The sequence below is a fragment of the Apodemus sylvaticus genome, chromosome 8 (genome assembly GCF_947179515.1).
Source record: "Apodemus sylvaticus chromosome 8, mApoSyl1.1, whole genome shotgun sequence".
Classification (NCBI taxonomy): Eukaryota; Metazoa; Chordata; class Mammalia; order Rodentia; family Muridae; genus Apodemus; species Apodemus sylvaticus.
The window spans coordinates 80,631,212-80,769,872 of record NC_067479.1 but is presented as its reverse complement, the minus strand read 5'-3'; the positions used below and the strand labels follow the sequence as shown (position 1 = coordinate 80,769,872).

At 42.1% G+C, this 138,661-nt stretch overlaps 3 protein-coding genes and 1 non-coding gene across 6 annotated transcripts; 2 read left to right on the top strand and 2 right to left on the bottom strand.

The window, feature by feature from the left end:
• Window positions 1-23,500: 23,500 nt before the first annotated feature.
• Window positions 23,501-60,725, bottom strand: Wdhd1 (WD repeat and HMG-box DNA binding protein 1). The gene is made up of 25 exons (XM_052191692.1): window positions 60,434-60,725; window positions 58,877-58,988; window positions 56,700-56,851; window positions 55,683-55,794; window positions 55,431-55,481; window positions 53,995-54,090; window positions 51,708-51,800; window positions 49,878-49,984; window positions 49,293-49,434; window positions 48,049-48,244; window positions 46,718-46,899; window positions 44,612-44,796; window positions 42,394-42,635; window positions 39,410-39,547; window positions 38,287-38,443; window positions 34,410-34,524; window positions 33,673-33,804; window positions 30,611-30,828; window positions 30,398-30,513; window positions 29,998-30,051; window positions 28,195-28,238; window positions 27,681-27,851; window positions 27,407-27,534; window positions 26,441-26,579; window positions 23,501-24,375 (listed from the first exon to the last, which is right to left on the bottom strand). The coding sequence occupies exons 1-25, from the start codon at window positions 60,508-60,510 to the stop codon at window positions 24,175-24,177; spliced, it is 3,360 nt and encodes a 1,119-aa protein (XP_052047652.1). The 5' UTR covers window positions 60,511-60,725; the 3' UTR covers window positions 23,501-24,174.
• On the bottom strand, window positions 52,337-52,440 carry LOC127691829 (U6 spliceosomal RNA). The gene has a single exon (XR_007979399.1). It is a non-coding gene; the product is annotated as a U6 spliceosomal RNA (small nuclear RNA).
• Window positions 60,726-61,030: 305 nt separating the features above from the next.
• On the top strand, window positions 61,031-75,099 carry Socs4 (suppressor of cytokine signaling 4). Of its 2 annotated transcripts, XM_052191694.1 has the most exons (3): window positions 61,059-61,127; window positions 69,464-69,719; window positions 72,407-75,099. In XM_052191694.1, the coding sequence occupies exon 3, from the start codon at window positions 72,500-72,502 to the stop codon at window positions 73,808-73,810; it is 1,311 nt and encodes a 436-aa protein (XP_052047654.1). In that variant the 5' UTR covers window positions 61,059-61,127; window positions 69,464-69,719; window positions 72,407-72,499; the 3' UTR covers window positions 73,811-75,099. The 2 variants fall into 2 exon arrangements, with proteins under 2 accessions (XP_052047653.1, XP_052047654.1); XM_052191693.1 differs by lacking the exon at window positions 69,464-69,719 and having other exon boundaries at window positions 61,031-61,127.
• Window positions 75,100-81,399: 6,300 nt separating this feature from the next.
• Window positions 81,400-105,417, top strand: Mapk1ip1l (mitogen-activated protein kinase 1 interacting protein 1 like). 2 transcript variants are annotated; one of them, XM_052191690.1, is made up of 4 exons: window positions 81,400-81,545; window positions 90,502-90,523; window positions 92,047-92,745; window positions 95,179-101,515. In XM_052191690.1, the coding sequence occupies exons 2-4, from the start codon at window positions 90,506-90,508 to the stop codon at window positions 95,467-95,469; spliced, it is 1,008 nt and encodes a 335-aa protein (XP_052047650.1). In that variant the 5' UTR covers window positions 81,400-81,545; window positions 90,502-90,505; the 3' UTR covers window positions 95,470-101,515. The 2 variants fall into 2 exon arrangements, with proteins under 2 accessions (XP_052047650.1, XP_052047651.1); XM_052191691.1 differs by lacking the exon at window positions 95,179-101,515 and adding an exon at window positions 101,522-105,417 and having other exon boundaries at window positions 81,402-81,545.
• The last annotated feature ends 33,244 nt before the right edge of the window (window positions 105,418-138,661 follow it).

The following is a 138,661-nucleotide window of genomic DNA, read 5'->3' as shown; positions in this document are numbered from 1 at the left end:
TAACTGTTGCCCTCTGCATCTGCCCAGCTGTGGGTCGCTGTGTTAACTGTTGTCCTCTGCGTCTGCCCAGCTGTGGGTCGCTGCGATAACTGTTGTCCTCTGCATCTGCCCAGCTGTGGGTCTCTGCATTAGCTGTTGCCCTCTGCGTCTGCCCAGCTGTGGGTCGCTGCGTTAACTGTTGCCCTCTGCGTCTGCCCAGCTGTGGGTCGCTGCGTTAACTGTTGTCCTCTGCGTCTGCCCAGCTGTGGATCTCTGCGATAACTGTTGCCCTCTGCATAGAGAAGCTTCTCCTACCAAAGCTGGGAACCGCAGTGTCTGGCCTGATTGTTGGCGGTCTCCCTTCTGGACTCCCAGCATTGCTCAGTCCTCCGCTATGGTGGGCCATTCTCTCCCCTGAGTCTTCTTTTGAATCATCAGATTGTAAAACACCAATGCAGAAAGGAAAGGGGAACTAACGTTTTAACTTGTTAGTAACTTCATGTATTTTTAAAAGATTATCTAGCCGAGCAGTGGTGGTGCATGCCTTTAATCCCAGCACTTGGGAGGCAGAGGTAAGCGGATTTCTGAGTTCGAGGCCAGCCTGGTCTACAGAGTGAGTTCCAGGACAGCCGGAGCTACACAGAGAAACCCTGTCTCGAAAAACAAACAAACAAACAAAGGTTATCTATTTACGTAGATGAGTGTTCTACCTGTATATACACCCGTATGAAGAAGAGTGTATCAGATCCCATTACAGGTGGTTGTGAGCCACCATGTGGTTGCTGGGGATTGAACTCAGAACCTCTGGAAGAGCAGCCAAGTGGTCTTAGCCACAGAGCCATTTCTCTAGCCCCTGTAACTTAAGATTTAAAGAAAACTTGAAGAAAAGCTTTCCCCCCACACTTGTGATGTCATGCAGAGCCCTAAACATCAGTACAAGCTTCACTTGATTCTCTCTTTTAAGTCAGACAGTACTTTGTATGGATTCAGTGTGTTTCCTTGTATTATTTAGTGTGTGTGTGTGTGTGTGTGTGTGTGTGTGTGTAGATGTGCCTGTGTGTGTAGAAGTGATATGGTGTGTGTAGATGTATGTGGGCTATGTGTGTAGATATGTGTGGGGGCCGGTATGTGTATGTATACATGTGTGTAGGTGTGTGTGGGTATTGTGTGTGTGTGTGTAGGTATGTATGTGTGTTTGGATGTGGGTGGGTGTTATATGTGTGTAGGTATGTATGTGTGTTTGGATGTGGGTGGGTGTTATATGTGTATGTGTGTAGATGTGTGTAGAATACATGTGTGTGTAGATGTGTGTGTAGGTATGTTGTGGTGACTGTATATATGTGTGTGTGTGTAGACATGTATATATATATATAGATATGTATATTGTGTGTTTAGATGTAGGTGCGTGGGTGTAGTGTGATGTGTAAGTATATGTAGGTATGCATGGTATGATGTATATATGGAGAATTTTGTGGAACTGGCTCCCTCCTACTTTTATTTAGGATCCAGGCTCCATCTCAGAACCTCAGGCTGCCTGGACTGTGCTCCTTGTCTCCTGAGCCAGCTCAGCAGCCCTCCTCTATTTTCTTTTTACATGAACTGAGACACTCTCTGCTCTTCCAGTTGTCTCTAACCCACACTCAGACAGACTTTTAAATATGCACTGGTGGACATTATAATACAATATGCACTCACGTACACTGATGCGAGCACGTTCATAACCACCTGAGTGGTACACACACCTGTCTAAGCACCAGTGTGAACGGTGATCCTGTAACAGAAAGGTACAATTCCACTCTTGTCTGGTTTGCTAAAGCACTGGCTCTTGTTTAGTTTTTTAAAAAATATTTTTAAAACATATCTTGCGGTATGTGTGTATGTGTGTGTGTTTTCCTGTGTATGTATCTGTACTGGCTGGTTTTGTGTGTTAACATGATACAAGCTGGAGTTATCCCAGAGAAAGGAGCCTCCCTTGAGGAAATGCCTCCATGAGATCCAACTGTAAGGCATTTTCTCAATTAGTGATCAAGAGAGGAGGGCACCTTGTGGGTGGTACCATCCGTAGGCTGGTAGTCTTGGGTTCTATAAGAGAGCAGGCTGAGCAAGCCAGGGGAAGCAAGCCAGTAAGTAATATCCCTCCATGGCCTCTGCATCAGCTCCTGCTTCCTGACCTGCTTGAGTTCCAGTCCTGACCTCCTTTGGTGATGAACAGCAATGTGGAACTATAAGTTGAATAAACCCTTTCCTCCCCAACTTGCTTCTTGGTCATGATGTTTTGTGCAGGAATAGAAACCCTGACTAAAACAATATCCATGTGTTTGGAGTGGCTGTGGAGACTAGAAGAGGGTGTTGGATTTCCTGCTATTAGACTTCCAAGTGTCTGTGGAACATCAGGTCAGTGTTGAAAACTGAACCCAGGTCCTCTGCAAGAGCATCCAGCCAGTGTTGGCTAATGACTCCAGCCTGTGCCACTAACTTTTAACCAGCCATTCTGTTTGGGCTTTCAGTGGTGACCATGATGTCCTTACTGCTATGTCTTACTAATTAACTTATTTAACTCATAATTATGAAAGACGAGAATTTAGCCCACGTACTCACCCCATCCTCCAGACTGACACCACTTTTCTGAACTCTTCTAAGGGCGAGTATCTTCAATCAACAACTGAAGTCTCAACAGTTGCTCTAGCCACCAGGGAAAGGCAACTGACCTCCCATTTTGTAAGTGGAGGATGTTAGTGTGCTAATTCTTTACTCTGCTCCCTTTTTGGAAGCTACCACTTTACTTTCACATTGTCATGTTAGACCGATTTTATTCTGACCTCTTGGCGCGGTGAACTGAAGCTCTCTGAAGAAGCCGATCTGGCACTAATGAGCCGACCCAGTGGGGAAAGGCACTGCTGCACAGGTCTGGTTGACCTGAGCTCAGCAGCTGGGAGCACTCACATATGTGGAAGCAGAGCACCACCTTCATACGATTGTCTTTTGGCCTCCTTGTGGGCAACGTGGCATGCATGCCTGCTCATACAACAGGACAACAATATGTCAAGGGCACACAAGATGACTCTGTAGGTAAACATGCTTGCTGCCAAGCCTGACGACCGTAGTTTGATTCATAAGACCCACATGGTAAAAGGAGAGAACCTACTTCCCCACAAGTTAACCTCTGACCTCTACACAGGCAATGTGCCTCCCACAGACAAAACAAATAAATAGATATATATTTTTAAATTGTTTTAAATGAGAGAAACTACATCTATATTCAAGATCCTGAAAACCACTTGACCTTGGCTTATTAGAACATGGCACTGGTGGAGAGAAGTGACCTAACAGGTCAGGAAACAGAATTACCTTGGTTTGGCTTAAGCCCTTTAGCCTTCGCATGGGACCTAACAGTCTCATAAGCAATAGACCAGTTTCTGGACTGTATCGTTAACTTTCGTAGACTTCTAGCCCTGCCACACCTAAGGCTAAGAGTGCAGCGTGTGACAGGATAGAAGAGCTCTAGCTCTCCCTTCTTTGCTGCAACCCTCCTACCTTACCCGCCCACAAGTGTTCCGGTATGGAATACAATGGTTGGCAAAGGTATTGAATTACGGCTTTCTTTTGCTCTGTGACAAGAAACATTTGTGTAATCTCTCTGGAATTCAGGGCAACTTGAATTCTAATTTCTCGGGCACGGTCACCCTTGCACAGCTCAGCATGAAGGAGCTTCTTGGAAGCAGTCGTCGCTTTACATTGACAGTTTTGGCGCCCAACTTGGACTTTCCCCCAGTGGCTCAGGTACCACCACAGGCCCTTTCTGTATTGCTGATCCATGATCCTTACGAGCTCCAGATCATAGAGACACTGGAGAGGCACTCATTACCTTCAGTCCCACAGCAGGGAGTATTCCGGGGCTCCCCCATGGTGTACATCGGCTTCATAGAAAAGCCCCAAAATAAAAGACTGGATTCTTGAGTCAGAGGCCATGTTATTGGCCCCTCCGGGAGGATATATGTAAGGAGTGAGCAGCAGCCTCTGGAGCACACACATGCTCATGAGGTAAATGTGCAGGACAGACCAGAGAAGTAGAGGAACCAGACTCGGGGTAAAATTGAGGAAGCTACCTTCAAAAATAGTACCTAAAGCAACCCAGAGTACGTCCCATGACTTAGCACAGAACGCTGTGATTTCAGGATGAGGGGACGGCTCCCCAGACTTGAAAATCAGCAACTCAAGGAAAAGGCAAGTTTTCTGATGCCCCAGCTGGATTCACGTTTCATGATAATGGTGCCTCAACTGGCAAATACTTAGAAAATGGGATAATTTAAAACTGATGATAACTTGTTTTTATAGCTCCCTTAAGGGGGAACACTTGGATAGTATTAATTATTTTGTTGTTGTTGGTTTGAGACAGGGCTTCTCTGTGTAACCTTGGCTGTCCTGGAACTCACGCCGTAAACCTGGCTGGCCTGTAATCCAGGGAGATCCGCCTGCCTCTGCCTCCCAAGTGCTGGGGTTGAAGGCGTGCACCACCATCACCTCATCACCTGGGATAGTCCTATTTTTTTTTTAATCCACTAGATACTTTGGACATGCACACACTTATATACATACATACATACATATATACATACTACATACATACATACATCACACACACACACACACACACTGACACATTGACTGTGTTTGTGTGTACAATCTGTGACTGGCTGTGTCTAAATTTGAAGCAATAGGAAGTGTTTTGAAACCTACAGCGAACTGCTAAAATGACTAAACCCTGTGATGAAATGGGAAGGAGAGCTGGGCACGCCTTTAGTCCAGCATTTGGCAGGCAGGATCCTAAGGGTTCAAAGTCAGCTGCCCCTGACTGGATATAAACAGGAAGTACGTAGTGGGAGTTGGGAGGATATATGCTTGCCCCTGATTGGACCTGATGGGAAATATGTTGCCTTCTTAAGCCTCTGCAAGGCGTGACTGGTGGCCATTTTTGGAAACCCAAAGATGGACGGAGCCAGAGAGTCTCTCAACCTGGCCATTATTTGATTAAAGGTTGCTTCAAATTTGGCTTTAAATTGTGGTTGTGACTTTACCCTCCACCAGAAGGATGAACTCAGGTCACAATCCTCTCACCTCAGCTCACTCTGTGAGGAGGTTTGACATGTTCAACCACCCCTGCCTTCAGCGGGAAAAACTTAAGAGAAATAAATAAACTGGCTCACTTTTCTTATAATTAACGTTTTAAACTTCAATTTTAAGTTGCCTCAGGCAGCACAGTCGGAGACCGAATCTCCTATTGCCAATTATACAACGTGAAAACTGACAAATGAATTTAAATGAGAAAGCTGTACAATGTTTGTTTTCTATTTTTGCATGTTTGTGTGTATTGTCTACTTATGTTTGTATATTGTTTACATGAAACAAAATTGACTTAGAAGCAACTAGGCATTCATAACTTAGAAACACAAGCTTGAGCAGGGTATGGTAGACTGTTATTCCAGCTCTTGAGAGGACGGAGGCAGGAGGATCAGGTGTTCAAACTCATCCTCAGCTTCACAGAAGTTTTAGCCCACGATTACCTACCTTAAAATCCTTAAATTGTAGCCTCTTTTTTTTTTTTTTTTTGGCTGTGTAGCCCAGGCTGGTCTTGAACTTACTATAATGTAACATAGGATGTTTGATCTTAACTCAAACAACCCTTTGCCTTAACTACCCAGGCCTGTGGTTATAGGCACATACCATCACACCTGGCAACTTGGATGGAAACCTAAGTAGATAAGCTTCGTTTAATGGAGCTATGGTTCAGAGCACTTGCTGCTCTTGCAAAAGACTTAGCTTTGGTTCTCGCAGCTATTCCGCGTGGCTCCCAGACACCTATAGTCCCAGCCTCAAACAGACCTGACGCCTCTGCCCTCCACAGGCACCTCACTCATGTACACATGCCCCGACACACAGACTCACGCATGCGCAGACTTTAAAAAAAATGGTACTTTAAAACGAACTTGTACATATTTTTGTTTCACTGAACGTGCTGGTGCATGCCTGTGACCTCAACATCTGGAAGGGGTTGGGGGCAGAAGGATCGTGAGTTTGAAAGTCAGCCTGAGCTGTACAGCAAGACTTTGTCTCCAGACAATTATGTGACCCTCTGAAGTGTTGAGAATGAGTGGCTGTTGAATGCTTATCACCACCCCCACAAAGCCTCAGAACATCATGGCAGTGAGAGCAGAGAGCATGAGAGAGGTGGGTGGTGTGGAACTGTTTTCTGGGCAGGACAGAGCTGTTGAACTCTTGAACCCACAGTGGCGTGTTTATCCTCACAAGACCTGGATCATTAGCATTCCATCCTAGGGAGGGGAGGAGCTCACGAGGCCCCACCCCTCCCTGAGGATTTGTAAGAGGTTAATGGTTACTGGAGGAGAGAGAGACATTTCCTTTAGTGGTGTTGCTACTGGCAAAGTGACCAAATGCACATATATAACCGGTCAGCCATCACATTGTAAGTCTAGTTAAGTTCCTTGGTTACAAGGGGAAAACAAAAAAAAAAACATGAAAAGTGTTAGGTCTCAAAGAAACCCAGAACAAAGGTCTGAGGTGTAAACATATGCATAAATACACATAAATAATATTTTTTGAAAAATCCATTATTATTTACAATTAATATATTCTAATTACAGGTTTTTTGTTGTGTTTTTTTGGGGGGGTTGTTTGGTTTTTGGTTTTTGGGTTTTTGGGGGTTTTTTGGTCTTTTGGTTTTTTGTATAGTCCTCACTGTCCTGGAACTCACTCTGTAGACCAGGCTGGCCTCAAACTCAGAAATCTGCCTGCCTCTGCCTTTAAAGTGCTGGGATTAAAGGCATGCACCACTACTGCCCGGCCTAGTTACAGTTTTTAGAATTATGTGTGTATGTGCAGGTTACAATGTGAGTGTATATAGGTGATTTAAAAAACTGTCATATGACATACAAAATATCTGTGTGTAACTTTACAGACCTCTTGTTAAATAGAGACTGATAAAATATATATGTTCTTGGAAAAAATGTTGCGTTGGAGTTAGCAAGTTTTGTTTAATGTCTCAACATATGCTTGAGCACTTGTTAAGGATGTGTAAATTGGGTAAAGACTGATAACCAAATATTTGTTTATTCCACTTGGTGTCACAAACCTATTTCAGAGTAACCTGAAATCTTAAGGTTATATAATATTAAAATCTCATAATGACTATTAAATGTCTAAATTATTTCTTTAAAAGCAAAAAACAAACAAACAAACAACAACAACAACAAAAAAAACGGTAAGTAGTGGTCCATACCTTTAATCCCAGCACTCAGTAGGCAGAGACCAGTGATCTCTGAATTCAAAGCCAGCCTGGTCTACAGACTGAGTTCTAGGGCAGCCAGGGTTACCCAGAGAAACCCTGTCTGGAAAAAAAAAAAAAAAAAAAAAAAACAAAGCAAAAAGCATCAGTTATTAAGCATGAGTTGGAGGACTACGTACCATGACCTTTTACCTTTATATGACGTAAGGAAAAATGGGTCGACTTCCACACCTGAAGCTGTGTTGGGAGGGCTGGCGAGAGAGCTCCACAAACGAAGGGCTTACACTTAGGTAAGCCTGAACGCCCGAGTTCCTGCCGGCTCCACGTGGCGCCTGCAGCCTTCACAGCCACGGCATGTACACGCCCCCATCACAAAAAAAAAAAAAATCAATGTTTTTAAATCACTTTTTAAAAGCTGTATTATAAGAAAAGCATACTTCTATAAAAAGTACCAGCCTACACAATAACTAAGGGTTGAGACTACAACCTAACAGGAAGAAGGAAAACAGCTCAGAAGTAAGGAAAACAAACCCCACGCTATTAGAACAGGAAGATGTGTTGAGAGGGGAAAAGCCCTTTTGTTGTCCTAAAGATGACAGTGGTTCTCAAATAGGCTCAAGGCCCGGACCAGAGCCACAGACTGATACAACCCGAGAACAGTTTAGGAAGGCTGGAAAAGGATTTTTAAATGGAACAGGATTTTTTTTTTGAAAGATCAAGTTTAAGTGGGATCAAGCTGATGAAACTACAGATTTTTCCTACACAGTGAGCAAAACTGGAGTTTGATCACCTGTGCTTAAGCAATAGAGTTCACGAAGCCCTGATCTGCTCGTGATAGGAACATGTGAGTTTTCTTCACCTTCTAGTCCATTTGCCTGAAGCCAAAGAACCCATCATTGTGCTTTGTATTTAAAAAAAAAATTTTTTTTTGGAGGGGTGCGTGGAGAGTTGGGCCCAGCCTAGCTGCTCTTCCAGAGGACCCTGGTTCAATTCCCAGCACCCATCAGGCAGCTGACAACCATCCATAAATCCAGTCCAGTCCCAGAAGATACAGCGCCCTCTTCTGGCCTCTGAAGGCACTGCGTATATGTGTATATGTGCTGCACTGACACAGGCCAAAAGAACAAAAAACAAAAAACAAAAACATAGATATAAAATAAAGATTAATTTGTTTTGTTTTGTTTGGCTTTTTGGATTTGTTTTTGTTTTTTTTTTTTTCAAGACAGGGTTTCTCTGTATAGCCCTGGCTGTCCTGGAACTCACTCTGTAGTGAGGCCTCGAACTCAGAAATCCGCCTGCCTCTGCTTCCCTGAGTGCTGGGATTACAGGCTTGCACCACTATTGCCCGGCTTTGTATTTTGTTTTAAGATACAGGCATTAACCACAATATACAGTTTCCTAAAGGGAAGGAAGAAAGGGAGGGAGAAAGGAAGGAAGGAAGGAAGGAAGGAAGGAAGGAAGGAAGGAAGGAAGGAAGGAAGGAAGGAAGGAAGGAAGGAAGGAAGGAAGGAAAGAAGGAACTATAGGATACATAGGCATTTAGAATAACTATTTTAGCCGGGCGGTAGTGGCGCACGCCTGTAATCCCAGCACTCTGGGAGGCAGAGGCAGGCGGATTTCTGAGTTCAAGGCCAGCCTGGCCAACAGAGTGAGTTCCAGGACAGCCAGGGCTACACAGAGAAACCCTGTCTCAAAAAAAAAACAAAAAAAGAATAGCTATTTTATAAATTGTAATGTCAACATTTTTAAACATTTTTTTGTTGTTTTGAGACAGGATCTTACTATATAGCTCTGGCTAGCCTCGTGTAAAGCAGACTAACCTTGGACTCACAGTGAACTGCAGGCCTCTGCTGCCCTAGTGCTGGGGGTAAAGGCGTGTGCCACCACACCCAGCAACATCAGCTCCAGTGTTTCCCATTCACGGGTGGTGGAGTCCTGCCTTTAGGGCATGTCCAGCTGTTCTTCTACTAACTGGACAGAGTTTGCTTTCAAAGCAATGAGATGCTAGGTCGGATGAAAGTCCTGACTCTACTGCACATAACATAGACATAAATTAGAAACTCATGTAAGATAGAGCAAAGTAATGTGACAAATGAAATTATTGGTAGCGTGTGAGCTGCGACCATTTGGACACTCAAGATCCATTTCTCAGAAGCAGCCACTCGGTATGAGGCTGTAGCTTTGGAACTGGAAGGAAATGGATTACTGTGAATGCTTTAAGAACTAGAAGGGAAATCATGGAGGAGTCTAAGTGGGAGGTAGAGGCAGGAGGTGCGCTGGAAGCCAGGCTACGTGACAAGGAACCATGACTCTAAAAACAATAAACAATCAAACAAATGAAAGTCAGCTGACTGCAGATGCAGGTAGAAATGTCAGGTAAATTACAGAGCGCAACGACATATGCAGAGGGTTCCCCATTGGCTTGCCTTATGCCCTTTTGACTAGGCTAGGCTCTGTGTGTTGCGGGGGGTGGGGGGGGGGTGGGCGGGGGGTCTGTGTGTGTGCATGGTATTTGTATGATGTGTGTGTGTGCGTGGTGTGTATGTGCATGGTGTGGTATATGTATGGTGTGTGTATTTGTGTGTATATTTTGGGTATGTTGCATGATATGATGTGTGTGTCATATAGGTCAGAAGCCTAAACTATTTCAGGTAGTTGTAGGCCCCTTAACAACCATTTATATTTATTTTTACATGTGACCTCACAGTCTCAAAGCAAATAGATCAGCTTCTCGGAGTGTTGCATTCATTTTCAAAGACCTCTAGCCTCGCCAAGCTAATGTTATAAATACAGCAATATGTAGCACCTGTGGAAGAGATTGTTCTGCCTTGCTGTAACATATTTGCCTGATACTTTTACCGAGGTAGTTGGAAAATATGTGGCTGACTGTTGTTCAGTGACTAGAACAGTGGAAACAGCCTCTACAGGTAGGCCGTCTGCTGGCAAAAAACAAAGGCAGGACAATTCGCAGATCGTCTAGATTTGTTTTTAAAACTAAGATTGACCAAGGGGTACATATGGTTCCAGCCAAAAATGTGGCGGAGTGGGCATCAGTGGGAAGAGTGGTCCTTGGCCAGGTGAAGGCTCAATAGATGTCCCAACAAAGGGAAATCGAGGGGCAGGGGGGAGGTGATAGTGGGTCGGGTGGAGGGGCATATACGTGGAGGCAGGGGGTGGGAGGAGGGGTTTGGGGGTCTTTGGGGAGGGGGGAAATCGGGAAAGGTTTTACCATTGGAAATGTAAATGAAGATATTCAATAAATAAAATTAAAAAAAACAAAAACAAAAAAACTAAGACCAAGTCGGGCAGTGGTGGCACATGTCTTTAATCCTAGCAGTTGGGAGGCAGAGGCAGTGGATTTTTGAGTTGAGGCCAGCCTGGTCTACAGAGTGAGTTTCAGTACAGCCAGGGCTACACAGAGAAACCCTGTCTCAAAAAACTCAAAAAGAAAAAATAAATAAATAAAACTAAGATGGGCTAACTCTGGACCTGATTTCTACAGAACAGACTGGCTACAACATCACTGCTTCTGCATCCAGTGTGGTCAGAGTGGGGAATGGGTTTTCAGACCTCACGTTTGAGCTGCAATGCAGTGACTCCCTTCCCTCTTTCCACAGCCTGAAGCTCCTCTCAGGTTCCACCAGTAGACTGTGCTTGTGGTCTGTGGGCCAGAACAATTTCAACTTCGAGGAGTTAGAAATGCAGGCTCTCCTGCCCCTCCCTAAACTGTCTCCATCAGAATCTGCATTTTTACACCAACCTTAGGGACTGATCCAGGCTGCTTACCTCCAGTCTTGCTCACTGGGTGTGGTTGCTGTTGTTGTTGTTGTTGCTGTTGTTTGTCTTTCTAAGTTTATTGAATTCTACACATCAATATCTTCCCACTCTTTGCCCAATCTGTTTACACTTCATCATTAATTCTGTGGCTTACTTTTAAATTTTTATCCCTTTCCGGTTGCTTAGTGAGGCCTCTAAGGAGGGCAAAGGAAAAGTTGTGCTTAGGCAGAGACTCAGCAAGTGATTCTTTGGTTCTTAGAGTCAAGATTTTGTTTGGTTTGGGATGTTTTGTTTTGTTTTGTTTTGTTTTGTTTGAAACAGGGTTTCCTGTGTAACAGCACTGGCTATCCTGGAACCTGCTTTGTAAATCAGGCTGGCCTCAAATTCACAGAGATCCTCCTACCTCTTCCTCCCTAGCTCTGGGATTAATGGTGTACACCACCAAGTCCAGCCAGAGTCATGGCTTAGATGCTGGAGTGACCAACAGTTCTTAGGGTTTCTGGTTGGTTGGTTGGTTGGTTGGTTGATTGGTTGGTTTTTTGAGACAAGGTCTCTCTGTGTAGACTAGGCTGGCCTGGTACTCACCGAGATCAGACTGCTTCTGCTTGGAGTTAAAGGCATGTGCCACCATACCTAGTCCCTGCTCTAGGTTTTGTCTGATTGTTTCTTTATTGTTTTCTGGGATCCTCTCAAGTGCAGATGTAAAAAGCCCTGACAGATATTTCTGAAGCTAATGGAACAAACTCTCACGCCAGAGCCTCTTGGTGCCTTTGCTTGGTTGCTTAGCATTTGGAAAGAACAACCACGCTGCTGCCCCCAAGACTGGGGCGGCCATCTTTCTGGAAACTCCGCCCTGATGCAAATGAGAAGTTCCAGCAAGGCAGGAGACCAAACCAAGTCGCAGTTGTTCTTGTCTATTCTATTTTTAGTAAGACAGCTTCACTGTACATTTGTCCCTGTCAGTCATCTAAGGACTTGTGGAAATTAATGTCAACATGAGAAAAGTTTCACAGATGGCTGAACCAAAGCGAATGGGAAACTGAACCAGTTCTGATCTTTTCAATACTCGAGAGCCCTTGGTTCTCTCTCACTGAAAATAGATGTTTTCAATAAGATTTTATCCCGGGTATTTTTTTTTTTTCTGCTAAAAACTGGCTATCCACTAATAGAGGCTTAAGCCAGTGGTTCTCATGGATGGGCACTGGAATCACCAGAAGCCTGCCTCCTTCCTGGAGAGATCCAATCCTGTTTGTGGGAGGCTGAGGGTTAACTGTATAGACATCCCAAGCCTAGGTGTGGTGGTGTAAGCATGACTTGGGTATTCAGTCTGCTGTAAAGGAGTTGAGTTCAGCAAATTTTCCATAGTCATTCTAGACTGCGACAGTGTCTCCTGTGATTTAGATGACCACTATAACTGAGCATAAAAAAAAATTTTTTTTTAAATCCTGATATAGTGAAGGAAGAGAAAGCAAAAGAACTTCCTTTTACGTCGGCAAAGTGGCTCCCGGGGTAAAACTGCCTGCTGCCAAGCTGGATGAACCGAGTTTGATCTCTGGAAAGAACCTGTATCGTGAAAAGGAAAAACACAGCCGGGCAGTGGTGGCGCACGCCTTTAATCACAGTACTTGGAAGGCAGAAGCAGGCAGATTTCTGGGTCTGAGGCCAGCCTGGTCTACAGAGTGAGTTCCAGGACAGCCGGAGCTAATTCCTGAAAGTTATTATCTTACCTAAATACATGTTCCATGTCTCATATAAACATACGTACACACACAACATGAGACGGAGTGAATGTAGGGGCTACAGACATCTGCTCAGCAGTTAAAAGTACTTGTTGCTTTTGTAGAGGATCAGGATTCAATTCTCAGCACTCCACGGTGGCTCACAACCATTTTAAGGTCCTCTTCGGACCTCTGAGGACATCAGGCATGCAAGTGGTGCACATACAAACATGTAGGCAAAGCACACATATATATAAGATAATCTAAAAAATTAAAAATACATTAATGTAATTTTAAAAAAAAAGAATCTAAGTTTTCTTTCTTCGCTAGGCTAAAAAAGCCAGGTCAGGGCTTCTTCCCACCAGATAAATGACTGCTGTTCTCAGCTGCTTTCTCTGCTACCACCATTAATCTTGCACAACTATAGCACAATATCAAAACGAAGAACTTACATTTTACCTGTGCAGGCTCATCTGTGCCTGTGTGTGTGTGTGCGCGCGCGCGCGCGCGCGCGCATCTGGACATGCAATTCTGGATGCGTAATCTCTTGAAACCACCCTTAAAACACCAAAGTCTAGCATTGCTATGGTTTGAATGGGCATGTCTCCTACAGGCCTGTGTGTGGAGCTTACATGCCCCAGTTGGTGTGGTTTTTTAAGTGGTTTTTTAGATTTACTTATATGTATGATTGTTTTGTCGCATGTATACATCATATGTGTGCTTCGTGTCCCTGGAGGTCAGAAGAGGTGTCCATCCTCCGGAACTGAAGTCATAGATCATGTGGGTGTGGGGAACCCAACTAGGGTCTTCTGCAAGAGCGATAATATCTCTATATTGCTGAGCCATCTCTCCAGCCTCTATTTTGTGATTGTTTTTAAAGGAGGTAGGATCTAGGTGGAAGACAGGAGCTATGTAGGAACTTGACCCTAGAGTTGTATGTTATCCCACTGTCCTCTCTTTGTTTGCTGCTCATAATGTTCTTCATGACTGATGTTCTGCCCAAGCAGATGGGGCAAAGAAACTTGAACCTGGTCCTTTGAAACCACAAGCAAAATATATCTTTTCTCTCAGTAGCTTTCCTGGTTATTTCGGTCAATGCTACTCAATAGGAACTAACACAGCATCGTCACAGGATTCCCTCTTGCTGGAGCCCCTCAAGCTGGAGTGGCAGGCAGTACAGGGAGTCGTGAGCCACCCATGTGAATACTGGGAACTGAACTCAGGACTTCTGGGGGAGCAGTAACTGCTCTTAACTACTGAGCCACCTCCACTGGGCTCTGTGTTATTTCTTGATTGTTATATTGTAGTATATCCTTTGGAACTGCATTTTTTTTCATACAGCATGTCTTAGTCAGGGTTTCTATTCCGGGACAAACATCATGACCAAGAAGCAAGTTGGGGAGGAAAGGGTTTATTGAGCTTACACTTCCATGTTGCAGTTCATCACTAAAGGAAGTCAGGACTGGAACTCAAGCAGGACAGGAAGCAGGAGCTGATGCAGAGGCCATGGAGGGATGTTTCTTACTGGCTTGCTTTCCCTGGCTTGCTCAGCCTGCTCTCTTATAGAACCCAAGAATCCAGCCCAGGGATGGTACCACCCACAAGGGGTCCTCCCCCCTTGATCACTAATTGAGAAAATGCTCCACAGTTGGATCTCATGGAGGCACTTCCCCAACTGAAACTCCTTTCTCTGTGATAACTCCAGCCTGGGTCAAGTTGACACACAAAACTAGCCAGTACACAGCATAATATCCTTGCAGTTAATCCAAGGTATTGAATAGATGGATGATTTTTTGTTTGGTTGTTTGGTTTTGGTTTTTGAAGGCAAGGATTCTTTGTATACCCCTGGCTGTCCAGGCACTCACTCTGTGGCCCAGGCTGGCCTTGGACTCAGAGATCCTCCTGCCTCTGCCTCCTCAGTGCTGAGATTAAAGGCATGCACCACCACTGCCCAGTGAGAGTATAGAGTTTTGCTGCTATTACACAATATACTACTTATTGCACATAAGTATTATCATCTGTTTAGATAGTCACCAACTGAGGGAATGTTTAGACAGTACCCTAGTTTACTTTCTGTTGCTGTGATAAAACACTGGCTAAAAGCAATTTGGCAGAGGAGAGTGTCTATGTGTCTTACAGGTTACAGTCTACCATCAAGGGAAGTCAAGGGAAGAATTCAAGGCAGATCCTGGATGCAGGAACTGAAGCCCAAAAAGGAGAGCTGCCTTCTCTGGCTTGCTCAGCTACTTATATAACTGTGGTTAAATGAGAAAGACTCCCATAACCTCATCCGTTTGAATGCCTGGTCCCTAGTGAGCAGAACAGTTTGAGGAGGATTAGGAGGTGTGGTCTTGTTGGAGATGTGTCACTGCGGGTAGGATTTGAGCTTTCCAAAGACTTCCCTGTTAGCTCTTTCTGCCTCATGCTGGTGGATCAAGGTGTAAGCTCACAACTACACGATGCCTGCCTGCCCACCTGCCTGCTGCCTGCCTGCTGCCTGCCTGTCTGCTGCCTGCCTGTCTGCTGCCTGCCTGCCTGCCTGCCTGTCTGCTGCCTGCCTGCCTGCTGCCTGTCTGCTGCCTGCCTGCCTGCTGCCTGCCTGTCTGCTGCCTGCCTGTCTGCTGCCTGCCTGTCTGCTGCCTGCCTGCCTGCCTGCCTGTCTGCTGCCTGCCTGCCTGCCTGCCTGCCTGCTGCCTGCCTGCCTGCATGCCCGCTGCCATGCCCCCTGCCATGCTAGTCAAAGATTCTAAGTCTCTGAAAGCGTAAGGCCCCAATAAACTCTTTCTTCTACTAAGTTGCCTTGGTCATGGTTCCTCTTAACAGCAATAGAAAAGTAACCAACACCATAGCCAAGGGATGGTCTCTGCCTAGGAACGGTACTGCAGAAGTGAGCTAAGCTGTAAGGCATCAATAAACGGTTAAGAAAATCTCCGCAGACATGCCCACAGGCCAATCTGGTGAAGGCAGCTGCAAACTGCAATGGAGGTACCTTCATCTCAGGTGACTATGTGTGTCAAAAAGCATGGGTAGTTTTCAGTTGGGGACTATTACAATTACAATTTACAATCTGTTACTCATTCCTCTGGGATAAATACAGAAGATGCTATGTTACATTGGCAAGCCCATTATAGTGGGGTTCTGTATTGTTCTGTGCTTGTTCGCTTGTTTCTTGACACAAGGTCTCCTGGAGCCTAGGCTGCCCTCAAAATTGGCATGTAACCAAGGATGGCCTTAAGTTTTGTTTTGTTTTTTTGTTTGTTTTCATCTCTCCCTCCCAAATACTTAGATTTCAGGTATGCACCACACCTGGTTTCTCGCTGAGGAGAAAACCCAGAGCTTTGTGGATGCTAGGCACACACTCCACCAACATCCCCAGAGGTTTGTTTTGAGACAGGGTTTCATTTGGCTCAATCTGGTTTCAACCTGGCAATGTAGATAAGGCTGACCTACCTAGAACCTCCCTCTTCTTATGTCTGCCTCCCAAGAGCTTCCCACTCTGCATGGCTCTATCCTCGTTTTGAAAGAAACTACCAGACTGCACTGCGAGGTGATGCCAGTTTCACATTCCTACCAGCAATATGTGCACAATTAGTTGGTCCACATCTTCAGTAGCATTTGCTGAAACCACTACTTTTCATTTGGCTACTCTGACAGACATGTAGTGATGCCTCCTTGCGATCTGAATGTGGATCCTGAAATAGTAAATGCTACTGAGCATTTTCTCACTGGTCATTGGCTGTCTGCGTACATTTTGCTCATTTGCTAATTGGATTGTGTATTTATGGGTTTTATTTTATTTATTTAAGGCTTTGAAGTTTTTTTATATGTCTAAGTATACCCAGCTACAACATTTTATCAGCTGCTGTAATATTTTTAGAGGGAAATGTCATAAAGTCCCTATCTTGCCATGCCACATTAATATCCTCCCTCTAGAAAAACTATCAATTGTGAGCCAGCTGCCTGGAGAGGAACACTCTGTGAAGGTGATCATTTATTTACAACTGTAGGCAAACATTTTTGTTTGTTTGTTTGGTTGGTTTTTGTTTTTGAAGGCAGGGCTATCTCTTTACATAGCCCTGGCTGTCCTAGAATCACTTCATAGACCATGCTGGCCTTGAACTCACAGAGATCCTCCTGCCTCTTTCTCCTGAGTGCTGGGATTACACTAATGCCTGGTAGTAGGCAAAATTTTTTTGTCATTAATCTGCTTCATACTATTCTCCAAGAATATGCATGAATATCCTTTGATTAAAAGTTTCATTTTATGTGTATGTGTGAGTGCCTACATGGATGTCTGGGCACCCAGGTCTTCTGCAAGAGCATCAAGTGCGTTCAACCACGGAGCCATCGCTCCAGAACTTACATACATATTTTTGAAAGAGTAAAGAAAAGAACCCTGTGTTATCGTACATCTTTTCGTGTGTTTACTTGCCATCTGCACGTCCCAGTCAATGTCTGAGCACATCTGAAAGAGGGGGGGAAGTCCCCAGGTGGATGTGTGCTGTTGACATAAGCCAACCACATCAAGGACCAATGCCTCAGCCCCATGGGAGTAGCAAAGCTTTCCCTGGGTGAGGCTGAGAGGGATGGCAAATCCTTCTTGTCATCTGAATGCAAGTATTGATAGTATGTGCAGAAAGCATCCACTTCCTCTCCCCCAGTGCGGCTTCCCTTCCCCCACCGTCCACATTTATGGCCTGAAGACGGTTCCCTCACAGAGACTGCTCTGACAGAGATTAGCTAAGCCTGCCTCCTTGTTCAGTTGTATGCAACAACTCTGCTGCCCTGTTCAACTGCACATAATGCACACACTGAACTTCCGGAGTCCACCAGAGCACAGTCATCGGATCCCAGCTTTTTCTACATCCTTGTGTCTGTCCTTTCTTTATCCCCTCCCCTGCTCTCAGGGTAGTCCCCCAAGTCCTGCAAGGAAGTACAAGGCATACATCCTTTGGTCACTTTCTGATTGTGAAGAAAATGTTTTCCAACTACTGTAAACAGACTCTGCCTTTCAGCCACTTTCAATATAATAGATCTAAATTCACTAAGGTACGAAAGCTTGCTTAGCATATAACAACAACAACCCTCTACCTCTGAAATAACTTACTTTCGTGCACTGAAACGTTAGAAGTGATACATCTTGAAGTGTAAGAGAGGAGGTGGGATGAGTCTGTTGCTAAGGAAGAATTGGTTCTGAAATGCTGAGTCTATGGGGCAGGTCTTCCAGTAGAATAGGCTTGAAATAGTGGACGTAAGATGCTGCTGCCCACAGTTGTAATTCCCTCTTTCTCAGTGACCTAACCAGCCCCATTCCATTTTCTAGAATATTCTCCCCTACTTCCTACATTCTCTTAATTATTGACTTTTGCTCCATGAGGTACTTTTAGAACAGAACAGATTGCTGTTGACCATCACCTGTAGCCTTGACAAGTTGATGTATAAATTGAGCATCACCAGGCATTTCCAATCCTCACTGTAGGTAATAATTCCCCTTTCATTCATGGAGCACTCATTTGTATTCATCCTTTTCTATTTTCATCAGGGATCTTTCTAAACGATTGGTTCCCCTGGCTGTTCTGTACTGCTGTTTTCTTTCCATCAGTCCCCTCTCACTGTAGACTATCGTCACAGATGCCGGAGACATTGCTCCTTCTGCCTGCCATGGCACAGAGACACAATTTGAATTAGAGGCATGCGCTGTTTTAAAATGGGTAGTTATTTAATTTTTTTGTCATTTCCTATATGGAACATGAATTTATACTACACAATCTGTAAGAGCCAATTATAGTTATTGATTTCTTACTATAGGATCATATACCTAAGAATAGATTCCCCCAATCAAAGTTGTCCACAAAGTTCATGTGGGGGAAGGGGAGTGTGGTGGTCTGGGTATGGTTGGCCCGTGGGAAGTGGCACTATTAGGAAGTGTGGCCTTGTTGGAGTAGGTGTGGCCTTGTTGGAGGAAGTACATCACTGTGGGGGTGAGTTTTGAGGGCCCATGCTCAAGTTCTGCCCCGTGCGGAGAGCCTTCTTCCGGCTGCCTTCAGAAAACAATCCTCTCCTGGCAACCTTTGGATCAAAATGTAGAACTCTCAGTTCCTCCAGCACCATGTTGACCTGCATGCTGCTGTGCCTCCCGGCATGATGTTAATGGATTTGAACCTCTGAAACTAAGCCAGCTCCAATTAAATGTTGTCCTTTATGAGAAGAGTTGCCTTGGTCATGGTATCTCTTCTGAGCAATAAAACCCTAATACAGGGTGGCAGAGGACTGGAAAACAACATACTTCAGATTTGATTTTTGTTTTGTTCATTTTTAATTTTTTTGAGTCAGGGTCTCACTATGTAACCCTGGATAACCTCAAACACATAGATTCGGAAGGCTGAGATACAAACCCCGGGTGCTGAGATTAGAGGCATGCACCACTATGCCTGGCACTACTGCTCACTACAGGATGCTGTAGGGTACTTACTGTCCACTGTAGGGTGCTTCCCTCATTTAATGAGGTAATTCCCTACTCCTGAAGTAAAGTGGGTCTCATTGCTTAGCATCAGAGCCCCAACCCAAGGTATGTGTCTTGGTTACTAGTTTCTTGTCAACTTAACAGGCATTAGGGTCATCTGGAAGAAGGACTCTTAACTGAGAAATTACCTTGGTCTGTAAGCAAGTCTGTGGGATATTTTTAAATGATTGATATGGGAAAGACCAACACATTGTGGCTGTGCACTCCTGGGCAGAGAGTCCTGGGCAGCATAAGCAAGCTGAACCAGTCAAGGGGAGCAAGCCAGTAAGTTTTAAGGTCTCTGTTACAGTTCCTGCCTTGAGTTTCCTCACTGCCTTCCCTTCATGGTGTACTAAGTAGAAGGTGTAAAACCAAATAAAGCCTTTGCTCCCCAAGTTGCTTTTTGTCATGATCTTTATCCCAGCCATAGAAATCAAACTAGAGCCGGGCGGTGGTGGCGCACCCCTGTAATCCCAGCACTCTGGGAGGCAGAGGCAGGCGGATTTCTGAGTTCAAAGCCAGCCTGGTCTACAGAGTGAGTTCCAGGACAGCCAGAGAAACCCTGTCTCGAAAAAACCAAATTCAAAAAAAAACAAAAAACAAAAAAACAAAAAACAAAAAAAAATCAAACTAGAGGTTCTTCGGTGCTGTAGCTGTCCCTAAGTTGGGCAATTCCTTATTCATACTATTAATAACCCCAATATTAGTTGGTTCACCAGTTCAGACATAAGTGGAATCATTTCTTTGGTCTGTCACTGGTGTCCTTTCTGGGGTGAAAAGATATGTGTTCACATCCCCCCTTGGAAAGTCCCAACAATGGCAGCTTGCTTTCCAAAGATGCATACATACACCAGTGTGCCAACCCCCCATGCTTCCTCCTGTATGCATTCTTCTGTGTAAAGGAAAGGGCCTAGTGCTTACCCTTTGAACACAATCTGGCAGCAGTGATTTGCTTCTAAGTCATTCTGCTGAGTTCTGAGGCTACAAAAGTGCAAAAGTGGTTCAGTGGCTTAGTTCTGACCTAGGGGGCTTGTCCTTCACCTGAGCCACCAGGCTGTGAGGAAGTTCAAGGTAACCCATGAAGAGCATAAGGAGCAGACAAGATTGATAGACTTTAGTACTATTTATCATCTCTCTCTCTCTCTCTCTCTCTCTCTCTCTCTCTCTCTCTCTCTCTCTCTCTCTCTGGGTTTTTTGGAGACAGCATTTCTCTGTATAGCCCTGGCTGTCCTGAAACTCACTCTGTAGACCAGGCTGGCCTCGAACTCAGAAATCCACCAGCCCAACTCAGAAACCCAAGTGCTGGGATTAAAGGCGTGCACCACCACTGCCTGGCTCATTTATCATGTCTCTAATGGGAGACATGCCTTCAAATAAGTCCAGCTCCTGATGATGCCAAGAAGTGCAGACTAACTGCTGCTGAGTTAGATCCAAATTGCAGACTGGCAAACTCAATTCATACTGTTACTGTTTTAAGAGCCATCCCATATAGGAATCGTTTGTTTTTCAGTCATAGTAATGGAGTAGTTTGGCCTCGCAAATGCCTCCAGAACGACAGGCAGCCGGCTTTAACTTTTTGCTGTGTCCACACTAGCATTTGTGGCTTCGAAAATCTCCCTCCTAACTTTATTACAGTGAAGTTAGTACTACCAGTGTGTGCGGTGAGCATATCTAATCTACCGCGCAGGACACTGAGGTCATTTCATTTAAAAAACAAACAAAAACAAAATCTCTAAAGTTTCTTTTGGGGACAAGAAACTCCAACCAGGAAAGGTGCTTGTTTCCAAGACTGAAGACCTGAAGTCTATTCTTGGGACACATGATAAAAAGGCTGGCTGTAGGGTACAGGTGGCTGTAGGGTACTTCCTGTCCACTGTAGGGTGCTTCCCTCATTTAATGAGGTAATCCCCTACTCCTGCAGTGAAGTGGGTCTCTGTCCTCTGGTTTTCACATGTGTGTGCACACAATGATATGGATGCAGTAAAAAAATGGAAAATGTTTCTTTATAAAGTCCTACACAGACATCAAACCCAGAAACACTGGGAATGGGTTCATTTGTTTTCTTCCCTGTCCATCCTTAGCAGGTGGTCAGTTCTAACACTGAGGCTACTGTAAGGTGGTGAGTTTTCTCTGAACAGTACTTTATAGTTCACATAAATGTACTGAGTGGTCCTGATTATAAACTCAGTTGTAAAGATTATAATGGAAAATCTCTGTCCTTATGCTTAAATGGTTACCCACATAATGCTTTGCAAGCTGACAGTGAGTGTAGAGGTGTAACATGACCTCATCTGAAGGTTTTGCTCTTGGAGAATGAAGTCTAGGGAAACCTCCTGACACATAGTAAGCCCAAAGTGGACAACATCACTAATATCAAGGTAAGGATTCATTTATTATCACTGATATTTTAATACTGCTTTGGTATGATACAACTTTTGAGGAAAAGCAGATTACCTCATATAGCAACGAAGTGGTGTTTCTTGGTTTTAAATTTATGATACATAAATTAGATTAATAAATATTATCAATATATATTATTATCAATAGATATATAAAAGTCTTCCTTCAATAAAATAGTAGATTTTGTTTGTTTGTTTTCAAGACAGAGTAGATTTTTTTAATTTTTTAATTTTTTTTGGTTTTTCCAGACAGGGTTTCTCTATATAGCCCTGGCTGTCCTGGAACTCACTCTGAAGACCAGGCTGGTTTCGAACTCAGAAATCCGCCTGCCTCTGCCTCCCAAGTGCTGGGATTAAAGGCGTGAGCCACCACTGCCTGACAATTTTTATTTTTTAAAGAGCTTTTGTCCATCCCCAGTGATATGAGGTTCCTGAAGATCTAAAATGTAACACTCAAGGGTTATATCCTTAAGAAATACACTTTGTTCAAAAAGTGAATTGAGAAAATACACATATATACAGAAGCCTTCTCAAAATATTATAAAACTTTACTGCAAGGTTGTTATCAAAAATAGTTCATATGTATACAGAATCAGACCTCATAAAGGAGCCAGATGGAGTCAGCAATAGCATAGTGCAGATAACTAACCTTTGTTTAAAAACTTGTCATTTCTATCATAACCCTGCATGTTGGGGATTGGTTCTAATGCTCTGATTTAATTGGGAACCTATGGCTCCATACGCTGAAGGTCCTTGTCCCCAATTGGTTTTTGATCAATTAATAAAGATGCCAGTGGCTACTGGCTGGGAGACAGGGCAGACCTTTAGATTTGTGTGGGCTAAGAACTGAAAAAAAGGATGCAGAGAACTGCCCATACTTTGGGGAGAAGGATGGGATGTAAGAGCTGAAGGAGAGAAAGCCAACCAGCCATGTGAGAATTTGGGTGGGTGGCCACTTCCCCGATTGAGCCTTGCACCTTGGGTAGCAGGGGAAGGTTTAGGAGTGCCCAGCCTTTGAACAAGCCAAGGCATTTTAAAATTAGCTGGTACACACCAGCGTGTGTGTGTGTGTGTGTGTGTGTGTGTGTGTGTGTGTGTGTGTGTGTCTTCCATTCTCGAATCCAAAGCAAAAAGCAGTGTAGCTAAAATTACTACTGCACCTTTGGCACTATTAATCATTTTACAGAGAGTGAAGGCTAGACCATGCCCACTGTTATTCAACTGGAAAGTACTTAGTGGGTCTTCAAGTTTGGAAGTCTGGCTTTGGAGTCTGTACTTCAACGCTGTGTTGTAACATCTCTCAGTATAAGCTCTGATTTTAAAAAGCAGAAGTGTATCTTTCCAACCTTAATTACTGTGGAGTAATAACTAAGATTTAGCTCCTGTACATCTAAATTTTCAACTTATTTTCAACTTATTTTGTCCCTTTCAATGTATAAACTACCCCTGGTTGTGAGTCACCTCATCACTATTTGCACCCATCTCTCTCTCTCTCTCTCTCTCTCTCTCTCTCTCTCTCTCTCTCTCTCTCTCTCTCTCTCTCTCTCACACACACACACACACACACACACCAAATAGGCAAAATGCACAAAACACACTGTGGCTTTGTAAAGAGCAGTTAGACAGTTCCCTTTCCTCTAACTCCGTCTTATCAGGCCTTCAGAGGCTCACTCAGCAGCACTGCTGCTGCTGATAAGAAGGGCATCACCCATCAGCACTGATGTGCACAGCCACAATCTCAAAGTAAGGCCCGCAGCCTTTCTCTACCTTACAAGTGATGTGAAGAGTGTGGACATATGATGCTAAAACCATAGCAAGACAAATATGCAAAAGAGAAAGTTTTATTTATTCAAAAGACCCAGTCTATACAAACATACAAAAAGTAATGTGTGAAAAATGTCCCCAAACACATAAAATAACATATCTCATTTACAAGATTATTTACACGTTGGGGCCCATATTAAAAGCCATGGGCCTGAGGTCAAGTTGACAAGGGAGTAATCTATCATATCTAACTTGGGAAGTCGATAACCATGGCACTTCTACTACAAAAAACCCAAACAAAGGCAGGGAAGCCCTAGAAGTTATTGCAATATGTAGCAGTCTTAAGACTAAAGCTTTCAGTAATTTTTAAAGATAATGGCTTCCACGGGGACATAATGGTGTGCATGGTAATAACTGCCATCAGGACACTTCTGTTCATGGACGGCAGAGTAATCCCCGCAGACAGCTCTTAGATGCAATGTTCCTGACACAGGAAAATCACTACTTTTTTTGCTTTGTTTTGTGGCAGTAAGGACGAAACCCAGGGCCTGTGCACGCTAGGCAAGCACTCCACCACTGAGCTGCACACCCTGCCCCCTACACTGCCTTATGAAAGAAAGCAGAGCTGTCTCTAAACACACAGGAGTATAATAATATATTCCCTAAAGGTTAAAGAAGTCCAGAATCCACCAGGAGCTGAAGCCAAGTTTCATTATATCCTGACACTTTCTCCCTTTATTCCTGCTTAAATGCAAAAGCTGACAATTTCTGATTAGTCGAAAGATTTAATGCCTTTGGCTTCTTAGAAAGATCCAGATTCTCCTTTGCTGATTCTCCCTGGTTCTCTGTCTCACAGGTCTCACTGGCCACACGTTTTCGCTTCTTTACTTCAGCGCCATCGCTGGCAGTTTCTCCCTTGGCCTTGTTAGTCCATGCCTTTGAAAAACAGTGGGTGAGAGGTAAAGAGATTTTTATGCACGAATCAGAAAAGAATTAAAATGGTCGGGGGCTGGAGAGATGCCTCATCGGTTAAGAGCATTGACTGTTCTTCTGAAGGTCCTGAGTTTAAATCCCAGCAAAAACATGGTGGCTCACAACCATCTATAAAGAGATATCACGCCCTCTTCTGGTACGGCTGAAGATAGCTACAGTGTACTAAGATATAATAATAAATAAAGCTTTAGGCCAAAGCAAGTGGGGCTGAGCCAGAGTGAATTGGGCCAACCAGAGTGAGTGGGGTCGACCAGAGCGAGCAGAGGTCTTGAATTCAAATTCCCAGCAATCACATGATGGCTCACAGCCATCAGTACAGCTGCAGTGTACTCATATACATAAACATAAATAAATAAATCTTTAAAAAAAGAATGAAAATGGTTTACTTACTTTCATGGGTAATGTTATGTTCTTGTATACAGAACAGTAATTAGCATTTGAAAATTTAACTTTATTATTAAAAAAGTTCTAATGGTTAACAAATTTAGATTTCATATTCTTTGGAAATAGTTGGAAAGTAACCATCTAAAGAAAAGATAGGTATCCATAATATTTAAGCAACTTTGAAAATTCAATAGCAAATCCCCAAACAATCAGGTTAAAAATAAAAAATAAATTTGAAAGCTATTCTCAATATACACACAGATGGTCCATGGGTCCATGGAAAGGCTCAGCATCTCTAACCACCAGGCTGCAAAGCAAACTCACTAAGGTAATGTCCATGTGGCTATGGTGAGGAACACTTGTAATTTTTGACTCTCAGGAGGCTGAGACAGGATTGTCAAAAGTTCAAAGGCAGTCAGCTATTTAATTAGATCCTGTCTCAAAACAACTATCATATGTACTTGGGGTTTGAGGGGTGAACCATAGAAGAGAATATTGTCCTTGGGCACCAAGGACACACACATGGTGCACATATATACATGCGGCCAAATACACATGCATGGACAATTTTTTTTTAAATTAAAACAAAACACAATCAACAACTAGGCTCAACACTGTAACCTCAGTACATGGGGGTCAGGCAGAGGCAGGAGGATTGCCCAATGTTTGAGGCCAGCCTTTTTTTACATAGTGAGTTCTAAGTCAATCAGGGCTACAGAGCAAGGCCCCATCACAAACACAACAATCCCCAAAGTCACAATCATGGGATGAGAATACAGCAGGAGACTGCTTGTCTAGCATTCACAATGCCCTACATTCTATACACAGACATATAAAACTCCCCCAAATTAAACATACAATCACAAGTTTTGTTAAGTCTTTCATAATAAATTCATTCATGTAAATTTGTACAGAAACACAAAAATGCTATAAATAAATAAATAAATAAATAAATAAATAAATAAATAAATAAATAAAAAAAACACTAAATGAGGCTAGAAGTGGTTAGCCCAGTTTCTAGCTTCTGGATCACATAATACCCCATTACTCCTAACACCCAATCCATCAAAGCCTCCCTACACTGGGAGGTGACTACCCTGGACAATGAGGAAAGGAAGTCTGAGGTTTAACTGGCATATTGCCTACATTCCTTTCCCTTTCTCCCCAAACATGACAGAGGTTAGCCAGCTACCCATCCTAATTTTTGTATGAAAGGCTGGACTGAAGCACCAAAGTTTGCCAACCAAAGAAATTATTGTCGTGTAAGTAAAAGCATTAATTTTTTTCTACTTTCATGGACTTGATAGTAGTTTAAAATATAAGTTAAATTCCCCCCCCCTTTTTTTATTTCAGATCATAACTAAAGCATCTTTTATTTGGGGGCAGACAGCAGACAGCCGGTCCCTAAGGACACACAGTTTACACGCAGCTGGCTTCTAAAACCACCTATAGGTACTCAATAACAACCACAAGTTAATTTTGTCAAAACTCATCCACCTCGAATTTCCTCTTCAACCATGACTTTTTTGTTGTATTCACTTTTCCAAAGACAAAGGCATACCTATAAGACCTTTTTAACCCTGGGAGGCCCACCAAGATCTCATCTCAGCACACCAATCCTTACCCTCCTCTCTTCAGCAGACAACACTCTAAAGCGTATCATCCCCTCTTTGATTATGTCTGCTTCATCTGAGATGTCAGGGTTGTCAGACAAAATATGACTTCTATTTTCTTCCAGCCACATCTGGAACCCAGTCTTTGGCCTAAAGTAATAATATGAAAAAATTTACACTGAATATAGTATTTAAAGTGTCATGTGACATTTCAAATTAGTAGTTAACCATCAGCTTTTCAATACTCATACAAAGTAAGGGAAACCCAACGATACTAGCTAATAATATATGAGCTAATAGCATTACCGCCAACAGCCTGGAGACTGCAGGCTCAGCGTGCTGGAGAAGGATCACTCAGCCTTACACCTACCAGTGTAGAGACACGAACCCTGCAGTTTCAGCTCTTGTGTGTTTACAGGTTCAAGATCTCCAGCCTCTCGGAGTCCCTCCCCCCGGCTGTCATTCACAGGCTCTTGCCATTCAGCAAGCAGCTCTGTGAAGCCTGGCTGACCTCTCTTCGGCCCTTCCCATCACCTCACCCCACTCACTGCTGACCCAGGTTGTCCTGCACCATTATTTGGGAATGCCTGGCCAAAGCACACTTGTAGAACTGACTCGATTCTATTATACCTTCTGCACAAACTGTGTTTAGGTCATCAGAAGGCTTAATGAAAACAACCAAGTTTCTGAGCACTCGCTACCATGCTTCATATGTATTGTTTAGTCCACCTGCCTCCTACCATTCAGAAGCGGGATAGAGCCTGAATGAATGACACAAGTATTTACAATTAAAATTTTATTTTTAATTAATTTTGAATAGGGTCTCACTATGTAGCTCCAGCTGTCCTGGTACTCACTTTGTAGAGCAGGCTGACCTTAAACTCAAAGAGAGCCTCTGCCTTTAGGTGCTGGGATTAAAGGCGTGTTGGCACGCGGCTGGGACGCTGCATCTCCAGCACAAAGGTCTACACACTCACCGTTGGTTTTCAGAGTTTTGAAGGCACACAGCTGGAGTTTCAGATGACGAACTTTTAGGATTTTCTTTTACTTCCTCAGTCTTATCAGCCTGTGAAGTTCTTTTCTGGAAATAGGATGCTGCAGATGCCTATGAAAACAAACAGATGTGTGAGTCTGGCTTCAAAAATACAAATATTTAAAAGGGGGGTTCTGGGCTTCACCGGGGCGGATGGAGTGCACTCCCTTGCTACATAGCCAGTGACAACCAGGCACTCCGTCACCCCAGCACGGTACCTGCTTAGCCCTGGGCTTGGGCATCAGAGGCTTTATAACTGGAGATTTTTCATTATTTGCTACTCGATTAAAAGAAGTGGACTTCCTGGATGATTTGCTCATACTGTCTAAAATATTAGCTGAGCGTGTTGAATTCACTGATGTGGCTGGTTCTTTGGAATTGACTACTACCTAAAGAGAAGAAAATATTATATGTGAAGAAGAAAACAACTCCATTGTGGTATCCCTGTTGGAAATGAATTCATAGAATACAACCCAAATTGAGTCTGAAACAAGTTCTCTTAAATACCACATCCCAAGGACAGACAGGGAGAACCTCTCAAGTCCTCAGCACTGGGTAGTCAGAACTAAGTAGGACACAGGTGCTGAGATCACATGGGAATGAATGGCTTGCAACTTCCCCTTCGCCTTCACAGTGACTTGTCTTTAATACCCCCAAGTCTAAGGACGTCATCTGGTCACCTGGAAACATCTTAGTATGGATAATTTTCAAACAGAAAATACTACTGGTTACCTTGAAGGGGTTTACCCGTCCTTGGCTGTTAGAGAAAACTGCACCTATTACAAGAAGAAAACTCAATAGTGGTTTTGTTTTGTTTCTTTTATTAGATATTTTCTTTATTTACATTTCAAATGTTTTCCCCTTTCCAGGTCTCCCCTCTGGAAACCCCCCTCCCCTCCCCCCTCCCTCTATGAGGGTGCTCCCCTACCCATCCACCCACTCCTGCCTTCCCACTTGGCATTCCCCTACACTGGAGCATCAAACCCCCTCAGGCCCAAGGGCCACTCCTCCCACTGATAACCATCGGGTTTTGTTTTGTTTTTTTTTTTTTTAAATCAAGACAACTGACATTCACAATACTAAATAGAATATTTTAACTTGTATGATATGAAAACAAAGTGAGATAGAGTCTCACTATGTACATGTAACTGGCCTGGGACTGCTATATAAACCAGGCTAGCTTCAAACTTACAAAGATTCTCTTGTCTCTGCCTCTCTAGTGCTAGTATTAAAGGTGTGTCCTTGCACACCTAGCACCATGTAACTTGAAAACAAATACATATGATCTCTTTTCTTCTTCCAAGCCATAATAATATTAAATGCGAACTGTCCCAACTTGATGCTGTGAAACAAACCAGTGTGTAGACTGCTTCTCCCCTTGACCATGACACAGTGGTGCTAAGGTTAGTAATGTCCACAATGTGGACGCGCATGCCCATCTTGTCAAGGAAACACCTACGATTCCTCTCCCCACCGTCTGATTACCCTCTTCATTCACCTGTCTCTCATTTTACAAAGACAAAGCAAGCTCTTTGCACTTCCAGCTTTCCTTACAACCCTACCACACTTTTCAAAGGCCACCAACCTGACTATTATCTCCTCCTTCCCATACATTTCTCCACACTATGGCATGAGGTCTAACCCTCCTACACAACAACTAAAGCTCCCAACCCATTTCTATGTAACCAAACGTGATGGCTACTTCCTGCCCCTCTGAGACCTCTCAATGGCTGTCTATATAGCGGTCCCTTCAATATTTTCTCCTCCCTTGACTTTTTAGACACTACATCCCAGACTTGGCCCTTTCTCTCTGGACCAGTGATCTCTTCCAGTACTTCCTCTCCTCTTGTACTTGATGCTTAAATGCTGGAAATCCCCTCAGCTAGGGCTCCTGCTTCTTCATACTTTACAAACTTTAATGAGTGCTTGCTATGGCATAAACTGTTCTACTTATGCCAACACTTAACATTTATTTTATGAGGTTCTGAAGCAAATGCCTAACTATGTAACCTACTTAGCTAATGGTAATTCATCGGCTTCCCCTATGAACCTGTTTGCTTTTCTCTAGTGTTTGACACTATACTGTTCTTCATTCTGAACCATCTCCCACCTTAGAAACACCAACTCTACCTGTTCTTTCTATTGCCACCACTCAGTCTCACTTGCACTGCTCTGGTAGTCGTATGTCCATTTCCCCTCAGTATCACAGTAATGGCGTTAGTCCTGCTTAGAACCTACAGCAGCCTCCCGGGGATCTTAGAATGGAGACTGCGGTTCTCAACACAGTCTGGAAAATCTGTCCCTTGTATATCCCTCCAGGACCCCACAGAACTGCTCTCTTTGTGCCCTATATTCTCCTTCTGACGTCTCCACACATAGTGTTTCCCTGCTTCTGCTCCCACGCACCACTGCCTTGCAGGCTGATTCATCCTCTCGTCTCTGCTGTCAGCAGTCCATGAGAAAGCCAGCAGGCACCTGTCTTCTGACTGGATTATAGCCACTGCTATAAGCTACAAGCTTATATATATTTCTTACCTGATTTAAGAGCTGGCATATCAGAGGAATTTGCATTTTGGAATAAATTCTGCCCTATAATTAAAATAAATAAGATAATGTAAATGAGGACAATGAAGTCGTCATTGATATTTAACATCTAGACTGCAGAGATACCTTGAAAAAAAAAAAGGGAATTCAATTTCTCTTAGCCGACCAAAATGGAAAAGGCAATACTAACGATAGCTTCCATTTAGTTATGCATTTCTTTAATTACTGTTGTTGGGGTTGGCGCTTCGTGCACATAGTGGTCAGAAGATAACTTTGTAGAGTCAGCTCTCTAGCTTCCCATGTGTTCTGCAGGTGAAGCCCAGCACCGCAGGGCAAGCGCCACCTTCTGCTGAGCCTCTGTCTCTTTCACTGCTTTGAAAACATGTCTCACCGTGGTTATGTGGCTCTGGTTTCTCTTCTGAAACAGTGTCCTCTCTGTCCTCGGCATCTTCTTCAACGTGACTTCTGACCTGTGGCTGACTCCATTCTGTAGTGGTATGACTGTAACTGATGGGTCATAGTATTAGACCATAAGAAACAAACGCAAAGACCAACTTCATGTGCAAAACAGTAAGGAAAATTCAAAAAGTTGATGTTCTTTTACCCAGCATTCAGCTTTTCTCTGAAATCTTCTTCTTTCTCTTCTTCTGACTGGGTTTCTGCCAATTCGGCTGCCTTTTCTGCAGCAAGTTCACTAAGTTTTTGAGCCAATATTAATTTTCGAGAGCGAGAAGCATATTTAATGGCTAAATGCAGGGCATTTTGAGTCATTAGATCAGCAAGTTCCACACAGCGGAATTCCCGTTCCAGTTTACAAGACAGCTAATCAAGGGAGAATCAAAATCAAATCATGTTAAAAGTCAAACTAAAGAAAAGTGTTGGCATTCTGTTTATGCTCCACCCCACAGTTACCTGGCAACAGCAGGTAGGCCTGGCCCACTATAAAGGGCTGCCTGCCCTCCTCTCTCTTGCCTTCTTTTCTTTTTTTTTTTTTTTGGTTTTTTTGGATTTGGTTTTTCGAGACAGGGTTTCTCTGTGTAGCCCCTGGCTGTCCTGGAACTCACTCTGTAGACCAGGCTGGCCTCGAACTCAGAAATCCACCTGCCTCTGTCTCCCAAGTGCTGGGATTACAGGCGTGCGCCACCACCGCTCAGCTCTCTCCTGCCTTCTTGCCTCTTGCTTTCTTGCTCTCTTTTGCTCCCTCTCTCTCCATTCCCCTCCCCCATCTCTTCTCCTGTGCTCAGGGCCGGCCTCTATTTCTCTACTCTCTGCCTTTCTCTGCCTGTACTACCCTCTTAACTCCCCTCCCCAAGCCCTGAATAAATTCTATTCTACACTATACTTTCCTGTGGCTGGTCCCTCTGGGGAAGGGATGCCTCGGTGCATGGGCCTGCTGAGACCTCCCCTTCCCCCATACCTCACCACACCCATAAAACATAGCTTATACTTCTTTATCTTTTTATAAACACATCAAAAAGAAAAGACAAGACTGACATTACCTAATGTTTCTAAAATGCACATCTACAAAATGGAAAAGAATCTTATAATTAATGTGTTGCTTGATCAACAGTATTCCTTAGTGGTTTAAATGAATAAAATAATGGTGCATTTACAAATAGTAGGGTAAATTCAATGCGACATACTTTAGATGTAAAGTGCACAAGTAGGACAGCCATTCAAAACTCATGAAATTCTCCTAACATTTTTTTCTAGTTGCCACTCATCACAACAAGGCAGGGAATTTTAAAAAGTGAATTAAAACAAAAACTAATTACTACTTTACTCAGAACTAGACAACAAATGCTACTAAGCAAATCTGGATAGGAAAAGTAGACATGCTTAAAATTTCATGTTTAATATTGTCTGTGATCTTCAACTACCAGAAATAGCTATACAACTCCTAAATTAACATTTGCACTTTTTATGTCTGTAATATAAAATGAAGAGTGTTCTGGGGAAGGAGGGCTGGCTCAGTGGTTAAGAAAGAAGGGCTATTTAGTAGGCACCAGCACAGCAAACACTGCTCTGGCAGGTCTTGCCCTTCCCACTTCCCCCTTCCTTGCTAAAACATAGATTACATCCAAAAGCTGGGCACAAAAGCCCCATTCCCTTACTTAACTACTTCCTCCTCCATAGGCTGATAACCAAGGTCTAGCTGTCAAAGTATAGAATTCCAGCAATCAGAAGTCCCTTTTGTCACCTAATTTACATGCCCAACCAAAACAAGCCAAATCAACCTAACAGGGGGTTTTTCTTTTTTCCTTAATAAACCACCGTTTGCCTAAGGGCCATGTCTGTCTGTCTCCTATCCAGAGGCAGTCCCTTGTCCTCCCAGGGCAAATATCCCTTCTCCCTCTCCCTTCTTCCTTTTCCTTTCCCCCTCACTCTCTGTCACCTGTCTATGTCTATTTCTTGCCCCTTGTCCCTTTGTGCTGAGAACTTGGTTTTAGGTGTCCTATGCTAATCCCAGTTCTTTCAAAGAACATTTGCTGCTCTCGGAGAGGGCCTAAGTTCTATTCCCAACATCCACACAGTGGCTTCTCACTATCCAGAACTCTACTTCCAGGATACCTAATACCCTCTTCTGACCTCCATGATCACCAGACACACACATGGTACATGTACACACATGCAGACAAATACTCATAAAGTAAAAACAAATCTTAAAAAAGAACAGAAGGAGGAGGAAGGAACATTCATTTAATGCATCTTAGAAAAGAGTCCCTTTTATATTTGGATTGAATTGACAATCCAGCACATGACAACTTGAGCTCAAAATAGTTCTTGCCACTCTGAGGGACACTAGGGGTCTTATGACTCATGGTGCAGGAGCATTTTGTAATTTACACACCTGACCTATGAGGAAGAAGCTCTATACCTTCACCCAAGCCCCCTCAAGATTGCTGGTATTCTCCAGAAGAAGCACTTCTAAGCAGGGTGAAACTCTGACTCAGAGGGCAGCGTCATTCTTGTAGTGGCTAGAATGAATTAACGGTCACTTCCCTCAAAGGTCAACAGTACCAGCCAGGAGAGGACATGGAATTACATTCCTTCCAATGAATAAAGCTTGAGAGGAGGACAACGAACCAGAGAAATGTAGTAAAGAAGTCAGGGCAGCAAACTCAGCCACTGGTAATGTCAAAGGCTGGGAAATCTGAAAGCCTAAGGACGGAGACCTGGAATCTACAACATCCACACCTAAACTCTGCGGCACAGATGAGTGAGAGTCCCACCGATGGCTCTCACTTTTGCAAGTCTCCTGGAGCACTGGCTGGAGCCCAGGGAACAGGTACTGCATGGGAAAAGCTTACTCGCCCACCTACAGCCTTAGCTTATTATAAGGAAGTATTTCAAATATTTTAACTGTAGCATCAAAAGTAAGACAGAAATTTTAAGGGGAAAAAATAAAATTTATGTAACCTAGAAGGTAGAACTTAGTCTTTATTTACATTTATTTACAAATTAGGGCCGGGCATGGTGCTGCCTGCCTTTCCTCACTGAGGAGGCAGAAGCAGGCAGATCTCTTTGAATTCGAGGCCAGCCTGGCTTACAGAGCAAGTTCCAGGATAGTCAGGGGCTACATATAAAAAACCTGTTTCAAAAGAAAAATTTTTTCTCAACCTAAGAAAATAATTAAACTTTAATTTGTCAACGTATTTTACTCACCGCAAGCATTTTCATTAAGAGTTCCTGTTGCTCTTTTACTGCCTGGTTTTTAATGTTCTCCTCATAATCATAACCATTTTTAGCCAAGTAATCAAGGTAGTTGTGAAACAGAACAGAATGCCAAAATTGTTCCTGGAAAATGGATAGAAGGACATAAAACTGAACATCCCCTTAATACTGGGCAAGCGTTAGGTATACCTTAAGATGCCAGCTCTAGAATATTTTCTGAAACCCTCCTTTCTATATATTCTTACTTTACGATTCGAATTTCAATGTGCTAATAATAGCTTGGCTTTATGTTCTATCCTTCAAAAAAAGGTGTTTGTGTCTGTGTACAACATTTTTATTTCCCATATGTTTAGTCCTCGGAGAACTTTGTAAGCCAGTTCTGTAGATGATTTGCTTCCCAACTAGCATAACTAACTGCAAGGTTTCAAATGCCTTTTAAAAACAGGGCCAGGTTTAGAGGATAAGTTTATGGTCTGTGTAGAGGGCTAACCTGACCCTACCAAAGAAGCTCTACACCTGGTGAGGGCCACCCAGTCAAAACCATTTCTTCTGTAGAAAGCCCTGGAAGCTGTGACAGCAACCATATGAGGTAGCCTTGTGATCAAAAGGCCCTACTGCATTAATTAATCATAGTGTAGTAATATCCAACACTGACATTGTGATGATCTAAAATTGTCTGTGTAACAGGTATTTAGTTTTAAATTTAGAGTATTAAGGCATCTACATACCTCCATTTGGCCTTTCTCTGTTGAAGTCTGACAGTAAGGAAGCTTAAAAGATAATATAGCTACAGCAGGTCGTGGAAGGGTGGGAGGAAACCGAGAACCTTTACAAGGGATGCACCTGTCAGTTAAAAAAAAAAAAAGGTCCCACGCTAAAGACTTTACAATATTACAGTATCACAAAAACTGCTAAAATAAAACCTCTTCACAAATTAGGAGCTATGAACAGTAGTAACACTATTCTAACAGGCCTTTGGGTTTGAAACTTTTTATAAAAAGCAATCCTAGTAATATTAAATGCTCACCGGAGACATTAAAAAGCAGCCACACCCACAAATGATGTTCACATGATATACGCCCCTTTGTCATGAGATGTGAACCTTTCCTTTTGGAACATAGGATCTCATTTTCTTCCTTCTCCTTCACAGTTTTATAGAGACAATGGCACAGAGCATGAGAGAGGAGCATGAGTATTTCAGGTGTGAAAATCTGCTGGGTAACCGCCTTGCACTTACTCACAAGCACCAGAATGCTACCTGGTGAATGAAGAAGGCAGAACATGTGCATTCACAGAAAGGAAAAGAGCATGCGTGTGCGCTGCTAACCAAGTGCACTCGGAGGGAAAGAACACGCATGCGTGCTGCTGGGCACTCTGCCTGTAAAGTGACCGGTCTTTTGTTTAACCTCTCCCAACTCAAATACTTGACTGATTTCATCAAAAAGATATGATTGGGATTTTATTAACAGTAACTTTCCAAGTCATTCTACATCAAAACAGGACACTAATATTTCTTATTTTCTTAGCTTTAAGGCTTTTCCTTATGGAGTAATTAGGGATGGGGGTGCAAGGCGCATTTTGACTGCTCATTTAGTAGGGTTAGTCTATGGATGTTTAAACTGTTTGGAGTAGAAAATGTGAAAGGGTGAACCACATTACTAAGGAGGCAAAGTTACTTCAATTGTCTTTCAAACTGGTCACAAAATCTGTTTTGTTATTAGATTAAATGAAAAAATGAAAAAAAAAAACCTGTAGAAAACAGGCCAATGTATAGATTAACCTTCTGTAGTTGCATGGCCAGACTCTACTGTCTCCCTGGTCGACAAACCGAGTTCCACAACAGCAAGAGCCACAGTGAGCCCGTCTCAAAACAAACAAACAAACAAACAAACAAACAACAAAAATCCAGTATTTCCAAAGTCATTTCGTTTTCCCAGCAATTCTGAGATGGGTCCTTTCTGTCCTGAGGTTGAGGAGAAGGCACAAAGTCTAAACAGCAGGACTTGACTACACAGCAGGCAGTATGACTCGGGCTTTGAGCTGTGGACCTCAGGGCCTTTCAGAGTAACACAACCCACACTATCTTTACCACCAAGAGCAAGCAGAAGCCTAGAGAAGTTCTAATGACCTTTCCCAAGCCAGGGCAGATAAGTTTCATTAAACACAGCAGCCGACTACTGAAGAAAGTTGTAGGCTTCCTTCCCTGGTCTTTAGATATCTCTAGCCACACAAAGGAAATCAGTCATCTCTACGTGCACATAATAAACAGTACAACACAGACAGGCATTGGGGTGCAGTCTCCCCACTCGGGAGGCTGAGGCATAAGATCATGGATCTGAAGTCAGCCAGACTCAAACCCTTAAGCTCTCAAAAGGAAACGGAAGAAGCAATGACTAAGTAGCAGTTTCCAACCTCTGAAAAAAAAAACTTTATTTATTTGAAGAAAACTAAGAAAAGCATGAAAATAACCCTATTCAATGCACAAAACTAAGTACAATTTTATTTTCATCTTCCCTTTCTGTTTCTGAGCCATAGTCACAGTGGATAGACCAGGCTGGCCTCATGGTCCCAGTTCTCCAATTCCACCACACGTGGTAGAAATTCATTTTCATAAGCACACTTTTAGTGCGCCCCCCCCCCCTTCCCCTGGTTTTCTAAGACAAACTTTCTCTGTGTAGCTCTGACTATCCACTCTGTAGACCAGGCCAGCCCCAGACTCAAGATGTGTGCACCATCACTACCCGGTTTTGTTTGTTTATTTTTGAGATTTATTTATTTCTGTGTATATAAGTATCATGTGTACCACATCCATGCCTCAAACCCATTAAGTTTAGAAGAGAATCCCCTGGAATTGGAGGATGTGAGCCACTATGTGAGTACTGGGAATCAAATCCAGATCCTCTGTAAAAGCAACAAGTGGTCTCAATTGCTGAGCCATTTCCCCAGACCCCATAAGCAGACTTCTTAGCATCTCAGTGTTTCAAATATATACTGTGTAAGACTACCATAAGTGTGGTAGCACAAACATTCTAGCATTCAGGGACGTGGAGATCAGAGTTCAAGGTTATTCCTTATTACAAACTTGAGTTTAGCCCAGATTAGGCTATATTAGACTCAATTTCAAGAAACTCAAAATAATTTTTTAAATTAAAAAGTTATTTTTAACTTTGAATACATCCTGAGTGTGGATCTGTGCACGTATGTAAGGTGCCCACAGTGGCTAGAAAACTGCACTGGCTCCAGTAGAGCTAAAGCCACAGTGTGAACTGCACAACTTTAATCCTGGTACTTGGAGGGCAAAACTGATGGATCTCTGAGTTTGAGGGCAGCCTAGTCTACATATTAGACAGTCTCAAATAATAAGATAAAAACACTTAATAGCAAAGTGAGTCATCTTGAGTAAGCACTAGAGAGGGTTCATGGGTTCAAACTATATAATTCAACTATTGATGTAATAGGAATTCTTTAGTTCAAACTATTAAATAACTTGATTTCTAGAATTAGAAATAAAAGAAATTTTATAAATAAGGAAATTTAATAAAGACAGCTATATATCCTAACACTGATTAAGAAGTTAACTAATTTAGTCTCAAAAACAAAATAGAACAAAATAGAACAAAACCCAGGGTCTCATTATATAACCCTGGCTGAGCCGGGTGGTGGTGGCGCACACCTGTAATCCCAGCCTGTAATCCCAGCACTCTGGGAGGCAGAGGCAGGTGGATTTCTGAGTTCGAGGCCAGCCTGGTCTACAGAGTGAGCTCCAGGACAGTCAGGGCTATACAGATAAACCCTGTCTGGGGGTGGGGGGGAGGGGACCAAATCCAACCCTGGCTGACCCACAACTTACTTTGAAGACTACACTGACCTCAAACACAGAGACCCATCAACTCCTGCCTTCTAAGTGCTGTGCCACCACATGCAAAAGGTTTTTCTTTAAAAAATAAAAATAATGTTTCACCCTGTACTGTAGAAAGAATTCAGGACTACCTGCATGTTAAGCAAGCACTACCACTAGGCCATATCCCCAGCCAACCAATATAGTTTATAATACCAAATATATTAACAATGGAATTCTGCAGATTCTATAAAGGCAAACATGGAAATAAGCATTAAAACGTTTATGGCTTTCTACTAAATCCAATTTTGCATTATCTAAAACAAGACTGTATTTTCTCTCCTCAAATCCCCATATGCCGACTACCACCTCCCCAAACATTCCTGTTCCTGTCTTATAATCTGCCTAGAGATGTCTAGAATACAGGAATTTCTACTCCTTTTTCTGTCTCTGCAGATACCCATTCTGGATATTTTCATAAGTGCAATCATACAATGTGTAGTCTCTGATTTCTTTTACTATTCGACGTTTCAAGGTTCATTTGCTTTATAAGCATGTGTCAGTACTTTATACCTGTCCACAGCCCAATAATACAGATAGACCACATTTTAATTTTCCCTTCACCAGTTGGCAGAAGATGAAAAGCAAATAAATATAGGCATAGAGTCTCATACAAAGAGGAATCTGGAGCCAGGCATACTGTAGGAGATCTTATCCCAACCTCTGGCCCTAAATCAGCCGACTTTCTACACTTTGTGATGGCCCACCTCAGCTGCTGGGGGTTTTCATGGACACCAACCACCCAGTAGTGGTCCGACTTTCCTTTGCAGTGCTCTCTCAGGTTACAAACAGGAGTCCATGTATTCCCGAGCCCTCTGTTAAGCATGCGAACACAGCCTTCGGAATCCACGTAACAGGGAGTACCTAAACACCCAGAACAAGAAAATCAACTGAAAGGTACTATTAAATAAACCTTTCAAAAATATATACCAAGGATTCAACTTTAATTTCAAAAGCTAAAGTTGGGGGAGGTAACTCAGAGTTGCTTTCTGTAAAATTCATTTCCACCGAGACCGAAATGAAGAAAATACTCTGAATCTGACTTAAATTTCCTAAAAGCACGTGTACACACACACACACACACACACACACACACACACACACACACACACACACACACAGAGTTTCAGTGAAAGTTATGTCCCCTGCTGGAATATAACAGTAATTTTTTTTCTTTTTTTCTTTCTTTTTTTTGGTTTTTCGAGACAGGATTTCTCTGGGTAGCTCTGGCTGTCCTGGAACTCACTATGTAGGCCAGGCTGGCCTCGAACTCAGAAATCTGCCTGCCTCTGCCTCTGCCTCCCAGAGTGCTGGGATTAAAGGTGTGCGCCACCACCGCTTGGCTAGAAAGTTCTTAACATGTATAGAATTAACTGGAAAAGACTTGTTTATTAGTGATTTATATCTCTCCATTGCTATATAATGAAAAGTATTAGCAAAGTCTATTTTTAAGGCTGGAGAAGGGGCTCAGTGGTTAAGCGCACTTGCCATTCCTACAGAGGACTATAGTTTAGTTTCCAGGACACACAGAGGCGGCTCACAACCACCTGTTAACTACATTCCAGGGGAATCCAATGTCCTCTTCTGGACTCTCGGACACATACATCCACATAATTAAATAAAATATAAGAAAAATAAAATTTTCTATATAAGCTTTCTCACCAGAATTATCATGAATAGTGAAATAACCATTATTCTACCTAACAACTAAAGTTTTGATCCATATTAAAATTAAAATTTTAAATACAGAATATTTTTATATCAATTAAGACTAAGATAAATTATTTTCTTGGAATATGTCTTTAATATAAAGAAGGAAAATCATCTTGCCTTCAGCAGAAAACCCCAGCCATGTGAGGTAGGATTTCCTTGTAAGAGGAAGAGGGTCACCATGCAAAACCTGTGTTTTCTTTCGCCCCAGCTCTAGCAGTTGAACTCCAAGGCACTGATCTCCATCGAACCCTGTACCTAGAGAAATGTACGTATGCGTCAGGCACCAAAGGTTACTCAGCCATAACAAGTCTAAATTATTTCTTGTGCATTACTTTTGTGACACTTTTTTTTGGGGGGGGGGGAGGAATGTCTTGAGACAGAACTTCTCTAAGTCGCCCTGTTTTTCCTAGGATTCAATTCGTAGACCAGGAATCTGAGATCCCCCTGCCTCTGTTTCCCAAGTGCCAGGATTAAAGTCATGTAGTACCACAGCCCATGACACATTCTTAAAACAGCACCATTTTTATGGTTAACCCATATGAGCAATCTTTCTGATACATTAGAAGCAGAATAACATATTACATTGAACATTTCTGGAGACCAGTTGGTACCATTACCCTGTTATGATCCTGGTCTAAAGGGAACTGAGCAGCATAAGTCCACTACTTTCTGCTTCTTGACTGTGAATGTAATAAAGACCAGCTAGTTTAATAAGCCCAGCTGCCTTCACATCCCCACAATGGACTGTGCCAGAATAAACCCTTCACCTTCTGGTTGGCTATATCAGGTGCTATGGAGACAGGGTTTCTCTGCAGAGCCTTGGCTGTTCTGGGAACAGCAGACCAAACTGGTTCTGAACTCTGTCTCCTGAGTGTTGGGTTTAAAGGCTAGTGCTGCCACCACCTGGACCAATGCTTCACAACAGAAAGAGAAACTAAAACAGGGCCATTCAGAAATGGTTGAACACTTTTTCGTAATCCCAACCCAAAATTCATTCACCATGTTTTATGAGATTAAAATAGGAAGTTTTACCATCAAGCATCTTGACACAGTCCAATCCATATTTGATTCTTACTTGCTGAGGAATGATGTAGGAAAACATTGTCTGGTTCCAATAATTAAATCAGTATGTTTCTGTAAGAGCAGAAGACTTCCCATGTACAGTAAACACACTGTGCTCATAGCACACACATTTTAGTCAAGCCGCTTCGGGTGGCACTCCTCGGTACTCAGTGGTGGAATGGCAGGCACAGTTCCAAGTGTGCATTTGGGCACTCGGAACCCAGGCTTGCAGTGAAGTTCACAACAGAGACAAACTGCTACAAACACTACAGACTCGGTGCACACTTAACTTTTAATTAATTTATGGTTGCATTTAGAAGGCTTTTACTGTTGCTAATTTTTGTTTGTGACCCATATAACCTCATATGAACTCATATTTAAAAAGATGGATGCAATGAAAAGTGGAACAGCTAGCAGAAAGGTCCTAAGACAGATATAAGATAAGTGCTCCCAGGACAGAATGGCCAGTGAGACAATGGTGAGGCATGAAGTTGGAGAAAGAGATGAAGTTCGGACCCCGCTGGACCAGTAAAACGCCTCGTTATGGCAAGTAGTTTGACTGTTATGCTAAAAATGAAGTCAGAGAAATTTAAGCAGAAAAGAGAGATGATCTAGGCTTTTAAAAGATTGTCCAGGCAACTATGCAGATACACCGTAACACGCCTAATGGAGGCTACTAGAACCAGCACTGCAACATGACATGGCTGGGTGTTAGTTTATGAAATGAAACAAGGCCGACTTGGAATGGGCTACTCCACAGAACAAAACAACATGTGATGGGAGTTCATGTGGCTTATAGTTGTATGGCTGACCATTTGCTAATATGAACTGTTAATAGACTAATTACCGAGGTGACCAAACTATTAAAAAGAAAATTTGGGGGAAAATGTAAATGAGTTCAAAAGACCAGTTAAAACCTAACACACAGATTTCCAATGAGTGACTGAATATGAAACTCCAGAGACATGGTTATGACAGGGCTGGTATACCAATTTAGAAGACACAGACATACATATTTAAAAGCACATTTTAAAACAAAAATCCCTTAAAGAAGTTTGTCAAACTGTTTTGAGGTGTCTTTTTTGATTTTTTTTGTTCTGAGACAAGATCTCACCTTATAGTTCTGACTGACCTGAAACTTTTCTATAGACTAGAGTGGCCTTGAAAGCAGATCTGTCTCTCCCTCCTAAGTGCTGGGATTAAAGGTGTGCATTACCACATCTGGCTTTCAAATCGTATTTTTGACACAAGTCATGATTACCAATTTGGAGTTGCAAGCAACAATTTTAAAAGGAGAAATCAAAGAGTACACATTGTCCATGACACCTTTGTTTCAGTTACACTTGCAGAGTTGTACAAAACAGCAATGAAAAAAATCTATTCTTTTGTAGCTACGCTGTCAAACAGACTGCAAGGTTGTAAGGTTCCGACCTTCAGAGAGACCCAGGGAAGACGAGGCTAATTACAACCAAAAGCAATCACAGGAGAAGCCAATGGAGAAAAAGAGTTGACAGGGAGCAAAATAGTTAAACAAGAATGTCATATAAGCCAAGAGAGGATAGCACTTTCCCCCAGAGTGTTTAAAATAAACAAACAAATAACCTTGATCACTAACCCTGCCACGGTGTTAACAGACAGGTGGGGAATGAAGACAGAAGCAAGGAAAAGGAGTCCCAACCTCTCAAAGTCACTCTTAGTTGGTCTGGTCCTTTGCACTAGAACTTGTACGTTATTTCTGAAGTATTTAAACTGAACAATGTACTTGCCAAAAGATAAACTTTACACAAGCAAATAACCGAATTCCCTCAGTAGTAGTTTATACAGTGGAGCATACTTCTTTTATCTTGCTTACCAATATCGCAACATTTTCTAAAGTCAAAGACTACACTGATGAAAATACTTAGTAGATGCAAAAAGAGGTATACAATCCAAAACAAAATGAGGTACAACAACAACAAAAATTCAAGTATTTTCATTTTACCAATGTTAACTTAAGGCAAGTTAAGATACCATACTATAGAAGACAAGGAAAAACCTACCTCTATGATAAACAATGCAGAGCTGTTCTCCATGTCCCGCCATTGATACCACAGGTCCAGGAAGGCAGAAGACTTCTTTCTGAACACCTCCGATAGTGAACAATCGAAGGAGCGAGGCAGTGGTGGCAGCAGCGGCCCACCCCAGACCGAGACATATGGCTTCGATATCCTCATTCTGAGGCATATCAACCATCCACTCCTTGCTTGAGTCCCAAGAGCTGAAGTGCAAGCAGTGAAGTTTGCTAAAAAAAAAATAAAACAAGACAGAAATGAACAAATTTCTATGTGATCTTCTTTCCCTTCCCTGACATAAGATTTCTCTGTGTAGCCCTGGCTGTCCTAGAACTTGCTTTGAAGAGCAGGCTGACCTAGAACTCAGAGATCCACCTGTCTGTCTCCTGAGTGCTGGGATTAAAGGGTGAGCCCCCGTGGCTATCTGTGATAGTTTTATATATAACTAATCATGTTAAGAAAGTTTGTTTCTCTATTTTATTATAACTGTTTTTAAAGAAAATAATTATGAAATCATTTGGGATGTGCATGTCTAGTACCAGGGATACAACCATTGCCTTGAAGGTGATAACCAAAACACTATGACATCCCAAGCCCATGAAATAAATTTAAAATGATCTACATTGAGATTTTTAAAGAGTGTTTGAAAATATAAGAATATATCTATAACATAATATTAAATGGAAAACTGGAGGTAAAGTTTATAAAGTGTTTCCATACCATAAGTGCACACAAAATAACAACCAAGACTTGTGCTGGGCTTCGGTGAGCTTAGCTCAACGCCCCCAGCTGAGCTGTTTGCACAGGGAACATCCTGCGGCTTAGCTTGATTCCTGTTTTCCCGCCGGGTGTGATAGGGACCACCCTGGCACCTGACCTATGTCTATAATTGTTTTTTCCCATTGTTCTTCCTGGCCTCTAGTATATATTGCTGGTCCCTCAGTAAAGCTTTGGCATTCTCCTTACTGAATGACCCAAGTCTGTGTTTTCTGTCAATCCCCCAGGCCTACTACCTGGCAGCTCTGCTGCTGTCAGACTTGAAAAAGATACAAAGTATCAAAACCTTAAGCAACAATTTGCCATTTAAAAAAAAAAAAAGGAATTAACATGAAAGCCCAAAAGGATAAAGAAAAAACAATCATTCTAAGGAAAGCAAAAAGGATAACCATCATCAAACCATATAAACTAGTTCACAATCCACTAAACAAAGAGAAAAACTTGACAAATATTACATTTTCATGTTATCTTCCTTTGAAAATTTTCTTTTTCAAATAAAGATTTCAAATCTAACATATGGCAAAGAAAACAAAACAAAACCCAACAAACAAACAAAACCTGAGGCCAGCAGTTAACCAAGACTAGGACTGAATTAATTACAAAAAATAAAAAAGTTTTTCAGATGATAAAATATATTCTAAACTTTATAGTATATACAAATCTGTCAACTCATCAAACTAAAGAATGGTTACACTTTATTATATATAAATTATACTACAATAAACTAAATTTAAAGGAGGATTCATAGAGACAAATGTCAAAATGGATAGATACCAAACTATTAACTCTTTGTTTATTTGTTTGTTTTGAGACAGAGGGTTTCCTTATAGCCCTGGCTGTCCTGGAACTCACTTTGTATAGAGATGGTCTTTGAACTCACAAAGATCCCCCTGCTCTGCCTCCCAAGTGCTGGGATTAAAGGAGTGCATCACCACTGCCTGGCTCAAACTATTAATTCTAAAAGAATTCTAAAGGGGATTTTTCTCTAGGGAATGGAGGGAACTTTCATTTTCTGAGTGCTTTATGAATGAGTGGTCTATTTATAATTGTAATAACTATTGTCACGATATAAAATATAGTCTCATCTCTTTTGTGTTATAAATTATATCCTATCTTTTTTTTTTTCCAAGACAGGATTTCTCTGTGTATCCCTGGCTGTCCTGGAACTTACTCTGTAGACCAGGCTGTCCTCGAACTCAGAAATCTGCCTGCCTCTTCCTCCCAAGTGCTGGGATTAAAGGCATGTGCCATCACCACCCGGGCTATCCTATCATTTTCATATGCAGAAGACACAATGAGGAGACAACTAGAGCAAAACATATTGTGAGGTGTACTGGTGTTTACAGCCAATTCTAGTTTCTGATATTCCATACTATAAATTATACAATTTGATCTAAAAGTTCAATAATGCCAGATTCTCCCTATTTACCTTGCTAATTCATCAGCACTTTCGCATGCCAACAAAATAGCTTCATGGGAAAGAGTTCCCATTGTGTAATTGAAAGCATTCGACAGATGCGTTGCATGATGGATAGAGGTATCATGGAACTCCACGTCTATGGCACTGTCTTGATCGTCATTATAGCAGCGAATAATCCCAACAGAGTTCCACACCTACAAGTACATAAGAACAAGTAAGAAAAACAGAAACTCCTAAGACTATATATACTACAAGACACAGGCTCACACACTATAACTTAGTCTGTACCTAAAGTTACCATATTCTATCTAAGTCAGCATAGCTTTAAGAAGCAATAGCAATAGTAGAGGTTCAATGACTATTATTTCCTTTATAAAAAGTCACATAATTAATTAACAAGTGGAATGTTTAACATTTTAAAAATTACATTAGTAATATAATGAAGTATTTATAACTGGCCTTTCAATAACTAAAACATTAAATTCTTCCAAATACCTCAAAGATGCTACACAAAAATGTAAATGACAACAGATTTATTTTTCTGTTCAGGTAACTGGTTTGTCATAAGATAAATATATAAATTATAAAACATTAGTAATATTTGGAAAGATTAATTTCCACTGATGTACACTATAGACTCACACTCAAGCCTTGTCTGTCTATCTGTCTGCCTTCTTTCCTTTCTTTTCAATGTGTAAGACTATTTTTGCTTGCATATATGTATGTATGCACACCACCTGCACATCTGGTGCTCACAAAAGCCAGAAGGGCCCAATGTTAAACATAACTATAAACACAATATTGACATGAAGATGTATTATATTACTCAATGAGGATTCTTTTTTTTAAAGATTTTATTTACTCATTTTATGTATACGAGTACACTGTAGCTATACAGATGGTTGTGAGCCTTCATGTGGTTGCTGGGAGGTGAATTTAGGACCTCTGTTTGCTCCAGTTGGCCTCCGCTCACTCTAAACCCAAAGATTTATTTGGACACACCAGAAGAGGGTGTCAGATCTCATCACAGATGGTTGTGAGCCACCATGTGGTTGCTGGGATTTGATCTCAGGACTGTTGTGAGAGCAATCAGTGCTCTTAACTGCTGAGCCATCTCACCAGCCCTCAATGAGCATTCTTAACAATAAAGCTTTATTATGAAACACCACTCTTCACATTTTATGCCAGGACTATGTCTTCAATAAAAACATCTAACAAAATTTGCAGAATGAAAAACATAAAATAACTAGCAAATAACATACTAAATTTTGCAAGCTCTCAAATTTGAAGCAAAAAGCTAATGTTCATTCATCAATTCAAGAAACATACTGAACACCTACAGTGTTGTGCCTTGTTTAAAATACTAAGATATTAGGTTTTTGGTTTTGCTTTAAAACTGTTTTAGTTTAATGTGTATGGGTATTTTATCTACACATAATGTCTGTGTGCCACTGTGGAGGCCAGAAGAGGACATTTGATTCTCTGGGACTGGAATAACAGTTGTGAGCTGCCACATGGGTGTTGTGAATTGAATCTACCTAGTGCTCAAAACTGCTAAGTCCCTAAGAGACGAGTTCTTTAAAAAAGAACAATCTCTGTTCTAATGGACCCTACACTCCTGGAAGCAGTATAAAGAGCTCTTCTTTTTTATAGTACTTATCACATCTTATGTTTTAAAATCCAAATAATATTTTATATTAAAAAAATAGAGCCAAGCATGGGGGTACATTATCTATAATACCAGCACTCAGGAGGCAGAGGCAGAAAAGCGTCACAAATCTGAGATCGATCTGGTCTACATGGTAAGTTCTAGGCTACTTAGTGAGATCCTGAGAAATAAGGTCGGGAATATACCAACAAGTATTACAAGATATGTAGTCATATTTTTATATTATTTCATCTTGTAAAACAGAATCAACAGATTTTTCAATACTGAAAAAATATTCAAAATTTTAGTTAACCATGAAATAAACCTACCATAAAATTATGATCAACTAAATACTCTAACCCACTTAAGCAAGGTTTTTTAAATTATTTTTTAATCTGTCCAATAAACTATAGGGAAAAAACAGTACTGAAGTATTTTTTAAAAGGTAGGTGTAGATGAAGGCTTACCATGAATCTGTGAGAGAGATGCAAGGGTGTAGAACTTGACTGGAACGGCTTTTGTCGCGGTGTTGGCATGGGCCCATCATAAAACGGCCTTTGGGGTTTTATAAGGGGGAGATTGTGAATGCTGCTTGCCTGATCATCGTCCCCTTCCTCTTTGTGAAGATCAGCTTTTAGCATTGGAACATCTACAATACAAAGAATTGTGTGACAATCATAAAATTAACAACTTAGGAAAAAGAAAAGCATTATGGGGTATTACAGTGATATTCCTCATGGAGTCAGCGATAGTTGGTACAGTACTAGCCTCTTCCACCGTGCCCTCCATGCTCAAGGAATGTAGTGATAATGCAGAAGCCCTGAGGTGCCTTACACTAGTGTAAGGAGCAGATGGTGCCTTACACTAATGTAGGCAGCGACACCAGGCTTTATTAGTAATCAGTGCATTGTTAGTTACCACCTACTTACAGTCAAACACTGATTTTACCAATATATATATATTTTTTATTTTTACTTATTTATTTTTTTAAGTTCTGTGTCTGTGAAATTTTTTTAACATAGGGTTTAGAATGTACCGCTAGACACTTAAATTTTTTTAAAAAATTTTAAATAAATTTAAATTATTTTTAAAGTTCTGGGTGGACCAGTGAGGAGACTCAGCAATTAAGGTTGCTTGCGTTGCCAACCTGGTAACCCAAGTTTGGTCCTCAGAATCCATGTAAAGCTGGATAGAGAAAACTAATTTTATGTATGCTGTTACATGCACACACGCATGCATACACACACCACAGTCTCCTTAAAGACGTGGGTTGTGGAGACAGCCTGGATGGTAAAAGTGTCTGGTGTGTACCCGTGGCCCTCTGAGACTGAACTCCAGTTGTCAGATTTACTGGCAGACTCTTTCACCTGACAAGCCATGTCGGTTTTTTGTTTTAAATTTTGTTTGTGCACTGTGGAGTGCAGATGTACACATCGCATGGTGCATGTGAGGAGGGTCAGAGGATAACCCAGGAAGTGAGTTCTCTCTTGCTACCTTGTGGGATCTGGGACTCAAATACAGGTTATGAAGCTGGGCATAAGCACCTCTATCCTAGCCCTCTCTCTAACTTTTCCATTGTCGATTTTATTTGAGCTAATCTCTATTACTTCCTTTTCTTCGGGGTATAGATAGCTTCTTTTAGTTTGTTAAAGAGGCTTAGATTGTTGATTTGAATTTTTTTTAACATGGGGTTTAGAATGTACCTCTAAACACTAATTTAGCCATCTATGAGTTTTTAATAACATCTGGAAAACTAATCAGCCGGGGTACTCTCACACGCAAAAAGTCAAAGTCATACCAACTGAGTTTTCATCATCTCCCAAGTCACGGTCTGCAGCCAGCATGAGGTCATCATTATCATCATCATCCTCGTTTATAATTCCTTTTGAAAAGGAAGGGATCTCAACCGCATTGTCATTTAGAAAGTCGCCAGCACTACTTGGATCATCTCCATCAAAAAGATCATTGTAATCCTTTTCCACTCTACTTAATACCTTGAATAATTAAATTACAATGTATTAGTAAATCACTTAGAAAAACACATTTAGGCAAAAGGCTGCTCTTTTTCTTTTGCTGTTAATGTAGTGTTGGAGGTAAACCTTGTACTTTGCAGGTATATAAATGTACAGTCTTGATTCCCAAAGACAAACATTTCGCCATGCTGGTTTTTGAAACACTGTCACATATATTCCTTATTCGCTTCAAACGTACTCTGTTACCGAGGCTGACCTGAAATTTCCGATCCTGCTGCCTACCTACAAGTGCTGGGATTACAGCCAGCCACAACCCACGGAGATCCCTAAGGACATGGAAAACCTTTGCCAAGGAAGCACATACCTATGACTTAGGAATGGTTAGCAAAGCTGGGTGGTGGTGGCGCATGCCTGTAATCCCAGCACTCTGGGAGGTAGAGGCAGGCAGATTTCTGAGTAGAAGGCCAGCCTGGTCTACAGAATGAGTTCCAGGACAGCCAGGCTATACAGGGAAACTCTATCTCGAAAAAACCAAATCCAAAAAACCAAAGGAATGGTTAGCAAATATATTTACTTTGAATGCCTTGTACTCTGGGGACAGGTCAGGATTAGGGAGACAGACATGTAAAGGAACACCATACACAGGCAGCTACTTAAGGTGCTATTACCATGCAGCCCTGCTAAATCTGTCTGCTTTTTAATTTAAAAAATGCAATTCTTCACCTCCTTTCAGATACTGGCAAAAGACTAGGCAAACTTTCTCTGACACTCTGGACTTCCTGAGTTTCTCTGGAAGTAGCCCCCCACCCCTTTTTTACAGCTGCTTGCTGACCTCCAGGCCTATCTTAAAGACATGCCTCTTTTTTTCCTCTCAGCAACTAGTGGGGATTTCAGCCTGCCTTCTATTGCTTTCCCTTAAAACCCTAATAAAATAGTTCTCAAGCTTCCTTCTAAGTCCATTTTAAATTCTTTTATTAAGACTAAGAACCCACAAAAGGGAACCCCAATTTCCTCGATAACATGTAGTGACTATGAAGGGACACTAAAGACACCCCTATACTTCCATTACCTTATTGCTTGACACCTTTTCACTGAGGTCACAAACATTTTCCAGGATTCCAAGGTTTCCTTCCACATCAGTATAACATATTCGACTACAAGTAGGATGCCAGGCCAGGCCACAAATTGCATAACCTTTCTCATGTTTTACCCTAAAAAGTAAAAAGTGGGTGCTTTTAAAGATATGGACTGGAGAATGTGACTCAGTAGCAAATATTCATGTATTCAATCCTTAGCACCTTCCATAAACAAATAAAAACTGTTTTTTCTTTACTTTCTAGGGAAATTTCAACTTGAAAAGATTACATGATATGGGGGAGATGGTTCAGTGTGTAAGGACGCTTGTCACCATGCCTGAGCCTGATCTCTAGAACCCTCACAATGGGAGGAAAGAACTTACTCATACAATGTCCTGTGATTTCTACAGCGCATTATGACATGCATGCCTCTACAGTGTACACATACATACAAACAGTAAACAAGTAACTGTTCTAAAAGCCAACAATGGCTTTCATAATCTAGAAACTATTTTCATTTTGAATAACAGTCAGAACGTACAAATGTTTCCTAATTAAACAAGAACAATAAATTGTACCTTTCCATGCAGTCTTTGGTTTCCACATTCCAAACTACAATTAAGCCATTAATAGCACCTGCAGCCAAATACTGCCCACAGGGAGACCAGGTTACTATATTGAGTGTCTACAAAGAAACAGTTAATAATAATAATGTATATTTTGAAACTACTCACTTTATTACCCCAAATAGTTTAAATCTCTACTCTGAGTTATTCTAGTTACATTTGATATATAAAATACAATAAAGTATATTTATTTTTAATCTTTTTCAATAAAGTTCAGCTATTAGCACATATCATATCATTTTGTTAGCCAAGAGAAATACCTACCTAATTTAAAAAAATGAAATACAAAATAATGTTATCATCCTATAAAAAAAAAACAAGTAAGCCAGGCAGTGGTGGTGCACGCCTGTAATCCCAGCATTCTGGGAGGCAGAGGCAGGCGGATTTCTGAGTTTGAGGCCAGCCTGGTCTACAGAGTGAGTTCCAGGACAGCCAGGGCTATACAGAGAAACCCTGTTTCAAAAAAACCAAATCCAAAAAAAAGAAAAAATAAAAACAAGTAAACAAACAAAACAACCACAAGGAATCCTCCTAACATTCACCACCAAATGAAGACAGCCAGTAAGGGAGGTGAGCCTCAGCACGGCACTGTTCCTACCCCAAGTCTTTAACTAAAAAAACATAGGTGACAGGGAAATGAGAGCTAGAGACAGAATAGGAGAAATAACAAGCTGCTGGAGAGGTGGCTCAGCGGTTAGGAGCACTGGCTGCTTTTGCTAAGGACCTGGGTTCAGTTCTCAGCACTCACAGGACAGCTCACAACCATCCAGAACTCCAGTTCCAGAGGACCCAGAGCCCTCTCTAGCTGCAAACACCAGGCACATACATAGTCCAATCTCTCTCTCTCTCTCTCTCTCTCTCTCTCTCTCTCTCTCTCTCTCTCTCTCACACACACACACACACACACACACACACATACACACACACACACAGCTCTCATACACTTAAAAAAGAATAAATCTAGCCAGGCATGGTGGCACACATCTTTAATCCCAGTGAAGCTAAGGAGGTGGATCTTTATGAGTTCAAGGCCAGCCTAGTCTACCCAGGTAGCTTCAGTCCAGTTAGGGCTATGTGGTGAAAACCTGTCTGAAAAACAAACAAAATAAATCTTTAAAAAATAAAATAAAAATCAATCTTTTTTTCTATTAAAGTTCTGAAGACTATATCACAAGTCTTACTGAAAGAATAAAATTTAAGAATAATTCACTCTAATACCAAGCTAAGGGTAATTTTTGTTTGTTTTGTTTTACAAGACAGGGTTTTTCTGTATAGCCCTAGCTGTCTTGGAACTCTGTAGACCAGGCTGGCCTCTAACTCTGATCCATCTGCTTCTGCCTCTGAGTGCTGGCATTAAAGGCATGTGTCTCCAGTACTTGGCACTAAGAGTAATTTTACTTCCTATAAACTTATTTCTTTTATCGACTTATTTTGCTGGGAATAGGTATTTTGCCTGCATGTGTGCCTGTATACACATATAGGACTGTGGAAGTCAAAAAGAGACCATCAGGGGCCGGAGGGAGCAGGGCTGGAGCAAGAGGGAGAAAGGGAAGGGGGGTGGGGGTGGGGAAGAAAACATTAGATCCTATGAAACTGGGATTGCAAATGGTTGTTAGCATGTAGGTGCTGGGAATCAAACGTGGATTCTTTGGAAGAACAATCAGTACTCTTAACCACGGAGCCATCTCTCCAGCCCGCACATTTCATATCTGACAACAGTTTTTAGTGAAGTTTTCATTAAATCTTCTCAATAGTTACTACTCTGTCACTTACAAAACCTACCTGGGAGATGGAACTGTCTGAAAGGTCAAATGGATTACTCCAAGTTTTTCTTCTGTACAGCTTCACAGATTTTCCCACAGGAACTGCTAGTAACTGTTGGGAAAGACAAAGATAAATAAATTCAACTTGCAGAGAAAAGCTAATTTAGCTAAATTTACACCAAGTTTTTCTTCTGTACAGCTTCACAGATTTTCCCACAGGAACTGCTAGTAACTGTTGGGAAAGACAAAGATAAATAAATTCAACTTGCAGAGAAAAGCTAATTTAGCTAAATTTACATGATATAAGAGCACATTTCAATTTCAGTTGCTACTTACAAAACAAAAACAAACTTGATTTGAAATTTTGATATGAAAAAAAAATGAGTGACCATCACTGTTACTGTCAACGAAAAGCAAAGCGGCAGCACAGTAGCTACTGCATGTGGTAACTATTGTGTCTGTGAGAAAGCAAGCATGCCTCAGGCAGAGCGGTCTGAGGACAACCGGGAGACTGTTCTCTCCTGCCGCCTTGTTGGCTTCTGTGGCTCAGACTCTGGTTTGAGCCACAGATATCCAAGCACATAAAAACTAAGTAAAAATCTAGTAATTTTAAAATAGCATAAAAGGTATAACATTATAGAATATTTGAAAAATATAGAATGCTTCATGAATTTACATGTCATCCTTGCATAGAGGCCAAGCTAAATTCTCTGTATCATTCCAATTGGAGTAAATATGCTACCAAAGTGAATCCCCAGCTGTCCTGGAACTCGTTCTGTAGACCAAGAATGGCCTTAAACTCAGAGATCTGCCTGCTTCTGCCTCCAGAGTGCTAGGATTAAACGCATGCACCACCACTGCTGGGTCAATCTATACTCTGAAGTGCTCACTTCACCTATGAAAATTGATAGTCAGCTTGATCATGAGCCCCTTCTTAAAAAAACAAAAAACAAAAAAAACATGCCTATTATACATGCCCATAATCCCAGGATTTAGAAAGAGGCAGGAGAATTCCAACTTCAAGGCAGCCTGGGCTACATAGCCAGTCCTGTGTTAAAGAGGAAATATTCACAAGATATAAAAGGAAGGGTCTGTTCTGAAAGTCTCTCCAAATCAAAGCCATGTCTACTCAAAACAGCACAGGTGAGCAGACTATAAAAGTACAAATTCTAGCAGGATGTTTGTGACCCTGTAATCTTAGCACTCAGGCAGAAGCAAGAGTTTTTAAGGTCTTCCCTAGCTACATAGCAAGCTTGATTACAAGCTCCTTCCCAAAATACAACAAAGAATGCATAAGCATATGGTATGTTTAAATTTCATATAAGTATTTCTTTATTAATAAAGAAATTAATAAATTATCATTCTATCTATACCTATTTGTAGCTTGATGGTTTGTACTTAAGATATATTAAAGTCTACTTCATGAGGACATAGCAGACATTCCTTACTCTAATCATTACAGCGAGTCTTCCTTTCTGGACTACCAACATTTATTTAACCAGTTCCCTATATATGAACGCCTGGCACACCTGCAATCTCATGGAATGGTATATTTTTTGTTACACATATATTGTAGTGCACATGTGTGAATATACTTATAGGATATACCTAGAAGTGGCACTAAGCCATTTATTCTGAGGAAGACTTCCAAATCTCTGCAACACTGCAGAGAGTCTTGTTTCAGAGTTGGTCCATTATGCATCAATGGAAAGAAAAATATAAAAATTCTGTAAAATTATTTTTACAGAATTATATGATTTGAAAAGATCCATTCTTTTGCTTTTATGAAAGCCCAAGGGAACATTCATAGTTGAGGGAAAAGTGTTATATCCTGGTAGAGACATCTTGCCAGCTCACATCTCAACTTTTTTTTTTTTTTACAGATTTATTTATTTACTATATGTAAGTACACTGTAGCTGTCTTCAGACATCCCAGAAGAGGGGGGCAGATCTCATTACAGATGTTTGTGAGCCACCATGTGGTTGCTGGGATTTGAACTCAGGACCTTCGGAAGAGCAGTCAGTGCTCTTAACTGCTGAGCCATCTCTCCAGCCCACATCTCAACTATTTATAGATTCTTTTTAAGGAATCTATACATCTTTTAAAGGATTTTGTCTTCTCTATATCATGGCATGCACACATATACTCAAATATCACATTCATACACGTGATAAAAATTTTTAAAGTCAAAATGTTTCTTGAAGCATTTCAGGATAAATTATTTGGCTTTGAGTTATAAAATATAATACAAATAAAATTACAATAAAACCCCAATCTTCTCACACTACCAATCAAGCCCACTTACTTCCCCGCTCCTGGGCCGCCATGCGAGTCTGCAGATGGACTCTGCGTTCACCACATCATTGCTCTTCTGCAGTACTGGCCAACTAACAGCACAAGTCTGAGTTTAAAACATGAACAGTTACTTCTCTTTATCAAATATTCCTCTCAAAGTAGATACAAAACCAAGATTTAGCAGGTGGTTCTCCACTTGTTACATCTTGAGCAAAAGCAACCTAATATACTTTATCACACCTAATTAGCCTACATTGTTTTTAATTCTTTCAGATACAAGAAAAGTATAAATCTTTTTTTAAATAAATATTTTTATTTATTTTTTTCCCGAGACAGGGTTTCTCTGTGTAGTCCTGGTTGGCCTGGAACTCACTCTGTAGACCAGGCTGGCCTCGAACTCTGAAATCCTCCTGCCTCTGCCTCCTAGAGTGCTGGGATTACAGGCGTGCGCCACCACCGCCCGGCTTTTTTTTTTTTTTAATATTTTTTTTAAAATAAAAAACAATCAAATGCCTGCCAACTTTATTTTGGCATTATGAAACACAATTAGGAATATAATATTCCTAATTGTAGTTATTTAATGTATGAGTGCTCACTTAGCTCATGAAAGTATATAGCCGGCTTGATCCTGAGCTCCTTCTTTAAAAGAAGAATCCATGCCTGTTATACATGCCCATAATCCCAGGATTTAGAAAGAGGCAGGAGAATTCCGACTTCAAAGCAGCCTGGGAAGGCATAGTGGTGACTAAGGCTATTCCTTTCCAGCCACAGTATCTCTATGAATGACAGACCCACTGATCGCCTCAGAGAGGCCCGAATGTTCCCTCTGCCCATCTGGAGAGCATTTTTTTTCATTTTGCCTTTAAAACCTGTACCAAGATAGGTTCAAGGAAGCTTAAGTTCTATGTGACTCTGCAAATCAAATGTGGTCTTATTTATTTCTTCTCTATTGCATAGGCATCTAATACAAGCCTGAAACAGGGTAGTTACATTCTAAATATGACTAAATTGCCCTTCAATTTATCAAGCTTAAAAGTTAAATACTATTTTTGGTTCCTCCTGCGAGTTGGTCTAAAATCAATTACTGCTCAACGAGTTTATGTTTATATCAGACTATTTTGGAATAATTAAAGTAATGCTTAATGTTACTCCAAGAAACAGATTAAAAAGATGAATAACTAATTTGGATCAAATATAAATAATGCTCAAAAATCCTAGAAATGGCTGGGCAGTGGTAGCGCATGCCTTTAATCCCAGCACTTGGGAGGCAGAGGCAGGTGGATTTCTGAGTTCGAGGCCAGCCTGGTCTATAGAGAGAGTTCCAGGACAGCCAGGGCTACACAGAGAAACCCTGTCTCAGAAACAAAACAAAACACAAACAAATTCTAGAAATGGACAAAATGTTCATTCAAATGGACAAAATGTAATTCAAATTTATTCATTTACCTGATCAGATATATTCCACACTCTGACAGTTCCATCACAACTAGCTGATGCCTGCAGAAATAAACAAGTTATTTCTCTACAGTTACACCTACTGTGTATGTATAACTGTATATAATTATTATAACTATAATGTCACATATAAATTGGTTCAACTGATTTAAAAAGTTTTTTACCAATAGGATAAATTTTTCTTCCAATTCTCCCACAGCTTTAAACACATCCAACAAAACGGAAAAAGAATGAAAGAATTACCAGAAAGATATCCTTCGGATCAAAAGACAGACTTAAAACAGGGGCATCATGTCCTCGAAATGTTTGCTGCTGGCTGTTATCCATCACATCCACAACTTTGACCAGAAAATCACTGTAAACAGTTAAGAGGAATCCACGAATAAATGTTGATACAAAGCCTCTTCTAAAGCCTGGCTCAAATATTTCAAGACCAAGAGTGAGTGCTATAAATCTTTTTAAATCTACTTGCTGTTACCCAAAATAAATAACTACTGTTTCAATATTTTTTTTTTGATTTGGTTTTTTGAGACCAGGTTTCTTTGTGTAGCCCTGACTGTCCTGGAACTCACTCTGTAGACCAGGCTGGCCTCGAACTCAGAAATCCGCCTGCCTCTGCCTCCCAAGTGCTGGGATTACAGGCGTGCACCACCACCATCCGGCTGCTGTTTCAATTTTGATAAATAAAAATTCTGAAAATATACGTCAAAACGTCTTATCTTGATAAAATATAAGCACTGCCTACATGGCCTCTCTGGATACTTCTAAGCTTCTATTGCTAATCTAATTAACAGTCACAACTATTTTAGAAAGTTCTATCACACCCCACCTCAGCATTCAGTGAGTTCATTTTTTTTTCTATAAGGAGAATTAAGATTAAGAGATTCTGCAGGAGCTGGGGATGGTGGTGCACATCTTTAATCCTAACATTCAGGAGGTAGAAGCCAATCTGGTCTACAAATCAAGTTCCAGGTCAGCTAGGCTACACAGAGAAACCCTATCTCAAGAAAACAAAATATACCAAACCAAATGAAAAAGAGAGAGAGAGACTGATTCTGCAGAAATCCTGATTTTGGTTCTAAACTGGTAACAAGTTATCACCTTTCTCTGATCTTTTTTAGCATAGGAGATATATGTATGTATGTGTGTATGTACATATAATATATATACATATGACATTATATATATGACAATAAAGGTGGACAGTGTTCTAAGTTCTAAAACTGTCCCTCTTCTAACACTGCATGGAGCTGAGCTCACCTTGATCCAGCAGCAATTTTAGTGCCATCCCCATTGAAGACCACGTGGTTTGCATTTGTAGTGAAGCGTGTTAATATGCCATCAGGAACTCCTTCAGGGAATGTATAGACTTGGACGGTATTATTAGAAACTGCAGTGACCAATTTTCCATTCTTAAAGAAAAAAATAAAGGTTAGTCATATTGACATAACAAATCCAAATCAGTTAATAGTATTGCTATAATGAAAAACCCTGTAAAAAAAATCACAAAGCCTTATAAATGTAGTTCATATAGAGTGAACTTTTCAGTATACAATGTTCCTAAACACTAGTGAGAAAAATTTCCTAGGTTTAGAAAACTTTTAATTCTACCTCCACAAGCCAATCTTCAACCTGTAATTTTTCTTTTGCTTCTGGTAAGAAAAAGTTGTATTTTCAAGGATGGCTCTTATCAAAAATACAAGGAGACTAGAGGCTATCAGAGAAAGAAAACAGTTTCAGTGCAGAAGACTTCAAAATACAGCACAGCCCTGCTTGCACAGTACAATTATGCCTTTTGGAACAGGCAATGACTAACAGCAGAGTTCACTGCTGAGATGAGTGGTATGGAGGCAAAACTGATATGGATTATTACAACCAGAAGGCAGACAAGAAACATCCCCGAGACCAGCAAGAACCAACTTTATTGCTACCTTAAATCTTGGACTTTTTGCCTCCTGGATTGTGAACCAATAGTGTAGTTTTCAGGCCACCAAGTTTGTGGTAATTTGCTACAAACTAATGTATAAGACCTCACTTTCTTTTCCTCCCTTATAGACTTTCATTACAAAGACAATGCATAACTATTATTGGAGGAGAAAAAAAGACAACATAAAAAATGCCCTGAGCAAAGAGAAGTTTTCTACTCTTATGAAGCAATCTCTACTAACATTGGGAGGTCATATCATCTTAACTTTTTCCTAAACCCATGAAAACACATTTGTATTTTGAAAACTTGTAACAAATATCACAGTATACAAATATTTTTTTCATTTTTTTTCATTATAAATGTCTGATATAGATATACAAAATATCCTATTTTAGTAGTTGTATATCTAATTTGTGGCTCTACAAAAATTATAGAACAAATTCTCCAAGAATTCCCTCAAGGGATTCCAATTTATTTTATTATCAACAGTGATATTGATACTGGCTGAGCTGAATGTTTAGACACTGGATGGGTTTCAGTTAGTAGAGTGCTCTCCTGGCATGCAAGGAGCCCTGGTTTTGATATCCCATGGATCATATAAGCCCAGTATGGAGGTGCATGCCTATAATCCTATCACTCAAGAAGTAGAAGCAGGGGATGGACAGATGGCTCAGTGGTTAAGAGTACTGACTTAAGAATTCTTCCAGAGGTCCTAAGTTCAATTCCCAGCAATCACATTGTGGCTCATAACCATCTGTAATGGCATCTGATGCCCTCTTCTGGTGTGTATGAAGACAGCAACAGTGTACTCACAAGATAAATAAATCTTATAAAAAAAAAAAGCCAGGCAGTAATGGCGCACGCCTTTAATCCCAGCACTTTGGACGCAGAAGCAGGAAGATCTCTGAGTTCGAGGCCAGCCTGGTCTACAGAGTGAGTTCCAGGACAGTCAAAACCAAAAAACACCAAAACCCAAAACAAAACAAATCTTTAAAAATAAAAGTAGAAGCAGGAGGACCATGAGTCAGGGTCATCCTTGGCTACACAGTCAGTCTGAGGCGGGCCTAGGCTGTACAAGTCCTGTTTCAAGAAACAAACAAAAACAATAACAGCTAAACCCCAGGGCAGGAAGAAAGATGTATCAGATATATTCAAAACTTCTATAAGAAATAGTTTCACTTCCGGTTCAGCAGGTAAGAGCACGTACTGCTCTTCCAGAGGACCCAAGTCAGGTTCCCAGCACATAAGATAGCTCACAACTGTCTCTCACTCTAGCCCCAAGGGATCTGTTGCCCCCTTCTGGATTTGATGTGCAACTGCAAACACACAGCATTAAAAAATTTTTAAAAATAAATAATTTTTTTTTAAAAAAGTGAAAAACTAAATGCTCCCCCAAAGATATACAGACCTAGGGAAATGCAGCAAGGAGAAATTTATATTTTTATATAATTTTTCCACCCAAGCATAAAGGCACATGCCATCATTTCTTCACATCAACTGAAGTAAGTACCTTCAAAGCACACGAAAATGCCTTTTCTCCAACGTTAACAGACTTAGGATCATCGTCATCCAGATCTTCCCACATCCTCACATCACCATCACTTCCACAAGTCACAATGTAACTGTGAAGGACATACACACAGTAAATGTCACCCAATTTCAGGAACTCTTTAGGAAATGCTACTTTTATATATTTTCAAACAAAAATCAAGACATTAGCAAATATTCTTTTCATATAAACATCAATAACAGACTCTTAACTTCTCATTCTATAAAATGAAGATGAGTTTAATGGTCTCTACAGTTCCTCCTTGGCATGAAATTATTTTTTGGTAATAACATAAAATGAAAGACAATTTCTGCCACAGCACGGACTGTATCTGCTCAGTAACCATCACATCCCCAGGGCCAGCCTGTGACACACAGAAACTATAACACATGTTTGAATATATGAGCTCGAGTATCCCAAAATAATTATTAAAATAGCTACATGAATCTGTTATTGCTTGTTTTTCTAATTCTCATCTCCCAAGTGCTTTTGTTCATTCTGTTTATGTCCTATCTGGACACATATAAAACTGCAAATTTAATAAAAACAGTATAGGGCTAATAGCAAAAAAATTAAATAAAAAGGGAAGGAAAGAAAAGGGAAGGAAGGAGTATGAATAAAAGGAAGGAGTATGTTTAGAAGGAAAAAAAAGATTAACTCCCAAATGGGAAAACCAGAGGGGATCATAGGAAAGTGTTTAGCCAGGAGTAGTAGCACTGGCTATAATTTCAGTGCTTGCAAGGCAGAGGCAACCTCAGCTACATATCAAGTTTGAGACCAGCCTGCCACCAGCTTCTAGGCAAGATATGTCCACTTGAGTGGGCATGTGTGGCACAGCAGTTATGGGGGAACCAAGTGCTGTTTGGATTTAAGGTCTAGTCCACAAAGGGGAGCCCATTCTTGGTTGGTAAACCCTTTCAAAAGCCCATAGCAGGGGAGGTCACAGGCCTAGGGAGTACTTAGTACTACTGCTTAGCTAAATTGCATAACCTCAAACTGCCTTCTAAATATTTGTGTACGTTACAAATGCTGCCCTCCGCCTTTATTAGAGAAGCCTCTATTTCCAGTAAATGGTGGCGAATGCGGGGCCTCATGACTGCACAAGGTGCTGACAATTAGAGACTTCTCAGCACTGAGCCCTAAACTAGATATTTACAGTATGTCCTCTAATACGCAGGGAACACTGTGAAAAAGGAAGCTGCAAAATTCCATCTTCTGGGCAAGCCAGTCATTGCAAATTACAGCAACTGCTGATGCTTAACTGGCTCACACAATGACCATGACACCTAGAGAAACTATGAGCGGCAGTAAGGCACTCCTCTGGGTAAAGGATTTTAATTTTCCTGAGATCCCAGAAGTACCACGACAGTGCAAAGCAAACAAGTCTCAGGCCAGAGGCGTTCCTCGTTTATCCCTTCCTCCGTCCCTCTGCATCGGTCATCTTCGACTGACTGCACGTCCCGAGAATGACGGCTAACAATCACCCCTGAACTGTCCTTAGTTTCCAAAGACGCTTACCTTCCAGAATCATCAAAGCAGACTTCGGTGTGTCCTTCCGTATGTCCGTACCTCATGGGCTTCTGTGTGGCCGGCATCTTTCCCTACCTACCTGAGCCGTTTTGTAAGAACTAGTACTTTCAGGAGGGAGGTCGTCCTCTTCGCGCCGTGCAGTCCTGTTTCCCTCACCCGAGGAGCCACAGCACGATGCGGCGGAAGGTATGTCACACGCGCCGGGGAGGTGACAAGCTTCTCCTCTGTAAGCACGGGCAGCGCGAGGGACCCGGCGTCTAGTCCGAGGGAAAGGCAATCCTCACAGAACCGCTTCCCGCGCTCTGGCGCGCTCGCCATGTGCGCATGCGCGGCCCGCCGCCGCCCAGCGCAGGTCCGAACCGAGGTCGCCGGGTGGTGGCGTCAGAGGCGCGCCGCCTCGAAGCCGAGAGCCGGTGGCTGGGGCCGTTCTGAAAGAAAAAGTGGGAGCTGAACCCGGAAGTGGCGGCGGTCCCTGGAGAGCAGGCGGAGACAGCAGCAAGTCTGACACTGGACTGACCGTGGAGCAGGGGCGGGGGCTGACAGACAGGCCTCCGCCTTGCGGGAGCTACACGAGGAGCGGGAGTGGCCGGGCCTCTCTTCCGCGCTTGAGTGAGCGCCGGGTGACGGCGATGGTGATGGCGGCAGTCGCTCGGACAGCTCTGGTTGAGCAGCGCTCGGAGAGGTGAGAGGGGGAAGGGTGGCGGTGAGGGCTGGGGTTTGACGCCTACCCTTTCAGGATCTCCTCCCAAGCAACCGTTTTAGGCTCTTGGAACCTATCTCGAGCTCCTCAGGACGGGGTTAGAGACATTGTCAAGCCTTTTTCTTGACACCCTTCGTGCCCTCACTTTGTCATTTCTGTAGTAATAAAGGATGGGTTGTTTCTTGTTTCTTGCGACTTTAGCTAAATAATGCTTAGAAGAGTTAACTTGGACTTCCTATTTAGTTCCGACCCAAAAGTTTACCAAACTGCTTTTAGATCTAAAAGAAGAGTTCTAATTTATATTGTTAAAGGTTTCTGTTCATCATTGCAGTCGATAACACATCGTCTGCTAGCAAAGTCAGGTCTTGGCCCGTTAAGTTTATGCTTTTCTTGATTCTTCACGTACTCCATATTAATAAATTGGTCTCTGTTGAAAATTATGATTTTCAATAATAATTATCTTAGGGAATTTCACGGAGTTTTTGTGCTACCCACTGTACAGTTTCAGTCAGACTTATTTTATCACCGGAGAAATCTACACAGGTTGATCTAGATGCCTTCTTAAAAAAAAATTGCAAGCTTAGTTATTACTCAAACCGTGGTCTTCATGCTATGGTGACATTTTGTAAGGCATTTCTAAGACCTAGGGTTCCAAATAGACACTCAGATTTGTATATGAATAAAAAGGAAGAGTAGTTGGCTCAAGTAGAACCTGCAATTATTTTAAAAAAAAATACCCCATTGTTAATTAACCACAAGAATAAAGACACCGGAGACAGTGGCTTCTGAGTAACTTACTTTTATTTTGAAATTATTCAGTTTTTATTTGGACCAATTTATAATTCTTTTGCCCAGTAAGTGTACAATAAAAATAATTAGGTACAGTGTGAAGTTCAAGTTGGGCTGATACTCATTAATATATTGAATGGGGGTTTCAAAGTAATGCTTTTCAGAGCTCAACATTCAGAAACTTACATAGCTGTAAATACTTTAGACAGTGTCTGTAATACCATTTGATTTTAAAACTATGAGTGATGTCAGCACACCTGCCCATTCTTTCTGCCCTAGCAACCAAGCCAGTATTCACAGGTTAAGATAATATTTCCTTGGCTGATTTCTCGGGTATGAATAAGCTTAAGCCTGATGATTAACTAGTTCTCGTTTTTAACTCTAACCTGTTGTATGGCCTTGAGTATGAGTGTGTATCTTTACTTTCCTGAGTATAGGCTTTCTACCTCTAAAATAGAGGTGATACTTAGTTCCACCAAATTCTTTATTTTTTATGTATATAAGTACACTTTAGCTGTCTTCAGACACACCACAAGAGGGCATTGGATCCCATTACAGATAGCTGTGAGCCACCATGTGGTTGCTGGGAATCGAACTCAGGACCTCTGGAAGAGCAGCCAGTGCTCTTACCCGCCATCTCTCCAGCTGTTCCACCAAATTGTTGAAGTACATAGAAGATACTCCTGAATGTCTAAAACTATTGAGGCCTCGTGTTAGTAGCTAGGCACTTTAGGTTTTGTTTAAAGTGGGGTGAGCCTATAAAACCTTCAAATGCTAAGTGCATCCAAAACTGTAAATGTTGCCTTCAGCAAGTTTATGAGCATGTTGAGGGTGCTAGATTTTAAGCAATATGTACAGGATGATAAAGTAATGGAATTTGCATAACTAAAGTACTGCTTGCATTTGCAAAATTATCAGGTTTTATATATAATAACGTTTGAAAAATCAGTATGCCTGTAATTCTCATATGGGTACCAAAATTTCCCAGGTGAGTTATTTATTACCAGTGCATATCTCACTGATGTGGGTATCTAAATGAACTAACTAAAAACAATGCCAAGATCAGAGAGTCAGTTTCACTGAAGTTTAGTTTGCGTGCTGTGACCACTTTAATACCCAGAGATTCACAAATAGTGTTGTTCTCAAGGACAATAGGTTGAGAAAACATAGATGTATTAGCATTCTACCAAATGTAATATTATATACAAATAACGTTATATGATCCTACACAGTTATCTAAGAAACTATAAAAGTTTTGCCCACAGAAGAGTTTTTTTTTTTTTTTTCTTTAAGATTTTATGCCAGGCAGTGGTGGCCCAAACCTTTAATCCCAGCACTTGGGAGGCAGAGGCAGGTGGATTTCTGAGTTCGAGGCCATCCTGGTCTACAGAGTGAGTTCCAGGACAGTCAGGGCTACACAGAGAAACCCTGTCTGGAAAAACCACCACCAAAAAAAAAAAAGATTTTATTTTTAATTAAAAATCTGTGTATGGTAGGGGGTATTTGTGAGTGCAGTGCCTACAGAGGCCAGAAGAGGGCATCAAATTCCCTAGAGAGTTACTGGCAATCGTGGGGTGCAAAATGTGGATTCTGGGAGTTGAATTTGGGTTCTTTGCAAGCACAGCAAATATTTGTAACTACTGAACAATCTCTCCAGTCCAGCCCCTAAAATGTCTTTTTAATAGAATATATAATTGGTATAAAAATCGTTTTTACTATGGAAGATGAAGTTGGAAAAGAGGGTAACAATAGTTAAGGAAAACCAGATATTGAAAAGATAACATGTTTTTAATTTCTCTCTGAATGAATTATGAGTGAGTGTGAATAACATATTTATGCTGGGAGTAAATAATGCTTGTATAAACTCAATAAGTTATAGAGAGATGTAGTAGAAGTCCCTCTACTCTTAAGCCACCTAGTTCCTCTTGCTGAAAACAGCTGGAATTTGCTCCTTTTATTACATTGTCAGTACTAGATTGACTTTGAGCATATCGAGACTGGGTATTATCAAGTTTTAAAGATTTATTTATTTATTATATGTAAGTAGTCTGTAGCTGTCTTCAGGCACTCCAGAAGAGGGTGTCATATCTCATTACGGATGGTTGTGAGCCACCATGTGGTTGCTGGGATTTGAACTCAGGACCTTCGGAAGAGCAGTCAGTGCTCTTATCCGCTGAGCCATCTCTCCAGCCCCCTCAGGTTTTAATATAATTTCGCACATTGCAGTTTGATCATATTCACTATCACGTCACTGTTCCCCTAACACTTTGCAGGCCCACTACCCTGCTTATTACAATACTACTGTCCAATTTGTGTTGCCAGTCTACTCAGGAGTATAGGGCCATCCATTGGAGCATGGTGCCTCATGCTTTAAGAAATCTGACTCTTCTCCCCTAGAAGCCATCACTAGTAGGCAGTTTCCCAGAAGTGCCTCTCCACTCCATGCTAGAATGTTAACTGGCTTGATCTCGTCCAGGCAGCTACGGCAGCTGAGTTCATGAATTTGGTGGTCCTTACATGTCTGAAAGGCAGTTTCACTCTAGTTCTCCCCAGTCTCTGGCTCTTAAGATCTCTCTCTTTACCTTACACAGTGGTCTCTTAGTTTTGGGGTGCATGTGATTTGAATGCCCCATTTGTGGATGAACACTGCATCAATGGAGAATTGTTATGTTAACTGTCATCCACTGTACAAAGAAACTTCTCTGATAAGTTCTGAGAGATGTACTAATTTATTGGTATAGAGGTAAGAATTGAGAAGGCAATTCCACACTATGCCTATTTAGCAAAATTGACCCCTGGGGCCTTTTATGGTTTTGCTGTTGTTTTGTTGAAACTTTCTCACTATATGGCCCAGGCTGGTCAGAACTCAACGAGGTAGACTAGGCTGGCCTTGAACTCAGAGCTCAGCCTTCCCATCCTCCCAAGTACTATAATTAAAAACATTCCCCATCACACTACTCAGGGTTTTATAGGTGGAAATCTAAAACTCAGAAATGTTCTCATGTGTCAAGAGTCACATACCTTCCATGTCAGACTCCAGATCTTTCACTTATCCAAAGCAGGCTGCTGTACTACCTCTAGATAAAGCTCTTGCCTTTTGTAAAAGTCAGAATTTAATAAAACAGAGTATAACAGGTATTGGTCTCAGACTTATGTAATCTAAGCTGACCTTAAACTGGATATTCTATTTTACACTCCTAAGTCCTGGAATTATAAGTTTGTGCTACCACACATAGCTTTTAAAATTAAAACTTTAAAAAATGTAGATCTAGGTTCATGTTTTTGGGTGAAATGTAATACCTACCTTAAATGTAATCATATATAATTATTATAAACTAGTAAAAAGAATAATCTATAGCTTTCTTATTTGTATTAAAAAAAAAAAAAAAGCCTAGCATGGTAGCCACACCTTTAATTTTAGCATTCAGACAGTTCTCTTTAATCTTTGAGTTTGAGGCCAGCCTGGTCTACATAGGTCCAGTACAGTAGGACTATGTAAAGATACTCTGCCACCACCACCCCAAAAAACAAAAAAGCAAACAAGCAAACAAAAAAACCTCTTGACTAGATTTTTGTTTAAATCTTGGTTAAGTTAGCTTGGGGAACAGGTCAGAGAGATGGCTCAGAAGTTAACTAAGACTTCTGATTGCTTTTCTAGAGTACTTGGGTTCAGTTCCCAGGACAAGATATGCAAGCTGAACACCCATACACACAAAATAAAATGAAAGATATTTTTTAAAGAAACTATAACAATTTTATCACTAAAAATTTATTTTCATTCAGTATTTTTAAGGAATCTTAAACTTTAAAGATTTGGGGCTGGAGAGATGACTAAGAGCACTTGCTGTTCTTTTAGAAGACCAGGGTTCAAGTCCCAACACCCACATCTAATGGCTCACTATTCCAGAAGATCTGAAAGCCTCTTCTGGCTTCTGGGAGTACCTGCACACATGTGGAACACATACCTGTACTCAGTCACAGACACTTAAGTAAATCTTAAAGCAAACAAACAAAAAATCAAGCTTGTTTAAAAGAAACACATTTAACTAAATTGTAATGTGCTTTGTGCTTTATGGTATTTTAGAAATACTGAAGCTTTCAATTTCAGATTGTTTTGTTTTATTATTGTTTATTTTGTTGAATCAAACTCCCATGTAGTTCAGCTGACCTTCCAAGTGCTAGGATTTCAGGCATATACAACCATGCCTATTATGTTTTTGTGCAGTTTCTAGCCTTAAATGTATATAATTTTTTGCTACTTGTTTGCCTCATTTTTAGGAAATTCCTCAGTAATACTTATTTTTATTAGTCTCAATAAATGTTGTTTTCATACATTTAGTTATGACTGCGTAAAACTGTGTCCTGATTTTACAAATGAGAAAATTGGGTTAAATTAGAGTTATACGTTTTGGTGTTTTTACAGTGTTGGGGATTGAACTCAGAACCTCATGCATGCTAAGTCAGTTTTCTACCAGTGATCTGCACTCCCCTTTCTTAAACTTAGTTGAATACTGTGTACTATCTTGTAATTAAAAATTACAAATTAGGAGGAAAATACATCTATTTCAACTTATTCCATAAAGTGTTTTAATAGCATACCTTAAATATTCTGTTTTCTAATATTCTGTTACTCTTCCACTGAGAACATCAGGTTTTGCTGGTGGTTAGGGCTGGGGCCAGGGTTGAGCGTTTCCAGATTCTTGGCCTCTTATTCAAGAATTTGAAATCAAAGCTCAGACAGAATTGTGAAAATAGCAAGGAGACCGTTTAAGCAAAGCAATTAAAAAGCTCCTAATGTACTGTTAGAGAGCAAGGGGCTCATGAGATGAGCCAAGGCACTCAACAGCCCAGTCACCGCTTAGGGCTTCCTTCAACGGGCTCAGCAGAAAGAATAATTTGTTATAAGGGCTATGGTGGGATGATTTCCTGTTTTGATTGATAAATTAGTTCTTAAGTCATTTTTTCTGCTGTTGCTTCTTTCCATAATGCATCTGATTTTAATAAAATGCACACCCAAGTATGCATAGACACAAGAGAGTAAATAGGAGATTCACTAAAAATTAACTTGACACAGTTTTGCTTTATTATATTTGTAACTAAAGTCAGTTTACACTGGATCAGAACCAGAATGTACTGCAAATACATCTGAGTAGAAACTGTCCTTGTTCATTCTGGGAAGAGAAACCTGCATCACTGATTGCTGATTGGAAAAGGGTGTAGGTATAGGTTGATTCGGGTTGGGGTTCTATGTTGCTGGCAGGTTGCTTGATGCATCATTGCTCAGAGAAGGGTATGCTCATAGCACCTGCAGAAAGGGCTAGGCAGCTAAGTGCATTATCAGAAGCTGGGTGTGTGTAACACAGACCCAGGTAGAGTCCCAGGTCTGAACCACTTGTTCCCTGGGCTTACCTAGATCACGTAATGTATACTTCCAGCCATTAGTGTTCTAGTTGACCTTTATTCTAGAGTATCTGACTTCAGTTGATAAATGATTTTATCTTTAGTTCATAAGTTCATGGAATGTATATTTATTTTAATGTTTTCCAAATTCTGTTCTATAAAAGGTATTTTTGATAAATACAGGAATCTGTGCCTTAAGCAGATTTCTTTACTGAATGGACACTGAAAAGCTTCGTTAATGTACAGTTGGAGTTTCAGAAGACTTTCTCAAACTTGTTTAACAAAGAGACCACCACCCTTTTTTCCAGAATAAGTATTGTGTCAAATTATTTTATTTTGGCAAATACTAATTTTATATATTTATGGGATACAATGTAATTTTGATGGACATATACATAATGATTCATTCAAAACTTAACATAACTTTTTTGTAGTAAGAAAATTAAAGTTTATCTTAGCATATTTTTAAATATGCATTACTGTTAACAGTTGTCACCATGCAGTATGATAAAGCACTGAAACTTCCTCCTACACAGAATTTTAGAGCTATAGTGGAATTGTTCCAAGCCCTGCTTGGAAAAGAGTGGACGAAATGGAGGAAGGGCAAAGGAGAGGACTGGATTTAATGTTTTGTTTGTGGTTTTCCTTTTTGTTTCTTTGGGTTTTTTGTTTCTTGGGTTTTTTTTGGTTTTTTGTTTTTTTATTTTTTGTTTTTTGTTTTGTTTTGTTTTGTTTTGTTTTTTTGAATTATCATCCAATTCATCCTTGTAATCCCTAGCTAACTCTTTAAGGGATATACTTAAGTGCTTAGTAGAAATTTAACTTTTTTTTTTTTTTTTTGCTATAAAATTAAAAAAAAAAAAACTTACTAGGGAAAAAAACTAGAGAATGAAAAGCTTTTTTAAATCTCAAAATTTTTTTTCATGTACAACCTGTTTGTTTGTTTGTTTTTGATGTAATATTCCAAGTAATTCCTCTATAATTTGCTATCCAGCAAATTTCATTAGTGAAGCCCAAATGTTTATTCAACGTTTAACTTAAATATCAAGTTATAATCTGAATGTTTTGGTGGAGTTTGGGGCAGGTGGTTGCAGGTATGCATGGAGTCACACCTTTTTTGGAAAGATCACAAGCCTGAATTGCTATCACAATAATAATGTATTTATGAATTATTTATTATATTGAATTACTCTTTAGATCATCAAGTTTATTTTGAGTTAGTACTGGAAACTAGAATTCTAGTCTTCAGTGTGTGTCAGTATTGTAGGCATAAGTAGTTCAATGAGTAAGTTTTATACAGTAAAACATCCTCTATCATCCCCCAGTATAGAAAATACAAATTAGTTTCCACATGGTTAACCCTTTCATTATTAACTTTTATTTTCTGTAAAACTCTTGAACTAAAATTACCTTCCTAGCCTTACTTAATAAAAATATTAGTTAAATCTTTTGTTAGAGAAATTAGCAGGTGGATACTGTTTTTACTCATCACTGTCATGCCAGTTGAATGTGGAAATGTGCTTTCTTGAAGTGGCAATTACATAAACTTGCTTTTTAAACATTTGCCTCTTGCTCATTAAGAAATAATGGCTTTCTTTTTAAATGTCATTGTTGATTCCCAGGGCTGTGTATAACGTGGCTCCCTTCATAAAAAATTAATATTGAATCAGGATCCAAAGCAGCCTCTCCCAAATGATTCTTTTCTTTAAAAAAGAAAAAGAGGAGGGGGAGTTTCTCTACAGCTGTTAACTATCTCCAGTTTGTTAACATCTCTCCAAGTCCTGCTGTGATTTTTTTTACTGCACAAAATGGTTACAAAATCTCCCAATCACTCTATATCTCTTCCTCTATACAAAATTTGGTTTAAATTCCAAGAATTTGCTTGGGGTAGAGCACTTATCCAACATGCATGAAGCCTTAGGTTCTAACCAGCAGCCTTGTAAGAAGTAATGATCAGAACAATAGAAGAAACTTGGGAAAAAAATGAATGAACGGCTATTTGGAGCTGTGTTAGTCAGTGTTCTATTGCTGTGAAAAGACACCATGACCATAGCAACTGTTATAAAAGAAAGCTTTTCATTGGGGCTGGCTTACAGTTTCAGAGATTTAGTTCATTATCGTCACTGTAGGGAATGTGGCAGCACGCAGGCAGTGATGCTGGAGAAGAGCTGAGAGCTCTCCATCTGGATCCATTGGCAGGAAAAGAGGAAGCCCACTGCAACCTGGCTTGGACCTTTGAACCCTCAAAGCCCACCTCCAGTGACACACTTCCTCCAACAAGACCATACCTCCTGTCCTGTCTGGTTTTGTGTGTCAACTTGACACAAGCTGGAGTTATCAGAGAAAGGAGCCTCTCTTGAGGAAATGCCTCCATGACACCCATCTGTAAGGCATTTTCTCAATTAGTGATCAAGGGGGGAGGGCCCATTGTGGGCGGTGCCATCCCTGGGCTGGTAGTCTTGGGTTCTATAAGAAAGCTAGCTGAGCAAGTCAGGGGAAGTAAGCCAGTAAGAAACATCCCTTCATGGCCTCTGCATCAGCTCCTGCTTCCTGACCTGCTTGAGTTCCAGTCCTGACTTCCTTTTGTGATGAACAGCAATGCAGAACTGTAAGCTGAATAAAACCCTTTCCTCCCCAACTTGCATCTTGGTGGTGATTGTGCAGGAATACAAACCCTGACTGAGACACCTCCTAATCATTTTTTTAAAAATAATGCCACTCTCTATCTACTGACTTAGCATTCAAATACATGAGCTCATGGGGTGTTCTTATTCAAACCACCACAGGAACCATGTTATTGAGAACAGTATGATTGGATTTTTATGTTTTTAAGAATTCAGAGTTAGGTGTGGTAATAATTTCACATAGTGAATTTTTAATGTGCCCATGTTTTGCCTATAGTCAACTATGTGGTCAGATGTGGGATCTTCCACTGGTGACAACATGCAACACTTTAAAAGTATTTGAGAATATAGGTTACGGATCCTTAAACCATCTTCATTATTTCTAGAATTCTAGGCTTTTAGAATGATATACTGTTTAGCAGGCTCCTTGACTGTGGAAACTCACGTCCCTCTGTTCTAAGGTGAAAAAATACTGTTGAGTCTAATGGCAGTACTAAGTGATGGTATTGCTTGAAAAGTTAGGTAAAATTAGGATCTTATTTTAAAATGTACTACTTTGAAAATGCATTAGTCTTTAACCTCATTACTTGGCTGTTGAGATTTTTAATGTTCTAAAATTAAGAAACGATGTAATCATAATTAGCATATTGAGTGACTGAGTTTTCTTAGATACAAAATTCAGCTTTCATTTACAAAATATTTGGAATTATAGGACTATGACTCTCAATTCCTAGCTTAACTTTTGTTTCACTTAAAAATAAAGGGAGGCTGGAGAGAAGGCTCAGAAGTTAAGAGATTTACTGCTCTTGCAGAGGACCTAGGTCTGGTTTCCAGCACCCACCAGAAGGCTCACAACCACCTATAGCTACAGTTCCAGGGGGCCTGATACCTCTAACCTACTCGGGCACCTCCATGCACGTGGCATATATAAACATACTGACACACAAATAGAATTGAAAATGACTGAAAAACTTTTAGAAATAGTTATGTAAATTCATTATAAATTCTAGTATATGTAGCTCTGTAGAAATTTACCTGTTTATTTTCAAGTGATCAAGAATATAAGAGTATTATGCGAGTAAAATACTTCTAAAAGCTACATAGATTGATAATGATATAACCACTTATGGAAATTAATTGGCAAAAATCATTTAAGAATTTTATTTATTTATTATATGTAAGTACACTGTAGCTGTCTTCAGACACACCAGAAGAGGGCATCAGATCCCATTACAGATGGTTGTGAGCCACCATGTGGTTGCTGGGGTTTGAACTCAGGACCTTCGGAAGAGCAGTCAGTGCTCTTAACCACTGAGCCATCTCTCCAGCCCTGTTTAAGAATATTTGCTTGGCATTCCTATTGCTCCATGGCAATTATTTACTTAATTCTAAAAACTTTACAACTGTTCTTGGGCAAGGCAGTGGTGGCGCGCGTCTTTAATCCCAGCACTCTGGGAGGCAGAGGCAGGCGGATTTCTGAGTTCAAGGCCAACCTGGTCTACAGAGTGAGTTCCAGAAAAGACAGAGCTACACAGAGAAACCCCTGTCTTGAAAAAACAAAAACAAAGCAAACAAACAAAAAACCCAAAAAACTGTTCTTAGGCTGGAGAGATGGCTCAGCGGTTAAGAGCACTGACTGCTCTTAGATTTAAAAGAAAACTATTCTTGTTTAAATCAGTAGAAATGGAAGCAAGAAAAGAAACAATACGGGGTATTAGATCTCAGCCACTAGCTCATAGATTTGTAACTATTTCTTCTTTTCTTTTCTTTCTTTTTTCTTTTTTCTTTTTTTGGTTTTAAAAGACAGGGTTTCTCTGTGTAGCCCTGGCTGTCCTGGAACTCACTCTGTAGACCAGGCTGGCCTTGAACTCAGAAATCTGCCTGCCTCTACCTCCCAAGTGCTGAACTATTTCTTCTTATAAAGAATTCACTGGCCTTTTGTGAAATAAGAAAAATAAAGTGAAAGTGGCATAAAATAGCACATTCCTGCAATTCTAGCACAGAGTTGGGGTCAGGAGAAATGTTGCAAGTTTAAGTCCAGCCTGGGCCACATAGAGATTTCCAGGTTGGTCAAGGCTACATTGCAAGACGCTGTCTCAGGAAACCAATAAGAGAAAAATAAAGGAAGGAGAAATAGGCATAAGGTATACTGCAAAATTAGGAATTAGTTCTCCCCAAGCTTGTATTATGGCTAAGAGAGGACACAGACGGAGAATTAGCTGTGACAAAGGAATCCATTATCCCGCCTCCATGGTACTAGACAGTTTTATCCCAGTATGGTAGAGCAGTACATTAAAGTGGGAACAAGACAGCTGGGGCTGCCTTACAGCATGGCCAGGGCCCTGTCAGGATTCAGTCAGGCTCTTCATCCTGTGTCCAGTAAGGCATAACGTACAGTCTAGCATAGGTGAACAGGTTGCTAACGATTTCCTTTTTTCTTTTTCTTAGATCTGTCCAGAAAGTGCCCAGAAGAAACTTCCTCTTAGAAGAGCTGAAAACACAGTATTTATAACACTGGAAATTGTAAAGAATTTGTTTAAAATGGCTGAAAACAATAGTAAAAATGTAGATGTACGGCCTAAAACAAGTCGGAGCCGAAGTGCTGACAGGAAGGATGGTTATGTATGGAGTGGAAAGAAGTTGTCTTGGTCCAAAAAGAGTGAGAGTTGTTCTGAATCTGAAGCCACGGGTACTGTTGAGAATGTTGAAATTCCTCTAAGGAGCCAAGAAAGGAAGCTTAGCTGTTCATCCATTGAGTTGGACTTAGATCATTCCTGTGGGCATAGATTTTTAGGTCGATCCCTTAAACAGAAACTGCAAGATGCTGTGGGGCAGTGTTTTCCAATAAAGAATTGTAGTGGTCGACACTCTCCGGGGCTTCCATCTAAAAGAAAGATTCACATCAGTGAACTCATGTTAGATAAGTGCCCTTTCCCACCTCGATCAGATTTAGCCTTCCGGTGGCATTTTATTAAACGACACACTGTTCCTATAAGTCCCAATTCAGATGAATGGGTGAGTGCAGACCTATCTGAGAGTAAATTGAGAGATGCTCAGCTGAAGCGAAGAAACACAGACGATGACATACCCTGTTGCTCACATACCAGTGTCCAGCCTTGTATAATAACTAACAACAGTGCTTCGTGTACAGGTGGTCACATAACTGGTTCTATGATGAACTTGGTCACAAACAACAGCATAGAAGACAGTGATATGGATTCAGAGGATGAAATTATAACACTGTGCACAAGCTCCCGAAAAAGGAACAAGCCCAGGTGGGAAATGGATGATGAAATCCTGCAGTTGGAGGCACCTCCTAAGTTCCACACCCAGATTGATTATGTCCACTGCCTTGTTCCAGACCTCCTTCAGATCAGCAACAATCCGTGCTACTGGGGTGTGATGGATAAATATGCAGCCGAGGCCCTGCTAGAAGGAAAGCCAGAGGGCACCTTTTTACTTCGAGATTCAGCACAGGAAGATTATTTATTCTCTGTTAGTTTTAGACGCTATAGTCGTTCTCTTCATGCTAGAATTGAGCAATGGAATCATAACTTTAGCTTTGATGCCCATGATCCTTGTGTCTTCCATTCCCCTGATATTACTGGGCTCCTGGAACATTATAAGGACCCAAGCGCCTGTATGTTCTTTGAGCCACTTTTATCTACTCCATTAATCCGGACGTTCCCCTTTTCCTTGCAGCATATTTGCAGAACAGTTATTTGTAATTGTACAACTTATGATGGCATCGATGCCCTTCCAGTTCCTTCTCCTATGAAATTGTATCTGAAGGAATACCATTATAAATCAAAAGTTAGGTTACTCAGGATTGATGTGCCGGAGCAGCAGTGATGTAGAGAGGTTAGAATGTTGACCTGCATACATATTTTCATTTAATATTTTATTTTTCTAATGCCTCTTTGAATTTTTGTACAAAGGCAGTTGAATCCAAAATAAAACTGTGCCCTAAGTTTTAATTCCAGATCAATTTATTTTTTTTTATGATACACTTGTTATATATATTTTTAAGCAGGTGTTTAGTTTTTGTTTTTACCATGTAAATTGTATACTTTTCCCTTAATTTACACATGGTCCAGGCATATTTACAATTTAAAGGTATTGTGTATACATTTGAATATTCTGTATTTTTAAATAGTCTTTTGCTCTTTCCTACATGTGAAATATTTTGCTAATCTATGCTCTCAGTATTCTTGTATGACAGAATAGTTACCTATTCTTTTTTTATTTTGAAGATCTTCAGTAAAGTGTTATAATCAATCCATTATAATGTACTTGACTTTTGTAATTTGCCAGTAAGAATGTTAAACAACAAAATGATTTAAAATGAATCTTAATGTATTTTCATTTTAAATATTAACTAAAACAAGTTTGTTAGTTATTCTAGCCAATGAGGACGTTACGTCCGAGAGGTGTATTTGTTCTGCAGCTTGGCGGGATTGTCAGTTAATCCAAATACAGCCTCCCCTGGGCCTGGAGGTGAATGTAACTTGGGTTCCTTTCTTACTGGAAGCTCTACAAAGCAGAATAGCAGTATTAGGAGTGTGGAGCTGCTAAGTTGACCTGAGATTTCTCTGTTAATTTATGGACTGTTGCATCTACTTAGCTCTGTTTTAGGAACTCTGGTTCCCAGGGGAAAATACATAGCTTCTAAACAGCTGCTGTATCCACCAGTAACAAAAATGCAGAGTTTCTCATTATTTTAAATTGAACTTAAATAAAGATGCAAACAAAAACATGGCTCAATATTTAGGAAGCTTAATATGACTTTTGCTATTTACATCCTAAATAATCATTTCTGTCTTCAGAACTAACATATGTGTGGCATGGCACTAGCTCCCTAACATGACGTCACAGGCCTAGAGTAATCAGACAGTTGGAGGGGTGCCCCTTTTCTCTCTTTAGTGACTGACCTCGACAGAGTACCCAGTTTTCCTTGTGCTGAGCTATCTGCCTCTTTTAAATATTGTACTAATTATTTTCCTTATCTTTTTCTGTGTGTGACAGTGTCTTTCCTGTAGCCTAGGCTGACCTCATATTTGAGCTCCTCAGCCTGAATTTTGGGATTACCAGTTTGACCCATCATGAACAGCTAGTAATGGATGGATAGACCTCTCCTTCCCTCCCTCCCTCCCCTTCCCTCCCTCTCTTTCCTTCCCTTCCTCCCTCCCTCCCTCTGTCCCTCCCTCCCTCCCTCCCTCTGTCCCTCCCTTCCTTTCTCTTTTTCTTTGTTTTTGTTGTTGCTGTTTGCTTGGCTTGGTTTGGTTTGGTTGTTTAGTTGGTTGGATTTTGGTTGTTGTTTTTGTTTGTTTGTTTGTTTTTTAAACAGGGTCTCTGTAATCCTGGCTCTCCTGTAGCTTGCTAAGTAAACCAGACTGTCATCAAACTCAGAGAAATACTACTGTCTTTGCCTCCCAAGTGTTGCGTTAAAGGCACCTGACACCATGTCTAACACCATGCATGGCTAGTAATTCCCTCTTTCCCTCCCTCCATCTCTCTCTCTCCCTTTGTCTCTCTCTCTTTCTTCCTTCCTTCCTTTCTTTTTTTTTTTTTGATAATATATTTCTTGATGTTAATTCAGCTGTACTAGAAAATTTATTTCAACCTGACTGAAAGAACATTAACTCCTACATTTCTGAGTTAGAACAAATGCACGGTGATGCATGCCTCTATTCCTAGCACCTGAAGGCCAGGGGGATAAGGATTGCTGCAAGTTTAAGCCAGTCAGAGCTGTATGCTGAGAATTTGTCTCAAAAAAAATTTTTTTTCCTTATTCTTGTCGTATGTTAAAGTAGCCTTTCCTGGTCTTGAGGATCTGTTAATGTAAAAACATTCTTTACCAATAGCTTTTACTGATTAGAGCAGTTCGTGCCTGCATTCCCAAAACTTGGGAGACTGGGGCAGAAGGACTGCCATGAGTTCTGGAATAACCTAGGCTACAGAATGAGACCCTTTCTCAATATCCCGCCCCCCCCAAAAAAAACTAATAGTTTTTAAATTTGTCAACAATTACAAGTTAAATGGGAAAAATCTTTTACTATTCTCTTCTAGAATTTTTTTTCTCGGTGGTCTAAAGATGGTATGATCCCTGTGAGAAGCAGCCACTCAAGATGTTCCTCTTAGTGTTGTAATGAGGCTCAGGCTGTGAACACCAGTGCCAGGATAACTAAGTGTCTAAAGATGGTGCTGGCCTTCCCTGACAGTGGACAATCCCGACTACCTCACTTTGTTGTGGCACTTTTGTAGTTACTGAGATGCTCATCTTATGAGCCAGTGTAACATTTCCTAAGTATCCATCTTTGGTGAAAGAAAATTTATAGTGTGGTAAGACTCTACTCATAATTACAGCTCTATATCAGAATTTGATAAAACCTTCTGTTTCTGTGAAACAATTATTTTTAACATTTTTCTTTTAAAAGTAACTTTTTATCAGTACAGAACTCTCTAAGGGATGACTTGCTTATGAATATTCTGTTAAAAGGTAGTTTTATAAAGAAAAGTGAAATATGTCTTTTATAGTGGTAAAACTGGTATTTATATGAAAGTCAAAATCAGTAGCTTTTAGTATACTTCAGACTTATTGCTTATGATATATTTTCTCTGGCTTTTTTATTCTTTTTAATTTTAAGGTATTAAAACTGTTAATATTTTCAAAATACTGCCATATGTGTAGCTTTGAAATATGTGTTAAATGAGGACAAGAGAGAGACCTGTATACTCTGGAATGCTCTGTGTCCTTCCTTTGGTACTTACTATAATAAGAAGAAATTTGAAAAGGAGAGATATATAAAGACTTGGGGAGAGAATTATTTATTGTGAAGGAAAGAAAAGAGAGTGACAAAAAATTAGGGATTGGAATTTAGAGAAATTATCCACATTCACTGTGTTCTTGTAATGAACATCAATATTCAAAAACTAACTCATAAAAAGTTTAAAATATATTTATTGAGTTAAATAGCTAAAATGCAACTAATTTATGATAATTAGCATAAATTTAAGAAGTACGCAAGGAAATCTAAATTAAATGAAAATGTTAAAATTCTTAAGTTGAATTTTGGAACATTTGAATAATATTAATTCCAGTTGAAAAATTGTCTAATGCAGGGCTTGATGCCCACAACTTGAATCCCAGCACTGGGAAGACAGAAGCAGACAGGTCTCTCAGAGTTGGCATTCAACTGTCTACAAAGTGAGTTTCAGGCCAACCAGGGCTACATAGTGAGACCCTGTCTCAAAACAAAAACAAAAGAAGGAAGAAAGAAAAGCAACTGAAAGAAAAGCAGTTGGTATGGTGGAAACGTGTAGAGTTTATTTGTGAGAGAGGATGGAGCTAAAAGAAACAAGATAAAATATTAAAATTAAGAATCTAGGCATTACCTCAGGGAAAAGCCTTGACAGCGCAAGGGAACCACTTTCTCCCTAATAGCTCTCTGGACCAGACGCCAGCTGCTCGGGGAGTCATCCAGCACAACCAGGAAATGAACTTGACTTTTCCATTTCTCTTGAGGTTTCTTTGAGGACAGACCCCTGCTCTTTGTTAGACCTACATCTTGAGTCATGCTATGATTACTGAAATATGCCGAATGGATTCTTTTTAAAAGTTTCTTTATCTATGAAGAGTTAGATGTGATTTTTCTGATATGTAACCATGTCAGTGGCCTAAATAATTAATGGAGGGGATATGTTAATTTAAAGGGGATCTGGTAGGAACATTAAAGGAAGCTTTTAGTCAGCCTGTGGCTAGATTTATTGATTTGGTAAGCAACCCGTTTTCTTTGCTGACTTTCCGCTAATGGCTAACTCTGGTCAAAGAATGGCTTTTGCTTAAGGTTTTGACTTATTATAAATAAGATTAAGAATGTCTTAGTAATTAGGAATTCTTTAAAACATAGAACAAATGTGCAAATAAGATTCACCTTTTTATAAGAAAAACACATAAGCCTTTATCACTTATTCATGAGCTAAAGCCATTAAGATAAATCAAATTATCAACTTTCAATCTCTGAAGTTTGGGTCGTTTTATAGATCCATGTAATAGAGTACTTTCCTGTGAAACTGATGCTTTGAGGTAGATCTCTTACCCTCTTTTCATTAAAAAGTATTTGTCATTTTAACTATAATCACGATCCAGCAAGCAACTATATTTTTTTTTTGGCAGAGCAAATTTCACAGAGCCCATACTTAATTATAAGACGGTCCTGGAGGCAAAACAATGTTTAACATAGCCTGTTTAGCCAGGTGTGGTGGCACGGGCCCCTAGTCCTGTCGCTTGGATGGCAGAAGCAGGAGGATCTCTCTTGAGTTCCAGGCCTGTCTTGAGAAAATAAGAAGAGGAAGAGGAGAAGAATAAGAAAGAAGATGAGAAAATGTAAAGGCTATCCAGTGGAAAAGGCTTTAGGACAAAACTAACTTCAAGTTAGTGTGTCTAATTTATAATTTTGAACGGATTGCTCAATCCTAAATCCTCCTTTGTCTTGTCTTCATTTCCTGTGAAATGTAGGTAAGGCTACTGTCCCTTGGTCTCCTGAATATTCAGTCAGTAAGATCATAGTTGAAAATAATTACTGAGTAGCTTGTTCAGTACTAGTTAAGAATGACACATTTTTAAAATAACACCTTTATGGGGGCATACAAAATCATATTCACTTGTCTGTGATAAGCTTTCTTGACTTGCTCTTTTAATTGAGATAATAGAACAATTTGGATTTATGGTTTAAACCTTACAATTAGATAATTGGAGTTTCCACCTGCCTTTCATAAAAGCTGTGTAAATTGATGTTTGTCTTATTTGGAAAGCTGATTACATTTGCAGGAAATAAAAATCATTTTTTGCCATAGTTATAAATCAAATCTAAGCTATCAGACTTAAAAGTCATGGTGTAAAACTCAAAGTTTATTTAAATTGTGCTGGCTTTGCTAATTGGATAAATTTGTATGAGCCAAGTATGAACTATATACACTTGAATATCAGAGTTTAATGATTTCACAAAGCTATGTTGTCAGTCATGGTATGTAACCCATACTTTTTCTTTTCACTTTCTAATCTTGACAGATATTTCTGTGGGTTTAAAATTTTTTGATCTGAATAAATTTTCGCTTAATTAAATCTTAATATATGAAATCCAAAAGCTTTGTCGTTTTTTAAAGATTTGTGGGCCGGGCGGTGGTGATGCATGCCTGCAATCCCAGCACTCTGGGAGGCAGAGGCCAGCCTGGTCTACAGAGTGAGTTTCAGGACAGCCAAGGCTATACAGAGAAACCCCGTCTTCTCTGTAGAAAAAACCAAAAAAAAAAAAAAAAAAAGATTTGTGTGCATGTGTTAAATTCAGGAATTTTCGAAAGTCAAAGGACAACTTTTTGAGGCTTGATCTTGTGGCTTGACTTCGAGGCTTAGCCTCTCAGGCTCCAACTGTAGGCGTGCTGGCGTTAGACTGCTGCCCGTGGTGCCCACCTAGGTTTCACATGGGTTTAAGTCATCAAACTCGGGTTGTCAGGACTTTTTGGCAAGGACCTTTACCTGCCAATCCAAAACCTCAGCCCCTGCCTTTGGTTTTGTTGTTCAGTTCTTAGTATTGGGGGCTGGGAGCTGGGGGAAGGATGGGGCATTAGCAGATGTGAGGTCAAAGGACAATTTGTGGAGTTTCTTATCTTTTACTTTCATTCCAAGGGTCAAACTCCGATTGTCAAACTTGTACAGCAAGCACTTTAACCTGTTGAGCCCCGTTTCAAGCCAGTGAGTGAGTTGGTTGGTTGGTTGGTTGATTTTTTTTTTTTTAAGTTTTCCTACCTTTGAATGAAAGTGGGGACATGACCACTTTTTGGTATGGTTGAGGAGAGTGGTTTTATTGTAGATATATGAGGGAGAGAACAGCCAGCCGCATCTAGAAAGGTCCAGACAGAACAGGGCCATGGGGGGGTGGGGCCGGAAGAGTGGGGGGGGGGTGGAGATAAAGAGAGCAAAAGACAGGAGCAGGCCAGATTAGGAGAGCAGTCAGTGAAAATGAAGTCATAGAGGTCAGAGGTTAGATAGGTTTACTGTAGCGGGTGGGGCCAGAAGTGCTAGTGAGACCACAGGCACTTGTCTTGGGTTTCTTTGGGACCTGACATACATCGAAATATCAAATCAAAAGTCTGGAAAGGGAAAAAAAAAACTGAAAATTTTATATATATACTTAGATTTTGCTTTCTGGTGTGTCAGTTTTGAGTCGCCCAGAAACAGAAGCCAGTCTCAAAAACCAACAACTAATCTTAAAGCAGTGGTTTCTCAACCTTCCTAATACTGTGACCCTTTAATATCGTTATTCTTGTGCAGTGACCCCCAACCAGAAAATTAGTTCATGGATACTTCATAACTGTATTTTTGCTGTTATGAATAATATAAATATCTGATATTCAACCCCCGTGAAAGAGTCGACTCTGAAAGGGTTCAAGAACGACAGGTTAAGAACCATTATTCTCAATTTAAACTTAAAGGGAACAAGAGATAGCTTATTCTGGAGCCATTTTGAATGACAATGGCCCCAGAACACAAATTTAGGCTCCCTCAAATTCCATGTCCCAACATGGAACCAGTTTCACGAGATTTTTAGTTTTACAGAACAGAGAATGCCATAAGTCAAGGCAAAGTTTAAAACACACTGGTGGATACATTGGATAGGTACATCAAGATAGAGGTAGCTTTTCTATAGATCTAAGACATTATCTGATGACATTCTTCGCTTTTGGATTGGCAGAAGCTAGTTGCCTGTTCATAGATTCTAAAAGGTTTTTAATCTTATTGCCACAAGATGTCAGTTTTGACACATAGGTTCTGGAGGGCTAGCAGTAGCCCAAGATAAGGTAATTAGCCTCTAGATCTGCAACATTCCAATCTTTCCACAGTACCGAAATTCTAATTATACACTCAGTCTCTGCAGACAGATGCTTTTAAAAGTTTTCATTAAGCTGGGCCATAGTGGAGCACTCCTTTAATCCCAGCACTTGGGAGGCAGAGGCAGGCAGATTTCTGAGTTCGAGGCCAGCCTGGTCTACAGAGTGAGTTCCAGGACAGCCAGGGCTATACAGAGAAACCCTGTCTCGAAAAAAATAAATAAAAGTTTTCATTCCCAAGACCTTTAGAAAGACTCCCCTTTTCCCTCATCTCTTTACCCTCAATTTTAGCTGGACTACTGACAGCTTGGAGCCTGTCTGAAGAAACCTAGAGAATTCAAATCCGCTTCCAGCTCCCGGGCTGCGGTGAGCATCACCGGCCAGGGGGTTTCCATAGTGTCTTTTGAAACAGTCCCGCGCTCCACCGGGGGGGGGGGGGGGGGGGGGACCAGCCCAGGCTCCAGGAGCCACGCGGTCCTGCCTGCAGTCTCGTGGGCAGCCAGGGGGAGGCGCAGTGCAGCTGGGCGGGGCGGGCGGAAATAACGGGAGGCAGGGCCGGCCTCCCCGCTTCCTTTTCCGGTGCCAGGAGGAGTCGTGTTGTTGCCGCCTCGGTCCATCAGGCCTTCAGCGGTTCTCCATTGCCCGTCTCTCTGGACTCACCGCCGCCACTGTGCTGCGCCTAGGACGCGGATCCTGCCGGGTGAGTCCGCCCGGGCGCCTGCGGCGGGGCGCGAGGCTGGCGGGAGACGACGCGAAGACGCGGGGTCCCCGGGGGCCTGGAGGCTCTAGAGCTTTCGATGGGGAGGGTCCACCGGGAACCAGGCAACCGAGGGATCTAAGGTCGCGCCCGTCGGGTCCCGGGGCGCCCAGGTCTGCCAGACTTGAGTGTGGGGGTAGGGCGGGAGCGGGCGACCCTCCCCCACATCCCGCCGGCGTGACCGGCCGGGGGCTGGTTCGCTCCGGTTGATCCCGGATTCCCTTTGTTCCCATAACCCTAAAGGGCAGCTTGAGTGGCATCCCTCGCCCCATGCCCCTCCACCGGTATCCCAGCCATTAATTTCTAATAAAAACGGTAGTGGGGGAGACCCGAATCCTTACAGAAGGGTCTGGGGCCTGTGCGACAAGGTTCTCGCTGTTCGTAATTACCCATTCGTTAAATGACTACCAGGGACAGACGGTGCCATGGGCTGAGTGACGTTCTCCTTTTGAAGGATTTGAGCTCAGCTAGAACGCTTGAGCCATTTTTTCTCCCTGCCTTGAAAACCGAAAGTAATGTTTTCACTAATCGTAAACTTGAAGTATCAAAACCAGACCCCACCGTAGATTTGTTAGAGCCTACTACAGAAATACACACGTGTGGCCCCCTCCCCCATGTGATAGAGGCCTGTTGTGAAGCCAAACCCTCATAAGCGGAGTTGCCTTCAAAAGTCTTTGTTAGTGGTGCTCCTTGGGTGGGGAGAAGGGCGGTTTTCTTATTCGTGGAATATAGGAGCCACTCTCTCTAAAACAATTTGCTTCAAAAACTTTTTAATGCAGTTGCCGAAGTTGGAATGTTCTTTTTGATGACAGAAGGAATCAGGGCCATCTTCATTCTCTTAACTGAGGTTGAGCCTTGCGGCCAGTAAGCTTAGGAATTCAGCAATCTTGAGATTCTGTGACTGTTAACTACAGAAGAGCCCTAGACTCGGGACTGTTAATTAGTTATTAATATTTGCACGGGGTGGCCTGTAGTTAAGTGATTAAGCGCTGACCTGGCTTGCCACAAGGTCCTAAATTCAATTCCCAAAACTTTAGGGAAGAAAAAAAGTCAGCAGTTGTAAATATTTCAGACTATAGCCAGGGGATGGGTGGAAAACAAAATCGATAAATAATCTTGGGTTGGCTTTTGCCACCAAATAAGTTTGTGCAGTACTTAGGAGATTGCATTTTTTTTTATTCTTTCTGCTTTGAAAATAGACAAAGGTTTGTGGCCATATTGTATCGGTTGTAAAAGCTAACATTTGAGTTTTTGTTCAGTTCCAGGCAGTGACTTAAGAGATTTATTTACAGATTTATATAAGCCTCAGCAAATATCTGGGAAATACCATTTACTCTCATGTATGAGTCTCAGAACAGCCAGTCTCCTGTGGTGGCTTTTGTTCTATGTGTATAAGGGAGAAGAAGATGGGGCTGGAGAGCGGAGAGAGATTGCTCAGGTTGAAAGCATGCACTGTTCTTACAGGGGACTGGAGTTCTGTCGCCACATGAGGCAGCTCACAGCCACCTAGAACTCCAGGGAATTCAGCACTTCCAGCCTTGTTGGGAACTCGCATGGACATGAACATGAACAAACCCATGTATACTTTTTAAAATTTTAAAAATGGCAAGAAGAGAGTTGGATATTTGTTGCTTGTCTGCCGTGTTCCAGTTTTAGTCACTGGGTCAGATCAAGTCCTGTTTAGTTCCCATGTAGCACTGTACCCCATTCTAACTTCCTGAAGAAACTGAAGTTGACCCAGTCAAGTAAGCTATAAAGCACTCTTAAAGTATTAAATACTATGAAGTATTAGCACTGTTATTCAAAACCCTCTGCTAAGCCGTCCTACTGTTTTCTGGTACTGCAGCCAACCTGAATTGCTTCTGTTTTTCTCAGACTGTTCTCCCTCTGGTTCTATACACACTGTTCTTACCCTGGAGCCCGTCTTTAACTTAATACTCTTACTTTTATTCCAGACTGCAGAGATGCCACTTCTCAAGAATGTCTGTGCCATCCCAGTCATTACTCTAAAGCTTGGCTTCCAATAAATAGGAGGAAGTTGTAAGAACTCCTACTATGAGCCTCAGATGTTCAAAACATTCCAAGCTTTTCTAGTTACCCAGTTATAAAATGGAATATAATCTGGTAAATTACCCAGTACAAAAAGCTGACAATTCTAATTCAGAATCTGCTTTCAATATAATGTAAATTAATGTAATACCCAAAATTAACCTGTAAGCCCCACCCCTCCATGGACCAGATAACTTCCTAGAATGCTAAAGTTGTAATTCTTGGAAAATAATAAAACCTTTTGGGAAAGGATGGTGGCCAATGAGTTTTGTCCATAAAAGCCCCTACAACACGGGTCTCTGGGCCACTCAGCTGGAAGCCCCAGGGGGTGTTCCTGACAAAGTCCATCTCTTTGTCAGTATTTAACATCTAATAAAGCTTCCTTCAAATTTGGCCCAAAATGGTGGAATTGGTTTTTCTCTGGTGAATCTCAGAATTAACACTATCTCACTCACCCATACAAAAATCAAACGTCCCAATTTTCCTTGGTTTCTCTGAATTAATATATATGTGGTCTCTGTGTCTGTGTGTCTGTCTTTAGATTCTTGAGCTTCAGTATCATATAGTCTCAGCTTCTGCAAGATTGTTAAACTTGCTCTTGTCACCAAGGTTTGGTGTTCATGTTTAAACATGGAGTCTTAGCTGGGCAGTGGTGGCACACGCCTGTAATCCCAGCACTTGGGAGGCAGAGGCAGGTGGATTTCTGATTTCGAGGCCAGCCTGGTCTACAGAGTGAGTTCCAGGACAGCCAGGGCTATACAGAGAAACCCTGTCTCGAAAAACCAAATCCAAAAAAAAAAAAAAAAAAACACCAGAAAGAAAGAAGTGTTTTTCCCTCTGAAAACAGTGAAACCTAAAGGGAGGGAAGCAGGAGAGGCAGAGACAGTACTCATCAGTGTACGCTTTTCTTTTTTCTTGAATAAGATCTTACGTTGTAAATAATGGGGAAAGTTTTTTGAACTAAAAGCTTGTAATTGTGCAAAAAGGAAAAAAAAAAAGGTGTGTTGTATTTGAGCTTAGGTTGTGTAACATACGGGGTAGCCTCAAGTTCTCAGTACCAAGGCCTCCAGACAATTACAGATGTACACCATCTCACCCAACATTAAACGTGCTCTTGACTAAGAGCTCCATCCACCTCGTCATAGTGCACTTGGGTGTTGTGAGAAAATCTAGGCATCTTAACATTCTGCAGCCTAGCCCAGGCCTCCTCATGGTGATAGCTAACTTCAGTATTGTTTACTACTGTGGAGGGTGGAACCTGGAAGAATGGAGCCACTAACTGAGGTGACTAAAGTCTTAGGTAACAACACACTTTGTTCAGAGCATCAGGCAGTTTATGCTCTTGAGAGTTAAGAGGAGTCACGTGAGTAAAGTGTACAAGCATTTTTGTACTCAGCAAAAATGTTTTTCCATAGAGGCATATAAACAACAGTAGCCAGTTGTAATGAATAATCTGAAGTAAACTCATCCCTACCTAATATATCTGGGAGGAGCACAAAAACATATTCCAAGAACAATTCTGTGTTTTTGAAGAAACTGGGCACACGTCTTGGTTTCTTAGAATTTTCTCATAAGAACTCAGAAATCTCAAATGGCTCCATTTTTACACCATGGTCTGACATCATTCCCTTTTGATTTTTTTTTAACACAGAGTGGTTTTGTTTTTGAGTTGTTGTAGATAAATCTAATTATCATTTGATGCATGAATGTCCTCCAAGTCAACATGATAAATACAGTAACCTTAGAACAGTGAAAGTATTGTGTGTAATACTTTGCCACTAAGATCAGGGACCCAAACTATGTCTAGCACTGTTGGTTACATTGTATTGATTAGAAAAATCTAGAGAATAGCTTGAAAGAGACTCATAATTAAATCTGGTATCTTGTAGAACATAACCCCATACCTGCCTTTAGTAGACCTACAAATGTTATTCTGTGCTATGCAGATAGGAAGTGATTCAAATCCCAAGGAAAAATTAAATGCAGTCCTTCTTCAGATGAATGAATGAGTCTATTATAGCCCCAAGATAGAGGCATAAACATGGACTCATTAGTAAGGTCACTTCTCCCTTGGAGCACGGGGCATAGCTTGACCCCGGGTGGGCACACATGACTTCTGATGATATGGTTGGCAGCTCCCTTTGCCCTTTTGTTGGACTTTGCTATCCTTCTGGTGACTTACACTGTCTCCTTGCCCTCACCATTGTTCCTAATGGCTTGGAGTTGGAGGAACTGAAGAAAAATCCATTAGTGTTTCGGTGTGTCCATATGCAGTGACAGATGTAGACCCTTCGCAGTTTTCTTCTGGAAAAGTAAAATTAGGGCAGATGATGCATCAGCTTAGTTAGAGTATGTGTGAGTTTAGTTAACAAAGAATGAGTGCAGGGTTTTAACCAGATGTAGTTCTTGTAGTAATAGAAGCATAACGGCGTGAAGACAAATTAAAGCAGTTTCTATTAATGGATATAATCCTACAACATAAGCAGGATCTGAAACAGTGTGGGTTTATGAATTAATCATCATAGGTGAATCAAAACAGCCATTTCCACCTGTTGGGCTGAGGAAAAGAAGTATTACTAGATTGATTATCTAGACCACGGGTCCTTCCTATACCCTTAGGTGAGCCACCAACAAAGGAAGTATCTGCCTGTGGAATGTGAGAAGGGTGGACAATTTTTTAATCACAAATTCAGTTTGTATGAAAAAAGATCCCATAGCTTACCAGCTGAATAATGATTTTATCTCCTTCCATTGTAATAGCTTAATGAAATTTGACAATCCATAGAATTCTGTAATGCTCTTAAAAATTTATAGTTAAGGGTAATATACAGCAAGGAACAACCCCATATAATTGTTGATATCAGGGCCTCCCCTGATTTACTAATTGAGCAAGAAGGGTACGGTAAGCAGTTAGCATTTTATGGCCCTTGTGGTATAAATTAATCCTTTCCAAAGGTTTGAATTTTTTTTTTTTTTTTTTTTTTTGATTTGGTTTTTTCGAGACAGGGTTTCTCTGTATAGCCCTGGCTGTCCTGGAACTCACTCTGTAGACCAGGCTGGCCTCAAACTCAGAAATCTGCCTGCCTCTGCCTCCCAGAGTGCTGGGATTACAGGCGTGCGCCACTACTGCCCTGCTCCAAAGGTTTGTGTGCTATATAACACTTATAGGAAACCATTTAGTAAGGAGAATGAGTAGGTTTAAAGGCAGTGAAGAATCCACAGGGCTTTTTAAAAAATGCATTTTTGAATCTGGATTCAAATAGCTAAAGTTCTTTTGTTGCCTTGAGAGATAATATGGGAGGACTGTACGGTACCATCTCTTCCCCTTTAAATAGATAAGTTAATGCAGATAACCAATTTTATTTTGTTGAGATTGCATTAGAAATACCAAGCATAGCACACAAAGCTGGGTAGGAATTGGTGAATTCTGTCTCCTTGCCCTGACCTAGCTTGCCTGGGTGGTAAACTTAGCATTTCCAAAGGTTCTCCTAAATCCGAATAAGATTAGATTGATTATCAAATTCCTCACCCCATGCTTCAGGGTCTTATTCAGGCCTTGAAGGGTAGATAGATAGCTAAAGGAGACTCCACTAGGGGGTCATCACCAGCATAGCTATCAGTGACACTGTTTTTACTTTAGATTGTGCCTGAACAGAAAAAAAAATGTCATTTTTTGACTCTTTTACCAATGTTAAAGTTCCATCATCTTGTTTATATTCATTCAAGGAATTAGCCATCTCTTCCTTGTGACTAATTTCCTCTTTATCTTCCTTAAACATTTGGGTAATAGTCTGAATTAATGGCCAAGTGACCCAAAATTGAACAAGTCCCGTTTCTGGGCGCCACTTGTCACTGCTCAAGAGGCAGTGGGTCCTAGAAGAATGGAGCTGATAATTGAGGTGGATCACAGCCAGACATTAGTCAGAGCTCAGGGAATCCTGAGGAGGAGGGAGGATTGTAGGAGCTAGAGGGGTCAAAGATACCAAAAGAACATGACCCACAGAAGCAACTAACCAGGGCTCATAGGGACTCACAGAGACTGACTAGACGGTGAGGGAGCCTGTGTGGGTCTGAACCAGGTCCTCTGCATATATGGGTCTGCGTTACCACTGTGTGGGAGCAGGCCTGGCTGACACTTCGGGCCACTTTGGGAATCCTTTCCCTCCTATTTGGTTGCTTGTTCCACCTTGAGAGTATGTGCCTAGTCTTTATTGTCACTTTTTACACCATGTAAATCCCTGGGAGGCCTGCTTTTTTCTGAAAGGGAAGGAAGGAGTGGATGTGAGGAATAGAGGAGATGGAGAGGAGGGAAGGATGTAATATGTGAGAAAAGAAGAAATGAATGAGTGAGGTAAGCAATAGTTCATCCATCTCAGCACCTCAGACAGTTTATACTCCAAGAGTTAAGGGATCCGTAGGAGTAAAGGGTCCAATCACAGGGCAAGCTTCTGGCCATGTATGCCAACACAGCATAAACAAAAGTGTGTTTGTGTTTTGTTTTGTCTCCAAATCTCAAACTAAAAACAATAGTCATGCTTAAATACCAGAAACATTTTCAGAAGCATTAGAGTAGAGATCCATGTTCTGCCATTACTATTTAACCTTTTGTTACTTGAGACCTAGCTGATGCAAAAGAGAAAGGATCTGTTGGATTTGGGAAAATACGATAAAACCGTTGCCTGCAAGCTGTAGAACAAACTGGAAAAACTTTTTCAGGGAAGAAAGCAAGCCAGTAATGTCATAGCTTGCAAAAGTTATATTCTGCTCCGTTAGAGACCTATTTGCATCCACATGAAAAGGAGCTAGAAACCTCTTTGAAAAGACAGGTACACCAAGGTGGGTGTGGTGGTCCCAAGTGCCCATCAGAGTGCTGGACAGGACACTTGAGCCCAAGTTCAGTCCAGCCTGGGAACAGTGGCACCCTATCTAAAAAGGAAGCACATGTCAGTATATGCCTGTACTTTGTTCTGGATGAGATCCGCAGTCCCTCAAACTCATTGATTAATAGGCATTTCCTATCAGAACACTGGGTGTTTTGTTCTTATTCACCCAAACAAAACCCCGGGAAAAGTAACCGTGAAATTCAGGAATATCTGAAGAAACTACAGGTAGCTGGCACAACTGTTTAAAATGCAAAGGGGCCCTAGTTATGTGTGAGTACTTCCTGCAGGTGAGGTGGGCAGGGGAGAGTCCGCCATACCTGTGAGGATAATTGCGCCTGGCCACTTAGCTGGCATTCAGCTGTACCCGGGTTTGAACCTCTGCCCTGCTTAAGCAGGTTGACCTTCCATATTCTTCCTGTGGGTTGGGGTGGTAATAACATTTGTGTCGCAGAGGATTGTCCCTGTTTGCAGTAAACATTCAGTTAATACTATTGTCAGTAGCAGCAAGAGTTTTAAAAGTAACATGTTCCATTGAGAAGGAATTAATTTATTAATTACTACTTAGAAGAATTAAGAAATGCTAAACATGTTAAACCACAAGCATACTCTTAAATTGGTTATCTTTGTTAAGCACAAAATTGAGATCACAAGTAGCTACAAAAGATTAAAAATTTTAATACCAAAAGAAATACTATTTATGAGAGTTAAAAGGACCTGTTCTTGTCTCATAAAACAGCTAGTGTTCTTTCCTTGTGACAAAATGGTATAGATGGAGTGATGTGTTACTACTAATTATTAAATTATAGGGGTGTGTGTGTGTGTGTGTATTGGTTAGGGCAGTTGCCTAGCACTAACAAGGGTCTAGACTCCGTCTCTGGTACTGTGGTTGATCAGTGAGGTAATGTAAGTGCTCCATCATCCAGTGATGGCAGAATAGTCACAGGAAGTGAATATCATTGGGGCCCGAGTTTATCAAGATTTAGTAATATCCAGAGGTAGGAGAGTTTGAAGGTCTCAGCATAGGTCGTGCCAGGTGGGCTTTAGTCAGTTTGCATGTTGGGCTCTAGTCCACTCCTGGTGCTTTTTCCTGATTATGCATAATTAGATTTGATAAGTGTACATTTTCTGTGCCAATGTTAAAAGAACCTATGTTGCCACAAAAATCAGAGTAACGAGTACCATTATACAGATTGAGCAGATTATAGTTAGAAATATATATATACACACACATACACATACATACACACATACACTCACATATGTAAGAATTTGAAAAGTAGGGGTTTATGGGAGTTTGGAGGAAGGAGGGGGATTATAATATCAAAAATAATTTTTTTTTTTTAAAGCTGAGCAAGCCATTAAATAGCATTTGCTCATGGCTTCTGCTTTAGTTTAAAACACTTGGTTCCTGCCTGGTTTCTCTCAGTAGTGAACTATGACCTGGAAGTTGCAAAATATATACGCCCTACCCTGGTGCCCCTCCCCACCAAGAAGAAAGGAAGAAAGGAAGGAGAAATCTGTACATTGTAGGTTCGGCTGAGCTGTTATATGTGTGGAAGGTTGAAGGAGTTTCTACCAAGGATCTTAGTCCTGTACGATTGCTTGAACTCAGGAGTTTGATATTATCCTGGGCAGTGAAAGCCCACTGGTAGATAATATACAACCAATGAGAAGAATAAAATTGGTATGGTTATCTTAATTTTAGTAGGAATTTTTTCCTGTATAAAAGAAAGCATTATTTTAGCAGTCAGGAGGCAGAGGCAGGGGGAATCTTTGAGTTCAAGGCTAACTTGGTGTAAGAGAGTTTCAGGACAGCTGGGACTACACAGAGAGGCCCCATCTTAATCAATCAGTAGAATCAAATGAGAAATATTCCATGTAAGTAAAATGTATACACCAAAAACAATCCTTCTAAAATGTATAAGAAAATATAAACACTAATTTTGACTTTTTCTTTTCTTTTTTAGGAAAATGTCAGATGAATTTTCGGTAAGTTGAATCTTGCTAAATTTTTGGTTTGTTTTTTTTTTTTTTTTTTTTTTTTTTTTATGGAAAACATAGTCCTTGCAAGCAATGTGGTATATGCTTGTAATGTCAGCCCTTTACAGGTTGGGGTAGGAAGAGTGTGAGTTCCAAGCAAGCCTGAACTATGCAGTGAGACTCTCTCCTGAGAAATAGAGAAAAAACTGTTTTGAAAACATGGTTTTAACTGTAAAGTCTTTTTTTCTTAAAAAGATACATGACATGGACCTTGACAAGTGATTTGTGTGTGCACGCACTCCTATAAAGTATCCCGGCACAGTTATAAAGTCTTTAATGAAATTTTTTGTTATTTTTCTCTTTGGTCTGACAGTAATACTATAATCCAACATTTATTTAGAGTTATTGGCTCAACATAGTGATATGATACACACCTATAATCACAGCACTTGAGAGGTAGAGGCAGCAGAATTACAAATTTAAGGCCGGGGCTAGAGAGATGGCTCAGTTGTTATCAAGGGTACTTCGTGCTCTTACAGGGAAACTGAGTCTGGGTCTGCTGTGCATCCAGAGGCTCACAGCCACCCGGAACTCTAGTTCAAGAGACCTGAGCCCTTGGCCTCTGCATGCATGTGATGTGTCTGAACTCAGGACGGCACAGTGTTCTAGTTGCTTCTGTTGCCGAGATGAAGAGCATGACCAAAGGCAACTTGGGAGGAAAGGTTGGTTTCCTCCACCAGCTTGAAGTCCATCATAGAGTGCAGCCAGGGCAGGAACTCAAGGCCAGCTGGAGGCAGGGACTAGAACACTTGGAGGAACACTGGCTTGCTTCTTGGAGTTGTAGTTAGCTTCCTTTGTTATATCTCCAAGCGCTACCTTTCCAGGCATGGTACCTACCACACTAATCAAGAAGTAATCAAGAAGGTCAGTCTAATACACATTTTCTTAATTTAAGTTCACTTTTCCCTGATGAATCCAGCTTATGTCAACTTGGTAAAAAAAAAAAAAAAAAAAAAACAACCATACATAAATAAAAATAAGTTGGTATTTTAAAGCTCAGGGTCAGACTGAGCTACATGAAACCCTGTCTCAAAAAAAGAATTTTAAACTATTTATATAAATTGCCTCATGTAATGATGAACTTAACCCTAAAACTGTTTTTGTTTTTTTATTTTATGATTACACTGAAGCTCTCTCTTCAGACACACCAGAAGAGGGCATCAGATCCCATTACAGATGGTTGTGAGCCACCATGTGGTTGCTAGGAATTAAACTCAGGACCTCTGAAAGGGCATTCTCTTCACGGTTCTAAAATGAAGTCTTAGAATTTGTTGTACTTACAACAGTTGAGCTTTGGAGAATTTGCACTGTAGAGTTAATGTTGAAGGTAACATCTCAAGTTCTTTAAGAAGAAGGTCTCAGATGAGTAGAGACTGTATTCCCTGGGTGGTGTGCATGGTCTGTATGGGATTATCATGGTGTTTGCTTTGGCCCCTGGGTAAGACGTAAGATGTTCCTATTTTGTATTACAGTTGGCAGATGCGCTACCTGAACAGTCCTCTGCCAAACCACCTGCTGTGACCAATACAAAAGCTGGCCATTCTCCTCAAGGCTGGCCAGGCTCCAGCCCGTGGAGTAATCCAAGTGCTCCACCGGCAATGCCATCTGGACTCCCACCGAGTAGTGCAACACCTTCTACTGTGCCTTTTGGACCAGTACCAACCGGAATGTATCCCTCCATGCCTCCAACCGGACCACCCCCAGGACCCCCAGGACCCTTTCCTCCTTCTGGACCATCATGTCCCCCACCTGGTGTTCCTTATCCAGCCCCTGCTGTGCCAGGCCCTGGCCCCACAGGGCCATATGCTACACCAAATATGCCTATGCCAGAGCTACCTAGGCCATATGGTGCACCCACAGATCCAGCTGCAGCTGGTACTTTAGGTCCATGGGGATCCATCTCTTCTGGACCTTGGGCACCAGGAATTGCGGCGCAGCATCCTAATATGCCGTATCGATCTCCAGGGCCATATCCCACTGTTCCTCCTCCAGTGTCAGGAGCACCGCCTGTCCCATGGGGCACTGTGCCACCCGGAGCCTGGGGACCACCAGCACCATATCCTGGCCCTGCAGGACCATACCCCACGCCAGGACCCCATCCTACTCTGAATAATCCTTACCAAGTGCCTTCAGGACCTGCTGGTGCTCCACCAATGCCTGGTGGCCCCCACGTAAGTGTTCAACTTGTTATTGCCTGTGTAGTCAGAGCCACATTGGCACAACTGAAGGTCACTGCAAAATTAGAGACCTAATACAACACTTAAAATGGTTGTGAACCTATAAGCTGAGTAGATGTGAGAACTTCAGGTTGAGGTGCAGCATTTCAAAGGGCAGAAGAATACTTCTACTAAAACTAGAAAGGGGAGAGCCTAGAGACTGCATTGTGATGAACAGTGTGCTCCTCAGCACCCTTAGGTGACGGAAGGACTCAGGTCAGGAGCTGTTTTACAAATCACACACTGCCTGTCTCACAGCTCCCTGGTGGTTTTGAGCCTACCACTATGGTAAAGGCAATCTGTTAACTCCCATCCCACTAGGTAGCTAAGCAGATCTCCGCATTGATTAATTAAATGCCTAACTCAGCAGTGAAGACAGACATTCTTATTAAGTGTCCTCCAAAATTTTATTAGTACAATTTCTTGATATATACAAGTTCTTTCCTCAAAAAAAAATTTTTTGCAAACTGCCCCAGTAAAATGACTTGCTGTTTGCATTTATTTTATAATAAGTTTATTTTAAGCCACCACAGAGTCAATAACTACACATATTGATTTTATGTGGAAGATATGGAGGTCCTTGTGCTCACAGATAATCATTAGTGGAACCAGAGATGTTAACCACACAGGGTTTTCTCCTCTAAGGAGATGTATGGCCTATTTTCCTCCCAGAAGACTGGGAGCAGGTGTGGTTAATGACCCGATGACCTTTGCGCTGTCTGTGTGAGCAAGACAACACTAGACCCTCCCCCAGACACTGACAATGAATTTTCAATCTGTATGGAAGATGTCATGTGTACTTAACAGTTTAGATGTAGTTATGTCCTTAGCTTTATCGTGCTTTATTGTGGGATTGAGTTATTTATTGTTAGGGAAATTTTCACCAAATTCTGCTGTGCTTAAATACGCCTAAAATAAACTACTCAGGGTCAGACTCCCACAGTTTGAACCAACGCTAAGTCATCCTGCTTCCTGCCCTCCTACTCCATGTATTGTTGATAATGCTGCTGCTGAACGGGCAGCTTAGATAACAGCTTACTTCCTTATCAGTTACTGAGCCTTTCTTCCTCACCTACTGGAATTATGTATCAACAAAATAATGGTATAGAAATCTATGCATGACATTTTACATAATGATCTATATTTCCTTATTTGTAAGAAACTAGGCTTAATGATGGGAAAGACACATCTTAAACAACTTACTGGTAAAAGCCTACAGAAATCATAGTACCACTAAATAAAATGGACGTTCTGTAATTGGCAGGTAACATTAGCATATTACTCATTATCTTAAAGATCTTTTTAAGATTTTGAACAGTCTGAGCTCACCATAATCAGTTTGTAGTAGGTGTTTCTCAGCCATTGAATATTTTAACTGATTCTGCAAGTTATGCTCAAAATGATTCTCTTAAAAACTGAAGACTTAAACCCAAGCCTGCTCCTGTTACAATTATTTATCTCCCTTCAGATGTATATAGGACAACAAACTCAACACTTTTTAAAAATGTATTCATGCTCATTCTAATTTGCCAGATCTATTTTGGGGGGAGTGTTTTTTTTTAGTGGGGTTTCAAGACAGGGTTTCTCAGTATAGCCCTGGCTGTCCTGGAACTCACTCTGTAGACCAGGCTGGCCTCAAACTCAGAAATCTGCCTGCCTCTGCCTCCCAAGTGCTGGAATTAAAGGCGTGCGCCACCACTGCCTAGCTGCCAGATCTATGCTCAGCCAATGTGCTGGCCACTTCCTCGTCCCTAATACTTTCTTTTCAGGTCATTCAAAGATCCCATGAACTTCTTCATCAAAATAAAATCTTGATAGGGACAATTTTGTACCTCGTGAGCAAACTCAACAGAGCCTTGTTCTTCTATCACACTCTGCCTGCCGTCCTCTAATGGAATCTAATCTTTGTCACATCTCAGACTATGCGCATACTTTTAAAATATGTTGATACTTCTAACATAATTAGAATTGTTGCTTCTGCTCACAAAGTCAAAACAACCTTGGATGCCATTATTTATTATACGCCCTTTCTCCTCTCAGACTCCCATTACAATTAAATACTGATAGAGTCCTGCTTACACTAGCAAATACATTCAAGAATTTTGCAATTTATGGACAATTAATCATTTTCAGGCATCCCTTACAATCCACAGGGTCAACACCATCAAGTATTTAATGGCAAGTAGGGTATAAACAGCCACCTAAATGGCCATGCTAATGTTAGGTATTTCAGTTTGAAGGGTAATGCTTCTGATGCAGCCCCAAACATTTTGCCCTAAAGGACATACTGCCTAAAGTGTATGTAAAATGAAAGATCTAGAAAGTTATCAGTGGAAAGGGCTGATGTTCACCTAACATCAGGGCGAGGCTATGCTTGTGTCTTTCTAGAAAGTGAACGAAGTCCCAGGTGGCTCCCTTTCTGATGACTCTGACCAGAACTCCCCAGAGTCCACTGGACAGATGAAGCTTCTGAAGGTAGATGACAAACCCATCAGGAAAAGACGTCCCAAGAGGAAGAGTAAGCCAGTGACTTGGGGAGACATCAAGAATTTAACTTATCAAGCTGAGACCTTGGGGAAACAACAAGGATACAATACTAATGACCCAAAAATGATGCTGTTGTGTTTAATAACTATATTACATGTTAATTCTCAGCATGACCATTCAGATCCCAATTGAGTTGTTGGGAGAGATAAAGTAATAAATAGTGTAATGTTGTTCTGCCATGCTAAGGATTTTTTTTTTTTAAATCCTTTGGGACCAGTTGTCTAGACAAAGGATGGTATGCAAATATTTAATTGTGCATTTTGGTGGGACTTAATCTAACTTATCAGTCCACACGCAGTAATAACAGGTTTTTAGCATAACTGAGTACTCTTTTAAAAGCTCTGATAATGGGAATTAAAGTTATGTGAAGATTAAAAGAGGAATTTTTGATGTATTGCTTACTAAAGTTGCTATTATTGTCCCTACAGTGGCACAACCTGTTGCAGTGGTTTAGAAAATAACCTGGCTATATGTGTCACATGGCAGTCAACAAGACCAGTCTATATCAGAAGAAACACCCGGTCTATTTCTAAATTCTTTTTTTCTTAAGACTTATTATGTATACAGTGTTTTGCCTGCATGTATGCCTGAAGGCCAGAAAAGAGCACCATATCTCATGCCAGGTGGTTGTTAGCCACCATGTGGTTGCTGGGAATTGAACTTGGGACCTCTGGAAGAGCACCCACTGCTCTTAACCTCTGAGCCGTCTCCAGCCCCTATTCCTGGACTGTCAACAGTGTTCTGATATGTGGTACTTTAATGTGCCAGGTTTTTCTCATACTGTGGACTGTCAAATTAATGATTTGCATAAAGAGAGAAAATTTTGCAGGTACCTTTGAGTGGCCATCATAGTTAAGATGGCTTTCCTCTTTCTTTGGTCCTCTCTGTAAGCTATTCTTATCATTCTGCTGTGCTTGCCTGTATTAGACTAGGCCATGTGGGCAGTGCATTCAACCTTGGTCACAGTTTTCTCCTTGAAAAGTAAAATAGTGGGGAGCTGTGGGAGCGCTAGGGGCACCAGGGATGTTAACCACACAGGGTTGTCTCCTCTAAGGAGGAGATATATGACCTGTTTTCCTCCCAGAAGACTGGGAGTAGGTGTGGTTAATGACCCGGTGACCTTTTCGCTGTCTGTGTGGCCAAGACCACACTAGGCCCTCCCCCAGACACTTCTGGTGAACCTGTCTATCTGTAGAATTTGCCTTTATGGAAAATGTCATGTGTATTTTTACAAAGTGTTTTTATGTAGTCTTGTCTTAAGCATCATTGTACACATGGGATTGAGTTATTTATTGCCAGGAAATTTTTCACCAAATTGTGCTGTGCTTAAATATGCCTAAACTAAGGGTTGGACTCTGAAACCAGCTATTGAGTCATGTTGGATTGAGCCGTCTTGCCTCTTGCAGATCGCCATTTGTCACTTCTGCACGGAGCAAACAAGCCATATGTACTGGATGAGCCACTCACAGAAAAAAACAGTGTTTGTTTCTAGAGGCATGTGATTAACAAGAGCCGAAGTAAACTTAACCTATCGGCTGTACCTGGGAGGGGTGCGAAAGCATATTCCAAGGACAGTTCTGTGTTTTTTGAAGAAATTGAGGTCACAAGACTTGGTTTCTTGGCATTTTCTCATAAGCACTTGGAAGTCTCACATGATTCTATTCATGCACCATGGTCTAGTATCTTCCGTTTTGATTTTTTTAAACCCAAGATGTCCAGAGTAGTTTTGTTTTAAGATGTTGATAAATCTAATTATCATTCGATGCATGAGTATCCTATAAGTAAACAAATGATCAATACAATAAACTTAGGTGAGAGCATTGTGAGTAAGGTGCCTCACTAAGATCAAGGGTCCAATCCAGCACCGTCAACGTCTAGTGCGTTGGGGTCCTTGCATAGTGTCACAGTAATCAGAACGTGGGGTGCAGAGCAACTATGAACCACTGCATACTTTATTGAATGTTCCAGCATCTTTTATAGACAAGCAGAATAAAGAGTTCTCACAGCTTCTAATTCTCAACAGCTTGTTTCTCAAGCAGTAGGTTACCTAGGTTCACGGTGACCCAAACCTCCTGCAGACTAAGAAATCTGTCAGCAGTCCAGCTCTTCTAAGCATTGATTAGTTTAATTAAAATGAAAGACTTTCCTCATGAGAAGGTGTCATGAAGGCCACTTCTCAGGCTTGCAGCTAACTTGGCAGAACATCAGGATTCTCCACTGAGAAAGTGTGCCATCTCGGTGTCCAGTGTACTGGGATTCACAGGTATCCCAAAGTCACCTTGCAGTTAGCAAGCTGGGAGCAGTCACCTCATGCTATTTCTCTACCATTTTTATTTTTTAATTTAGCCTCTAAAAGTGTTTGCCATAAGGTACGTGTTTGCAAAATGTTTTTATGAAAGCAACACTTGTAAATAGCCAATCCAACAATGCTAATCAAAACAATGCTAAGAAGTAAAACAACATTGTCTCCTCCAGTCACGTGAGTCACACTCTATTTGTTTTAGGATCCGTGTCAGACGGTTTATCAGCTAATATTTGAGCAATATCAGACACATCATCAGATGGAAATTGTTTTTTTTTTTTTTTTACCACCAGCACTTGGTATTGTAATTGTTCAATATCCTTTCTAATAGTAGAATTTCCTTTCAAATATTGTTGATCTTTTTCCAATCTTGACGGCTGGCATTATGTTGAAAATTAGTAACCCAAAATGTAGTAGAATTCCATTTACAATTTAACTGGAGCTGTTGTTGCACACTCAATTTTTTTTTTTACTTAACCAAAATACAGTAGATGCTTCAATGCATCTACTTCTGTCTTCAACCTTAAGTCGATGTCTACCTGACGAACCCACAATTCATGAGAGTACTTGTGTCATTGTTCTACAAAATGTTGAGTTTGGAAAGAAGTATGCAAAGCCACACCAGCTCCTGAGGCTGTGGACTCAGCAAGAAGACCTAAAATTACAGCAACAGCTCCTAACATACACGTTAGTTGTTCTTTAGGAATCTTTTCAGGAGCTATTATTGATTCAAATGGTTTAAATACTTCTGGTTAAATTTGCAAAACATTTTCTAGTTCCACCATGCTAAGTCCTGCAAAAAGAATATCATCCATATAATGAGAACTGTATAAATAAGGATAATACTGTCTAATAGGACAGAAAGCATTCTCGACATAAATCTGACATATAGTAAGAGAATTCATCATTTCTTGGAGGAGTACTTTCCATTAATATCTTTAGTGTGGCCCCCTATTTATATGAGGTATTGAAAAAGCCTTTTCTCTCGTTGCAGTGAACAGGAATGGTTTAAAAAAAAAATTCTTGCCAATCAATTACAATTACAGGCCAAGAAGAAGCTAACATAGATACCTGAGAAATCCCGGGTTGCAAGGTTCCCATGGGATATATAGTAGAATTGACTCCCCTTAAGTCTGTTAACAACCTCTATTTTCCAGACTTCTTAATCACAAGAATAGGGGAATTCCATGGAGATGGTTCTATTTGTTCTTTCTGAAGTTGCCCCTCAACCAAAGACGGTGCAGCGTCCAGTTTCTGCTTTGTTAAAGGCCATTGTTCTTTAGGGATTCGTTTTTCCATATAATTTTTATAGACACCATCCATGGAGTATTAAATGTTAAAAGAGCACCCCATTGCTCCAAGACATCAGTTGCAAAAATACTAACAGGTACTTAATAAGAAAGATTTTAAAACAGTTTGCCCATCTTCAGTAATTATAGACATGACCTAACACTTTGTTTAATAGCTGCCACAGGTTGAGAACCAATACCTTTTATTTCACAAGGTAATTGTTGTACAGGCCAACTTAAAGGCCAGTCTTTTTCTGTTAATTATAGTAATATCAGACCCTGTATCTATCAGACCAGTAAAAGATTTATTATTAATAGAATTTTTTATCTGTGGCTATTGTTACCCTTTATTCATAGTCCAAAAGACATTTGCCTGATTAGTACTTCCAAACCCCCTGATGAGTTGCATCAGAATATCCAGTGGGTATATAAGGTAATAACAGTAATTGAGCTATCCAATCTCCTTTCTTAATTTAATAATCAACTAATATAGATATCATAATTAGGAGTCTTATTAGAATTGGTGTGTTGTAGTTCTCCAGGTTTTCTGGAAGAGGTGATTGTTAGTTGAAGGTAATATAATACAACAGGTATCAAACACAAATAATTGTTGACATCAGGGCCTCCCCTGATTTACTGATTGAGAGAGAAGGGTAAGCTACGCAGTTAGCATTTTATGGCCTTTGTGGTATAAATGAATCCATTCCAAAGATTTATCTTCTTATGCTTTATAATACCTGGAGCAAACAATTCAGTGGGGAAAATAAGTTTAAAGGCAGTGAAGGTTCCACACTATACACAAATGTTCCTTTTAGTCTGGAATCAGATTTCTGTAGTTCTTCCTTTGCCTCTTAATATGTGAGCACTGTCTAATGCCATCTCTCCTTGTATAATTTTAAATAAATTGTTTAGTGCATAAAAGTAGGTATTTCTAAAGTCTCCTAATGGTCTTTGAAAAATGTTTTTAAATTGTCTTGTCTAATAAGTGTTTCTTGTGGTCTAACAGTTCTGTTAACTAGTTGTCCCAAATATTGTACAGAATCTGATCTGTGCACCTCAGGTGCAATAAGAAGTACATTTGTATGTAGCATGTCGTGAGTCATGTCATATGGACTGTAGCTCTTCCTCTTTGGAAGTGGCTAAGAGCATTCATTCATAGAAGCCTAAGAGAAAGCCTGCCTCACGGCAACTCCACGCGGTGTTGACAGATAGCAGGGGATTTTGTCACGTCTTGAAATTAATACAATCCATTGAAAAAAAACGAGAATTCCAGGGAGAAAAAGAATTCTGTGTTCCCATTTTCTAACTGTTCTCTGACTAACTGGTGAAAATTCTGTAGTTTAGCTTTGAAGAACATAGGTTTCTAAAGCAGCTAATTTTGCTCCATGTTTGTAGCTTCCCACATTTCTACAAATTTCCAGGAAGTCGATAGCGTTTCCTATCTGAGGTGTGATTACTCCTTGGTGATCATCATTGTCATTATCAAGAGCTCAGAACTTAAATGTGCTCCCCTCTGACTCATTTCCCAGGAGCATCTTTCATTCTTCCTGTGAAATCAGCATGGGGCTCAGCGGGATCTGTATGAGTGTTACAAGGGTTCTCCAAGCAAGCCACTGTCGATAAGTCCCTAATATAGAAGGGCTGGCTGCTGGAGGTGTATCGAGCCACTGATGCTGTCGGTCCTCATCTGCTAGTCCTCTTAGCATTTCAGTTGAGGCATTTCCAGGACCACCCCTCAAGTCCTGTCCCAGACCTGCACGGGCTTCATCTATGAGCCATATTTGCCACTCAAAGAAATTGGGCAGGGCTTAGAACCATTTTGCTAATTAAATGAAAATTGCATGGCAACCCAAAGGATACTGATAACAATCCGGAGCGATAGGTCCGTAGGAAGTGCAAGCCTTTTCAAACCCTTAGTTGTGTCCTTCCCTAAAGTTTCCTTATTCTGGAAACCAGGCATACTTGCAAGCAATCTAACAGTTAGAATTTTGGTACGCTCCTCCTTTCTTTAAAAAACGAGGTACAAGCTCTGCATCAGAGAAAGCCTCCCCTGGACCCCATAGCCTCACTCACCTGTGGGCATTCCTGTTCTGAGCACCACTTGTCACTGCTCTAGAGCCAGGGACTCCTGGGAGAATAGAACTGACAAATGAGGTGGCATAATGTCTCACACAATCGCCAACTTTGATCAGAGCATCAGACAATGTATATTCTGGGTTTGAGAGGATTTATGTAAGTGTACAGTCACAAGGGCAAGCCTCACGTAGTGCAGCAAGCAGAAGACAGCAGAAATGGTTTCCATAGAGGCCATAAAGAAAGAATAGCCAGCTGTAATGAGTAATCTGAAGTAAGCCCCTGTCTGCTACATCTGGGAGGGGCACAAAGCAGAATCCAAGAGCAATTCCTGTGTGCTTTGAAGAACAGGTCACAAGACTCCTGTCCAGTTTCTTGGAGTTTTCTTACAAGCACTTAGAAATCTCACATGATTCCATTTTGGGCCGTGTTCTGACAGTTACTCTGTTGGTTCTGGTGTTCACAGACATCCCCACAATTATAGAAGTTGATTTCTTTTCCTTTTTTTTTTCTGTTGCAGTCTTACCATTAAGTTGACAGTGGATGAAGAGATGGCGCATTGCTTTTTGAAGTACATGTATATGCACGAGAAAGCATATATAATGGCTGGTTTCGCTGTTGGTTGAGGGCATTTGTGAAAGAACTTTTGCACCTCTGTTCCTGCTTCGTGTGTTTGGATATGTAGAACATCACGTGGGTACAATCAGATAAAATGTAGAAGCGAATCATTCAAGTGTGCTTAATGTGATTATGTGTATTGAATAACATTTGATATTTGTTTTGAAGTGTAACTATGCCCTCAAAATCTAAAATAACATGAATTATTGTTAGAATTTACAACTTAATTGACAAAAGTCAAGTACTTTTTTATAATCACCCCACCACCACCACACCCCATAGAACTAAGAACAATCACTTAATTAAAACATGACTCCTCAACATTTTGAGCTCCTCCTACCTACACAAAGCTGGCCCTCTTACTGTATTTATCTACATAACTGTATTTGTGTGTGTGTATGTCTGTGTGTGTGTGTTTACTAAATTTAATTTAACCATTATATCAGTTCTCCCCAAATAACGTAAAGTTCCTGTTGTATCATGATCCAAGGACAGATTCTTGTTCTGACAGCTCTAAAGAATACACCCAGTGCACATAAGAATCTTAAGGCTTGCTGTGGTAGTCAGACTGCCCATTCTGAGTACGGCTGCCTTGGGGCCTCCACCCAGCCAGCCATCTGAGTAACAGGGCCAGCACACTGGTGTCACATGCCTTCTTAACCTGATTTGTAATTCACAAATCATTGTTTCCTTAAGAAAGCAATCTTTTAAAGTGGGAAAAATGCTCTGAATTCAAAGGACATTCTAACAATGGCTGAACCACATCCCATTTGAGTTGTTGCAGAAGTATGCACACCTGTAATATTTCTTCAGCATACAGGAGAGCTGACAGAAAACTTTGGTTGACAAAGCCATAGGTCAGACCTCTTTCTATACCAGAGCAGGCATAGGAAGCAGCGCTTGGTGGGCGGCTCCTGCAAGCATTTAAGCATCTAGATCAATGTGAGTGACTGCAGAGTTGTTAATGAGGCCATTTCTGGCACCCCCGTGCCTTCTGTGCAGCTCTCCGAAGCAGCAAGGCCACCCCCTTACCAGGTTAGAGATCTGCATTTATTTCCTTCTGTGGTAGGGACCTTTTGATGAGAAGGTGGTCAGCACCCCACAGGGCTCTGTCTGCTCTGTGGGTGTGGGCTCTGGCATTTTGGTGTAGTCAGATCTAGTCTTCACCCAAAGCCTTCACAGCAAAGTGATTCTTGAGCTTGTTTGGGTGTGCAGGGCTACGGTGGCAGTGACTAGAGACCCAAAAACATCACTCTTCTTCCTACCACGTGGGTTAAAACAGATTTATCAGATACCTTCTTAAATGAGCCTTGAAACTTGGTTTGAGTGCAACTGATGCCAACATTTTTTTTTCTACAGCTCTGTCAGAACAAGAAACCTATCCTAGGAGCTCAATGCAGTTTTGAAAGAAACATTTTTTTATTTTGGCAGAACTAGGTATAATGGTTAAATTAAACTTACTAATACAAGTATGTCACTAAAATATAAAAAGAGGCCCCAGCTATATAGGTAGAGGAACCCCCCCCCCCCCCCAAGGATTTGTCCTCTAGGGTATGTTTGAGGCTCTTCCATTGGTTTCATTTCGGATAGCATCCTAACTTTGGGACTCCACAAAGATTGCTGATTCTCACCTGGGAGCTTTGGATATGGAATCCGACCTGCCAGCCTGAGCATCTGAGCCCTGGAGCACCTGTCACTGCCTGCCTGCCTACATAACTTTTAGCCAGTAATTATCAGTTGCCAAGTTCATCAGCCAGTGTTAGGTTTTGTTCTTTGTAGGGTCATTGGTATTCTTAGTAGAACTTAACGGCCCGCCCTGCGTGCTGTGCTCTGGACAGGACTTCCATGAAATCCTGAATGATTGGGAGTTACTGGGTTTATTATTTAATGTAAGATGGAAATCAAAGGGATCCCAGGTTTTCTTGTTTCATTTGTTTTCAGAACATTTCTCTTGTTGCCTTAAGGGTAGGGTGTTTCTGGGTTCGCGGTAGAATCAAGAAATGCTAAAATGAATGGATGGTGGCCAAATGAGGAAAATTATCTGGGAAGGATTTTCTCTTTTTGTTTTAACCTAAGAATAATTCTGCTTTCAGAACAAACAATGTAGGCTGTCTACTGAAGAGATTGTCAATAAGTGTTTGATCTTAAAGGAGTCCAAATTATAGAATTTGTTGACATGGCCTCACAACAATTCTTAAATAAGTACAATAAAGATAGTTGGGATGTGTACAAGGATAGTTTTTGTGAAGTTGAAGTCCTTGGTTTTTCAATGTTCAGTTCTTTACAAAGCCTCTCTCCTGCCTTTGTTGGTCTTGTGTCAGTAGTGGTTAACAGTCCATTTCTCACAACACACCTCATGTGTGACCTCACCTCACCCAGACAGCTTTTGAAGATAGCCCCACTCTGTTTCTGGTAAGATTCTGCCTCCTCCTCGGTGGTTGCCTACGCTTAGCACCTGGTGCCGTGTATTCCTCACCCTGAGTGACTGAGACCGGCATTCTCCAGTGCCAAGATTACAGACGATACAAGTTTCACGGTCTTTATATCCTCACAGCATTTAGAGAAGCCTGTACCTAACTAAGCCAGCGAGCTGCTAGAGAGCCGTGGGTGCTCGCAGGGAAATAGAGTCCTGCCATCTGAAGCAGCAGTGGGTGATGACAATTGGAACTGAGCTCTCCTGCTTGCTTCTAGCTGCAGAGCCATCTGAGGACTGAGCCTGTCCCATGTGCACATCTAGGGTGGAGCTCTGGGCCCTGGGCTCCAGGAGCTCCTGGGTGAGGCGCCCTGTTACCAGCCACCTAGATGAAGAGTGATTTTAGTAATAGCTCAGTAGGGGAAACAGACCTACTGAGACTGTCTTGGGCAGTTTTTAAAATGTGGCGTTTTGTTTTGTTGGTGGGGTCTCACCACGTAACTCTGGCTAGCCTGAAGCTGTCTATATAGTTGAAGAACTCACATAAAACTTCCTGTCTCTGTTTCTGTCTCCCAAGTGCTGAGATTAAAGGCATGTGGCTGGCTTAATAAACTGGTTGTGTGTGTATGTGTGTAAATGAATATCTTTCACGAGCCAAATGTGATGTCACAGGCCTTTGACCCCAGCACCTGGGAGGCAGAGGCAATCAGATCTCTAAGTTCAAGGACAGCCTGGTCTACAGAGAATTACAGGGCAACCAGGGTTATACAGGGAAATGAACTCTCAAAAAAACAAACATCATTCCAAGGTAGAGTGTCCATCAGTGCCATTAATCAAGTGTACATTGTAACAGGATTGTTCCCCACTCTTCTGGATAGAGGCCCAGCTGCCACTGGTTGAGACACTGACATCATAAAATGGACACTACTTTTTATATGTGCTCTATAAAAGGTTTTGTGATAACTTTTTTGAAATTATGATTTTTTCATTTATTGAATAATGTCAAATTTGATGTATTTTCCAGTCTATGCATTTTAAGTTAAGCTGCCTAACGTGTGGTTTGAGACATATATGTTTATACTGTAAGCATTGGAAGATACTAGGTTTTGTCACCTGCTGCTGTATTTGGAAACAAAGACAAATGTTGCCTGAAGAAGTAATTATAATTAGAAGTAGCCTATTGATGTGATCATTGATATTTTTAAGGTAAACTTGTTTGCTTTTGTGTGTAATACCTGAAAGCTTTTTTAAGAAAATGTATTTTCATGATGTCATGGTTTCTTTGTGTATTTTATTACCTAAGCCCAATTCTAGGCTTCCCTAAACAAGTTCAGTGCCCCTTTAGCTTCCTGTTGTAGTAATAAAGAAAACAAGGGTCTGAAATACCTGTTTGTATGTGACCTGCATTCTCTAAGGAGCTCTCCCAGGCAAAAACTCTTCAGCACCAGGATACCAGTACATGTGGGTAGGACTGCCTCCCAGGTGAGGTCCCCCAGGGTCTCTCTACCTAATGTCAGGGAACCGAGCCTCTCTGCCCCTGTGGCCGTCACCCACACTTTCTCTTACAAAAGTAATTCCTTTTGCTTGGACTGTCACACATAAAATAGTCACATTAAGCCCAGTGTACTTGGTCCTGTGCTTGGGAGTTAGCCAGCCTCACAACTCGTGTGTGAATGGGCTAAGAGGGAAAAATCTGACCTTTTAAAATAAAGTCGGGGTACTTATGATAGTCCGTGTGCCTGACCTACCTAAAAGAGAGCTAGGAAGGGAACTCCTCCTCCTCGGAATGGGCCCAGTTGGTCATTGGCTTTCTCATTGTGAAATGGCATCATCTAGCACATGCTACGTTTCTTGAGCCAGCAGGTCTTTTTTACCACCACAAAACCGAAATCTAACATGACCACATTTATTCATAACAGTGCATGCACATATTCACATGAATACATGCACACGCATACACACACATAAGAATCTAATGCCAGGAGAGCGAAATGAGTTTATTTCTGTGGTATTTACATGTCTTCTTTCTTTATAGATTTATTCTTATGTGTAATTTTACATGTGTCTGTGAATATATGCCTGTGGAAGCCAGAAGAATGCATCAGCTCCCTGGACCTGAAGTTACATGTGGTGTTGAGCTGGGCACCGAACAGGTTCTGTGAAGGAGCAGCAAGTGCACTTAGTCTTTAAGCCGTCCGTCTCTCCTGCCCTTATATATGGTTTCTTAATTGAACACATTAAGCAGTTCCTTCTGGTGCCATTGTGGTGCTCTGGAGTTCAGAGATGGAGTGGGAAGAGTGGTTTCTTGGTGCTGCCACTAGAGCAGACAGCTTCACCTGCATCGCGTACTTGCTTACCCATAGATGGCTCAGAGTGGGCGAGACATTTCCCAGTTGGGTTATGGAAGCTGGTATTGTGCATTGCTACACTGACTCCTGGTTGAGGTTTGCCTGAATCCTAATAGCAGGTTCTAGGAATAGTGTGATCAAGTCTTAGGCTGTCCAGGCTGCTACTGAAGTCTTGGCTTTTCATGAGCCGGGGTTGGGAAGATGGTTCTGTGAGTAAAGCACTTACCAGACAAGCATGAGGATCTGAATTTCAATCCTCAGGACCTTAGTAAAGGCCAATATGGAAATGCATGGTCTGTAATTTCATCAAACCTACTGGGGTGCACAGCAGCAAGGAAACACAAGAGACTGCTTCAGGGTGAAAAGATAGGGACACCTGAGGTTGTCCTCAAGCAGCATCTACATGTATATTGTAACACACACGAACATTTCACACATGAATGCATGTGCAGAAAAATAGGGCATTGAAACTACTGTGTTTGTATTGTCTATTAAACCATCTTTTATGTAACAGTTAACTTGTTAGATTATTGGGAATAAAAAGGAACCGCTAATCTTCCTTAAAGATGGTTTAAGGTAGTTTTAAAAAGTAGCTTTTGGGGGGCTGGAGGGGACTCACAGTCATATGAATCCTGGCTTCCCATCTAAAGGATCTAGTTTTGTTTCTCAGCACCTGTGTAGTAACTCACCCATCTGTGACTCCAGTCTCAGGATGTCTGATGCTGGTCTTCTGACATCTGGGCACCAGGCACAGATAGACAAGATATCTGTACACTGATTAGAGGAAGGGTTAGCAGCTCTTTAGAGCTAAGAAACCAAGTTTAAAAGAACTTACATAAGCCAGATGGTAGTAACCCAAATCTTGAGTCCTAGCACTTGGGAACCAGAGGTAGATCTCTTGAGTTCAAGGCCAGCCTGGTCTACAGATCAAGTATCAGGGCTACACAAAAACTCCTGTCTCAAAACGCAAGTTAGGTAAAACCCCAAGGCCATTGCATTAGTGAGACTGCCTGTCCACTGGGTTATGCCACACAGTGCACTTTCATGTGCTTCACAGCCAGTCTGGCTAGACCTTCGTCATGAGCCAATCTGACTCAGTTTTGTCCTCAGTGTACTCTGAATAGGTGTCAGAGTTCTGGGGATGCTTTTCAAGGAAAAGACTCTGAGAGGCTTTGTATCACCTGACTTTTTGTGCTGTGTTTCCTGTGAGCTAGTGGTGACTGTCTGCTGTTCATACCCTCTGTGGTCATTCCATTGCCCATTAAACTGGGGATGTCATATCTTGGCTCTTGGAGGCATCCTTTTTAACTCTGGGGCCTGTGGTCTTCTGGAAGAATCAAATGCCTCCGAGTTGTACGTTGGTGTAGTCCTCAGGCTGTTGAACTCCATTCCCATCACTGCCATGATCATCTCACAGTTAGGTGGCAATGCTCTGGGGAAAAGTACACTGGGAAATTGGCTTTGTACAACGGGGCTTACTGTCACAGTTGTCCCTGACACCTACCGTTCACACTCTGCTCTTGCCATCTATAGCATCTGCTCGTAGAGCATTCTAGAATGGGAAATTCTTCACATAGACCTCCATGTTGCCAATGGCATCTGCCTCACTGTGCAGACTGCATGTGACTGACATCATAAGCAGCTCGATGTCAGTGTGTATGCAAGTGGCACCTCAACATCATCCAAGCTCGGCTGTTAGCTGCCAGTGCCTTTCATGGATAGAACTCAGAAATCACACCTTATTCATCAGGAAAAGCCTCACTCTCTCTCTTACTTGACTTGTATAAAGATAGGCTTAGCATCACCGGGAAGTGGGGAGCTTTGCAGCTGGGGAGAAGTACACGGAGACTTGATAGGCTTTGGTGTGATACACGGTTGAGTGGGTCAGTGCGGTACAAAATGACACGTTGAGTGTGATGCTCATTTGTGTGCACACAGGCGCATCTCTAAAAAGCACATGGAGAGATGACTCAGCAGTGAAGGGTGGTTTGGATGCTCTTCCCAAGGATCCAAATTGCATTCCCAGCACAAGTTAGGCAACTCACGACCAGCTTGGGCGGATCTGATGTCTTCTGGTGTTGATAGGTACTGGGGTCAGAGGGAATAAGTCCACTCAGACACATAAGTAATAGATCTAAAAGGTATATGGAACCTAAACATTTAATTGCTGAAAAGAATCTGCGCAATAGCATTATTTCTGTAATACCAGCACTTTGGAGGATTCTAAGCTTAAGGTCAACCTTGTTTACACAGCAAGAGCCTGTCTCCAATAAATCATTCCACAAAGACCTAGTTTCTCTTTCGTAAAGAAAGGCAAATAAACCTGACATCAGGTAAGTGATTCTCGAGCAGGAAGCAGTAGCACGAGGTCATACCTAGCATCTTTTTCTTCTTTTCAGCTAATTGCTTTAACACAGTTTTAAAGAATGTGAGCATATGGGGTCTTCTCCCCAGTGATTGGCTCATTCTGATGTTTGCCTGACTCCAAGACATGTTCTTGAGAAAGAACATCAGTGAGTCACGAACAGCTTGCCACACCCAGCCCTGGGCACATGAAGAGACCATTGTGAAACACTAGCCTGTTAAGCCTGGTGTTGGAGAGAATAAGAGACTGGATGTAGCCCCGCCCACACAGGCGACAGTGGAGTGATGCTTCTCGTTGTGTTACTAAGGTTAAGTGGGAGAAAACAAAGAGCCCATAGTCTTCATCCTGGTTGTGTTTTAAGTCCTTTGTCCAGCTGCTCACTAGATAAATCACACTGAGCAAGTCACTCAATACTACCATCATTTGTTCAGCTATAAAACTAAGACTGCAGTAAACACCTAAATACATGGAGTCATGTGAGTTAAGTGAGCCTCAGCCACTGAAAGTCAGGTGTCGTGCAAGCTTATCCTGAGGCCTAGGGGATATTTTCTCTCTCAGGCTTGTAAGACTTAAAAATCTAGTCATGGGGCTGGGCCGTGGTGGCACACACCTTTAATCCCAGCACTCGGGAGGCAGAGGTAGGCAGATTTATGAGTTCAAGGCCAGCCTGGTCTACAGGGTGAGTTCCAGGACAGCCAGGGCTACACAGAGAAACCCTGTCTGGGGGTGGGGAGAAGAATCTTGTGAGAACAGAGTCTGCTGTCCAATGTGATGTCACCCATGTGGGAAACGAGCTCAACAGTGAGCTGCTTGTGGCACTGAGTCAAACAGCCTCTCAGAGTCCCCTTGTCAAGCCCTCACTATGTGCACAGAAGGGTGACATTCAGGGCAAACCCTTCAGAAAAACCTGTCTCAGGACGGGAACACCTCAAGCTACTTAATCCTCAGCTGTACTTTCTGAATCAAATCCAAGCCCTGTTGGATAGAAGGCAAACGGGTTCAGATGTGGGTTTTTGAGAAATGTGAAGGGCAGACATGCTCTGTCCCAGGGAGAACCAAGTCTCTAGGAGCCATTCAGCCTTGAGTGGGGGACGTTCTCCTCAGTCCCGAGACTGTTCACTGGGTGCAGATCTCCATGCATCGTCACCCCCATGACGTCAGCAGCTAGCCTACAAACACAGCTTGTTTCTTGGCTGTACACTGCCACACCATCCCTTCCTGCTGTGTTAGGAAATACAGAATCTATTCATCCCAAAGGCTCAGGCCCATTAGGAGTTCTGAACACCTCAAGTCAGGATGTGAGCAGTAGTCCAGTTCTTGCCCCTAGGGAAGCACTCCAAAGGCTGAAACAGGGTTGTGAGTTCCAGGCCAGGACTCAGGGTAAGAATCCAACAAGAAAAATGAAGAGGGAACTGCAACAGAAAGAGACTAAAGGAGGAGGGCAGCGTTGCGGCCATGCCTGTCATGTCAGCGTTCAGGAGGAGAGTAGGGGCGTGGGGTATCAGCGCATTTAGAGGCCAGACTGGTCAGCAAGCTGGGGATATGTGTAAGACTCAGGAAGGAAGGGCTGGAGGGCCAGCTCAGCAGTTAGGAACCAGGACTGCGGGCGGAAGTGGTGCACTTCTTTAATCCCAGCACTTGGGAGGCAGAGGCAGGCAGATTTCTGAGTTCAAGGCCAGCCTGGTCTACAGCGTGAGTTCCAGGATAGCCAGGGCTATACAGAGAAACCCTGTCTCAAAAAAACTACCAGTAATAATAATAATAATAATAATAATAATAATGATGATGATGATATAAAAACTGGGCCTGGGTGGTGGTGGTGCACACCGTTAATCCCAGTACTTGGGAAGCAGAGGCAGGCGGATATCTATGAGCTCGAGTTTGGCTTGGACCACAGAGCAGTTCTAGGGACAGTCAAAGACACAGAGAAAACCTGTCTCAAAAAAACAAATCAAAACAAACAAAAACAAAAATCTGGCATAAGGTGGTGGTGGTGCACACCTTTGACCCCAGCAATTGGAAGACAGAGACAGATCTTTGAGTTCAAAACCAGCCTGGTCTTAATAGTGCGTTCCAAGACAGCCAGAACTACACAGAGAAACCCTGTCTTGAAAAAATATTTAAAAATAAAAATAAATTGGGAGCGGAAAGATGGCTCAGTAGTTAAGAGCACTTGAATGGCTCCCAGAGATCCCAAGTTCAATTACCAACACTCACACGGTGACTCACAGCCATCTGTGATGGGACCTTGACTCCCCCTCTGCTGTGCATTTAGAGAGCACTCATAAACATTGTGTTATATATATATAACTTTTTAAGTTTAGAAACTGACAAGAAGTAGCTAAAAGGGGAAAGGACTTGTTGGCTCAGATGGACGAGACAACATCTGTCATGGGGGAGAAGACATGGAGACAGGTAAGGTTCCTACATCTGACACCAAGAGGCAGAGATGATAAGGCTGGACCCTGGTCTCCGTTTCATGCAGAGAATCATACTAGGGTGTCCCAGGCCGTGGAATGCTGGGGCCCACATTCCCACTTTGTTTAAGTTTTTGTTTGTTTGTTTGTTTGTTTTTTCAAGACAGGGTTTCTCTGTGCAGCCCTGGCTGTCCTGGAACTCACTCTGTAGACCAGGCTGGCCTCGAACTCAGAAATCTGCTTGCCTCTGCCTCCCCGTACTGGGATTAAAGGCATGCGCCACCACTGCCCCACCACTTTGTTTAACTTAATCCAAACAGTTCTTTGAGGATATTCCCAGACGCTTGGCTCTTACAAGTCTAGATCCAGTGAGTGTCACCATCATGCTGCCTGTGCTAAAGGCATTCAAATGCCAGGGAACAAGCCAAACAAAGCCACACGGGATTTTAATCTACTTGGGAGGCAGAGGTGGGTGGATTTCTGTGAGTTCAAGGCCAACCAAGAATGCATAGTGAAACCATTAGTTTAACCCATATTTAAATACAGAGAGACAGACAGAGAGAGAGAGAGAGAGAGAGAGAGAGAGAGCGCAACGACAGCAAAAGCAACTGAACATGCCTCTAAGCAATTCCATGATCTCACTCACTGGTCTGTAAAATAGAGAGGCTGAACTGTTGGGGGGCGGGGGACTTCTGGGTCTCACATGCTCCTTTATGCTTGAGTTTATAGTTTACCTCAAAGAAGAAATCGGCTGCTGAGCCTCTGTGAGATGCCTCGCAGCAGCTTCACTGACGACAAGGAAATGTGCCAACATAAAACACCAATGGGGAGCAAAGAAAACCATTAACTCAGAATGCTTCTATATTAATAGCCCCATTTATGACTGTAAAGTTAATTATAGGCATCATAGGAAACAGACTGTGAGAAAAGGGTTAAGAGCAGGGTCGCCTGCTCAGACCTTGCACGCATCTTAGGGGACCTGTGGGTGAGGCCTTGGCCAAGCGCTGACAGAGCAGCCATCGGATGGATGGCCTCTGTTAGTGACCGACGACTGTTAGAGCAGCTTGTCAGGTTTGCTTTCCAAAACCATCAGGGCTCTTGATGCATGCCTGGCCTGATCGTGAGAGGCCCAACTTTTGGTTTCCACGATGGGCACACAGCAGACTATGCCTATGTGAGCAGCCTGCTTAACAGACTTAGACTTCCATGGGTAAAAAATAGTCCACACCTGTTTCTGTAGGACACTGAAAGAAGTATTTCTGGGTGACTTGCCACAAGGAGAACTTTGGAAGCCAATGTTGACTCTGTCTGAACCCATTAGCTGCCTATCTTTTTCCTGATATTTTTGCTCAATAAGTGTGGTGGTTTGAATATGCTTGGTCCAGGAAGTGGCAATATTAGGAGGTGTGGCCCTGTTGGAGTAGGTGTGGCCTTGTTGAAGAAAGTGCAACATTTTTTGGGGGAAGCTTTGAGACCCTCCTCCTAGCTGCCTAGAAGACAGTCTTCTGGCTGCCTTGGATCAAGATGTAGAACTTTACTGGGCGGTGGTGGCACACGCCTTTAATCCCAGCACTTTGGAGGCAGAGGCAGGCAAATTTCTGAGTTCGAGGCCAGCCTGGTCTACAGAGTGAGGTCCAGGACAGCCAGGACTACACAGAGAAACCCTGTCCTTGGAGATGGGGGTGAGGGAGATGTAGAACTTTAGTAGGCTCCTCCAGTCCCATATCGGCCTGGATGCTGCCATGATGATAATGAGTTGCTTTAGTCATGGCGTCTCTTCACAGCAATGAAAACCCTAACTGAGTCAATAGGCAATGCTATAATAAATCTTAGCAGGGAGTAATATATTAAAATTTATTGGTCTGGATTTCAGGGGGAGTGGAAGTCATGTTCCTCAGTTGTGTTACCATTGGCACACTGATCTGCTCAAGCAAGTAACCTAACGCATGCTTATGCAGGTAACCCTAAGTAATGCAGTGACATGTGTGTGCTCACACACACACACACACACACACAGAGAGAGAGAGAGAGAGAGAGAGAAAGAGAGAGAGGGGGGAGGGAGAGAGAGGAAGGAGAGGGGGAGAGAGGGGAGTGGTTGGAGAGGGCCTGAGATCCATTCCCAGCCCACATGTCCTATGACACCACATGTCACAGCCACCAGTAACTCCTGCTCTCAGTTCCTGCCCTGCTTGAGCTCCTGTCCTGACTTTCTTTGATGAAGAGCTGTGATGTGGATGCATAGGCTGAACAAAGCCTTTTGTCCCCGACTTGCTTTGCTCGAAGTGTCTCGCCACAGCCATAGTAACTTTAACTAAGATTTCTGCTTCAGGAAGCCTCAGTCTTGGGACCTAAGGTCTTCGGCTGATTGAACGAGGCCCACCTTCACTATGGAGGCAGTCTGCTAGACTCAAGGTCTACTAATTCAAATGTCGTTTCAAATTCTACTCAGCTTTACTAGAGATGGCATTCCTGAATAATCATGCTTGGTCAGCATTTCAAGTAGGACTTAGTCAACTATATACAGCTTTCAAATGGCCTCCTGTGTAACTGTCGTGGTGAAGGGTTAATCTGCTTTGGCCCCTGTGTATCTCCTCTGCACCCACCCAAGAGCTCTGGGTTTGTGAATGAAACACACACACACACACACACACACACACACACACACACCAGCTTAATTTTGATATGCCTTCCTAACTCAATGGCTGAGCACTTCCAAACCTCTCTGTGGCTAGCACACACTCCTGTCCAGTATTCCTGGCTTAACACCTTCTAAATCCATATTTTATCTTTGCTGTCCTGTTACTTTCTGGGCACCCCCCTGCCACCCATAGGGCCACTTTCCTTTTCCACCAACATTACTGGATGATTTCTCTCCTGCAGCTCTTAAATCTGATCTCTCTGTTCTCCTTTCTCTCTTCCCTTGGTTCCTTGCCCACGCAATTCAAATGTCCTACTTCCGTCTCCCTGCCCAACCATTGCCTGAATGGCAGTTCTTTAATACTAATCAAAGCCAGCTGGAGGCAGGGACCCTCAGCATCTGGAAACACGGCTTTGGGAGCCAAATTGAGATAAAGCATTAGAACTATTTCCTAACAGTGGATCACCAAGATGAGGAGTCCACTATGGAAGCCATGAGATCCTTATTTGGTGATCTGAACAAGGCAAGTTTACAGTGATGGCTGATGGTTCACTTTAAGCATGCTCTTTAACAACATTTTACAAGCCTTACCCTGACTTTCAGAAATGAAATGCAGACAGCAGAGCTATCCTTCTGAAGGTCCATTGTCTTCTAGAAAGAGAATCACTACTCTTCTGATGCCATCTCAGTGATGTCATTGTGAAGGTCAGTCCCTTCCTCCTGACACACTGGCAAAACAAAATTTATGAAGTCATGCCCATCTCAGTTACTGTTCTATTGTTATGAAGAGACACCATGGCCAAGAGTTAATTGGGGGCTAACAGGCGCAGAGGCTTAGTCCTATTATCATCCTGGCAGGAGCATGGTGGGGGGAACATGGTGGCAGGCAGGTGTAGTGATGGAGAAGTAGTTGAAAACTGATCTTAATGGGAAAGGAGAGAGGGAGGGAGAGAGAGAGAGGGAGAGGGAGGGAGAGAGAGGGAGAGGGAGGGAGAGAGAGAGAGAGAGAGAGAGAGAGAGAGAGAGAGAGAGAGAGAGAGAGAGCCTGCCACAGGCTTTTGAAACCTCAAAACTTACCACCCACACTTCCTGTAACAAGCCACACCTCCTGATCCTTCTCAAATTGTGCCACTTTTTGATGACTAAGCATTCAAATACATGAGCCTATGGAGGCCATTTGTATTCAAACCACCACAGAATCCAACAGGTTTTAAGGGAGTTGAGAACAAGACACAAATTAATCTGAGCATTTCTATACCTCAAGGTGTTTGAGGTGGCTCCGTGTGTCATAGGGGAATTCTTTCTGGGATCCAAAAAGATCTCAAAACTAGCAAGAAAAGACATCTCCCCCACAATGTCCCAACCCGGCTTGGGAAACATTGTGTTAGTGGCACCTGTTCCCCCGCCACTAAACAACAGAGAAAGTGGCCTGGCTTGGTGGCACAAGCCTTTAATCTCAGCACTGGAGGCAGAGGCAGGTGGACTCCTGTGAGTTTGAGAATAACTTGATCTCCATAGAAAATTCTAGGACAACCAAAGCTAAAGTTATTTTATACATATATGATGGATGGATGGATAGATAGATAGATAGATAGATAGATGATAGATGGATGGATAGATAGATGGATGGATAGATGGATGGATGGATGGATGGATAAATGATAGGTAGATGGATGGATGGATAGATGGATAGATAGATGATAGGTAGATAGATGGATAGATGGATGGATGGATAGATAGATAGGTAGATAGGTGGATGGATGGATAGATAGATGGATAAATGGATAGATGGATAGATGGATGATAGGTAGCTAGATAGATGGATAGATGAATGGATATATAGATGGATGGATGGATAGATAGATAGATAGACAGACAGGCAGATGAATGGATAGATACAAGAAAGTGTCCTGCATGCTGACAACATAGCATAGCTTATGGGGAAAATAAAATGAAACCCAATATTTATATAACACTTGAATTTGAAGAAAAATTCAAACTGTATAGGTACCAGAATTATGTACTTACTCTAAATGAAGGCATTTTGCTTGGCATCTGCAGCACCGTGAGTCCTCTGTGCCTGCTCTGCTTGGCATCTGCATGCTGGGAAGGGTCTCTCCCTCCCTTGCCAGCATCAGCTATGCCCTCTTGAGAGAGCTTCGTTCCTTTCTTCACAGCGGACTTTGGAGGCTTGGACTCGGGCTTCGGAGGATGGGTTTAGCAGACAACCTTGAAGATCAAAGCTGTGGTCCACGTTTCCTTGTCTTCACGGACTTTAGCAACCTCCCTTTCTAGCCACAGTGTAAGGAGGCAGGCACTGGCAGAGTGTGCAGGGACTGAGGCTTGGTCCCTCAGTGATGTTTCTTGCTGCCTTTCACACACACACACACACACACACACACACACTAGACACGAATACACACATACCAAGCAAACAAACAAACAAAAAGCCCCATGGATGGGCATGGTGGGCCGTGCTTGCATTTCCACACTGGGGAGGAGGAGGTATGGGAATCAGGAGTTCACAGTCAGCTTTGCCCACTCAGGACCCCGTGTCAAACAGCAAGAAACATCAGTGAAACCATCGTAATGAATGCTTTTCTGTTTCAAATCAACTTAAAGTATGCAGTTACAGTTGAAATTCTTCTTCATCACAAGAAAATGGATCATTTTATTTTATAATAGTCTAATATTGTAAGAAAGAGAACAAAAACCAATTAACTAATTGATTAAAATATCTTCACAGCAATGGATAGATGTGTTTGATCAAACAACTGGACACCGATGCCTATCCAAGTTGACTCATTAAATTATCCATCACAGGTTTAAGATTTCTTATTTAAAGAGGCAAGGGCAGAAGGAAACCAAAAGTAATTTATTCAAGATTGATAATAGCGATAACAGCCCCGCAGGAGAAAAGCCAGTCCAGTGAGCTGGAAATCACAGTCACAGTCATGCAAGTGTGACACTGGCCAGAAGAGGGTGCTGTCTCCTGCTTGTGTGACAATCTTGGGAACCAATATGCCAGGAAATGCAGATGATACTCTCAAATAATTATTTTTTTAAAGCTCTTGATTCAGTATATCATATAACCTTTGGTATATCATTATGGAACCAAAGCATCTCATTGGCAATACTGAACCACTGAGTTAATACTGCATGAAGGCATGGACCAGTTTTGCCCCGTGACTTTCCCAGGGAGATATAGTTGGTCCAACCAGGCAGGCCCCAGCCTGATGGTTTTTCCAGACTAGGCACATTCAGGCAGGCACTAGAGGGAAGAAGCTTACCATATTTGCCAATCGAAGGCAAAAAAACTGAGATGGATCTTCTAGCCAAGACTAAGGTTGTGTCTGGGAATTTCCTCTTGATGCCTGGCAGTACAGCCCTAGTTAGCAGAACAGCCACATCTAATCTGGTTTCCTAATTAGAAATGGAAACCCACATAAGTCTAATAACCCCTTAGCTCTCACTGATAATTAAAAGCTTCCACTTTAATGACAGCTCACATTTCTGCCATGTGCGTGCTTGCAGAGGGCTCTTCTGCCGCACATCAAGGAGCGAAGGCACTCATTATTTCCAGTTTGATGCTGAGGAAACCTGGAAGGTAAATGGTTGGCTTTCACTTCCTGTTAGCAAGGTCTGGGAGGTGACCAGAACCCTTATCAAGAGTACACTCTTGTTCCCTCCGGGGTCCATTAACGATGAATGTCTGCTTGTGGCATGTACAGGGAGAGCTTGTCCTTTTGGATTGTACCCAGCATGCGTGCAACAGCTGAAGGCAGGCACACAAGCATATTCACAACAGTGTGTTTGTTTACAGCCAAAGACAAGTGCGCAGGCATATTCACAACAATGTACTCTTGGGCTTTTTGGTCAGTGTTTTGTTTGATTTGTTGGTTTTGTTTGTTTGCTTGTCTGTTTGTTTTGAGACAGTTTATCTGTGTAGCCCTGGCTGTCCTTACTCTGTGCACAAGTCTGGCCTCAAACTCAGAAATCCACCTGCTTCTGCCTCCTGAGTGCTGGGCTTTAAAGGCATGCGCCACCACACCCAGTTTTTTTTTTTACTTTGTTTCTCCCCTGTTTTTATTTGCATCTTTTTCCTTTTGTAGATTTATTTTCATGCTATTTTTTAATGTGTTTGAGTGTTTCACCTGTGTACATGTATGTGTACCACTTGTTTGCCTGGTGCCCCAGGAGGCCAGAAGGAGGCACTGGATTCCCAGGACTGAAGTTGCAGACAGTTGTGAGCTGCCATGTGGGTGCTGGGATTTGAACCCAGGTCCTCTGGCAGTGCAACCAGTGCTCTTAACCACAGAGCCATTCCTCCGGCTCCTCATCTTTTTCTTTTTAAGTGTTGGTTTCTACTTTCTGTTTAAAGATGGAGTCTCTCACTGAGATTGGAGCTCATCAACTGACAGGCAGACTGGCCAGAGAACATCAGAGCTCCACCTGCCTCTCCTCCCCACTTGGATTGCAGGCGGCTAGGCCCAGGCTACCACAGCCAGCTCTTTATTCGAGTACTCATAATAAAAGATCTAAGCCTTCTTGAAAAGAAGATCCCTGTCAGGAGGGGCGGGGAGCAGCCGGCTTGGCCAAGTGAGATGGCGCAGCAGGTTAAGGTGCTTTTACCTGGTGACCCGAGTTCATCCCCAGAACTCATAGAGAAGGGGAAGGGGAGAACCAACTCACAAAGCTGTCTTCTGACCTCCACACGTACAACCACTCACACGCACAATTGTAATAATAATTGTTACTATTTTAAAAGTTCATGCCGAACCAGGCCTGGTGCAAACGTGAATCTAAGCTACTCGGGAGATTAAGACAGAGGATTTCAACACCAAGGCCTACCTGGGTAATGTAGTAAGACCTTGCCTTAAAACAAACACAATGAAGCAAAGCACAAACAAATGCAGAGGTGTAGCTTAGTCTTGGGGCACGTATGTAGTATTCATAAGGCTCTGGGTTCAGTTCCTACTGCTGACAAGGGAAAGCAGGGGCTCCCGTGAACCGTCAGCAGACTGACTTCCTTTCCCCGGGATCTGCTATGCAGTAGCAACTGGGGCTTCTTGCACTGTGGCTGGAAAGGTATTACAGGACAGAAGCGTTTTATGTTGGTTGAGGGCTGGCCTCTCTAACCAGAGGCTATAAAGACCTCCACACCCAGAGCTAAAAGGAACATCCCTTTGTCCGGTGCACTTTGGGGAAGCTTCTCTGAGCAGGGAAGAGCTTGGAGATCAGGCAGACCCCTCAAGCAAAACAACCTCGGAGGATTCCAACCAACTGCAGATCAGGTGGTGTCTACAGACAGCCAGAAGCAGGGTGCATGAACGCCTTAATGCGGCACAGCTAAAGTCGTTAATGAGTCCTTTGGTGGAATGGCCACTAGGCTTTTTATAACCAGCTGGTATTGTGATTAAAGTCTAGGTTGATTCTATTTGACTCACTACTGATACCTAGTCCTGTAATTAAAAAAGAAATTACCATGGTGGGGGTGGGGTGGGGGGAGCATGCCTTTAATCCCAGCAGCACTCAGGAGACAGAGGCAGGTGGATCTCTGTGAATTTGAGGTCAGCCTGGTCCTTAGAGTGAATTTCAATACAGCTAAGGCAACACAGAAAAAGACGTGTTTGGAAAACAAACAAACAAACAAAACTTTTCTGTTTTGGAAGCAGAATCTCACATTGTTCAGACTGGCTTTTTTTACCCATGTATCTGCGGATGTCCTTGAACCCTGATCCTCCTGCTTGTAGCTCCCTAGTGGTGCTCCACAGCTCAAGCTGTCATGTGATGCTGGAGATTGAGCCCAGTGTTTCATTCATAGTAGGGAAACAGTTTACCAACTGAGCTACATCTCCAACCCTACACAATTAAAAAAGGACTTGCCTTTATTATTTAAATTACACATGTGTGTGGTCAGGAGTACAGGCCTGTGGAGGTTGGAGGCCAGAGGCATCCTCCTGGAGCTGACTGCTATTAGGGACAGTTGCAAGCCACATGGTGTGGGTGCTGGGGACCGAACTCCAGTCCTCTGGAAGAGTAGTGAGGGTTTTAACCACTGAGCCATCTTTTCAGCCTTATACAATTTTTATTTAGTAGTTCCATTTTAGATAATTCTAGTGCTGCTAAGAATGCCCAGAACTTCCAATCACCATCTCCATCAATTTTTTTTCTCTCTCTCTAGCTTGAGTTTTCTTTTTTGAGACAAGTCTCACCACATAGCCCAGGCTACCCCTGAATTCACAGCAATCCTGCTGCCTACCCAGGTTTAGGATTACATGCATGTACCAGCACACCGAGATCCCTTCACTCCTCCCTCAACAGACCTGCCGTGCGTCCCTCTGAAGCCTTGTTACCCTGGTTGTCCATATGATCAGATTTCAGGCCCAACAGCAGCATCCGCTGGATAGAGCGTAAGGGTAAGCCTAGGTAGGCAGAAGTATCCAAGGCGAGGCTTGTTACACAGACACAAATAGTTTTGCCTCTTCTGCTTTAAAGGGCTGCTGTAACTTGGTCCTTCCTTTCCAATGTACTCCACAAATTCCAAGTTGTGTGTGATAATGGATAACCATTTCTCTAATTTATAAAGCTAGCTGAAATTGTAAATACAGAGGTTCAAAATCCTAGGTTTGGTTCAGTTTGTCTAACCCCAATAGACACCACAACCCATCCACCCACCCCACCCCACCCCACCCCTGAGAGATCACAAGTCTCTGGCAGTGTTAGAGCAGGTCAGAATCTAGGCTGATGTCTCCAGGTTCTCAGCCTCTTGTACAAGGAAATAAGGATGCACAACGATTTGCAAAAGTAACAACATGACTCATGCAGAGAGAAATAATACATTAGAAAAGGATACCCTGAGCTGGGCGGTGGTGGCGCACACCTGTAATCCCAGCACTCTGGGAGGCAGAGGCAGGTGGATTTCTGAGTTCGAGGGTAGCCCTAGCTGTGAGTTCCAGTACAGCTAGGGCTACACAGGGGAACCCTGTCTCAAAAAAACCGAATCCAAAAGAAAAAAAAAAAAGGATACCCTGTCATGATTGACAGCAGTCACGTGACTGCGGATTCTCAAGGGCAGAGTTACAACCTGTGGTCTCTTTTTACAGCATCTAAAGGAAGGAGGGACTGGCCACTGAGGGTATAGTTTGGGTGGTTCTCTGTTATGATTTATAGATTAGGTCATACGTTCATTCCTTATTGTACCTATCATTTCCCATAATGCATCAGATTTCAATCATAAGCATGCCCGGTTATGCATCTGCCTAAACAAGAGGCATCTTCCTAAAGTCTCACTTGAAGGGCACAGTTTGTCTTAGTTCACATGCACCCGATCAGCTCTTCTAGTCTTCATACCACTGGAAATATGCTTGAATGTAAACTGTCTGAATGTGATTGTCACTGGGGCAGAGAAATGTATGCTATTGTTCAGAGAGGGGTACACTGGTAGCCTGAGGCAGGTAGGTGGGGGCCCAAGGGAGTGCTGAGGTTGCTAGGTATATTGTTTGCAGAGGGGTGTGTGTGTGTGTGTGTGTGTGTGAGCATGTGAATGTGACTAAAATCAAGGTTAAGAACCATTTCCTCTAGATCTAAATGGGACACCCCCCAATTCAGCAGCAACTCACCCAGCTAGTTTTGAAGGTGTTCTACTGGAGTCGAACAAGGTCAAATTCCCTGGCCTTCTTGTCTTTGACTCTTGAAGACTATCTGGTCATGGCCTGGGTTGGAGGCCAATCATGAGTCTGACATAATGGCCGATACATCTTCCCATAGCCAGCAGTGGGTACACTCATTAGGCAGTAGGTGTTGAAATAATCAAGGTAAGAGTTGCTGAGGCTGGACTAGGTCAGGACAGCAGTGAGAGGCAACATGATAGACTCTTCCGTAGCTGGGCCCCTGATCAATAAAGCCTATATAGCTGGACCCCTGATCAATAAAGCCTATATAGCTGGGCCCCTGATCAATAGAGCCTACATAGCCGGGTCCCTGATCAATAGAGCCTACATAGCTGGGTCCCTGATCAATAGAGCCTACATAGCTGGGCCCCTGATCAATAGAGCCTACATAGCTGGGTCCCTGATCAATAGAGCCTACATAGCCGGGTCTCTGATCAATAGAGCCTACATAGCTGGGTTCCTGATCAATAGAGCCTACATAGCTGGGTTCCTGATCAACAGAGCCTACATAGCTGGGTCCCTGATCAATAGAGCCTACATAGCTGGGTCCCTGATCAATAGAGCCTACATAGCCGGGTCCCTGATCAATAGAGCCTACATAGCTGGGTTCCTGATCAACAGAGCCTACATAGCTGGGCCCCTGATCAATAGAGCCTACATAGCTGGGTTCCTGATCAATAGAGCCTACATAGCTGGGTTCCTGATCAATAGAGCCTACATAGCTGGGTCCCTGATCAACAGAGCCTACATAGCTGGGTTCCTGATCAATAGAGCCTACATAGCTGGGTCCCTGATCAATAGAGCCTACATAGCTGGGTTCCTGATCAATAGAGCCTACATAGCTGGGTTCCTGAGCCAAAGACAGATTTGAGGAATGGGAACAAAATCCTGGAACATGTCTAGCCTGGCGTGAAGGGAAACACCTGTTACTTGCTGGCTCTTGCTACTGGGCAAAAGCAGCAACCTCAGGGTGGGGCAGTCACTGGAGAGTCCAGCAAAAGACTCATGTCATCTGTAAGTGTGTTTAGAAGGCACACGGGTGGATCTGCTGTTGGACCGAAGGAGACCAGCATGCACACGAGGGGGAAACCAGCATACACATGTGAGGGAAAGGTGGACCCTCGGGTGACCCTCGGGTGCCCAGCATTCCGGAGCACAGTAGAGGAGCAGAAACGGCGGGTACCAACCAGGCCTCGCCAGGAACTGTCTTCCTCCCGCCAGGCTCAGCACCTGCCCACTGCTCCCACTTGGCTTGGTAAGCAATGCCAAGTGCTTGTCTTGGTTACCCTCTGCTAAAGTGCAGAATCCTGAAAGGAAAGGCACCCCAGATCAACAAGCCTGTGGAGACAGTTCATCAATTATTCAACCAGTTTGAGTCGGATGCACTGGGAAAAAGGCTCATCAGGGTGACTGAGAAGATTCTGTTACTCCAACTTTGGGCTAGACACCTTTGGTCGCCAAAAAGGGAGCTGGAGCTGAGGCAGGAGGATAGCAGAAAGATCTACAACATTTTGACCACCCTTGATGAGTTTGTTTTGTTTTGTTTTTTCGAGAGAGGGTTTCTCTGTGTAGTTTGGGCTGTCCTAGAACTCACTCTGTAGACCAGCGTGGCCTCAAACTCAGAAATCTGCCTGCCTCTGCCTCCCACAGTGCTGGGATTACAGGCGTGCACCATCACTGCCTGGCTCTTACTTTTAGCCTCATTGGTGGGAAATACACAATGAAGGGCTATCAAACAGACCCAAGCCCTACAAACCCAGTACTAGCAGTTCTGCCCATCCCCCTCCCTCCTCCCCTTGCTCAACTGTTAAATAAATTCCCTTTCTAAAGCCAGCCCCAAGGTCTATCCCCTTATTTGGCCACTTCCTAGTACCTGACTAAAACTCCAAGGTCCAGTAATCAAAATTTATTATTTGCCTACCCTGGCTAACCTGTCCAATCAGAACTTTACCAACTCAACCCAGCACAGATTCAACCCCCGCCCCCCTTTCTCGTTAAAACCCAGTCCTGCAGAAACACCTGCTGTCTCTTTGTCTGATCCAGAAGCAGCCCCTCCCACTCCCCTTGCCCTCTGGGGTACTCTGCTTTGTGCTGAGAATTTGTTGTCTGGGTGTGTTCTGTACAGACTCCGTGGCAGAGCTAGGAAGTGTTACTAAGGGCCCTGGTGAGACCAGAGCTAACGTGGCTGTCAATGAGCCCTTTCACGGGCTCCTGTGGCTGGACCACACTGACTCTTTCATTCAGAGGCCCAGAATGTAGGCTGTTACAACCCCGCGGTTTTCTAAATATTAACATGGGTGTAACTTCCTGGTGCTGGGGCCTCGTCTGGGTTCCTGCCCACCAGAGTCCTCTCCGGCCTGTATTAAAGGGGGTCATTCATAAGTGTTTGCAAGGTGCTTGGGGGCCTGCCCACTTTTTCCTTTCTTTCTTTCTTTCTTTCTTTCTTTTCTTTTCTTTTTCTTTTCTTTCTTTATTTATTTGCTTCTTTTCTCCAGTCTGTCTGCTTGCCAAGTCCTGGTGGTGGGCTGAGTGGCTTCACATTTGCTAAACTGCCTGTCACAGTAAAGCTTACAAGGCACCCTTGTGAGAATGTCACCAGCTAGACAGTGAGTGGCAAGGGAAGACAGACGATCAGATGGAGCCAGTTGAGGTGGTGCTCCTCCGTGTTCCCAGCACTCTCGAGAAGGAGCCAGGAGGATCAGATCAAAACCAGATTAGAGTTCGAGTTCGAGGCCAGTGTGGGCTACACAAGACAATGTTTCAAAACTAGAAAGACAGAAAAACCAGTTCAAAGTGTTAGACTTGGGAGATTAGAGAGGAGCCTAGGAAGGGTAAAGATAGGGGATGAGGATGAGTGGGAGTCGGGGAGAGGGTGCACGGGGCAGGAGAGATGCACAGGGCTCTCTCGGGAAAGGGCTACAAGGGGATAGGAGTGACAGAGAGGGGCAGGTGAGGGGAAGGAACATTAAGACACTTAGACTGAAAACGCTCTCCTGATCTCTAACACCTTGTATGCTATGCTGCCTCAGTTAGCATTTCATTGCTGTGAGCAGATACCATGACCAAGGCAACTCTTATAAGGACAGCATTTAATTGGGGCCGGCTTACAGGTTCAGAGGTTCAGTCCATTATCACACGGCAGCATCCAGGCAGGCGTGGTGCAGGTGGAACTGTGAGCTCTACATCTTCATCTGAAGTCTGCTAGGAGAAGACTGGCTTCCGGGAAGCTAGGATGGTCTTAAAGCCCATGCCTACAGTGACACACCTACCCCAATAAGGCCACACCTTCTAATAGTGCCACTCCCTGGGGCAAGCTTATACAAACCATCACACATGCTAATTTTAAAAAGTTTAATATTTTGGGGACTTTACTTATTTCTATTTCATTTGTATGAGTGTGTGTCTGAAAGTATGTTTGTGTCCAAGAATGCAAGAGGAAGGCACTTGATGCTTCGGGACAGTTGTGAGCTGCCACATAAATGCTGAGAAATGAATTTGAGTCCTCTAGAAGAACAGCCAGTGTTCTGAATCACTGACAGATCTCCCCAGCACACTAATATTTGTTTGTTTGTTTGTTTGTTTGTTTGTTTAGTTTTTTTTCCAGACTGAGTTTTTCTGTGTAGCCCTGGCTATCCTGGAACTCACCCCGTAGACCAGGCTGGTCTTAAACTCAGAGATCAGCTCGCCTCTGCCTCCCGAGTGCTGGGATTAATGGCTAGAGCTGGATTCAAAATCCACACAATGTAGATTTGTGGAAATCAAATCTGCGTCAAGCTTCATGATGACACCTGGATGGGAAAAGCATTCAGAGCTGAACTGCAAAACACATCTGGAGAAGCCACATCTGGAGAAGCCACGGAAGGGAACTGGAGAACCAGTGGGGGGGGGGGGGGCTGGACTTAGGCACACCAGGAGGTGGACAGCTAGTTCCTGTTACAGATCTGTCACAGACACTGGAGCACTGGCTGTCTCTGACTTGGTGTGACTGACTAGGCAGAAACAATAAAGAGGCTTTCTGAAAGAAAAAAGAACAACAACAACAAAAAACATCTGAGAACAGCCAGGACCTTAGAAAGCATATGTGCTACATTGGTAAATCTGCAGGATTACATACTTGGAATTGTGTCTTTCACTGTACATACTTTTTGCCTAAAAGGATTCTAGTCATTGAGCTAGAGGAATGACTCGGTGGCTAAGAGCTATTAACCACTCAGGCTGTTCTTCCTGAGGTCCTGAGTTCAGCTCCCAGCAACCACATAGTGTCTGTCTCACCACCATCTGTAATGGGATCTGATGCCCTCTTCTGTCATGCAGGCATACATGCAGATAGAGCACTCAAATAAATAAATAAATAAATAAATAAATAAATCTTTTTTTTTTTTTTAAAAAAAGAAAGAATTCTAGTCAAGACCTAGAGTTGAAGAGTTGGCTCGTTGTTTAAGAGCACTTGTTGCTCTTCCGTAGGACGCGAGTTCCATTGCTGGCACTCACATAGCAGTTCACGACTCTCTGTAACTCCAGTCCCGAGGGATCCAAAGCCCTCTCCTGATGTTTGAGAGCACCAGGCACACACATGGTGAATATACATATGTGAAGGCAAAAACGCTCATACACGTAATAAAATAAATCTTACAAAACTTATGAAATGAACTGCCATCAGACTGAATCCTAGTTAGTTTTCCTTTCAGCAGAATTTAATTAGCAATTCTGACACACTGCCCTGTGCATTCCTGCTGCCCTGTGCATTCCTGGGCTGCGGCTTAATGGAGCTAGGTTCTCACAGTAGAACTGAAACCATATATACGTGCAAAAGAGCAGTGTCAAGGAAAGATGGCACAGGATAGGGAGGGTCTTTGCTGCACGGGAGCTAGAACTAGCAGTCTAAATTCACGTTTCCTAATATATACCCGTGCCTCGGTGTCTTTTTCTTGTTGTGTTCTTTGTTTCTTTGTTCTTAGAACTTGCTAGGTCGACTAGACTAGCCTCAAACTCACAGAGACCAACCAGCCTCTGTCTCCTGAGCGCTGGGATTAAAGATGCATACTATACCACCCATCTGTGTGTGTGTGTGTGTGTGTGTGTGTGCACATGTGGACACATATGCTTGAGGCTCATAACTCAATGTCGGAGCCTTCAAGCAGAGACCCCAGTAGAAGTAAGTGTAATTAACAACCAAGTACTATTTTTTCTTCATTTTTTTCAAATTGAAGATAATTTTTTTCTAGCAATATATTCTGACCTCATTTCTCCTGGATTCTCCTCATATACCCACCCACCCCCAATTACAACGCCATGCCTTCTCTCTCTCTCTTTTTAGAAAACAAGTAGACAAATGAAAATAAACCAATCAAAAACAAAATTTAAAAAAAACAAAGAAGAAAAACTTTTAGAAAAACACACACACAAACACACTCATAAAAAAAAATAACCATAAAATCATAGAATTGAAACCATATATACATGCAGTAAGGTTTTTCTCCAATGTGGTCTGAGTGCAGATGTCAAAATAACTCACCTAGTGGTCAAAAGCAGAATTCCAGTTTGTTTGTTTGTTTGTTTGTTTGTTTGTTTTAAATGCCCCTAAAAGGTAATAGTATAAAGCAAAATACCTCCCAAAATACCATTGAATTCTTTTTGTGTTGGTCATCTGCTGCTGGGCATTGGACCTGCCGTAAGTGTATACATGAGAGACTCCATATAAAACGAGTTTTCTTCAAGCAGCTGTCAGAGTTATCTTCTTGGTTAGGAATGGGAATTAATGTCCACCTCCCTCTCGCAGCACTGGGGCCACATCTGGCTTGTACCTGTGCAGATGTGTGCGCTGCTGCAGGCTCTGCGTGGCCATATCTCTGTTAGTCTGTTGTGTCTGGAAGGACTGTTTCCTTGATGTCTCCCATCCCTCCTGGCTCTTACTGTCTTTCTGCCTCCTGGTCTGTGTACTTCCCTCAGTCCCGAGAGGAGGAATTTGATAAAGACGTCCGCTCTAGACCGAGTTTTCCAGGGTCTCTGTGTCTCTGAATATTGGTCAGGTGTGATCTCTGCATCGGTTCCTACCTACTGTAGAATGAAGCCTGTCTGACAAGGGCTGAGCACGACCGCTCTGGTACGGCTCCACGGACCTGTTTCTGAACAGCAAGTGGGACCTTTGGGAATGGCTTGCTGCCGATTTGGCTAGGCAAATTGAAGGCTGAACCAGAAAGTAAGTAGTGCTCAGAGAATTGTCATTCTTTGAGGCTGATCTGGAAGACCCTGGAAAGCAGTATGGCCTGGTTGTCACTGGCCAAATGTGTGACAAACGTCAAAATAAGTAGTGTTGCCTGTACCTCGTTGAGTAAGGATCTTTACTGACTCAGCAATATCCAGCAAACAAATAACTAGAAATAATGCAATACATACATGATAAGCAAGGATGAGGGAAACCTTCATCACAAGAAAATGCCAATAAATGCAGGATGGTGGAGGTGGAATGTTAAGAGTAGAAAGTTAACCTGGTGAAAGTTTGGTAAAAGAGAGGCAACTGTAACTGCCCTCCCCAGCCTCAGAGTCTGTGTCTTTGGACGGAACCAACTGCAGATCAAAACTATTTTCCATTCTTGTGTCAAAACATTGTATCTGTCTTCCTTGCATCATTTTGTAAACGATGCACTGTAATAGTTATTTATAATAGGTAACAAATCTAAAGAAGACTTGAGGTGCATGGAGCAACCACCATAGAGCCACTGCTCTCTAACACCAGTGTGACTGTGCCACTTGCAGAAGAGAGTCTGTCCTTGATAAAGCACCCAGGAGACGCTGGACAACAGAAGCTACTGGGAGAATATGCCCTCTATGGGAAGGATGAAGAGACTTCATTGTCACAGACCTGGGGTATGGAGAGCAGCAGGCTTGCCTCCTGCATATGACACCCTGAGTCTGAAACTCTGAACTTGAAGAACAGAAAAAAAGCAAAAGGGTTGAGGCATGACAGCTACACCTGCGACCTCCAGCTATTAGGGAGGCAGAGGCAGCAGAGCCGAAAGTTCAAGGCTGTCTCAAGAAACAAACCAACAAAAAGTAAGTTAATATAAGGGACAGAAATGTAGCTCAGTGGTTGGGTGCTCGCCTGGTATGTGAGAGGATCTGGAGTCACCATTTGCACCCACACAATCTCTGGTGAGGGGTTGCACAGGCATTCAAAAGAAAGCTGTACCTTGGAAAGTCCAGCTATCAGCCCTGTGTGGGAAGACACCTAGGCCTGCCTCGTTGGTCCTACGCTGTACTGGCTGGTTGTGTGTGACGACTTGACACAGGTTGGAGTTATCACAGAGAAAGGAGCTTCAATTGGGGAAGTGCCTCTATGAGATCCAGCTGTGGGGCATTTTCTCAATTAGTGATCAAGGGGAGGGAGGGCCCATTGCGGGTGGTGCCATCCCTGGGCTGGTAGTCTTGGGTTCTATAAGAAAGCAAGCTGAGCAAGCCAGGGGAAGCAAGCCAGTAAGAAACAACCCCCCCCCCCATGGCCTCTGCATCAGCTCCTGCTTCCTGACCTGCTTGAGTTCCAGACCTGATCTCCTTTGATGATCAACATCAATGTGTAAAATACAAGCTAAATACACCCTTTCCTCCCCAACTTGCTTCTTGGTATGATGTTTGTGCAGGAATAGAAACCCTGACTAAGACATATGCTATGGTTACAATGATGACAAGAGCGGTGTAGGCTCTGCTGTGGGGCTGGGGGTGCCATTCTTGGTAGTTCCCAGCTGAACTCCCGGTCTTCTGAAAGTACAGTGTGTACTCTTAGCCACTGAGCAAACCAATGCTCCAGTCTGTACTGGCACTCACTTGAGGGCCTGGATTTGGCCTCAACACAGAAAAAGAAGAGGGGGAAGAGGACTCCAAAACTTTTTTCTCTCTTTTCTTCCTGTTATCCACAGTTCTGAATGGTTAGCTATCTGCCTGGGGTCAAAGGTCCCTAATCATATCACTGGATATGATCTCGATGAAGTATTGGCCTGGTTTCCATTGCAATATGGAAACTAAAAGCATTATCGAAAGTCACAATGCTTCTGGAAGCTTGTTTCAGCTTTATAAACGATTAGAAAAGAAAGCTGCTAAATTTTCCAAACAGTGCAAGTGCTTGGATGTTTATACAAAAGATGCTATTCTTAGTGATGTGTAAGATTCATGCGTGTAAGCACAGTGAATTACAGGCCGGTGGCAAACGCCTGACATCGGTGCTGGGAACAACCTCAGGTCCCCTGCGAGAGCAGTGCATGCCCTTACCCACCAGTGCACAGTGAGAGACAAAGTATCGGGTCAGGACCCCCAAGACCAAGTTCTCAGCATAAAAGAGGTTGATTTGCCCCAGACAGACAAAGGACAGGGAATAAGAGACAAAGACAGGAGACAGAGGATGAAGGAGAAGAGGAAGGGAACAAGAGAGAGGGGGGCGGGGGAGAAGGGACATTTGTCCCAGAGCGAGACAAAGGACTGCTTCTGGAGAGAGAGGAGACAGACGTGGCACATAGAAAAATGGTGCTTTATAAAGGTAAAAGGGAAACCCAGTGTTAGGATGAGGTGTGTAATTTTAATTGGGCATGTTAATTAGGGGAGTCAGAGGGGGCTTTTGGTTGCTGGACTTCAATACGTTGATAGTTGGACTTTGGTAGTCAGCAGCAGGAGGAGGAAGTGGCCAAATAAGGGAATAACCTTGGTGGCTAACTTTAGGAATGTAATCTAAGGGTTTCAGGAAGGCAGAGGGACGGGAGAGAAGGGCAAGGCCTGCCAGAGCTCGAGCCGGCCAGAGTCCCTTCATATAGTATCTGGACTTTTCAATATAAGTAAAATGTTGTAGTGAGAGGAGCTAATTGGTATTGGTAGCGTTTTTATGAGAAAATAGAGTCCATCTATTGACTATGGTTTTCAGACTTGGCCTACATGGAAGTAGTACTTGTTTTTGAGTTTGTGTGTGTGTGTGTGTGTGTGTGTGTGTGCATATATGTGTATGTGTCTCAGTGAGTGTGTCTGTGTCTATGCACTTGTGTGTTTGTGTGTATGTCTCTTTGTGCTCATGGGTGTATGTGTGTGTTTGTGTATATATGTGTGTCTATATGTGCATATGTGTCTGTGTATGTGCAAGTGTATGCATCTATGTATGTGTGCCTGCCTCTGCAGAGGCCATAAGAAAAATCAGGAAGCAATCTCTACAGCTGAACTACTTTTTCAGTCCCAGGAAATGCTCTTTTTTAATATTTTTAATATTTAAATAAAATAAAATATTTTTATTAAATAAAAGTAAATAAAATATTTTTAATATTTTTATTTCATTTTCTGTGCTTATTCTTATAAGTTTGTTATTAAAATGTAAAAACTACTTCTTTTTGTTTTTATTTATTTATTTTGATTCTTCAGCAGAAGTGGCAAGAAAGATCATTTAGTGTACCTGACTTATATTTGGCCACAAGTGAGAACAGATTAGTCCAGAATGCCACAGGTGCGGGGCAGAGAGCCAGTGGGACTGTTTTGGTGTACGGAAGGCAATGGGTCTCTCAGGTGGTCTCGGCGAGCTGATGGTGATGTCCCAGATCCGCCGAAACCTATTATGGACAGCGGCGTACAGCCCAACAACTTGAGCCAGCGTCCAGGCCTGGCGTCCACACCCTGCTCCCCTTCCTCTGTGGACGCAAGGCTGTTTAATGTGGGCTCCGCCTCCTCCTTCTCCTCTGCTTCGGGCTGTGCATTTGCTTCTCAGGACACAGGAGTTTCAAAGAAGGCGACACTGAGGCCAAGATGGCCTCTTTTTTATTTTTTTAAGTTTATTTATTTTATGTGTATGGGTGTTTTGACTGCACGTATGTCTATGTGCCACACGTGTCGCTGGTGCCAAAGTCCAAGGCCAGCTAGCTACCTAGGAAGGAGGATCACACATCTGAGGCTAACCTAGGCTACATAGCAAGATCTTGTTCCCATTTCCCCAAAAAAGAAAGAAAGGAAGGAAAAGTGAGGAGAGGAGAAGAAAGGAGAGGAGAGGAGAGGAGAGGAGAGGAGAGGAGAGGAGAGGAGAGGAGAGGAGAGGAGAGGAGAGGAGAGGAGAGGAGAGGAGAGGAGAGGAGAGGAGAGGAGATCCAGGGATAGAGCTCAGTTGGAAGAGAAACCGACTGCTGTGTACAGACGCCTGGGCCAGATGCCAACCATCTTATAAGACATGAGTGGTGACACACCTGTTATCTCAGCACTTGGCAAGTGAAGCAGAGGGATTAGAAACTCACACCCATCCATCTGTGGCAGCGTATCAAGTTCCAGGCCATCGGGAAGGCTGTGTGCAGACTCTGTGTCCATACCGTGTCATTACCAGGAACTCAGGTCTTCTCCTAATTTGCTGTTTGCTGCAAGCCTCGAGTTAATAAGCTCTCTCACAGGTAGTACCCAACAATACTTAATGAAGCCACTTAAGAGCTGTGTTTTGGTATAGACCAGCATCTAATATCATATGCTCAGAGAGGGGCACATGATTGTCCCTGTGATAGCCCTACCCAAAAGGCATGTCCGGAGTCTTCTCATGAGGAAACGCAAGGCAAGCCCAAATCCAAAGACATTCTACAAACGACTGACCTATCTGGAAAATGTCAGAGTAAGGAAACAAAAAGAGAGTCTCACAAACTGTTCCAGAAAAAAAGAGCATAAATAGACTTGGCAACAAAATGTTGTGTGGTTTTGGAAATCCTAGACTCAGGAGAGAAACAAAAACAAAAACCCCAAGGAGATTGCTAGAGCCATCAAGGAGAGGAATAAGGAGGCTGTAGAGATGGTGTAGTGGTTAAGAGCACTGACTGTTCTTCCTGAGGTCCTGAGTTCAATTCCCAGCAACCACATGGTGGCTCATCTGTAATGAGTTCTGATGCCCTCTTCTGCAGGTATACATGCAGATAGAGCATTCATATACATAAAATAAATCTAAAAAAAAAAAGAAAGAAAGAAAGAAAGAAAGAAAGAAAGAAAGAAAGAAAGAAAGAAAGAAAGAAAGAAGAAGAAAGAAAGGGAAAGGTAATGGCTAATTCTGGTTGTATTAACTGCCCTGTGGTTGTGCAAAGAACATTATTTCCTAAAAGCTAGAAGAGGTAGTCCACATCTATCTATAATCCTAGCACTTAGGAGCTAGAGGCTGAAGGATGAGAACTTCAAGGCCAGCCTCAGCTACAAGGCAAATTCAAGGCCATCCTGAGCTACAGGAGCTCTTATCACAGAAAACAAAACAAAACAGAATGTCTGTCTTTTCTGGTCCTGGAAAAGGCCACCCTGCCTCTCCTAACTCTTGAGTGACTTGAGATATTCCGGGCCCTGTAGGAAGTCTTTGGGTCATGGACACTTGCTGCCCAGAGTTCCCATGACATGGGTTAGCTGTCACAAGATGTACCCTGTCTCTGCTTTCTTCCTTTCCTTGTTACAACGAACGTTTGCATTTCTGCTTTTCTTTGTGAATTAAGTCAGCACAGAGCCCAACTCCCCCTTGAACTTCCTAAAACGATGAGTCAAAATAAACCTTTTTTCTTTATAAAACGATATCACTATCAGGTGCTCTGTTGTCACAACAGAAAATGAACTCGGTGACTGGGAAATAAGAATTATGTGAGGGGCCGGACAGATGGCTCAGCAGTTAAGAATGCCGACTGCTCTTGCCAAAAGGACCTGAATTTGGTTTCCAGGATCTGTCTGTTCACAACTGTAACTCTAGTTCCAGGGGATCCAATGCCCCCTGTCTTCGGTGGACATTTGCACAAACATTGTGCACATAAAACTCACACATAACCATGAATAAAAATAAATAAACATTGGGCTGGGGAGAGTGCACGGTGCGTGCCTTTCTTTCAGACACTCCAGAGGCCAGAGGCAGGCAGATCTCTGTGTGAGCTTGGAGACAGCCAAGACAACGCAATGAGATCCTTAATATGTGAATTCTTGGTATTGTTCTCTCTTGCCATTCTTCTGTATGACAGAGATTGCATAAAATTAATACCGAAGCAGCCCGTGGATGTGGTCAGAAGACAAGCACTCTGAATCTGCCCATTTGAAGGTGTATGCTTCTTGCTGGAGCCAGAGAAAGGGCACTTTGAGACCTGTGGGAAGGGACAGGTTGACACCTCTCCAAGGCAGGCTTAGTGGCTAGAGTTTTGTTATGCAAATTCTGTCAGTCCCTGATCCGAGGCCAGGACAAAGTTCCTGGCAGAGCCAGTGCCCTGAGAACAGAGGTCTTGCAGCTGTTTTGTGTCAGATGATTCATATGTACCATGTAGCAAACAGCAAACAAATGTGTCCTTGGTAAATATGGGGACCGGGCTTGGGTTTGTTGTCTTCCATAAGAGTAATTACTGCTCAAGTTTGCTTTGCTTTTGTTTACAGCCCATTAATAAATGCTTTTTTTAAAAAATATATGGTTATTTTTACAAAAGAGCATGGTCTGGGAATGCTTCTCTGTTTAGTGGTAGAGACATAAGCTTTCCCTAAGCAGTAATTCCTCTCTAAGAAGTAAATCAACTCAAGGCCATCTCTGTGGCCCTTGACCTGATGCCGGTTGTCCTCTCTCTCCTCCATCTCTGTCTTGCCTCAGTCTCTGTGTTGCTAGTGATACAATTCCCACCATGTTGTTCCTCTTGGGAGCTTGGGTGGGGTGTAGAGATGGCTGTATTGATTGCTTTTACGGACTTGACACAAGCTAGAGTCGTCTTGCAAGAGGGAACCTCAACCGAGGGGTGACTCCAACAGCCAGGAAGTGGGTCTGTGGGGTTTTTCTTGATACTGATTGGTTTGGGGCAGGTAGTCCTGGGAGGCTGAGCAACCCTTAGGGTGCACATTAGTGTGCAGGGTTTCTTCACGGCTTCGTGAATTGCTATCTCTCAATTCCTCCTTGAGTTCCTGTCCTGACCTCCCTCCGTGACTAAGAGCTGTGAGTCAAATAAGCCCTTTCCTCTCTAAGGTGCATTTGGCTAGTGGTCTGTCACAGTGACAGAAACCAAACTGGGACAGTGGTCAAAAGCACTCATTACACAGTCATCGTGATTAGAGTGGATCTCAGCGCTCATAACAAGTTGGGCAGGCCAACTCCAGGAGGGCCCGGATGTGGGAAGATTGCAGAGGGTTGCTGGCTTCCAATTTAGCTGAAAAAAAAAAATTGCCGCAAGTTCAGGGAAAAATTCTGCATGGAAGCAACAGGCAAGCCATAGAGGATTATACCAGATTCCCTCTTCTGGCCTCTACAAGTGTACACAAGTGTGTGCACCCACATACTACACGGGTGAACTCACACAGGGACATTCTGTACCACAACTGAAAACCTCAATTACAAAACCTTTTTTGGATTTCAATTTCTTGTTTTAACCTGCATGTCCCACACTTTAAAGGACAAGTAGAACAAACTTCTTTAAAACAAGGAGAGGTCAATGTGGCGAACCCTCCAGCTATAAGAAATCTTGTAAATGCCGCCTAACCTTCCTCTCTTGACTCCAAACTGTGCCTGGGAAGGGCCCCGCCTGGGATGAATGCAGTGTGCTGCTGGGGAGTGCAGGGGGCCGCTTTTCCTTTTCTGTTGCCCACCTGGCTTGCAAAGGAGTGTACCTACATGGCATGGGACAAGGAACCTGCCCTTAAAACACCGGGCCAGGTTATGCCAGTACAGCCACAGGGGGGCATGGAAAAACACCCATGCCTCTGAGTCATGCTGAGTCATCTGGGCGTAGGCACTGCTGAGTTTCATTCTTGCAATATAAAGAGCTAACAGAGTCCAGACGGGAATCTAGGCTGGGTTTTGTAATGCTTTTTCTTCCTTTCTTCCTTTCTTCCTTTCTTCCTTTCTTCCTTCCTTCCTTCCTTCCTTCCTTCCTTCCTTCCTTTCTTTCTTTCTTTCTTTCTTTCTTTCTTCCTTTCTTCCTTTCTTCCTTTCTTTCTTTCTTTTCTTTCTTTCTTTCTTTTCTTTCTTTCTTTTCTTTCTTTCTTTCTTTCTTTCTTTCTTTCTTTCTTTCTTTCTTTCTTCCTTCCTTCCTTCCTTCCTTCCTTTCTTTCTTTCTTTCTTTCTTTCTTTTCTTTCTTTCTTTCTTTCTTTCTTCCTTCCTTCCTTCCTTCCTTCCTTCTTTCTTTCTTTCTTTCTTTCTTTCTTTTCTTTCTTTCTTTCTTTCTTTCTTCTTTCTTTCTTTCTTTCTTTCTTTCTTTCTTTCTTTCTTTCTTTCTTTCTTTCTTTCTTTCTTTCTTTCCCTTTTAATCTTTGTATTTATGAGTTTGGGTGTTTTGCCTGCTTGTATCTGTACACGATTTGCAGTGCTCACAGACGCCAGAAGAGGGGCGCTAGACTGCCTGGGACTGGAGTTACAGATGGGGTGTGTGCTGCCAATCAAACCCAGATCCTGCCCAAGTGCAGGCCCATGCTATTACCCACTGAGCCTTCTCAGCAGCCCTGTAACTTTTTAAAGACACTTTTTAAAGACAAGTTCATAAACATTCACTTCATGAACTAAATAGGCCGCTCTAGAGGCTGGGTGAGACCGCAGTAGGCAGAAGCAGCTTACTTTGAGGAATCTGAGTGCTCCGGCAAAGTCAGGATGATGTTCAGTCTCTGAAAGGTAATCAAGGAGGAGCTGGGGTTTGCCTCTCTCAGCGAGACTCCAAACTTCTGGTCTCTTTGGCTTTAACCAATGGGTCTTGGGCTTCTCCCTGGACAGAATTTTGTAGACAGAAAGTCCCCTCCATCTTCCTCCCCCAGGCCGGAAGTCCTAGTTTAGAATAGAGATCTGTGTGGTCCAGGGCAATATAGGTTGCAGTGAGTATGCCTGTATCATCGTGACAGTTATTATTGTTAACCAAAGCAATCTCTCTCTTGAGTTGACTACATAAGAAGTAAATCCTGGCTGCAAATATGAAGTCACAGTGGTTGTGGCAGCATTCAGATGCCACGTGTAAACTCAAGCCAGACCAAATCCCGGCATGGAGAGCAATGGGGATGTGTCCCACCCACAGCTGAGGAGCTCTGGGCAACTGCCAGCTGCTGGGAGAGTCAGTTTTCTTTTCTCTTTCCCTTTCCTTTCTTTTCCTTTCTTTTCCTTTCTTTTCCTTACTTTTCTTTTCTTTTCTTTTCCTTTCTTTTCTTCCCTTCCTTCCTTCCTTCCTTCCTTCCTTCCTTCCTTCCTTCCTTCCTTCCTTCCTTCCTTCCTTTCTTTTACATATGTGAATACACTGTCATTCTCTTCAGACACACCAGAAGGGCATCAGATCCCATTATAAAGGTTGTGAGCTAGCCGGGCGTGGTGGCACACGCCTGTAATCCCAGCACTTGGGAGGCAGAGGCAGGCGGATTTCTGAGTTCGAGGCCAGCCTCGAACAGCCAGGTCTACAGAGTGAGTTCCAGGACAGCCAGGACTACACAGGAAGAAGAGAATTGATTACACACACACACCAAACACACAAACACACACACCAAACACACAAACACACACACCAAACACACACACACACCAAACACACAAACACACACACACCAAACAAACAAATCCAATTTTTAAAGAGTGTAGGTCCTGCTAAGTTTACCACGCTGCAACAGAAGGCTTCATGTCCAAAAACATATGGGTAGCACAAATTGGGTTATTGGATTTAGTGATTTAAAAAAAGAGAGAGTGAAGTTGTGTGGATGGGAGAGGGTGGGAGGTAGGGATGGGTGTGTTCAACACACATCGATGGTACAAAATTCCCAAAGAGCAAATGAAGAAGAACTAATTCTGTAAAGTGAAAGAAGAAGAAGTGAATGGAAAATAAATGTTAACTTAAAATATATATACATGTGTTGTTTCTTTGACATTTTCAAATCAGAGGCATGTGCTGGAGAGACTGCTCAGCAGTTAAGAGCACAATGCACTTCCAGAGGACCAGGGTTCAATTCCTAGGATCCATATGACAGTTTGCAACTGTCTGTAACTCCAGTTCCAGGGATCTAACTAACCTGAACTTGAAGAAAGCTGCAAGAAACTGCAGCACACCACCAGAAGATTTTCAGTGCCTTTCTCTTTATGGAGTCCTGACAAACGCAGCTCAACTCCACAGCGTAAGGCGAACCAATACATGCGTGCTGTTAGCAAAGAATCCTTTATCACATGTCCTTTCACATGCTTGCTTTAGCAGAACATCCTCTCTCCTGTGTAATTTCACCTGTGTCCACTTTAACTAAATGGCCCTTCATGTGTTTGCCCCAGCAAAACACCATCCAATTGACTTTCCAAAGAACCTTTAAGTTTCCACTTCAGGCCCATGAGCAAGTCTGGTGCAGGCATTTTCTTCTTTCCAAATGATGGAGTCAGGCCCAGCCCACTGTGGGTGGGTGGGGTGTCCTGGGTGGGGTGTCCTGGGTGCTAAACAGCACGACAGCCTCTGCTTCAGCCCATGGGCTTTTGGGTGAGTTCTTACCCTGACTTCCCTAGTAGTGGTATGTGACACAGAAGTATAAGCCAAATAAATCTTTTTCCTCCCCTCAGTTACTTTCCGTCAGAAACCAAACTAGAACACTCCATTCTGACTTCCACATCTTGTGTGTGTGCACATATGTGTGCACACTGCTCAGTGAGTTTCTGCTAGAGAAACCTGGGCTCCTTATCAATACAATTTGGTTTGTTTGTTTGTTTACATGTTTATTTAGTTAGTTAGTTTTGGCTAACCTGGAATTTGATATGTAGACCAAGTTAGTCTTGAACTCGCAGAGTTCTGCCCCATCTCTGCTTCCAGAGTACTTGAGATTAAAGGTGTGCATACCCTCACCTAGCTGTAATCTGGTTTTATTTATGTGTTTATTTGTTTCGAGGCATGTTTTCTCTGTGTAGCCCTTATAATCAGGTGTTAACACTGTTTCTACAGGCTGGGGATGTGGCTTGCTGCTCTTCCAGAAGACCCCAGTTTGGTTTCCAGGATGGACATTGGGTTTCTCACAGCTGCATGTCACTTAGATTTCCAGGAGATCCAAAACCCTTTGGCCTCTGAGGGCATCTCCACACCCACAGTGCCCCTAAACTCACAGGTATACAAGCATACACAATAAATAAATAAATAAATAAATAAATAAATAAATAAATAAATAAAAGCCAGGTGTGGTGGCTCATACCTATAATCACATACCTTGGGAGTAGAAGACAAGATTGCCATAGATTTAAGGCCAGCTGGGGATACAGATGATGAGAAACTATCT

Coding starts and splice junctions, on each gene's coding strand:
- Wdhd1 (XM_052191692.1), bottom strand. CDS start 60,510: ATGCCGGCCACACAGAAGCCCATGAGGTACGGACATACGGAAGGACAC. Junction 33,805..34,409: donor CAGAGAAAGGCCAAATGGAG/GTATGTAGATGC, acceptor TCCATTTTCCAG/GAACAATTTTGGCATTCTGT. Junction 30,514..30,610: donor AGAGAAAAGCTGAATGCTGG/GTAAAAGAACAT, acceptor ATGACCCATCAG/TTACAGTCATACCACTACAG.
- Socs4 (XM_052191693.1), top strand. CDS start 72,500: ATGGCTGAAAACAATAGTAAAAATGTAGATGTACGGCCTAAAACAAGT.
- Mapk1ip1l (XM_052191690.1), top strand. Junction 92,746..95,178: donor CAATGCCTGGTGGCCCCCAC/GTAAGTGTTCAA, acceptor GTGTCTTTCTAG/AAAGTGAACGAAGTCCCAGG.